General features: G+C 38.3%; 5 protein-coding genes across 14 annotated transcripts in view; 3 read left to right on the top strand and 2 right to left on the bottom strand.

The window, feature by feature from the left end:
- The window catches only part of LOC107322359 (SAM domain-containing protein SAMSN-1), a 79,994-nt gene extending 36,404 nt beyond the window's left edge, over positions 1-43,590 (top strand). For 4 of the 6 annotated variants that reach the window (XM_032448469.1, XM_015880344.2, XM_015880335.2 and 1 more), the window contains 7 exons: positions 27,761-27,832; positions 28,382-28,537; positions 30,841-30,961; positions 32,380-32,531; positions 34,333-34,539; positions 35,229-35,379; positions 42,766-43,590. In XM_032448469.1, coding sequence (XP_032304360.1) covers positions 27,761-27,832; positions 28,382-28,537; positions 30,841-30,961; positions 32,380-32,531; positions 34,333-34,539; positions 35,229-35,379; positions 42,766-42,971 — 1,065 coding nt within the window. In that variant the 3' untranslated portion in view covers positions 42,972-43,590. Of the gene's footprint in view, positions 1-11,912; positions 12,182-25,114; positions 25,501-27,760; positions 27,833-28,381; positions 28,538-30,840; positions 30,962-32,379; positions 32,532-34,332; positions 34,540-35,228; positions 35,380-42,765 lie in introns of those variants that run through there. The other 2 variants (XM_015880352.2, XM_015880357.2) reach the window with 2 other exon arrangements.
- A 27,280-nt stretch (positions 43,591-70,870) lies between these two features.
- HSPA13 (heat shock protein family A (Hsp70) member 13) lies at positions 70,871-78,248 on the top strand. Its single transcript, XM_015880313.1, has 5 exons — positions 70,871-70,909; positions 71,521-71,861; positions 72,565-72,778; positions 73,367-73,534; positions 74,744-78,248. The coding sequence occupies exons 2-5, from the start codon at positions 71,577-71,579 to the stop codon at positions 75,412-75,414; spliced, it is 1,338 nt and encodes a 445-aa protein (XP_015735799.1). The 5' UTR covers positions 70,871-70,909; positions 71,521-71,576; the 3' UTR covers positions 75,415-78,248.
- Positions 75,518-112,088, bottom strand: LOC107322334 (multidrug resistance-associated protein 1-like). 5 transcript variants are annotated; one of them, XM_015880260.2, is made up of 28 exons: positions 111,981-112,088; positions 110,938-110,999; positions 107,905-108,046; positions 106,714-106,871; positions 105,505-105,682; positions 103,260-103,514; positions 101,229-101,294; positions 100,445-100,582; positions 99,613-99,759; positions 98,312-98,396; positions 98,159-98,225; positions 96,934-97,060; positions 96,186-96,362; positions 95,528-95,695; positions 94,282-94,468; positions 92,095-92,164; positions 91,123-91,180; positions 89,621-89,840; positions 89,039-89,193; positions 87,532-87,687; positions 86,470-86,669; positions 85,574-85,700; positions 84,255-84,356; positions 83,234-83,377; positions 81,961-82,119; positions 81,084-81,250; positions 79,961-80,155; positions 77,510-79,442 (listed from the first exon to the last, which is right to left on the bottom strand). In XM_015880260.2, the coding sequence occupies exons 1-28, from the start codon at positions 112,020-112,022 to the stop codon at positions 79,331-79,333; spliced, it is 3,864 nt and encodes a 1,287-aa protein (XP_015735746.1). In that variant the 5' UTR covers positions 112,023-112,088; the 3' UTR covers positions 77,510-79,330. The 5 variants fall into 5 exon arrangements, with proteins under 5 accessions (XP_032304346.1, XP_015735783.1, XP_015735775.1 ...); XM_032448455.1 differs by lacking the exon at positions 110,938-110,999 and having other exon boundaries at positions 75,518-79,442; positions 111,981-112,074; XM_015880269.2 differs by lacking the exon at positions 87,532-87,687.
- Positions 112,089-113,085: 997 nt separating this feature from the next.
- RBM11 (RNA binding motif protein 11) lies at positions 113,086-121,112 on the bottom strand. The gene is made up of 5 exons (XM_015880252.2): positions 120,948-121,112; positions 117,556-117,718; positions 116,888-116,966; positions 116,026-116,119; positions 113,086-114,134 (listed from the first exon to the last, which is right to left on the bottom strand). Exons 1-5 carry the CDS (start codon positions 121,047-121,049, stop codon positions 113,802-113,804), a joined length of 771 nt encoding a protein of 256 aa, XP_015735738.1. The 5' UTR covers positions 121,050-121,112; the 3' UTR covers positions 113,086-113,801.
- Positions 121,113-124,692: 3,580 nt separating this feature from the next.
- LIPI (lipase I) lies at positions 124,693-141,875 on the top strand. Its single transcript, XM_015880240.2, has 10 exons — positions 124,693-125,064; positions 128,248-128,624; positions 129,771-129,879; positions 130,721-130,822; positions 132,137-132,226; positions 133,378-133,545; positions 135,024-135,116; positions 137,646-137,757; positions 138,119-138,292; positions 141,557-141,875. The coding sequence occupies exons 1-10, from the start codon at positions 124,986-124,988 to the stop codon at positions 141,642-141,644; spliced, it is 1,392 nt and encodes a 463-aa protein (XP_015735726.1). The 5' UTR covers positions 124,693-124,985; the 3' UTR covers positions 141,645-141,875.
- Positions 141,876-144,179: the final 2,304 nt, after the last annotated feature.

Genomic DNA, 144,179 nt, shown 5'->3' with positions numbered 1-144,179 from the left:
TCAATTATATGTGGAATCATTATTTGGTGCAAATATATTGCTATAAGAATGCCTGGAATACATAAAATTGCATCTCTGAGACACCAGTTTTTAACAGTTCCGGTCTTTCTAGCTATTTCAGTACCACTAATAAGATGTGGTATTTTTCAAATCTGCAGCTTTTGTTCTATTTCAGTGGTGGAATAGGAAGCCAGATCCTCGGCTATTATAAATTCACACAGTCTCACAGTCTCGTGCGGGTTGGAAGGGACCTTAGAGATCATCGAGTCCAACCCCTGGGATTCGAGCCTACTGTGTAGCAGAGCGGCACTTCTACCACTTGCGTCACAGGGGATTCAAACCCAGGGCCTCCGGTGTTGCAAGTAGCATTCCTACCATTGCGCCACCGGGGCACACAAATTCCTTGTTCTGTTGGTGTTATGGAAATCCATTTCACTGGTACCTTTGTTGAGGCTCAGTCTTTGCCTGGAAAAGAAGCAAAGAGCAGCTGAAAGGGTGGCAGGAAAGCAGTCAGGAACTTGGTGGGTGTTCAGCTGGTAAGCTGTGGCTGAGACCTGAAAGAAAACAGGTCTAGTTTTCTAAGAAATGAAACTGTCTTCAGCTGCTTCTCCGTCATATCCTTGCTTGTAAGCCCCTATCAGGTTTCCTGTTTCTTTTTATGACAGTGTACCTAAATTCAGCTGCTACTATGATGTCCCCATCAGTGCACCAGCTCGGCCTTTTACCTTTTTTACTTTGCACCTCTCTTAATGGCTGAGAGATAACTAGAAACCCCTCGGTGTTCCCCAGGCTGATAGACAAAAAGAATATTGCTACACCTAAATCTATCATGTGGTTAAATTCAAAGGCAATCCATATTTCCCGATTCAAACCATGTCCCATAGCTTTGTGAAAGGTTATTTTGAATTTTAAGCCCTGTGAGGAGGATGGGGATTGAGATATATTTATATGTGTCTGTTCAAGGCCAATGCTTGTGAACTTGGAGTGGCACCGATTGGAGAAGAGTCAAGATCCATGGCTGAAATTTCACTGTTTACTTTTCTTAGAAATATTAAGCAAAATAATAATTTACCTGAAAATAGAAGAATACTAATGAAGTTGAGAGCTCTCATTTTTCCTAATGTCTTCAGTCTTTCCTGATATCAGTAGATCTCTCATTTCCAGCATCTATGGAATCTTACTATGTCTCCTATCATTGGGAGCTTTATTTAAGAAAATGTTATACCAAAAAGTTGCTAAATGTTGTATGTATTGCTTCAGTACAATACACAAAGAGTGAAAATCACCTCTTAAAGTGCAAGGAGGACTCATCCCTCAGGCTTTATACGTGGGGGAGGGGAGTCTGGGATGACATTACTCAGTATTCACTCTTCCAGAATAGCTACAGTTGCATCACTGCGCTGTTGGTAACTGTGGTCCCACCTTATATTTTTAATACCTTACTGGAATTTTCATAGCTATGTAGGGAATTATGCTACATTTTCTGTTAATCTTAGGAGTATATGTACCCAACTACTAAAAAGCTTAACAATTTCAAAATTCCTCTTCCCAGTATTGCTGGGCTGCACTGTAAGTTTTGGTAGGTAGCACTTGCTAGAGTATATATGGCTAAATGAGAATTAAGCAAATTTATTTTCAGTAAAGGTACTTTAAAATGCCACAGCATCTTTAATATTGTTTCAGATAGCTGCAGAAGAGCATTGTACTTCACCTCAGCTGATTTCGTGGTGTTGCTTCCAATGTAGCTGTTGGGTAATGCAGAGCTATAGCTGGAAAGAGAAATGAAAGTTTATTTTTGATTGCTCTTGTGCATAAAGTATGAAGGGAAATGTAATTGTTAAAAGTGCAGGAAAAATTGTGCATTTCATATATTTATTCTTTGTAAATTGCATATGAATTCATAATAGGAAAATGAAATGGTACCTGCTTCATGAAACATGATTAAGAGTCAAAATATAATTAAACTAAGTGCATTTTTTGATAACCAACTGTCTGATGAAAGGATGACTTCCTGTTAGCATCCTTTAGAGTTGCCAAAATGATGCACTTTTCCATACCAGGAGAAAATTAGATGTATTACCTGCCTGCTGCTTCATATACCTATGCTATGATAATATTATCCGTCTTGCAGATCACTATCTTCAGTCAGTCCAGTATTTTATAAATGACATTTTTATTCTTTTTTAGTATTAAAAAATATTAAAAGTTGTCCCTTTTTCCCATACATCAGACACAGTCAAACAAAGTATTCATTACTCTGCTTGAGCAGTGTTCCTATTAAAAATCAGCTGCTGTAGGCTGTATTCTGGTCCTGTGCTGTGCTAATGCATTAGTTTCTGATGTTGACAGGAAGGTTGCAACCAATGAAGTTATCATGTGCCTTGAGATCTAACCAATACTGCAGCTTTTTAAGTACAGTCTATCTGTAAAATGAACTTTTACTTCTGCATAGATTTACTTTTCCATCTTAAATCTCAGCCCAATTTTGCGCTTACTAAATTGGTGAAAAACTTCTGTTCTGTGGTCAAAATATTAAATCTTCATTATCTCAGCATATCTTATACTTGACTAATTTGGTAGGGATTTGACTGAATGTAGGACTAAGGAAGCCACAACCTAGTATGACTCAAGGATCCTTATTTGCCTCGATTTAAAAGAATACGTAGCTGATAGGTGCATATAAAAATGCCTTATATTCCTTGTATACTTCCCCAACTAATGTAAATGACTCCATTTAGGGAACATTAATTTTTTGGAACTACAAAGTTGGCTCAGGAGATGATTATGTTTCCTGGCTTGTTTTGTGAGTGTTGCTTAGGCTAGTTATTCTAGTAAGGTAAGACACCTTTTTATACTTTAAAGTACTCTGCAAATGGTTATTTCTGAAATAAGCTTTTCATAAATTATAGGAAGTTGGCTCTGATTTTGCTTCCCTCACCTAGAAGTGCCGGTAATGTTGCGTGATACCGGTGCTCAGCAGTAGCATAAATGGACAAGCAAGGATTTTCAGTGCCAGAAAGACATTAAGATTTCCAGGGCCACTGCATTATTAGAATAAAAGTACAGGGCTGCTTCAAAAGTAATACTTCCTATTTTATTATGTCACCTCATGACATCAGATGTGGATGTTGGTGGTATGGTAGTAGAGGCTGAACCTTCCCATCAATATTCCATTACATGTTGTTGCTGTGAGACAGGCAACTGCAGAGGGTCAGTCTGAAAGAATGGTGTCTGACATGGAAGTAGGTATGAAGCAAAGATGTATCACTGAATTCCTCTATGTGAAAAAATGGCACCCAATGACATTCATTGATGCTTGCTAAATGTTTCCAGTGACCAACCAGTGGATATGAGCACAGTTATGCAAAGGGTGGTACATTTCAGCGGCAGTGACAGCAACAGAGAAGCACTTGCACTGGTACAGATCTTTACAAGTGTGGCATGCAGGCTGTTGCTCATTGCTGGCAAAAACACACAGCTAACAGTCATGACTGTGTTGTAAAAATAGTGTTTTGTAGCTGAGAATTTGCTTTATCAAATACTGTTGTTGTAGTCTTTGTATCTGCTGTTGTTTCCATGGAAACAAATCAGAGGGATTACATCTGGAGTGACCTACCTATTTTAGAGTCCAGCTAGAGAAATACTTCTGTTGTGACACTGTCCAAAAGCAGGGTGCTTTTTGCATAATTTCAAGCAACTTTTTAGAAACTGAAAATGGAATTTGAATACTGGCTTTTTGTCCAGCTTTGAATAAATAACTGTGAGTAAAATAAAGAATGGGTCCTGAAAAATAAGATTTGAAACGAAACAGTTGTTACACATTTCCAATTCTTCCATTTAAATATGATCATTAAAAGACAGAGACTGGGTTTATTTTTTCCAAAAACTAGTAAAAAATTAGTAAGTTACTTCTAACTGAATATTATTTTGAAAGGAATTCACCTATAGTAATGAAATTTCTGGACTGACTTTCTGTAGATGTTTAATTGATTGAAAAAGTTCACCTTCACTTATATAGACAGAAAATAAATTGGAAACTTTAACATAGCATAATTCTTGTTGGAAGTGCTTACACTCTAATCCATTTGAAGAAATCTGTCTGACTATTTTTCACGAAAGAACCAAATTAATTAGGTTAATGACATTAAAATTCTTGTTCACATCTACTTACAACTTACGCTTAATCGCATACCATAGGAAATGGTAACAAAAAGCACATGGGAAGTAGGAAAATCAGGAGTTCAGATAGAGGCAGGCAATATTGTGTATCTTTATGGGTTTTCAATATTTAATCCTGGGTTTTGTAGGTGTTTTAAAACACAATTTCCTTTCTCACTGAAGGGCTGTGCTTCCTAATTACTACTGTAGAAATTAATCAGTGCAACAATACAGGAGTACATGTGGCCTCGGTTATTGACTGTTGTGTTAGTCACTGCACTAGTTCACAAGGCAGTTCACATATACATGCAGATGACGGCTCACATCCTAGAGATAGATTTCTACAAGTGAAAGATGGTGAAATCAATTAATCTGGATGAAGTTTTAAAATAGCCAGAATGTTATTCACATTTTTCAGTCCAAAAGCCTCGAAGTTGAACTCCTAGAAGTTTGTTTGCAGTTACATTCACTGAAATTTTTAGCATGTCCAATCACAGGGCCAAGAACTGGGGAATACGGCAGTCAGTCAGTGTCAGGTAAACAAGTAGTAGTGAAAAACTTTCTTAGAATTTCACTAAAAACTAATGATGAAATAAATCTTTATTCCAGTACTCCACAGCAGCACTCATCTATCTTAACTCTGTGAATCAAAATCCATTTACTAAGGATGTAGACAATGCCAGTTTAATTCCCCGCACTTCTATGACCTCATATGTGATATTAGACAAATAACATGTCTGCCTCAGACTTTTCTTGGCAAATGGAGAAAGCATGTTATTCTACACATCAGATGGCTGTTGCACCAGCAAGAATGCACATTCCAACTTGTGGAACAGGCATTAGTTCAAACTCTGACACCACTGTTCAGATTCATCCTTTGCACTGAATAAATCAGTAGAGAAAATATGGTAAATAATCACATTATTAGAAGTTCATCATAAAACAAATGAGCAAAGGAGTGAAGCTGAAGTTACCACAGACAGCATTTAATTCTGCTTTCCCTAAGTCTTGCATTCTTGGGTTTGATTTTTTGTTTTTGTTTTTTTTTTTCAATCTAATGCATTATGTTACCTGAGAGTGCTTTTTATTTAATACATGTAATTCAGGTTTACGGGGGTGCTTGAGCCCAAACTTGTTTCAAAGATTTCCTCTCCAGGAATTCCTGGTGTGTAGCTCAGGAGAGCTTGTAAGCAAATCATGGAGCTACTGGAGGGTGAAGTTTCATCTCTTTTACATCAACTTCTGCTATCATTGGCAGCAACAGGGACAAGCAGATAGAAAACACCCAGAACAACTTGTGTGGAAAAAATAACAGGGATCACCTAAGCAAAAATAAGAAGTAATTAAAAGACTCCTGATTTGCAAGGATTGTGTTTGAAAGGTCATACTATGTGGGAAAGTGAGAGGGGAAGGAGTGAATAATGCTCTGAAAACAATTGAGGTTGGCAAAGGGAATCCTGCGGAAAAGTAGGGGGTGTTAGTGAAGGGGTAAAGCGTTCCATCTCTCTCTCCACAAACCAGCGTTCTGGAGATATCCTCCCCTGCACATTCCCTCCTCTCCCCAAAGACAATTTACTGACATGTAGGTCATTACCTCACAGCTACTGAGTGCTGTGACTGTCCCTTTGAGTGCTTTTGCCAACAGACAGCCTGAGATAATACACATTATCTCAGATCTTAATGAAACAAATGTATGAGAATGTGCTTCATCTCAGTGAGTGGTTAAGACCATTTTTCTTCCCTGAGAGTGAGGCTTAGCTGGCCTGGGGCAACTTTCTCAGATGTGATCATTCAGCCTGAAGTATCCCATGAAGACCTACCTGAGCAAGACAAGCAGGACAGTAACCATGACTGGCAAAGGGAGAGATCACCTGGCAGAACTCCAGCAGGAAAAAAACCCTCCTCTTCTGCATGGTGAAGCTCACCTTGACTGCAGCTTGCCCACTCTGCATCACCCTTCAGTGGAGAGGTGGCTGACAGATCAGGTGAACCATCTATGCTTGCCAGAGCAGGAGACAGAGATCCCTGTGGTGAGCTTTGGGTTTTGAAGTGAGAGCCATGGGCAGAGCAACCCCCGACCAGCTCAGGCTGCCCAGGGCCCCATCCAGCCTGGCCTTGGTGCCTCCAGGGATTGGGCACCACAGCTTTTCTGGTCAGCCTCTGCCAGTGGTTCACCACCCTCTGAGTAAAGAATTTCTCCCTAAAAAATAACCTAAATTTATCCTCTTTTAGTTTAAACCCATTCCTCCTTGTCCTATCACTGTCTGACAGTGTAAAATGTTGGTCTACCTCCTGCTCATAAGATTTAAATGTGTAGCGAATTTGTCTCTCATTTTCAAATTTTTCTTTTCACCCACTTGAAACTACGTTCATGAAATAAAGAAGAAATAACCCTTTCTTTGGTTAACAAAATGAAAGTGAAGCCCTTCAACTGAATGCCACCCTTTATTCCTTTTCATGTTATCATCTGAAGAACAATCCTAATACTGTGATGGCACATCTTGACATTCTGTCGTGAGTGAAGAAATTCAGCAGAAGATGTTTACTTGTAAAAGATGGCTCATACTACAGAGTTTCCTGACAGCAGGCTGCACATTACAGTTAGTCAGAATTGTGTTGATCTTGATTCTAATCAGAGATAGGCAGACATCATGTACATACCTTGAGAAAATCCCCTGCTGCACTGACAATGCTGATGCATTAAGCTGGTCCTCTAAATGCTGAATGAAATATGTCATGTTTTGTGTGAGAGATTAGGACAGAGAGCCTAAATTTATTTTTATATCTGTTCCCTTTATCACAAATCTCATATTTGAGCTTTCTGAATAGATACACAAGGCAACTGTCATTCTTTATCTGTAAATGTGTTTCTGGGAGGCTGAACATCAGCTGAATAATTATAAAACACCAGTTGTATAATCCTGCAAATTATGTGGGGTAAAATGTCCTTGTGTCTGATTAGTAATCCCAGTATTCACTAACAGAATCCACTGAGATGTCCCAGGCACAAACACTGCCATGTAGCTTTGAGCTACAACTTAACACTGACTCTGAGAAACAGCATGCAATTCACAGACGTGCCTGAACCCGCAGCAGCAGTGTCTCGCCACTTACTTTATATAATTCACAGACTGTAAACTGTGCTCTGCTTACAATAAATGGTACAAGAAAACCACCAGTGACTCACATATTTCTGCTGGAAATTACTACACAGATGCTGGATAAGCCCGTAGCTGTTTTACAAGATACCAACCTTGCTGACTCTGAGTTTTCCCAACAGGACTACCTGGAAGATATAGATACAACTTTGGCTCTGCTCTTAAAAACATAATAAGAAAGGGATTTGTTCAATAGGTGAAACCCAATCTCCTTGAGAATCCTTCTGTCAGAATAGTATAGACTTTTATTGGTGTTAGCACTAACCTGACATGGTGCAGGTATGACTGATCTGTTCATCTACTGCTCATACAAGATAATCTGCTGGGTTCCAAGTTTGAGATAAGTTCTTGTTGCTTCATTTTCCCTTTAGGCCAGGTGATCCTGGGAGCATGCCAAGGACGCTGGAGGGCCTGAGCATGAAACACCTTTTTTTTTCTTACCCACTAGGCACAGCTTTTGTACTAGACATGTCTTTCAATTCAGTGGAGCTTTGGTAGTGATGTTCTATAGCCTGTCCCTGCCATATTTCTCTGTGACTCCATTGACCTTAAAGGCAAAGGATTAGTATAAGAAAAGAAAGAATTGCAAAAATATTTTTTTTCAGGAAGAAAAGGAGGCAATAAAGCAAATTCTCAGCTAAAAAACACTATTTTTTATTTTTTTTTTCCATTCTGACCAGCACTAGCTATGCATTTTTTCCAGAAGTGAATAAAAGACTGCATGCCACACTCATAAAGATCTGTACCAGTGGAAGCGTTTCTCTGTTGCTGTCACCACTGCTGAAATGTACCACCCTTTGCATTGCTGTGCTCACATCCACTGGTTGGTCTCTTGAAACATTCAGCAAGCATCAGTGAATGTCAGTGGGTGCCATTTCTTTTTTCACAGAGGGATTCAGTTACATACCTTTGCTTCATTTGCATTTCCATGTCAGATGCTGTTCTGTCAGACTGCCCCTCTGCTGCCGTCTGTCTCACAGCAACAACATGTAATGGAATATTGATGGGAAGGTTCAGCCTCTACTGCCATACCACCAACATCCACCTCCGATGTCGTGGGCTGATATAATAAAATAGGAGGCGTTACTTTCTGAGCAGCCCTTTAGCTTTGCTGGATAGTCACTTTATACAGGTTTCATAAGAATTATCATACTTAGTACAGGAAGTGAGTGTTCTTGATATAGTGTCAGCCCTCTGCCACATGGAACATGTAAGCTTAAAATATTTTTATTCTGTCTTGACTCTCAAAGATTCTGACTTTATTTTACCTCATGTTTTCCTCCTGACAAAAAGCACCAAGGAGCCTGTTCACTAGGAAATTACAGAGCTTTTTTCATGAAAAAAAGCCTCTAAGCATTGTGGACCAATTTTCAGTGCTGGTGCTCACAGTGATGAGACTGCATTGAGTGCTATAGATATAAAGATGGAACCTTACACTCCAACTCTGTTCCTAAGAAGCCCAAAGAAAATTCAGAGCTTCAAGGTTCAGAGTTAGAATAAGAAGTCAGTGTGTAATTTAAATAATCAGTGCAGGCAACAGTATCTGGCTTTTTTCATGGGTTGTTATTGTGGGTGGGAAGGCTCAGCTCTGCTTTTTCGCACTTGTTTCTTTACTTTCTGTTGCATCTTTGCTGTGGTGGTTCATGGAGAGAACTGCCCTGACAACAAACAGTGACTGCAACCGTGACCAGCTCTTGTACTGGTTAGACCAGGAGAGGGAAGTATCTCACTGTGTTCTGACCCATCCTTAATACATACATTTGAGGAAGTTGTGTTCTGCTCCTGAACATTCCTTGAGGAAATAAATACTAAATTTGTTAAGGAAATTGTTCACTGCAAATTATTCTCTCAGTTCCATTTGCTATTCTGAGATTTCTGCTATATCTAGACAACCTACACCAGACAGAGTATAGGCATAAACGCAGAGGGTGCATTACAGAAACCTTATGTTAATTGAAATAAATAGCCTAACACATTTTGGAATTGCTTAGCATAAGGGAAAGAAATATAAGGTATCCAAGTCTCCATTTAAACTTGGTCTAGATTTCTGTGATGGACTGATACAAAATTTTCATCGTTTGCTTTTTGACTACTGTGCTAAAATCTTTATTCTAATTTTGCTCTACTTTTTGGTAATATAAAAATAACCAAATACTGAAAGGATGAGTTTACAGTGAAGACCGTAGGTAGATTCTTTTTTCAAAGCAAGGTAACTGGATGGAGCCAGTGAGGACCGTGACACTATTGTGGCATTTGATAGTGTGTGGGTGGGAGACACATAAAGCACTCGACTATCCAGGACTATTTATCATGATCCACTCATTAAAACTGAATAATGATAATAATAATAAGCTATAATGTATATTGCCTTTTATAAAAGGAATCATTCTCATGGGGTCATCTTAATTACCAAGTGGAACACTTTTCTTTCCATTGGACTTTGCAGAGTGGAGAATGGCATTACCTGGGCATTTCAGGATGGAGGACTCAAATCTGAGCCCAGTAAAATTAATCTTAAAAACGTCTATTGATTTTGCTGCAGTTTGGATCAGGTCCAAAGACCAGCAAGGAAATGGAATAAGTTACCTGCAATCATGTCCAATAGCAAATTAGTCATGAGAATTTTAATTGCTATTTTACGTAGGTATTCATTCCTCTTTGAAAATACATCTTGAAATATATAGGATACAACACCACGCTTTTTATTATTTTTTAATAGAGAAGAGCCCTCTTTGAAATGTACTGGTTAATTTACTGTTATACATGTTTGGGTTTTTTTCATTTAGTTACTTTTTAAAACTAGTGTGGGTCAACCTTCCAAGGGCAAGAACATAATCAGGTCAGCTTTCAAGCTGCTATAATTTTTCTGATATGTGGATGAGGAAAGGAAATAGATATGGGTGGGCACTATATCTCTTGAAATGGCCTCTTTCTTCCTGTTTAACAATAAATATTCTACAGAAAGGAAGCTCATATATTACTCTTTAGACGAGTTCCCATTTTATTAATCATGAAGATTTTAATAGCGGCCTGAGACAGGAAATCACATTCTAATGATCTGCACAGTCTTATTTAATCCTCAGGTTTGGATCAGATAAAAAAGAAAAGCAATATACTGCAATGTATAGCTATGTAGATAAATAGTTGTGTTTAATTACTGTAAAACATACATACAGCATTTTTAATAACATATGGCTTTATTGAATTACTAAGGCTGATTAAATATCAACGGTTAAACCTCCTTAGGGTTAGAAACTTAAATAGACTTTTGAAGTGCTGTTATCAAATATAGGAAAGAAAAATATACCTTAGAGTTCATCAATTTTATTAACAATTAATTATTATTAATAACAATAAGGATGAATTATACATCCCTTGGAGTTTATCATGATTATTATTAATAATATTTAATTAATAATAAAGCTGATGAACTCTGAGTGGTATCTTATTGATAATAAAATTCAGCTCTATACAGAAGGAATGTAGTTCTAATTAAAATGTGAAGTAAAGCATTTTGGGTGCTGGGCTAAGGTTCAATATGTATACAGAAAAAACAGACAGGGCTTTACCAGGGTGTGCTCACTGAGAGTTTGGATCCACAAGGACTTCTGAATTGCTATCTGATAGAAGACATTTTCATAGGCTTGCTATAAGAAGCTTTAACTGCAAAATATATGAGGAAAAGTTGCTTAAAATAGATTTTCTTGAAAGCCTTTTTTTTTGTGTGTGTTTTTTTTTTGAAGAAAATGTTAGAAAATTTGAAAAAAATTATGTTTTTTACCTTTTTCTTTTTTTCTTTTTTCATTTTTTCAGCTCTGCAACTTACTTAGAAATAGCTTTCTTTGTTCATCTGCCGCACTGAAACTCTGTGGGTGGCCCAAATGTTTTAGGTTTGAAATTTGCCTGAATCATCAAGTAAAAAGGCAATGTTTTTTTTGTTTTTTTTTCATAGTTTCAGGTTTTATACTCCATGATTCGCAACAAAGAAGTTTGACTTAGGATATGCAAGAGTTGTTTGTTTGAATTTGGCAAATAATATCAAACAAGAAGAAGCAGACGATCAAAGCTTACTTAGTACCTCTATTTTCATGTAACCTCTATGCTGTAAACCTGCTGCCAGACTTGTTCCTTCTCCCTTCTAATTTTCACCTAATCAATGACACTGGAGAACTGAGAAAGCTATTTCAGGTGCCCAAATTCTCTGACGAAAGGCAAAAAATTATTTGACTAAGGAAAAGAAGATGGCTTTAGCGATTTTGTCCCCCACATAGTGGTCTTTAACCTTCATTGCATTTATTGAATTGGTGTAGGGCAGTGAGTGCAAGGTGTTAGAGACCAGCTGGACCATGCGTCACAGCTGGAGAATAATATCCTTGGATGCTCATGAGAGCAGCACTCCTTCACGTTTGAGTCTCAGCACAAGTTGAAATGAAGTGTGCTGTTAGTGCCACAAGATTGAGTGGGAAAAATAGACTGATTTCTTAAGATTGTGCAAAGTCTTCCTGAGATCTGATGGTGACATATAGGAGAACACATTTTAAATAGTTTCTCACTCTGCACTCTGTTCTCATTTTCAACTTATCTCTAGTGCACCTCTCTCTTCGTAGTCACTTCCTCCTCTCCTTCCTCACTCCCTCCCCAAACTGCTGTTTCAACTTGCTCGCCCTTCCTACAAAGCAGCTGCACGGTCGTATGCTGACCAAGGAACTGCAAGAACTGGTGTTCCCTTGTGTGGTACGCTTTGCTGTACTTTGCTAAGTTGCAACCTTGTACACTTTGCACATCAGTCAGACAAACTTACATTTAAAATGTTGAAGAGAAAACCATCTAATGTGTCTGATAAGGAGAAAAGTCAGAAGCCAAAGGTAAGTATGTTTGATTTTTATTGTCAGTCTTAGACTATGATTTGTTAAGAGTTACTGGCTTTTTTTTTTTTTTTTTCATGGATTTGAAACACATCTTAATTACTTTCTCCATAGATTTAAATATTTTTTAAGGATTAGGCTTATTTATGGGGCATGCAGTTTCTTCTGCTCCTGTCTTAAAGGCAGGGAAGAAGCATAGTTGATAACTAGTTTTACTATGGGTCAGGTGAAAAGACCACAGTGGACCCTATAGACGAGCTTTGTTTTCCTGCCTGCTGAATTCTTGCAAACTTAAGCTTCAATTACTCATTTCTTCCAGAATAACATCCTCCTTAACAAATGATATAATCTGAGGGACATGGTTTAGTTGGCATGGTGGTGATGGGTTGATGGTTGGACTAGATGATCTCAGAGGTCTTTTCTATGATTTATTTATTTATTTATTTATTTCCTTTCACACAGCTGGTTATTCATTCATTAATTTACTCCATGCTAATAAAATGCTAGCCTTATGACTTCTCAAATCTGTGAATCTGTGTGAATATAAAGTCTCTGAACGTGGTGCATATATATATACACATATATTGATTCACTGTGTGTATAAAGCAGTGATAAAAAGACTCTAAACACTTGACTGATTGTCAGACTTGCTGATTTTGCTCCACTGACTTAGACTTCTTGTAAAATTTTATGCAAAAAAAAAAAAAAAAAGCAAAGTTTTGGTGAAGCGGATCAGGATTTCTTTCTGCCTTAGTATCTTCACCTACTGTAGTACCATTTCTGCACACAATTCTGTAAACTTTCCACCATTACAGTCTTTTGCTGTGAATGTGCTATTGACAGAAATGTCATGGGAAGAGACAGTCATCCCATCCCTCCCCCCCCCACCCCTCACCCCAATAAAACCGAAATTTTAGTTTTCTGCAGCATGTTTTGAAATATGCACTACTGTGTAAGCAAGGCAAGTACCTAACTTGCTCAATACAGAATTGGGTAACATGGGTGCAAGTCTTCACCTCCAAACAGAAATTACAAAATTTCACAAGTGGTATCCCTGGATGGTTTCCTGGTTACCACTGTTCTGCGTAGACAGTATTTGACGTCTTCTTGTACACACAGAGAGGGATGTTGTCATCAGTGTGGAGGTCTTGGGCCATCTCACCTCATCTTTAGGTGGCTGTCCTGCATACAACAAAAGAGAAAGTCATGAGTATAGATTATTCAGTGAAAATCTGTATTGATGCCATAGACTCACAAACAGGACAACCAAAATATTTCTTTAGGCAGTTGAGTTTTGCCTATAGTGACCATTTGTCTGTATCACATTTGTGGGAAGTTCTGTGCATTATTCAAGTGTTTCATCTAGATTTTATTTTTGATCCTCTTGTTTATTTTGTTTTCTAATGTGAAATTACTTTATGTCTGTGATGAGTAGCTGGCATACAGTTATGCCTTTTGATAAAGATGGAAGAATACCATGTAAAGCTGATGCTAAAACCTTTCCCCAGACAATTTGCTGTGCCTGTACAAAGGTGCTGCTAGTAGCGGGAAGGTGGCCAGTGGAGCAGTGCAGATTCTCAGTATTTAACTACCTGCTCTCTGTGTGCAATGCATTTGCTTTATTAATGTGTTGCTCCAGAGACATATGCAAATATTTTAGGTGCTACATAGGCAAAAAGAAGCATCTTGAAACTCTTGTTGTCTGTTTTAAAAACTTTGATACCTGTCCATTGCCATGAAGAGGTGGTGGTGCAGTCTTTCCTTATACAGCAAGGATTTCTATAGCACTGCAGTTGTACTTATATCTTCTATGCACATCTTGCTACTATGTGATTTGTATGTAGCAGAAACTAAATAAATAGGACTTTCTTTGTGAGCAAAAAATGTCTAATGACACTTGTCACTTCAGAAGCAAATGGTCAAGAGACACCAGAAGGATTCTTCTGATCCTTTGCTAACATTTGTCCTTGTAACTGCACGTACTACTATGGGCCTGTACATTTATATATTATACAGAAGCTAAGGGCCCAGGTAGCAGAACTATAAGTGAGAAGTACAAAGACTTAAAAATACCCAGTCTAAAATAAGAGAAATTCAACCTTATCGAAGGGCTGGCCTCTCTATTTCAGTCCTGTCCTCTCCCTAACCTACCTCTGTCTGTCCAGGTCCTGAAATGACTTTATATCATGGTGCAAGCTGAGCACTTCCCATCAGCCCACCCACCACAGCTCTCTCCTGATGCTTCACTTCAGCCCTCGCTGCCCTTTTCCATCAGCTGAGATGTGACTTGGTTTTATATGGTGCAGCACGTCTGGGCTGCACAGTTACCAGTGGGCAGCTGAGGTCATGCATATGAGATCAAGCACCCAGCCTTGCAGTTGTTGCTCACATTGATATCTGGAGTGCTGTGGGCAGAGCAGAGTGTATTCCTTCTGCACTTCTGCAGCATAGGTGGGAGAGGGTTACAGCAACGTACTGGCTGCTGGATGTGTTTCAGCCAGGGCTTGGTGCAGCCTGGCCCAGAATACTCGCAACACTGGGGAAGAGGAGAGCAGCTCACTCAGAGGATGTCAAGGACCCCTGACATAACCTGGATTGTATCTTCACTGCCCTTATGGCACTACAGATCTCTGGGCACCTGGGGAATAGCACGAAGCAGGTTTAGAAAAATGGTAAGAAAAACATTTGAAGACATTAAACATGGCCTCTCTGATGTGCTTCGGGCAACACCACAAAAAATAAAACAGTGCTAAAAGGAAAATAACATTTTGCAGCAAGTTTGCACCATTTAACACTTTTGACCAGGTGTAAATAAGAGTGAAAGGTGCAAATAATCTATAAAACATCCTTGCACTGCACCGCGCACTCCATGCAATGTTCTGGGCAGCTTTTCTTTTGTCTCTCTTTCAAATTCCTACACACACTGAAAACCTGAGAGCTGCCTGATGGTTCTTGGCTTCACTTCAAGCTGAAGCAAATATGATTTTGTGCCTTTATTTTTATTTATTTATTTATTTATTTTCTGGTTTGACTGAAGAAAGTCTTGTGTTATTATTTTACATGATAGATGATCTATGTTTATGCTAAAGGTTTGGGACATTCTTGTTTCCTTCTTCCACATCCAAATGTGCTTCATGCTTGGAACTCAGCTTCCTTCTGGTGTGAGACAATTCAGGGTCAATTCTTGTGCATTTTATTTAGGCAAAAATATGTCCAGACTTCTAATTAAATCAATAATCTCCTACTGAGATGGTAAGCTATTATTTATTTTCAGCCTTATAAGAAAACAGTGGCAAATCCAGTGGAAGATAATTTTTACTTCCACTGTGTTTACACAAATTACAATTTAAATGTGTAAACTGCACACATTTACTGTGCAACCTTATACCCTAGTAGTATTTCATACCATTAGTTTTTTCTTTTTATAAGCTTCACACAAAACCTTGCCTCCACAGAAATCCATGCACATTTTGGCCATAGACTTAATGAGGCCTGGATTTCCCTTTTGTATATATTCGTCACAGAAAGCCTGATCCTCAAAACACATAAATGAATAAATTAGCTGTGATCCTATTGATTTCTATGGGCTTTGTAATCTAAGTAATGTTTATCACTTGCCTGTGTTTGGAGTCTGCAGTGGAGACAGATGCTCTAAGCAAGTTTTTTGGTGCAGCTTTCTGAGACGATGGCTTCTGCAGTATTCTGTACTGTGGAATACTTGAAGAGAAAATACGAGACAGATAGGTACAGCAAATCTAAAAGCCAACAATAATTCAGCATATAATTCTATCTTTTGTAGGACAAGATCTGCAGTGAATAGATTGCTCATTGCTAATGAATATTAACTAGGTTTTATCTTTGACTGTTAAAAGCTGAGGGTTTTAATTTTATTTCAAAGGTAAGGATGGGCAGAGTTCTGAAAATGTAGCAAGTTTAAAATTCTTTTCTTTCTCCCTGAAATTTGGAGTGTATAATAAATGAGCCACTGCTAATGTCGCAGATGCTAATTTTCACAGCCATCGCTGAAGTGATGTTCGTTTCCATTTGCATTTCATTCTAACAATGATGTGAGGCGATGAGTTGACGATAAGCTGTTTTCACCATACTGCCCGCTGTGCAGATTTATGCTCATAGGCAAAGATGACACATAGTTCTGTCATTAAAGGTCTTTACTCCATTGCCTCCTGAAGAAGGACTGTTTGTCAAAATCCATTTTAACACTGTTAAATAAGCAGGAGCAGATGACAACATCTGGGGAGTAGTTTTAAGAATCTGGTTTGTGGTGGAAATACCTGTGGGCCTTTCTCAGGAAGTGTTCAGAGAAAGAAAAAAATGATACTATTATAACCATGTATGAGCAGATGAGGAAAAAGGGATTGCAGGTGACACGTCAGAAGGTGTTTCCTGTCTCCCTCAGACTTCAGAAAAACAAGAACAAGGTTAGAGTTAACCTTGGGGTATTTTTCTTGCGTGAGTGGAAAGTTCTGCAACCGTATCACAGCTCATTTCGTAACTGTTTTCTTGTATTTCCTGCTATATATCCACATTTTATTTCTAACAATTATCAGGAAAAAAGAAAAATCTTTACCCTTTGCTCAGGCAAGGAAAGCTTTTGTTCGGACATTTTCTTTTTCATTTTCATTTTCTATTGTATGCATTTGTGTATCACTTCTAGTAAGAGTTTGAAATTCCTGGAATTTGATTTTCTCACTGAAGATTAAGTGAGGGTCCAGGGTCTTCGTGGTAAAAGAACAGCCATCTCTCTCCTCTCTGCCAGGAGGCTGATTAGGATATACAGACCATATTTTGATGCTCAGATCAACATAAAAGTTCCTTTAGGACTCATGCAATTCTTGACTAGCTCTCATATAAAATAATAGAAAAGGCATGTTTGGCCTGTTCTCATCCTGGCCTCTTTTGTGGCAGCGTTGCCTTAACTATGGCACCTATAATGTGAAATTTGCTTACAGTGAAAAACACAGTTCAGTTCTTTCTTTGTTTTTCCAACCAAGCAAGAGCATTTTAAGACATTTGTCCAAATTCCATTCTCCTCACATTCCTGGAAACTCAACTCAATCACAGCAGCTGTGACTGTACTCTCTGATAAGCATGGTGGGACAAACACGAAGGTGATATAAATCACTATTAGTTGCCTCCTAATTCTTTATAGATCATTTGGTTACTTCAGTATTGTGTTTCTATGAAATACAAAGTACTTCAAATGAAACTCTGGCCAGGATATCCATCACTGCTTGTAAAAAGCAGTATCTGTGTAAGGGCAGGATAAAGGATGTGGCCTAAAGTTCTTTGTAGGTTTCAACACTAATAGTAATCTGTGTTTTGTGTAAGTCCACACTGAAGTAATTGTAAAGCTGTAGCTGGCCTGCAGGTGTAAGCCATTTGTGGGTGGCTACAAACTTTTAAGCCAGAATAGTCAGCCCCTTGCTATGCAACACCCACTCCAGGAAATGAAAATAAAAGTCTTCTGGGCCTCTGAAATCACAATATCCCTAAACTTTTATCTTCTGAAAGCTTATAAGAGTGACAATGGATTTGTTTCAGCCATGAGAGGTAGTTTTACTCATTTCCACAAATTAGCAATATCATCGGTTTTTCTCTAGTCATTTTTCTGCTTGATACTGAGTTGCAGATTATATATGCTCGAATATTTAGCAAGTCATGTGTCCTCAGAACCGTCGTAATGGAAACCTTTGCTTGAACTTCAGTAAAGGAAGGAATTTGTGTGCATGTGTATTGGTATTGCAAAGGAGGATGAAAGATCACTTACCTTTTTCCCAAGTGAAATCTTTCCTGCATTTGCTTGCTTGTGCAACTCTATCTGTTTATATCTTGCTACATTGGCACAGTGAACGTGCATAGTCTTCTTTATTTTTATTTATTTATTTTTTTTCCTCAAACTTGAGGCTGAAATTCCAGTCCTGAAAATGTCTGGGGATTTTGAACTGCTGCTGTGAAGCTTCTTCTTTGACAACACACATTACATACCATACTGACACTTTTTCTTTGGTTTATTCCATGGACGCAGAAAAAATTGGATGATTTCACTCGTTTGCAGACTTCAGGCTGCTTAGTTGTCAGTCCTGAGATCTACTGACATCTTTCTGGTTTGCTGAATGTCAGAGGTGAAAGATCTTCCATTGCTTTGGGGCCATGGCTTTGGGGCCAACAAGAAAGCCCTCCTCTGAGAAAAAGATCCAGTGATCCATCTAATGTTCTAAGAATGGATTCTTAGTCCTTTTCCTACCCTTTTTTTTGTCTTAATCTCTTGTCTTCACAAGAATAACTAAGTAACCCCACACCTGATTTCCATGAGGTGCTAGAAGGTTACTTACTGAGAACTGTAGGTAGTGGTGAGTTCCTCTACTTGGTCATGCTGATCACATTCAGAAGGTGTGGTAAGTTGGCTGTACCTTCAGGCTTGTTGACAAACAAGCAAGAGCTGGGGACTACAGTGTATTAGTTTAGGTTTTCCTGCTGGTTTAGGTTTTCCTGCTGGGTTTCTAATGTTTTCTTCAAGGATAAGAAAAGCTCTGTAGGAGCGTTACTTGATCAGGAAAGCATAAAAGAGATGTGGTGCTGTTTCATATTTTCCCTCTGCTGTTGCATTTAAGATTGAGATGGATCTTTGTAACTGTCAGCCTGCAGTGATACAGAAATCAGCTTCACTTTGGCAGCACAGCCAAACACAGATGCATGAAGATGAGATGACAAAGTAACCAGGGCAGCCGAATGAGTTTACAAAACTTGACTGTGCTGCCTTCACCTGTGCAAAGAGGATGTTGAGCACTACCACTCATGAATTGCTTTCATTTTCCATGGCTGCACTGTTTCTCTCATTCTTCTGTCTGTCTGCCTCCTTTTAAAGATCATATGTTAACTCCAACAACTGCTTCACAAAGCTGAAAAGGGGATATGGTTCAGTGATGTATGAACAGCTCAGAGACTGTGTAGTGAGTGCTTGAAATGACTGATGGTGACAGAGAGGTCATTCAGCTCTATCCACAAGTACATGGCAAGGCTCTGCTGACATTGTCTGTTGGGTGTATTTCCATTATTTTCTTCCTCTCTCTAATGGAGTTTATATTTACTTGACGTCTGTCTCTTGCTAATTGTGTCTACAAGGGTAAAACATTTGAAAGCTATTTATTTGGGATTTTGGTTATTGTCTGAAGGAATGGAGAAAAGTAGGCATTCCTGCCATTCATGAAAGCTTACAGCCATGTAGCCAACGCAATCCACTTTACAGCAATAGGCTAGATTTGCAGAGGATTTCAAGCACAGCCTTGAATTTTGACTTCATATAACCTCACAAGGCCTTTGCTGCTACCTGTGCCTTGGTGAGTATCTCTCAGCTATGCATGATTTTCCTGGAGGGTGCAGAAACTTTAGCTTTTGTCCTGCATCAGAATGAAAAGGAAAAAAAACCAAACCAAACCAAAACAAAACAAAACAAAAAACAAACAAACAAAACAAAAAAAAAAAACACTCCAAATTTTGGTGGATTTGTTATTTGTGTAATGAATTTTCGGCTCTCCACTGAGCTGTGCTCACAGTCACACAACTGCTGGAGAGATTATCAAATAGAGAAAGGGGAATTGATGATAGTAGGTAAGTACTATTTGCCATAACCAGTGCTTGCAATGAGTTGTTGATTGCATTCATTCCTATCTGACGTGAAAATTACCTGAATAGAATCATGATGCTATCTTTAGTTGAGAAACTAGGCATTTTTACCCACCCCAGGACTGCAGTGATACACTACAAAGAATGCCCGGAATCTAGCACCGTCATATCTTGTACACTAAGAAGTATTCTTAAAAAATGCTAAATCAATAGGAAAATCTGAGTTGGAAACAGTCTTTCAGTTTACATACTGGTTCAAAACAAAAAAAAGTATCACATTTATTTATTTACACTCAAAATTCTAATAAACATACCACAGATTCCCAAGCATATTTTCTGCAAACTTGCCCAGTTTTTGAAGCCTGTGAGGTTGTAACTTAATGCTAATCGTACTTTATTCAACTGGACAATAAAAATAACTTTGGCCAATTGACGGCAATAAGCCAACTCTAAAGTTCAGCCTTCTGACAAGGGAGGTTAGATGAAGAGAAAAAAGAATTGGTGACACTGGTCATCATTTTGAGAGTCAAAAGTTAACCCACTCTATTGAGAAGTCTTTTCTCTGATTTTAATTGTTCCCCAAGATAAAACTAATATAAATAAATGGACATATAGATTTGATGAAACAGTAAAATTTACAGTGACTGATGATAGATACTACACTAGTCTTTGCTTCTCCACTGCACTGCGTCTCCATTAAGGTAATTTCAGCTAATCTCACTCTGGGTTCATTAATCAAGTGTAGTCAGAATGTCTGAAGGGAGATAATGAGGGGGTAGAAGTTGACCTACTGTTGGGATCTTATTCTTCAGTAGTTAGTTTGTTTATCATGTCTCATAATACATGTATACCGACAAATAAGTTCCAGTTGCAATTAGTAGTCATAACAGATGACTAAAATATCTTTATTTACCTGAGTGTTCAAAATGATTCCGTAAACACATCAATTAATGTTGTGTTCTCCTTTATATTACATGCCTGTACAAATTTCCATCCAGCAGCATCAGCTGACAATGAAATGGAAAGAAGGTGGACCAGAAACATTTTGAAATTCCCCCTCCCCCTTTTAGCCAAAAGGTTCAAGCACTGATGGAGCCTAACTGCCAAAGTCCTTAATCTTTTCCCCTAAGCGCTAGTATCCTAAGTCCATACTGCAGTATCAGCAGTCTCTTAGTGACTGCCAAAATTTCTCCTCTAAAGAACCTAAGAAAAGATTTGTTCATTTTTTACTCATTTTTTACTCATTTAGGATTATATACGGTATATCTGCCTCACATAAAGCTGTCTCTATGTTACTCAAGGAAAAAAAAAAAAAGTTTAGGTTCCAGGAGCCCAGTGGGTCTGGAGTCTGCTGAAGATGGGAATGTTTATAAGCTCTGTGATATTAACTGCAGCACTCAACCTCAGGTGACATAAAGCATGCAAAAAAGAACTTTCTGTCAGTTTTATTATTTCTAAAAAGGTTCCCCTTGAAAGAGAAGAGTGACCTTGCTCTGCTGAGCTGACATATGCCACTGAATTAATGGCTAAGCTTTGCTGTAGGGAAGCTTGCAGAAACATTACAACTCCAATGGCTGACTTTGCTGTGAACATTAATCAGAGGAACCAACATGATGTATCAAGCACTCATTTAAAAGTAATAAAAACTAACTCCCTTTCCTCCCTCCCTGCCCCCCAAGTTTCTTAGAATTAGCTTATTGTTGGTCATTACCTGTTGTCAAGGGTAAGGCTGCAGGACTGCAGTAAAACTTGTACAAGGGCTTTCGAAAGTTTGCTTACTCTTCAAAAAAGCAAATGAGCTTTCGGGATGGTCAGATTTAACTGTGACTTAGAGGTCATTTTTTCATCTTGTTCCCCTTTGGAAGGTCATCTGAAGGAATGCTCCAACTGTAGGACTTTCTGTTATTATTGTACATAGCAGACTGCTGCCTCTGGGAGGGGATGGTGGGCAAGCACCCACCCCATGCTGTGTGCAGGACAGGCACAGGGCTCCCTCAGAGCTGGAGCCTTGGACATTCTTTGGCTCTTTTGGCATTTATATTTTCAACTTATCTTAAAGGCCGTCTTGCAAACACATGTAATTCCTCTCATGTGAGAAATCAAATAGAACCCTGCAAGGTCAGGACCTGAATAATGCACAGCATTAATAAAATCGAGCTGTATATGGAAGTAGAGACAGGACTTAAACTGAAATAGGGTAATTTGTTTTTAATATACAAAAATTAGTGTGTGAATTTCTCTGATTTGGGAGGAGGAAGGTTCAGGATAGGGGAAAAAAAAAAAAAAAAAAAAGTTATTTCAGGGATTATATTATTACATTATTTAAGGGATTACAGACCAAAGCCTGCCCTGCTTACCCAGAGTTTAACCCCTCTCTGCTCAGACAGTGCTGCTCCCCTTTGTTGCAGTCAGGGCTTATGGAGGGTGGATTCCAGGCTTCAGTGTCTCTGCCTACATGCAAGTGAGAGGTAGAAAGGGATAATGGTGCAGGAGAGGTGCACATCATGCCAAGTCCTTAACTGTCACTTTCATAGCTCCTCTGAGTTTGTCACACATCCTTAACCTTCTTTTAAAGTCATTTTCTTTTCATGGTTTTGTGTGCCACTGAAAGTCACTTTTAATTAAATGTCATATAAATAATAAAGTCTTAATTACATAATTATTGCAGATACCTATGTGCGCGTTCATGGGGTTGGACAGCTTGCCAGCAGAGCACTTGGAGTGCCTTTTCTCAATGGGGGCTGAAAGTGCTCTACAGCAGTGCTGGTGGTTAACATGCGAGGCCTGCGTGCATTTAAAGGAAGACACAGGCCCCTTCACTTCCCCTTGCATATTTTGCAAAACTTGGCTGCAGACAGACCATTCTTAGTGCTGTGATCGACATTTCTTAAATTGCTTCCTCATTTTGTTCCTCACAAGCTAGTTTCACCAGAAGAACTGCTGAAAATCACTTCTTTTTTGCCCAGCCTCCTCGTGTGTCTTGCCCCTTCCCAAGGAAGGCTTACAAGGACAGAGCTGACTCTGTGAACTGTTACACTCTTGCTTACCCCCATACTCATGTCCTCAGGACCCAGTCTCTGACATCACTGGAGAGCTGGTGTTTGGGTAGAAGCCCTGACAAATGGATGTCACCAGCTGTGGTGCACTGTCAGACCAGGCTGGAGAGGCCAAAGCTGGTACCCATCAGAGGTCTTGGTAAAACAGCTGCTTTATGTTCACTTCCAAGAGTGAAAAGTGTTGACCTGGGAGAGTGTTTAGTACGACCGATTTGTTTTATATAGCTTTTATTTTCCATTTTATTTTCATTTTCTGCCATTAAAATTAGGGTTTTTGCTCTGAAGTTCCAAGGTAGCAGCCTTGCTCTAAGCCTGCTTTGCTCTCGCTGCTCCCCACCTTCGTGCATGAGCAGAATACCAGACCACATTAACAACCAGAGTCTTTTATAGAGTCATTTTTAAGCCAGTTAAAAATGTCATTTCAGTAGATTGCCCTATTTGAGTTAGCAGGAACAAGCTGTATCTTTTTTATTGCTTTTGACTGGCCAAGTACAAGGTTTAGGCCATGTTTCGTGTTGATTATAAAGTTATATTAATAGCCTGGTTAGTGGTCAGATGTTCTATATATGTAACTAATGTGTAAATAGGAAAGACATCTGAGGTAGAGAAGTCATTCTGTCTCTTCTTTTACTTCTTTATTACACTTCTGAGTTACTAAATCTTGTATGCAAATTCCAGTTCTCTATAAAGAAGTGAGAAGGGCTCTTGGTGGTGGTAGTTTGTGTTTTGTTGTTGTTTTCCACAGAACATCCTGAAAGCAGAAATTTACGCCCTTGCCTTCAGGGAATGTAGGAGACAATTTTCTTTGATTATCTGTGACAGAAGTAAGATAAGAAAGCATAGTGATTATATTCATCCCTATGTTTATGGCTCTTGATTTCAATCCCAGCTTAGTCCCCTGGTTCTGAAGGGACTAGTAGCATGATGGAGCAGGTGAACTGAATCAGGTCCTGAGCTCCACTTATCTTCATTGATCTAAGAAGTAAGCTACTGTCCTCCTGGGAGCTGCTGTGACTCCTTCTGAGCAGAGAGGGAAGAGCACAGGTGTTTGAGGCAGGTAAGAAAACCTATAACAGGCTGAAGTCTCTTTTTGTTACTCTCAGTGACTGTTTTTGCCCCTCTACAGCTTACACAATCTTAGTAGTCTAGGGATGAATGGAAGCTAAAAATGAAAATGCTTGGAGGAATCTGAAGAGACTTATCTGTGCAGGAGGGTCACTACAAAGCCATTGCATCATGCTGAACTTAAATTCTATTTTCAGTGGGACCTGAAGCAAAAAATAATGAGCCAGAATTTCTCACAGCAGGGAACCAGATTTCTGAGCAGAGTAAATTGTCCAAAGGAAAATATGAGATGAATATTACCCGTAATGATTACTTAGCTGGACGTCTGCTGTCAGCTTTGGTTTGAAGGTTGTCCTTTGACAGGAGCTACCTGACTTCTATGATGATTTGCTCTACAACGGAAGGATGCTTTCACAGAATCACAGAATCGTTTGAGTTGGAAGGGACCCTAAAAGGTTACCTAGTTCTACTCCATTGCAATAAATAGGGACACCTACAGCTAGATCAGGTTTCTCAGAGCCCCATGCAGCCTGACCTTGAATGTTTTATAACATGAATACATGGTTTTCAGAACCTCCCATTGACACTGCTTTTCTATTTGTATACTGTACTGTTTTCTGGGGAAAATCATCAACTATTTGCAGAGAAAACAGATCACAAATTTCAGTCTGTCCAAATTAAAATCAACAGGAATTAGATGTCATTTACCCCTTACTAGATGCTGTTTACCTCTTTTAAAATGATTATGTAAAGTTCCTGGCTATCAGAGAACTAAATATATTGGAAAGGATGGAAGACCAATTTGAAATGTTGAAACACCTTTGACATTTTCCATTATGCTAACAAAGTATACCAGAGAGAAAAGGATAAGAATTAGTGCTTTGGCTTCTAGAAATTAGCTGATTTGTTGTTGCGTGGAAAAGCAAAAGTGTTACTTCACCAGGTCCATGCCCATGCCTTCGTTAGGTTTTACTGAGCAAATTTGTATTTGCTTAATGTATCCATTGGTGGATCTTCCATGAATCCAGTCAGTAAAATCAATTGATCTTATAGGATGCTGAACACTGGTATCAAAAGTCAATGGATATTTTCTCCTACTAGCTTTGCATTTATTTTAAAAGCTTCCCTGCAGTTGGAAATAAGGCCTGTCTGGATCTTCACAGATTGGTGTCCCCTGACATTAATGCAGTTGACTGAAACTACTGAAAGTCACTGTCCTGCTCCCCAGCAGCCCGTAGCTCCTAAATCAGCCTTTTGTTATCAGTAAAATGGGGTTGAATACATTTTTAAAAGGTGGTAGCTATTGATTACTTAATGGAAAAAGTTAGTATAGAGAAGTGCTGAAGCAGCCCTATTTTGTACTCTCCAGTGCAACAAGACCATTATCTAGAAGAGTGGAAATCATCCTGTAACCCTTATTAATATTTAATAGGGATGAAGCAACACTGAAGTATACTACAAAATAGCCCCAGGCTTCTGCCCGTGTAGGATATAAGGTTGTTTCAAGGGTCAAAAGAAGAATAACTGATTTCCCTGTGCTCAAGCTGTTTATAGGTAAGATCAACAATAAACAATGTTTTTCCTTGTGTTCCTTTTAAAGTATTTGCAGCACATCTGCACTTTAATATACAGTTATTCCTACTAGACATCTTCAAGTGATTGAATGCAACAGAAAGGTCAGTGTATGTTTAGAGATCACTGTGTGAGAGAGACGATTTTATACTTCCCCAATATTGCTGTGAATCCCAGCCTCCCACTCTGTGCTTCAGGGCACATTTGGCTGGGTTGACAAGCCAGTGAAAGGTGTTAATCCTGTCTAATAGAACCATAATCCTTGGGGCTGTGTTTTCGTATCATACTATTGAGCTAACCCCCTTGTCACAGGATATTGTTCATCTAGTGAATAGTAAAGTTCTACATGGAAATTTTAGATGAAATGAATGTGTGCAGTCTAAATTGCCCTTTTCAATTTCACGGGGGAAAAACAATCAAACAAACAAACAAACCACAGTGTTTAGCTAGCAGAGATTCCTTGGGAGATTACGACCAATTAAGAGGAGAGCTGTGAGGTTTTCCTTTTCTTTTTATTTTTCTTTTCTTTTTTTTTTCTCCACTCCAGTGAATAATAAATGCCATTTGTCCAAAAATATTCACAAATCTGGGTCAACTTCTACAAATAACCTTTGGCTTGAAATATTTTGCAGGTCAGATTGGTCACAGAAATGTTAGTGGGGAAAAATAAAAAAGAAAGAAAAAAAGAAATGTAAGGTATTACTTCTTTTTCTCTTAAGCTCTGGTGGTTGAAACTTGGACCCAAAATGTAGATTCTCTCCTATTTAATTGTGCTCGGGCCTCTGCCCTTGCTATGTTCAAATTGAGACAGTGGGGAGTTTTTACTTTCAGAGGCAAATTTTCTTCTTCTCAAATAGAGGCAAAATATTCTCACTTGGCTTCCCATAGCTTTTCTTCGTCTTATTGTTTTTCCTTTCTGGTAACTATTTTTAGTTTAAAAGTGACTGTGTGTAAGAGATAAAGAAGCTAATATGGATGGTAACCCTGTGATTTATGAGCAGGGACAGAATAAGATGGGGTCGTTCCCGGCTGGAAATACCCAGGGGAGGTACACATGTGCTCTGCATTACTGGTATCGTTCAGATGAACTTCTTCCTTATGACCACAGTTGTGAAGCCTGAATGCCAGCTCCTCACCCCGCATGGCACTGGGAGTATGACAGGGTTATCAGTGAGTCCCTCAGAGAAGTAACTGCTGCCAGAAAGGACAGTGTCAGGAGGCAGAGCAGCAAACGGCAGCTTGGTGACTGTGGGCAGAGCTGTCACTCAGAAAGCTGCCAGAAGCCGAAGTTGTAACTTGGCTGTCTGCTGAAAAAGGTCCCTTCCTTACAGGAAAGTCTGTAACCAGGCAGTCTCAAAACACTTACTAAATCTTTCAAGATACAGTCTGTTTAGTTTTCTTTTTATTACTGTTTAGTTTTATCCTTGAAAGGAATTTGGAGTGCTCAGAAATAAACTGAGATGATAACGCACATTATGTGATAGTAAATCCTCTTTGAGAAATCTGATGCCCCCATTAAAAGCTGTTCATTTAGTATGGAAGGGCAAAGAGTTTTTAAAAATGGATTCATTCTAGATTTAGCTTTGAGTATTAGTGAAGATGTAAAAACTAGCCCTTAAAACAATGCGTAGTTGGTAAATTCTGGCTGTTATTAGGCGCACACTTCAACAGACTTCTGATACATCAGCAACAAAAGTGTGGTCCGATTATTCTACTGCTTCTTCACAACACATCTTTTGGCCAAAACACATTCCTACTACTCAGCATTCCTTGCCAATTCCTGTTGGTAAAGAAGCCTGGACATGCTTCCCAGCCATGACCATAAGCTTAACACTGGCGACAGTATCCACCACCATAACCAGCTCTATGGCTCCTCTCATACTTATGGAAGTAGGGTTTTTTTCTGAGCACACAGACAGCAGTCTAACCCAGAAGCATCTCATAAATATCTGTGTATAATTAATGTGGAACTGATGAAAGGAACTCAAATCACACCCATTACCTAATTTGTATTTGAAGTAATATTGTTTTATTTATTCATTTTTCTGCTTCCAGCAGTACAGCCATAATTCTTTTCCTTGCAGACACCTCCTAGTTTGTTTTTGCTGGATGTAGCAGCTCGTGGTCAACTGACTTGGGAGGAATTTTTAACATAATGAGTGACTTGGAAGTAGCATTTAAGTCTTCATAACAGAGCAAATTACCAACAGTGAGTCAGTGTTTGTCTTCTTTTCCTTTACAGCGCACAAGTAGTTTTGGAAGCTTTGACCGTTTCAGACATCACTCAGTATCAAAGTCAGATGATCCAGCTGAGGTCTGTATTAAACAAAGCTTTGCTTTCTTCAGTTCTCTTTCCCATGACAATTGTACAAAAACTTCGGGTAGCCGCTGTGTGAATTTTACACCAGGAGAACTTTGCTTGTGTACCTCAGTCTGTATGGATGATTGAATTCTTGCCAAAATGAACAAGAGAATCACATTTTAACATTGCTGCTTCAATAAAATATCAGAAGCAATTTTTCTAAAAGGCAAAAGTGCACTGCAGACAGGTGTATTCCCAAATTAACCTGGATGCAGCCCACTGATGTATCATTTCTTTTTTTAAGCAACCTGCAAAAATCCCCACAGTTGTTGTTTGGATGAAAGACAATAAACAAAAGGAAACAACATTTCCTAGCATAAGATGTATTTTCTTTTTGACATTCACAGGTGTTCTAGTTTTAGTATTCCCCAAGAAAATGGCTATGATTGACTTTGATCATCTTAACTGCATTGGTGTCCTTAAAATTTTTCTGTAGTTCTTGTTTTCCCACACCAAATTTTATTTTCATGGTATGTTGCATACATTTTTACTTCAAATCAGGTGTCTGAGCTGGAGACTGTAAGTGACATTGGAGATGCAGCACAAACCAAAGCAGCATATAATGGAAGAAGCTTGGGCAAGAAGATGAGAGCCATTTCCCTTACCATGAAGAAAAAGATGGGTAAAAAGTACATCAAGGCACTCTCTGAGGAGATGGTAATTACAGCTTAAGAATCTTTTATTTGATGATAATACACACAAAATGAAAATGTCATGTGCATGTTACTTATTCGCACTTCAGGCAGCTATTAGTCAAAGAATCACAGAATCGTAGGGATTGGAAGGGACCTCCAAAGATCATCGAGTCCAACCCCCCTGCCAAAGCAGGTTCCCTACACCAGGTCACACAGGTAGGCATCCAGGTGGGTCTTGAATATCTCCAGAGAAGGAGACTCCATCACCCCCCTGGGCAGCCTGTTTCAGTGCTCCGTCACCTCACCGTAAAGAAGTTCTTGCACACATTTGTGCATAACTTCCTATGCTTCAGTTTCTGGCCGTAATGAGACTCCATGAAAACATGGTTACAAGTACTGAATTAAAACAGCTTTTAGTATATATCCTTCCTTCCCCATGCATGCTCGTGTACAAACACATGCACAGATACCATCGCAGCATCATATTATATGGATCAAGTTAGACCAAGGATTTTTATATCATTGAATTTTGCTTTGTCATCATGGAACGTTTGTGTAAGCATCACAAGAAAAGTCTCTTAATATGGAAACAGGATAATACTGGATGAACTTAGTTGTCAGTCTGATACTCAACCTGTTCAAAGAATTTCACTAGGAGAATTTATATTCAAATACAATTTTTTTTTAATTTCCAAAGTCTATTTTATAGAGGTCAGCCAGCATCCTACAGCATGACAACTCCTTTGACTTATCTGCTTTTACCTTGTTTAATCCAAATGAAGCTACCTTCATTAAACAGAAAAACACTGTCTATTTCACACATTGTGAACTCTGTCTCCTCAATAGCTTGTGTCTTTCAGTTCTGAATTTTAAAGCACGTAAGGAAAAATGAAGTGTCCCTAAAAAATGTAGCTGATCTGTATCCTATCTCATACACTTGTCAACAACACATAGCAAGGGAAAACAAGCAAAAAAACTGCACAAATTGAAAAAAATGAAAAATAAAATTTGTTTAACAGAATATTGCTAGTCAGTTTTAGAGGTCAAAGACAAGGGTTCATAATTCATTTGCTTAGTTAGTATTTTTTTTTTTTGCTAAAATTATGCAGGTTGGAATCCATTAATTTTATAGTATAGAAAAGAAAAATTAGAATTGTGACATTTAACTTCTGGACATTTGCAGCAACTATTCACATGACAGTAATTCAATGAATTGTATGGCTGGATACACATTTACTGTGATCTTCATTCCTGCAGTAGGTGGTGACAATCAATAGTGGTCCACTGATTAATCTATGGCTTGTGCCGATGACTGGTGTAACAAACACTGTCCTTGCTGAAAAACAGTATAGTCTTTCATTTCAGTGCTATGCCTTGTATACACCTGCAGCTGTCTCTTCTTCATACCTGCTTGACTCCATCCAAATGGACTCTACCAGTGAACTGATGAATGATTAACATTTTCCAAGTATGATGTAACATTTTAAGTACTGCATGATCTTTCGGTTGCATGAAGATATCACACACGTTGATAACGTGATGCAATCTGGTGAAGAAAGTCCTACTTTTGAAAGCTCATTATTATTTCACTTAGCTGTTACATCATCCCCACCTTACCCGTGATTGAAATACGGACCTTCTTGTTTTAAATTCCTTAAGTGTATAAGCTATGATTCCTGAAGCGTGATTTAATGTTATGAACTCCAGGGACTGATTTCATACATCATTAGATTTTATAAGAGAAACATGCATCTGTTAATTCTGGAATGCCCTGGATTCCGAGGCTAGTGTATAGCTTGAGCAGTGTAGGGAGCATGGTACTAAAACATCAGTGCCGTATGTGCATGCAAGCTGTCTCTGAAATGCCCTTGCTTGGGTGCCAGCATGCCTCTAAGTGCCCATGATTTCAGAAATTCAACACAATCCAAAGCTGTCTCAACTATCCCTTCATTATGAGCTTACAGAATTAATCTTTATATTTCTTCTTCAGGGACAATTAGAAAAACCATCTTATCTGTCTACCAGTGAATTTCTCATTATAAGCCTTTGTGCTGCTGTCATATATTGCATCTTCTGAGATGGAGAATTACTTGAACAGAAATGAAATTGAATGAGGCAGAGAAGAGACAAGCGCTGGTACTGGGCATCCTTAGTACCAGATAGATTGGTACTGGATAAATATCCAGACCTCAACTTCATAATAAAATGGTTCTTAATAAAATGTAATTGTGATCAAATCCTCAAGTGCACTGATAATTGAAAAGGAAAATAGCAATTTCTAAAATACATCTCTTGGTGGTTAACAACTGAACCTTTTTGTTAAAGAATGAAGAAGGAAAAGACGACAGTGATCCTGGTGGTGGAATACACACTGAGAAGGTCTCCCTAAAAGCCAGTGACTCTATGGAAAGTCTCTATAGTCTAAACAGCGGCCAGAGCTCATCTAGTAAGTACAAGATATCCAGACTTCTTAGCTTCAGTATGGTTATTTCTGAATTCAGAGCCAGCAATTAAAAATGTGATACTAGTGCACTCTTCAGTCTGGCAGACAAGAGTATAATCTGATCAAATGAGTGGCAGATAAGGAAGATATTCCTGAAATAAGATGAGTGTTTTTAAGAGTGGAGATTATTATTATTATTATTATTATTATTATTATTATTATTATTATTATTATTATTATTATTATTTTAAATGGAATGGATTATAAGGAATGATACAGGTATATATGCCTGAAATGTTTTTGAGGGCTAGCACTTCTGGAGTGCTGGCACCCACAGAGTTACATATCCTGAGTGTAGCCACAAAAGCATTTTCTCTGGCAGTAGTGGCTATGAGCTTATTCTTCACTCTTCAGATGTGAAACAGAGAATGTGAGAAGTTGGTTTGAGTTGATGAGTGGTGGAGCCTGAGCTGGTGGCTTCAGATGATGATGCTGACACAGTCAGCTTCTCTGCAAGTCCACTAAATCCCCTGCCCCAACAGAGCTGCTGGAGCCTCTGATGAGAAGTGGAGTTTACCTCCACCTGTCCATCCATTGCTCAAACGTGGACAGTCACTGGGCAACAAGTTACAGCTGTCCATGGTGACACTGCTGCACCATCACTGCAGGCTTCACGTGAGCTGTGAGAGGAGCCCTGAGTTGCAGTCCCAACTGTTTGCACTTAGTTTTTTATTTGGCCCTGAGACAGAGCTGTACACTTAAGCAATCACTTCAGACAAAACCATTTTTATGATCATTTTATATGACGTGATTTGTGAAAATTGTATATGCGAGTTTACTTCCAACATACTGCTGCTCTTATCTAAAAACATATTTGGATGGGATATTGCAGAGCTTGCTCAAATTTGCTTGAATTACTCTGCTGATATTTTATTGCTCAACTTGGATAAAATGACGGGCAGAAATGTTGATAAGATTAAAACTTCCTTCTGCAATGCAGGTTCCTTTGGTGCTTTAGCTCGCTCTGTAATGAAATAAAATAACTTCTACACTACTTATTTTCATTTCTCTCAATAAACAGGAGAAGTTCAGCAGAATTAATTCCCTAAATTGCACATTTAGAGTACATGATATTAATCTGCAGAGGTAATATTTTAAAAAGTCTGTAAATAAAATGTGTAGTCTATTAGTATCATCACCAGTAAGAGATTATTGGAGGGAAGATGTTAATGAATGATCTCCATCTAGTCTCTTACAGTATGGTTTTTTGCATGTATTTTGCCTGGAATGTGTCAAAACTGTGTGAAGTATGCTCTTTGTGATTCTGTGCCTTTAAAAACCTCCCTCTCTGCTGACATATAAAATGGAATGTCTGCATGGTTAGTGCAGGAGATCTCAATTTCCACTTGAATCTCTTTAAGGTGGAGTGACCAGCTGCTCTGATGGAACAAGCAACAGGGATAGCCTCCGGTTTGATGATGAAGTCCCTTACAGTGGGCCGTTCTGTGGCCGAGCCAAAGTGCACACTGACTTCACACCAAGTCCTTATGATACAGACTCTCTGAAAATTAAGGTAAGACAACCACCAGGATTTCTCCTTCTCTGGTGAGAACATCAGAAATGGATGTTTTATGTGTGTGAACACATTTACTAAAACATTTTTAACTGCTAAGCACATGTACCTCTCTAAAAGCAGAACACATCTGTTTCTGCTAACCTTCTATAATAACTTAGTTCTGACAGCACCTTTTTAAGGCATAGATTCAGTAGGTACCTCACCATGGCTTTCCTCTGGTAAAATTCATGTTACTCCCTACATATTAGGAGATCTGGAGGAAGAAAACTTTAGTCTCATCCACATGCCCTCTACTTCCACGCGCGCCTATGGCCTTTCTATCAGAACAGTTTAATAACTCATGAAACAGTAAATTTCTGCTGGCTAACATAGGTTACTTTTAAAATCAATGGGTTAGTGTATTTTATAATTATAAGCTAATACTTTGAGCTGAAATGCCCAAAGAATATCTCAATAAATTCCAGTACCCTGAGTCTGAATTCAGGTTGCATCTACAGCTTGCCTTAAAGCTACCACCTAATCCTGATCTGCATCCACATCTAAAGTTCCTGCGCCCTATATAAATAAGTAGAGCAATATATAAAGCTTATAGAGCTTTAAACGAATGTTTGTTTAGTTTCCATTTCAAGCATGCTGATAGCTTTAAGCTTCATATTCTAATGAAATCAGCTCATTTGAACACAGTGAATTTCACACTTGGGTTTGCACCAGAGTAGGGTGACAGCTTTATTTACTCACCATTTCTTGCTCAGAACAGAAACATAAAAATCTCAGAGATAATAAAAGATATTGTGAACAAACTGAATTTGATTTTTCAGTTTTGCAGCAGTCTGCCAAATTAAGTGTGTATGGAGGGATTTGTTGTAGAACTCTATAAAGGAGATACTCAGTGGTTTTATAAGTTCTGTAGTGACTGACCAGAAGAGCAGACTCAATTCTACCATTACGGGAGCAAGCTCTGTAGAGGATATGACTTACAAGGGAATCTTTTTACTACCAAAATTTCTCAGAATGACTGTTGTTTTGAGTTGAGAATCCAATTCCCACATCTTGGTGTAAACACCTTTACCAGCAAGTCTTATTGAAGTTGCTGTATTTGTCACTCATCTTTTTCCCTTGCCTTTTTGAGTGAATGAACAAACTTGGAGAACTGAAGTTTTTAGTTCTGTTTTCTGGAGTGTTTCCCTTGTTTTCCCACTAGTTTTCAGTCCTTTGGGAAGCACTGTCATTAAGATATTAAGATATTTAGGGAATTAAATGCACTTTATTGCTTTTTAGAAAAATACCTGGTGTTTCTTACCTTAAAATGGGTAAAAGTCCATTTTTCATCTAGTTCAGCTATTAGTCTTTGAAGATCCCTTGGACAGTGGATATTAAGATAATTGTGTAAGTGGCTTAGGGTAAAAGAACTAGGTGAGAAGCTGCATAAAGCATTTGGAAAATAACCTCACTGGGCTCCCCTGCTTTTTGTCAAAGCCATGCCCATTATCAATGGCAAAACTTGCTTTCTGGATGCAATACTGTGCCTTTTCAGGGACAAAGTTGAGAACAAAAGGTTGAAAGGTGTTGCTTATACTCACTTCTTCACAGAGCTCTGGAGGTAAGGACTAGCTCTATTTCCTGTAACACTTTACCAGTATTTTATAAAAGCAAAAGAACTACATGCAGATCATTTTAAAAGGCTACTTCACATTGCGTAGTTAAGATTCTGTGCTGCCTGTATAGATTTTGGTCTATGGAGGAAATGTCATATAAACCAGGTGTGTCAGCAGAGGTGTGCTTATTTCTATTGTTCTAGAAAGGAGACATTATAGATATCATCTGTAAAACTCCCATGGGCATATGGACAGGCATGCTGAACAACAAAGTAGGAAATTTCAAGTTCATTTATGTGGATATTATTCTGGAAGAGGAAGCTGCACCCAGGAAGATGAAACCGCACAGAGGAAGCAAAAGGAACAAGCCTAAAACACTGCAAGAACTCTTGGAATGTGTCCATCTGCAGGTCAGCAAACATTCCCCTGCTGTATCTGAAATCTTTAATTTCTGTGCACTTTGGTTGGATGTAATTTTCAGGCAGGAGTAGAATGGGAATGGTGGATTTCAGCAGTTTTTAAGTCAGCTATGAAAAGAAGCTTTGTCTCTGATACAAGTGGCGTATATAACTACATTTTATCACAAGATTTTGTGAAGCTGAAATGCTCTATGCAGAGCGACACGATGATGACTAGCTAAATCCTTGCAACTTGCCTGTGACTGTGTGCCTTAGGGCAGGAGGCGTGTGACTATGTGGAAATCTTGGGCAGAACTGCAGTGCAACTCAGCTGCTAATGTTTAGAATTTAAGTTTCCAATTTTGCATGAACTGTGGGAGCAGTAGGTTTTTTTTGCACTATGCTCTTGCTGTGCCTTTCTCCCTCAGTGGCTCCCTAGGTCCAGAACCTATCTTGATCCAGTCTGCTGCCAGGCTCTGGTAGATAACTCAGCTTTGGGTGAAGGATGGTCAAGAGGATCCACGGGCATCTCTGCCTTTGTCCTCTCACTCTCAATCTCTAATTTTGTTCAAAAGACATCTTCAACTGGCTGAAAAGTGGAGCTCATTTCAAGCTGATGAAAGAGTAAAAGAAAAATTGTGCCTATTCGTCTACTAAACAGTGCTTGTTTAAGTGATGGATTTGCTCATTTCTTTTTGTAGGAATACACCTCTACCCTCTTGCTAAATGGCTATGAAACTCTAGAGGATTTAAAAGATCTACACGAGAGTCACCTGATTGAACTGAATATTTCAAACCCAGAGGACAGGGCAAGATTGTTATCAGCAATTGAAAATCTACAGGACAATGACAGTAAGTGTTTAAGCTTTAAGAGTCATGTACACATTTTATCTGAAGAAAGACAAAGAAATAGTGATTCTCACATTGATCTATTTAATGATTTTTCTTTTAAATGTGAAAAATTGAGTTGAATAGTTTCCTTACATGTCCTGATAGATAACTACATCTCTTCTAGATATATACATGATTACTATCCTAGTAACACGTGAATGATTTAAGATTTCCTATTGATAGGTCCTAATCTAGAGGTTGCAACTGCAAGCAACTGCTGCTTGAAAACAATTCTTTTTCAAATGGTGAAACCAAATCCAAGAAAGGTTAGATGATTTCCCCAAAGTCAAAAGATTTCTGCAACTGCAGAAAATCAAGCTTTCCAAACTCTGGGTCTATTTCTTAGCAAGAATAAGTACTGTAAAGAATTTACAACATTACTAGAAACTTCAACTTAACTAGGTACTCAGCCAAAAAAGATGTTTTCTCAATTCGTCTGCACAGTCACCTCTATCATGAGCAGTTATTTTGTCCAATGTGCTTCTCAACTGAGAAGCATCTAAAAGAGAAAAAAAGGATACCTGGAAAAACAGGTATCCTTGCCTTCCTGGGGTGTTTTAATATTAGATTTTGTTTACGCTTTGGTTTTTCTTTCCTCAGTATTGGTGGCTTTCCATTTCTCACTCCGGAACACGTACAGTACATATGCACATACCTGAAGACACAGATATACTCAGTTTTTTCTGTACATTTATCTTTTTGAATTTCTAAGAATATTTGTGGCTGTCTCATCCATTCAACTTCCCTCATAGATTTTCTCTGATTTTCTTAGTTCTTTACTGAACTTGATTTTCATTTTACACTGGGGTCTTTCTGTTTCCCATTTCTACGTCATATTTCAGCATCCACAGAAATATAAGTTTCTTGCAAACACATTTGAGAAGCATTTAAATGGTGTTCTTTGCCCAGCAGAATCAGTACTTCTTTCTGGTCTATAGCTTTGTGAGATGAGTAGCTAGAAAAGGATTCTTGAAGGGCTGTCTACATAGAGGCTGTGATGGAGTGAATGTGGGAAAGAAAAGGTTAAATTGTCCAAGTATTGTGTTGCAGGAGTTGAGCTGGAAATCATGTGAAAATACATTAATTTCCTTAGTTTGCCCTTGAATAGAGTGTACTTCTTGGTAATTATAGCCTTGACACATTTTCTGCACCTTTTATTGCAGGTGTTTCTACATCAGTTTTTAGCAAAAAAGAATTATAGGAAAATGCTAGCTTGTAGATTTGCAGAGCTCTGTATCTGTATCTGTGAAAAAACAAACCAAAACATATGGCTTTTAACAGACAACCCAAGTGTCAGACTATTCTGGGACTGTGAGGATATGGTTTACTATTTATACTCCCTGCAGAGCAAGAAGTACAGCAAGCAGGCATGTTGCATTTTTAAAAGATGACACCAAAGTTTTCCTCTTATGAAGATGTCTTAGCCATTTAATATTCTACATACACTCATGCAAGGAGCAAATCTTAGAAGGTCCTTACGTATCCTGTACATTGAACATTAGCAAATTTACCTTAATTATCAAAATAGAGTTCTTACAAATTGGGAGCATGGGATTGAGTCACTTTTCTTCAGAAAGCAAACAAACAACAACAAAATTTAGCAGCTTGCTCTAAAAAAAGAAGATATTAGAGACTAAAGTTGATGGAAGCCATCTGTTAGGTAGTTATAATGAAAGATGGAGAGTCGAGATGATCTTGGGCGAAAGCTCAGCATGTGTCTGACCTTGTCCAAATCATTTGACCTCTTTGTGCTTCTGTCAGTCCAATTGGAAAATTGAGTTGAAAGAGCTGAGCGTTACTGTGAAAGTGAATTCTGCATCTGAACTGAACTTTCCTAGGTCAATATTTTTTTTCCTAAATGGGAATGACTGAGTCCAGCATAAATGATTTCTTAATTAAAATTGATTTTCTGCACTGCTTAGAAGTGAGCAGCATAATTACCCACAGCTACAAGGTAATCTGTTTACTGGCCAAGAGTGTTCTAGATAGAAGTTCTGCACTTTCCCAGGTAAAAGTTCATTTTTCTAATGAACTTTGTTTTAAATAATAATAATAATAATAATAATAATAATAATAATAATAATAATAATTCTAAGGCCATAGATCATATTTATTATGCTAATCCCATCTTTTTCACTGAGCTTGGAACACTTTCATGTCTTTGCATTATATCTGTGCTTCCACGAAGCATGTGTTTGATTAATGGATGGAGTCTCATCCATGGAGGTATGCTCCAGGTTTGCAATGCAAGGTTTATGAGTTTTTGTGGCTTGAATACTATTCATAAAGGTTAAGTATGCAGGAAGGCAGCCTCATTTTACCTAAGTCTATTATAAATGTAATCAAACATGATTTAATATTTCTTTAATGCAATACCTGGTGTAGTGAAAATGGATAGTTGTTTTTAAAGGCCTTTTCTTTCTTTTCCCTTTTTTGTCATTTTTTTTTCTTGACTTTTATGTTATAATAAGTAGTTTATTTATGTTGTATGCTTGAGACTATATAATTCATATTGCAGAATAAAGTTACAGTGTTTTACAGCTAAAGTACTTGCACTAATAGTTTCCACATTATATGCTTCTTAAGACTGTCCAAAATGCTGGACTCTGGGTAGTAAGAATCTTGCATCTTACGTTTGGTTTCAATACAAATGAATTTGAGAGTAATAATTTTGCTGATCTCACAACAGGAATGAAAAACTAAGTTTTATTTAGAAAATGCTCTGTGGTTTTAAAATATTTTTTTCTTCCTGATAACTGCACTGCCTGCTTTATACCTTTCCTATGAGCCAGGAACCAAATTCACCATCTTCAAGTATGTCATATAGCAAGACTATTGTAAAATGGCAAGGTATTTTGAGCTCCTCTTGACCTTCCCCACCTCCACAGATCTCTTTTTAGATCTGCTGTAAGTTGATCAGACCTTTATATTGGGTACAAAGTGATCGGCTTCCATGAATGAAATTCATGGCTAAAGAAGAAGAAGAAAAAAGCTCTTTTTCATAAAGTATTTCTTAATGGCTTTCCATTCTTCTCCCAGATGGCTTCTAGACAGGAGATGGATGTCTGTGCTTTTGTAGGATGCTATTTTTAAGGTGAAGCAGTTGCTGAATGGTTAATGAATAGAGTAATAAAAGAAGTTCACAACTTTTTTTTGACTGCTTCCCAGGGCACACATTTTTGTGAGACTTGATTCTCTCTCACTTAGATGATGTAAGTAAAAAAGTTCATTGCTCAAGTGCAATAGGTTATATTAGTCTGAAGCTATTCTGAGTGAAAGTAGAATTAGATTCTTTTGGATATATACATACAGTTCATATATAGGAATAAAAAAGACGCAAACATGCAGTCTTGGGGATAATTATATTACTCTTATCTCCCCAAATCCACCTCTTTATTATACTTTTCAATTTTAAGTCTCTAATGATACTCCACATCCCACTGCCAGTGCTGTGTAAGATCTGTTTCTTATTTATTGTGTTTGAACATCCTTTCTTACACGAAGACCTCAGATTTCCCCAGGAAAAGCAGCCTTGTATGAATACTAGTGTTTTTCACCCTTTTTCCAGACATGTCTGCTTGATTCCTGAATTTAAAGAAAAAGAAGCTTCTCACTTCTTTCTCCTCTCATACCAGTTCAGTATCCCTCCCACTTGTACTCTGAATGCTGGAGAATCTTTTCCAGCAGGAAGAGAAGGGCCAACTGATGCCAGTGCAACATAAATAAAAAAATCATAGAGTAGCCTCTTGGAAGGGACCCCCAAGATCATTAAATCCAACCCCTGGCTGTGCCACTGACTTCAGTGAGGTGGTTTTTTCCATCTTGCTTGTCTATAATTATCCACCAAAAGTTTATTCCTTTGATTCTCTGAAGTATTGCAGGTGTATACAGTCCCACTTCACATTTCTCTCCTTCAAATACATTTACTTCTTTAAAATGATCCTTTCTGAGTTCGGTGCTTTATTAGATTTTGTTTCATCCTAACATCAAGTGGTCTAACTGTCACAGGCACTGCAGGTTGGTATGTGTCCTTCATACCTCACTAGGAGGTCTAACATCAGCCTTGCTGATATGTGGCATTCTAGTTATTCTGTTGCACTGCTCAATAGGTCACTCCTGCACCATCCAGGAAGGCAACTCAATTGAAAGCATCGTGCTCATAGCCCCTTTCACCTTCTGGGCTAAGCTCATAAATGCAAACTCTCAGAGGGCATGGTCATGAAATACAGATTAATGCAGGCTGACCTTCTTATTTCTCCAAGACAAAATCTAAGCCTCCCACCACTCATCTGGTTTAAACTGACATAATGGCACTGGAGTTAGTTTGACATCAGTATATTCTTGAGCAGCATTGACTTAGTCCTAAGCTTAAAGTGCTTTCAGAACCAGGACTCTAACCTGATTTTGAAAAGTGGAAAAAGCTGGTGAAGGAAAAGGGAAACCTTTGTCATACACAACTATGCCACTGGTTAAGAAACGTTAACTTCCAAACTCTTAATAGCAAGGAAGTAGTATTAGAAAGTACGTGTCAAAATGATGCATATTTTGGACACTTTTGTAAAATAACATTGATAACAGTGACCAAAAGCTATTTCCATGGAACTGCTTTACTGTAGAAAAATAACAGGGCTTCCATTTGTTGATAAGATAGTGGTTTCTGATTATTCAGAAGCATTTAACAGCAGTTTAATCAATTCATGTTTCCCGTGCATTATATCTTTTTTCTGATGTCCAAATGATTAAGACAGTAAACTTACCTTTACTAGGACAGGACTTAAACACGTGTTTGCTAGGGAAAGGTGTTAAGTAGAACTGAATGTAGAAAGCCAAAAGCAGCTGTTTTTCTCAGAACACCTAAAGCTGTATGCTGCACATATCTATAATACTCAGTATCCTTTTAAGTGGTTTAGCAGTTGCTACATTATATTTAAGTCTGGTCATTAAAAGAATCAAAAGCAAAGAAAATAAGAGTGATTAGAGTCCTTTCTTCTTAAATATGTTTTTTGTTTTTTGGTTTGTTTGTTTTAATTCAGCTTTTTCTCTTTGTAATGAAAAGCAAAAATATAACATTTTCACTTTCTCAAACACCTGAACATTTGTTGGTTTTCTGTTTTTGATGTTAAAAAAAATAAAATCTGGTGGTGTTTTGAGAGGAGACAGAAGTGTTACATGGCTGCATGTTTCTTAAATATACATTCTCCTGAAAATGATTTAAACTCAGATTTTTAAAAATCCGAAACCTCTGTCTTTCTCCCTGGAACACGGAAGGAAAAGCTACTTACAGGCCACTAACATACTGACTGCAGCAGACCAGTTACTTGGTCTTCTTTCCCACTGTAAAACGAACAAAGTGGATGGAGATTTCCTCTTTGACCTTGAAAATGTAAACAGGATTAACACTTTTTAGGTCACTGCTTTCTAGGGCAGCAGATGATGCCCCAGAAGCTGATAAAAGTCCTAGCGAGCAGCATTAGGGCTGATCGGGGATTACAGCAGGGGGAAGGGGATCCCTGCCTGCAGCCATCACCTGAGCTCTGTCAGCCCACGGTGACCAAGGCCTGGGACCTATTGGCACCAGTGGAACAGGAGCAACAGGCTAATGACTCGGTTTAGACAGGGCTTTACTGGGGCATCTGCTGTTGTTTGTGCTAAACTACTCATGTTGCTACTAATAGCAGCAGTTATGCCTTCACTGGTGTAATTCATTTTGTAATTCTTTTCTGACTCAAATCAGAAATCAATTGGAACCTATCTAATCACATATTTTCCCTACAAAGGTAGGTAGCATTTGATGTGGTGGACTACGTCCCTTAAGGTGAGAAGGAGATCAAATATTTCCAGACTCACGTTGAATCTGCTGAAATGTGCACTTGTACAAGCAAGTGCAATTAACCATTAATTTATGTGGGGACAAAGTGGGACTTCTATTCCTTGGAAAATATTTAAAGTAATCAGAATCATTTTTTAAAAATACATAAGGTTATGCCTATAACCTCAGACTTAATGCAAAAAATGACTACATTGAGAATTCAGATTCTTTTCTTCAAAAACTGAATCAGTTTATTAAATTAATTAGGTAATTAAAATGTAGAAAATAGTAAATAGAATTAATAAGTCCAAACAGATCTACAAGGCTAGGTCCATGAGGGCTTGCAAGTGTTCTCAAATGTATCAAAATGCCTTGTGAAATAATTTCTCTGGGATCTCATTTACATGACAAAGCAAAGTCCTGACTGTCTCACTGTTCCATTTCAACGTTTTCAGAGCGGTTTGGTGTTTGTTTTTTAAGATGACTTAAATTTGACCAAAAATTCAAAGCTAACTCCATAACCGTGAGGGAGCAAGTTGGTTGAAATAAAGAACCTTTCTTTTTTTTCTCTCTCTCTTTTTTTTTTTTTTTTTTTTTTTTTGTTTGCCAAATAGAAAAGGTCCCATTTTCATGAGGCTTGAAATACGAGGTGAAACAATCTATTCGTGTATTGCCTTTTTCTCGTACTTTAACTGGAAAGTAAGGCACGGCTTGAAGTAAAAACACAGTTACAGGAGAGCAATAAGGGATGAAAAAGAATGGAGGAGAGAGATTTAACGTTTTATAGCTTATTTTCTGAAGAAATTTACTGTGAGTGAACATCATGTGTTTTACAGCTAGAAAATACGAGCATGAACTTTAACCACGAGGTATATTAGATATGAGATATACAGGGATATCCTGTCCACAAAATGGTGGCTCGCTGAGCTCTTTTGAGAGGCCTGTCGATGCTCTTCCTGTGGTGCAGATAGCTGTGTCTGGGCAGATTAGTCATGCAGCAGTTAAACAAACACAAATTATTTGCAAGTTTATCTGCTTCTACTTCATTTTCAGGCAGTGTTCAAAAAATGTGCAGAAAGAATTAAGCATTTTGGTTTTCTCTGAGGCCTTTGTGTTTTGGAAAATGTCTTCTTGGACACCAAAAAGGAAGCTTCTAGGAAGTTCCTATCAGCCATCCATTCCCACTGAGGAGTCAAGTGCTTCTGAAGATCCGATTGCCACACCTTCAGACTGTGCATGGTGACTGGTGCACCTGGGCACAGCCTAAAGGATGCAGGCAGAGCCTCAGGCATTCACATCTGAGCAGCACAGCACAGGATCAAAGCCAACCTCAACAGCAACTTGGGTGCTTGTGTCATCACATTTTTAGTACTTTGATGCTGTTTTCTGTATCCAGTAGACAGAAGATATTGATCTAGCCTGTGTATATTACAAACTCTGTTTCTATGGTTCTTCAAGATCAGCCACATTGCTGTCTCAAACTGTTTTACAGGATACTTATTCTGACGTTTCTTTCTTTCTTATTCTCTTCTTTCCAGATGAACAAGAGCAGATAAGTGAGGGTGGTCAGGAGACACGGAGCTTAAGCCCTCAGCACAGTTTTGACAAATCACAGTTAAATGACTGCCCAAGAGATTCCGGCTGTTACATCTCATCAGAAAATTCAGATAATGGTAAAGAAGAAGTAGACCCAGAAACCCTGTCTGACATGGTGCAGTCAATAACAATCACTGAGTCAAACTGATTCTGTTAAGCTGTTTCTGCAGATGCTCAGGAAAGACAATCAGATAAGTGAAGCTGATTTGATGGTACAGAAGCAGAACACAAAATATTTCTCAACACTGGACATCTACTTCTGTCTGATATATAACGCTCTAGACTACTTAATATGTGGACATTTGAGAACTAAATCTTAGCTGATAGTAACAGTCTTTCGTGCTTTTCAGTGAATCCGCAGACATCTCACTGAAAAAGTTAATGCATATGTATTTATATATATCTGTACAGCAAATGCATTTTGTATAATGTTAGGGAATTGTTTTGGGTAGTGATACAGTGTCTAAATATTAAGTTGTGGAACTCTCCAACATGTAAATACTGTATATATTTGTTTTTAAAAGACTGATTAATCACGCTCTCTCTTTTTTCAGATGGGTTTTGATGAGATTTGTACAGAAAATATTTGCATTGATATATCATTGTAATAAGAAACTAGATACATTCACGTCCTACTTTCAAAAGTACTAACCTAATTCCTGTTCATAGTAAACCTATTTAATGCTATTCTCCTCCAGAATGGTCTCTGAAGAGGCTGTCTTACACTGTATCCTGGATGTACAAAAAAACTGTTGTGTCAGTCTGAATTGAGCTCTTTGTGTTTGTCATCTTCTAGAGACAGCAGTCATCTGAATTCCTTATGCACTGCCAATCTGCATATTGCAATTTTCACAACTGTTCTCATTCTTTCCAAGCATTCTGAAGACAGTGCAAGCTTGGAAGAACAACAAACAAGCCAACAAACACAGCAGTTTCAATGCTATGCTTTTATTATTATTGTTTGTGCAGCTCTTGCCTTTTGTGCACGGTGTCAAGTTTGTTCATTGAGTTTTTTTGTTTGTGTACAGAACTCATAAGCTAATGTGGTTATCATGCACTGTTGTTTTATATGAGATTCAATTGTCATCTCCCGCAGTGTTTTGCACTGGGATACACGTTACATCTGCCTGTCTTCTTCCTTCAAAAATAAACAAAATCATATGCTTGAGCCCTTTAAAAACGACCTGATTTTTAATGTGGTCATTACATTTTAAAGGTTGCTCTGTTCTAGCACTAGCAAAGAAAATGATAAATCCACCAAGCATTTTCACCACATGTAATCACCTGGGTATCAAATCAACACAAGAACTTCCTGCTCACCAATTAAGTCACACCATTTTCATAATTTAAAGCATTTTGCATTCATGTTAAAAAGTTTCCACAGACTCCTGACAATGTAAATCACTTTCACAAGAGATGAAAAGTGGAAAGTTCCACCCCAAAAGAGCTCTTCTAAAGAAACTGTAAACAAGTGGAAAATTCTTATCCTTTCCTCTTTTTTTTTTTCTTTTTTTTTTTTTTTTTTCCCCCATGGGCAATGCTTTCTGCAGCTTCATGACTCCTCAAAGGGCTACAGCTGTCAGACAGATCTGCTTTGAGGGCTACAGTATAAAAACATCCATTTTAGAAAATTGCATGAATTTCAAAGATTTGGTGTGAATAAACTTGGATCAGTAGAATAAACAAGCTTGGAAGCTGCTTGATTTGTTTCTGCTTTTAACTCTCCTTTTATGCATTAGCAGTCAACAATTGTCATTATTTAGCAGCAACGACCCCATATTTCCAGGTGTGCTTGGAAACGCACAGGCCTTCCAAGGGATGAATTTTGTGACAGCTTGTATCACGCATTTGTACTTTTAATTAAGCAGTTCCAGCCTTTATTGTGTCATCACATGTAGTTCTGACTTCATATGACTCCAGTAACTTTTCCTGAAATAATGTTGTTGGATTAGCTTCCGCTACCTCTTCATCTTAGAGAAGGACTACTGAAAATAATTTTGCTAGAGTTCATCTAACATGGGCAGATGTTTTGGCTTTTGCAGCACAAATGCTTAGCCTTTGTATTCCTTATCTAAACGTCTGTGAAAATACTCAGCTTGTAAGAAATGCTTTAAGGTGAGTGTAAATATGACTCTGACGCAGCTGTAAGCTAGCTGGGTCAAGGACTAACAACCATGAAGACTGGAGATGTGCAGTGACATGCTCTAAGGGACATTTATTTCCGTGAGTTTGCAAATGAAAATAGGTCTCGTTAAAAGAGACAGACAAGGCACCTACAGAACAAAACACCCAACGGCTCTTAGTTTTTATTTTTACGAGTCAAACCCTGCACAAGCTTAGGCTGATGGCAAGAGGTTAACTCACATCTGAGGTTAACTAGTCAGTAACCATGAGCATAAGCTTTTGTTTAACTGCTCCAGCTTCTAATTAGCAAGACTTTGTCCAGAGGGCTTCTTGTTGAGATAAATGTGTCAACGGAAGGCTTATTCAACGCATCTGTAACCTCCTGTGACGGCAGAGCAGATTTGATCTCGAACTGAGCAACTTCCGCTCTCAAACTATTCCGAGAAAAAGAGGAAATTTTGTACCACAAAGGAAAAAAAAACCAACCCACGTGTTTTTTACATGAAGCGTTCCCAGCCTGCTTTCATCTCTCCGTGGTCGTCTTAATCACACTGATCTTGGATTAAGCTGCCTGAGCATAAACAGTTCTCTGGCTGGCTTTCGTGCTGACTAATCTGAATAATTTCTATGTAGATGTACATATGTATTTCTTTTTAAACCCATCCCAATTCTGGGATCTGTAGAATGCCTGATGGAGAACTGAGCTGCTTTTGAGGAATCTTTGCAAGGTCCCAGAGACACAGAAAAGAAGCAAGTGGGTGGGCTTTTGTTCCTCTCTACCATTTGCTCAGTGGTGCCAAGCCCCCATTCATTTTTATAAACTTTCCTCTGTGACTGAGGAGGACTACAAGGCCTGTAAGTCTTTCTTTCAGAGATAACTGAAAGAGAGTCTGCTCTTCCCCACAGCTATACAACATACAGAAGGATGCAAAACCAGTCTGGAAGTGTAGAGACAAATTCAAGAGGGCCAATTTATCTGCGGCCAGTGGTGGCCTTCAGCTGGTGGGGATTTCCCCACTGCAAAGACTGTGGTGCAGGTGCAGCTGCTTCCCCTGGGACTGTGATGCAGGGCTCACTGCCGGCATGTATGCAGCCACTCACCCTCAGTGGAAAGCCAGAGGTTACAGGAAGCAAAAAAGTTAAGGTGGTGTTGATCCCACATCCCCAGGGGACCACCTCAGGTCAAAGTTAACATTGCTGCTTGCAGTGTTGCCCCCATGTTCAGCCCTGTTTGCCATCCCAGCCAGCAGTACATTAAAGGAGGGTATACTCTGTCACCAAAAGAAATGGCAGTGTGCTGGACCACAGTCCCACAGTCCAGGCAGGCAGGCCTGCAGATCCTGAGAATCAGCATCCCCTACTCTAGGTTTTGCCACCTAGAAGGCCAGTAGACATAAAAGGATCAGCACAGAGGTTAGAAACGAGGAGCATTTGCATTCATTTTGCCAGAGTTGTGAATGAATACTTGGATGCAGACATTCCAAAGGAAAACCCACAGGAGACTTTTTTCCTTTATTCTTTCTCAACTACAGCTAGAAACATACAAAGGCGAATAACCTAGAAACAAACAGGTTGGGGAGGAAAGCTTGAAGCATGTATTCAGTGTATTAAGACAGTTGTTAAGTAAGGAAGGAGAAGGACTGTGAAATGAACAAGGTCATTCTTAAGCTTGAAATTCCAGACACTGCTGTTGAAATACAATAAAATGCAGTTGTGTAAATCATATGCAATTGATATTCAGAACCTTCCTTTCTCCTGCTGTGCAAAATACAGTGTAAGTGTTTTTATTTCACTGTTAATCCAGATGTGGGGAGAGATGATTTGAAGGGACTTCCTTTGATGCAATTGCTTATGAAAACAAGCATATAGAAACATCACTGAGCACTTTATTATAGTGGAACACTTGGAATTGAAATGTAAATGCAACTCTTGCCTCTTGTCATTTACCTCTCTTGCAAGCTTTGTGCCCGTTGCTCCCCTTACCTACCTGCAGCAGAACATAAAGTGTATTGGTGGATACCACTGCAGTATTGCTAGTACATCAGATCAGAAAGTGCAGATTTCCATGTTCTCGGTCAGCCTTCAGCAAGTCTTTTTTCTAATACTTTGTTGTCCATATGCAAATCTGAAATGTTTTCAGTGACAGGAAGCCTATACATTCTTTCGTTTCTCACTGAAATATCATCAGAAGAAAACTTGTATCAGCAAGCTATGCATTCTATGTGCTTATCTGAACTCCATTGCAGTAACTGTGCATATTGTGCACCCAACCACATCTTTCACTTGCCTTGTGGTCCTCGAGATCTCCCTGCATACAGCTTTCCACTATCCAACAGCACATTGTTTGCTATTGCTATTATGGGGCAATGTGAAGCCAACAGTGTCAAAATGTAATTTACATGAGGTTCATTTCCTTACTTACTAATGTACATTAGGTATCAAAGACTGCCACAAAGGATCCTCTACAGATGTTGTCTATACCTTTGCTCTCATCATAGAATCAGCACAGCAGAGGCAGGAAATAACTTTTGGGGATCTCTAGTCTAATCTAGAGATCTGAATCTAGCTAGATCTGGTTTTTCAGATCAAGTCCAGCAGCCGTGTAGGGGTGGAAATCACACAGCCTTTCTAGGCAGAACATGCCAGTTCTTTACCAACTTTATTTTAAGATCTCTTGGCTGGCTCACGTTCATCTTGTCTACCAGGATGCCCCAGGCCTCTCCTGCAGAGCTGCTTTCCCATAGAAAGTCCTTCACAGACAGCCTGCTCTTCACATTTATTTCTGTTTACCTTTATGAAGCTCCTGTAGTTTACATCTTCAGCCATCCAGGTAGCTCTGAAAAGCAGCCCTGCCCTCCAGGATATTAACCAACCTCCAATTTGGTGATGTCTGCTAACCTGCTGAGAGCATGCTCCCATCATCCAGATCATTAACAAAGATGTTAAACTGCATTATTACCAGCTGGTCTCTGAGGGATTGAAGTGGCCACCAGCTGGAACACTTGCACAACCCTTTGAGCCCAGAAGCCCAGTCAGTTTTGTATTTGCCTTATCTCCCAGGTATTCAGCCCATAATTCATCAGTCTGGCAAGAGAACTGTAGGAAACTATGTCAGAGGTCTTGCTAGTCAAAGTACCCTGCTCTAGTCCATAATGGCAGAAACACAGGTGGATTCGCTGTCTCCATTCAGTGATGCAGCTGGGAAAAGATAATTTGTACCCTTTGTGGATTAACACATTTGAATCCAGTGGTTGCTTAGCATCAGGATGAGAAACTGGGGCTAGAAGACATGACCTGCTTTGCTGCAAAAGAATACCGTCTTTCTTTCTGGGTTCCCTGACACCTCCCACTGAGTAACCAATTCCTCCTGTGATGTGGGGAAGTCCACAGCTTCCTGTCAATAAAATGAAAAAGACCTTCATACCAAAGTTGCACGAGCAATCAAAATAATTTCTGGTATCAGGGTATCTGCATGATCAGTGGTGATGTAATTACCATAAGGTGGTGCTGAGAGCCCAAGACAAAGCTGAAAAAAAATATCTCAGATGCCATTGACAAGGCAGCCTAGTTTCTATATGTCACTAGATTCAGAGTAAGAGAACAACCTGCTCCTTTCCCTAGGAGTTAGCTGTTCCAACAGGTCAGGGTCGGTCTAGCTCTTTCTGTCCATAGGTGCACACAGAGAAACACACACACAAAACTCTGTGATGCAAATATAATGGAAGAAACAAGCCTATTCAGTGCCTTAGTAGCAGCTTTGAGTCTACCCTAACACAGTCTTAATGTCAGTTTCCCAACTGATTCTTGTATCATCATGAATGGTTTCACCTTCTTTAATATCAGAGATAAGTGGTTCTTTCATGCCTACTAACAGAATGGCAATGCCTCTGCCTCCTATTCACAGCTCAGAATTGAGGTTATGTGTTACATTACCCACCGAAGAGGTTATTTGCATCAAACTGTGATGCCTGCTGGTTACGTATGCGTATGTACAATTGCTTTATGCAATGACAGCCTTGGGTCAATTCCAGGAATTAGTTACTTAGGATGAGTGTAAGCATCTTTTTGTCTAATATTTCCCACCACATGGAGTGTTTGTTTCCATCCCTGATCTTTTGTGTCAGGTAGGTAATGAACAGATCATCTCCTACAACTCAGGAGAATGTGGAAGAGGCTGCAAAGTGTATGTGCATGGCATTCAGCTCATGTATCTCCAGTATTTTTTTCCATGGGATGAACCTACCAGTCTGTAGCTCCTTGTTTGACCATGATGTCCTGAGGGCTAGCCTAAGGGCTGGCACTAGCTAGCATATTCACTGCAGGTTGACAACCAACCACTAATTCTGTCAAGCTCTGTATGTTTCCAAGTCCTAGAACAACTCACTGGAATACAGACAAAAGTGGTGCAACAGTGATTTTCCTTTAAAGTGTACATAAAATACTTCTTTTACTTCCTTGACAATGTCTAGCTATGTGGCTATTTAAAGACAGTGAAGTAGAATCGGAAGGATCTAGATTATTAGCGTAACTGATAGCTCTGTGCCAATGAATTACTGCCATGAATATGCCTACAGGACATCTACCTTTCTTCTTAGTTCAGCTTTATTTTTAGACAAAATGTATTAGCAATCTTTTCTCACTTTAACTTTCTTAAGTAAAATGAGCTTCATAACCTAGAAAAGGCTTCTACCTGGGGCTTTGGAAGGGTACTTCTAACTTTGTTCTCAAAGTGAAGAGAAAGCTATCACTAATGGGAATGGCTGTGTATGAACAGCAACTTTGTCAACCATGGTTTCTCTTCATTAGAAAAAAAAAAATAAAAATGGGAAAACTGGTTTGTACTGAATTAGTATGAATGCATAGAACTTAAATAAGGTATTGCAAAATATTGTGTGCTAAGAAAAACATCAATGCTGTGGCTATATTTGTGAGGCAGTACAGATGGCTAGTGAGGTCTATGAAAGGAAAGACAACAGTTAAGTGTCCAGCAGAACAGGACGGTATATGAGAGAAGCTGCATACGCTCTTAACTTATGCTTTTAAATAGCAATGAATGCACCTTTACTATAAGACAGATTTGTCCTGTGAGATGGACAAGCCACCTATAATTCCAGCATTAACTCTGTCCCTACAGCACCATGATCTCATGTTTAACTGTGGGAAAAGATCTAAATCTTGTGGAACTGCCAGAAATGTTAGACTTTATTTGCCAAAAATAAACAAATTTGTGTGAGATGCGAGTCAACAATTTAAGATCCTGGACAGCAGGATTAACTGCATACTGTACAGTACTTCACAATTTCAAAACTGAGTACAGGAGATCATTTAATTAAAACCTATTCAACTGAAAATCCTATTTGTCTGAAACAAATGTTTGTCCTATCTGTAATATCAACAAACTATTCACATGAGCAACTAGCGATAAACAACAGAAAGATGCGCAATGAATGTCAATTAACACCATTTGCTTTCAAATAAACTTGTAGTTTATGTACATAGCTTTAGTGCTGTCCTGTGTATCCATTATAAAGGTCAATTAACCTCAATTGCAGCTAGTCAGCTTGTTCTAAAACAAATTCAGCATACCAGATATATTTGTTTTATTTTTTTAAACAATCATCTCAGCGCTTCATCTGCCTGGGACTGAAGAATTTCTAAACAGACAGAAGTCTTTGCTAAAAGTTTTACGTTAGGAAATGTCAACGAAAAATAACTTAGAGCAAGGGTGTCAGATGGGCTGAAATTGGTAAAGTGTCACACTGTGGCTGGATAAAGCTTTTAAAAATATTCATTATTCAGCATATAATCATATGGATTCTGAACAACAAAGAGCCGTGATGTGTGCACCTCAGAGGATGAAAATCTCCCTAAGTAAAGATTTCAACGCATACACTAATCCAAGACTATACTAACAAATCTCTTGAAATGGAAATCTTTGCTGAAAATGGTCTGTATGCATTAAAGACTATCAAAGTGTTTTTTTCCCCTCCACCCCCCTTTGGCTGCAGAATGTCAGCATTTATGGTAAAAGTCAATCAGGTGCTCAGTTGTTCTGCTTAATCAGGAAGAAATGGCATCACGTGGGTATGGGAAGCTATCATCTGGAATTATACAAGCATCACTAACTCAAAGGACCATCAATGTTGTAGAAAGCAAAGGTGAGCGGTGAGAAGCCTGACATATCGGTCTCTGAAAGAGGCAGATGGTGACACTTCAACTGAGAATAATCGTAGTTGCACTCATGAAAATACAGGAGAATCACTGGACTTAGAGGAAGGCTTGTTTCATCAGATGTAAATTACCAAATTGCTCAGTTAAAAAAAATAATCACAAAACCAAATCCCAGTATTGATTATTGATTGTGCTATGTGACCCAAACCACTGGCCATTCCAGCCACAACTATTGAGTTGCACCACTCATGCTGACCACACCAACCACCAAGTCAGGCTGATGTCCAGCTGGTTTGTGTTAATGTGAAAGGAGGTGGCTGACATAATAAATCACAATTCTGGCCTTTTTTGGTGCTTTTAGGGTCTTTATGATGCTGATAGTTCTCATAAAATTACAGCGGTGTCTTCTCTCTGTAGAAAAGAATACAAAAACAAAAGCAAAACATACCAGATACCAGAAAGACCCACATGGAGAAGATTGCTTTCCTGGAGTGTACTAAAAACTTCATTCACAGAAGGTCAGCAGGGGCTCTGTGCCTTCTGTGTCCTATACGAACTTTGTCTTTGCTGCAGGCAGACAGCAGTCAGTGCTACAGTGCAATTTTCCTGATGCTACTGCTACTGTATCTCACACAATATCAAAACAGTAAGCTAAAACATGAGAACTTATCATAGTGTTCAGACATAAAACTGTAGGAAAATTGTTTCTTAGGTAAAATTCACTTGTGTCCCTGAAGTCTATGAAATACTTGCTTACTATAGCAACGTGAGAACTACAAGGTCTCTTAACTACATTAAAACATCCAGACTCATTGGTTCTTCCTGCTTCTGAGCTCAAGCGCTCCTAAAGGTGATCTTTGCATACCATTTTATTACTATTGCAAGCTTCAAACTCCATTACACTATTTAAATTATTAGGGCTAAACAATAGTTAAGAGTCACATCCCTGGCAGATGGGTATGTGCTTTCAAAATTCAGCTGCAAACAAGAATGTTATTGTTCATAACTGCTAGAGGAGAGAAACAGTTTTAAATTGTTGGCAGTGCTAAAAGATACTATGTTTGAATCTTTGCGTTATAGTTTTAGCACAACAGAGAGAAAACAGATGTTTGGATGAGTGGTTGATCCGCATTGAACAGGATGCATATCCTTAAATTTATTATAACAAGTTACAACATAAAGTTATTGATATAGGATATGCTGAGATGCTGCAGATCCTTCAAGCAGAGAAAAAATAAAAATTACTCAGATTCCTCAGTAGAATTTCAACTAGAAATACTCTGCAATGAAGCAGTTTTGCACCCCTGTCAGAACTTTTTGCAAGAAGGAAGCATGCCTCATAAACCATGGGATTTAGTCTGATAGTTGTAAGAAAGAGACCATCTGAATCAGCCAGCTTGAAGTAAGGTAATACCTCCTAAAAGGCATCCTGAACATCATCAGGGTCTTGTGAAACAACATTTTGATTATCTAAGTGAAAATGAATCACAGGTGTTGGCATACAGCTATGCTATCATTTTATTCAAAGAATGATCAATTGGTAGCAGAGCGGTGAAACATTAAACAAAGATCAATTCAAGACATTATATCCTTACAAGACTCCTAGATCCTCTACTCAAGACCTGATAGTTTCCACAAGAATTATCAGAAATGGATGATAATTACAAAGATATGGTAATTGAGGGCATTAAATCAAGCATGCAAGCTAGATCTGCTGTCACAGCAAGAATTTCTTCATTGAGAACTGGCAGAGAAGGGTTTTCTTCTCCCTCGACTGGCACAGCAGGATCGTCATCCAGCCACTGGCACAGTAACAGGTTCCACTTTAAATCTGTCCTATCTACACCCCATTGAAGTACTTCAGTTAATTGCATGCATCAGTCTTTGGAGAAATCTTTTACACTGCCAGTTACGTCCTTGGAGTACGGGAGCCATCAAGCACTGTAACAGCAAGTGGCTGCCCACTAGATTTGGAATCACTGTTACAGAGCCAAGAGTCCACTTAAGCACTGAGGAACCAAGAAACCACAGGATCATCTGAGCTTTTAAATACTATAAATTACACAGGAAGATATATGCCGTAAGCATAAATGCTCAGTGTGGGCACAAAGCACTGTAGAGGAGAAGAACTAGCCAGAGCATGACTCGACAATTTAGAGAATTTGATACTAATATTAGTTCATGAAACTTCTTTATTTCAGCCTTAAAAGAAGAAGGAATAGAAGAAACACTGAATACAGCCCAAAGAATTGCAAGCAGCCAGACAACGCATTCACTCAGACAGCTGAGACAGTTTTTTTTGTAGACTGTGCCAATACTGACTTCCACTTAAAGTGCTATTTTTCTTACAGAAAAGGTTAACATTCCACAGTTTAGTTGCTCATGAAACATAAGGTGAACAGAGTCGCTGATGCAAATGATATTAAAAAATGCATTGAGCCAGGAAATGTTCAAAGTTCTGATATATGTTATCTTTTAAGGTCTGAGAGAGTCAACGGTGTTGTACCATCACACTAACTGGAACAGCTGCATTTAGAAGGAATTTGTTTTTGAGGCTGATCCCTAAAAGATGGAGGGGCTTCTTGTCACACTAAAATATATTTTTTTTAAGCTTTGGATTGCCTATTGAATTGTTAAAAACTGAACATCAAAGTAGACATGGCCAACTGAATTTAGGTATTTCAAAGGAGCGTGGTATAACAACTGTTTGATCCCTCCCCATTCCACAAAGGTTATCTCTGTCACTTACAAGTGTGGGGAGAAAGGCCAAGTTGGCTTGGTTAGCTTTTGCCATGAACACAGAATGCTAGGTTGTGGTGTTTCTGCTTCCTCTACTGCACTGACAGCAGTCAGAGAACTAAAGACAAACAGGGAAGAACTGTGTTTGCACATCACTCATTCAAACAACGAAGCTTTTCCACTTCTCTTCCCATCCCAGAACACGAGGCAGACACGTTCACAGCCCCTTATTTTATTTTTAACTCCTATTCCACTGAGTCAGAGAATTCAAACTCTGAACACTGGAAGTCTGAAAGAGGAGGATCCCATAAAGAAATTCCCCCAAACTTCCCAGTGATTGGGAAGTCCGTGTGTAGGCATCAGGTCGCAACATAAGGTGTGCCTGCATGAAGCAGGCCCACGTGGAGCAGCAACACTGCACCATGTCTCTGTGCAGACAATCTTACTGTGCTGTGACACACTTATTCTTTCCTGCTTTTGAAGAAACTAGCACTGTGGTGATTAATTCCAGTTAAGCCCCTAACTATTACAATATTCAGGTTTGTATTTTGGGTGGGAGGCAAATCTTTGCAAAGAGGAAATTTCTAAACTCCACAATAACAGAGTTTAGAGATGGCATGAATATGCACAACCCAAGAAGTTCTCTCTCTAGGGTTGCCCTTCAACAGTCAGGATTACAGATTGCCAGCATTTGCTGAGATGAATGAAAAGGTTTTGATGCAGAGTGGGATGGCCTTTAAAATGAATTGTACTTTTCCTCTCAGTAACTTGCTACTTCCTATCTGGAGACAAATGAGAGAAAAAAAATCAGAGAGGTGAAAAAAAAATAAAAATCTCATTTTCTACAAGATCTGATTTAAATACATTTGTTATATAGAACCAAGGGACCGTTCTGGTCTACTGTAAGTGATGATTCATAAAGAAAATAAGCATAAAGCCATAGAATCATTAAGGTGGAAAAAAACCATGTCCTTCAGTGCCACATCTAAACGTTTTTTGAGCACCTCCAGGGACCATGTAACTCCACCACCTTCCTTGGCAGCTCTTTCCAGTGCCCGACCACTCTTTCTGATAGTAAATTTTTCCTAAAATCCAAACTGAACCTCTCCTGGTGTACATTGAAGCCATTACCTCTTATCCTTTCACTGTTACCTGGGAGGCCAACACCCACCTCCTTTCCAGTCACTGTAGAGGGCAATAAGGTCTGCCCTGAGTCTCCTCTCCTCCAGACTGAACAACTCCAGTTCCCTAAGTTGCTCATAAGATTTGTGCTCCAGAATCATCACCAGTTTCATTGAACTCCTCTGGAAAAGCTCCAGGGCCTCAGTGTCTGTATGACTGGCCCAAAAGAGGGTCACAGTTTTGCTGCCGGGAAAAATTCCCCAGCAGTTGTATTGACCTTGGCCAACAAGACATGCCAAAGAGATGCCAGATTGGGAAAGTCTGGGGATACCTTGCTCCTCCTTTCAGTCAAGTTTATTTGCATTCAGCACCCATAGATCCATGGTAGTGTACTGCAAGGCCAAAGGAGACAGCAGACTGTGCAGTCAGATGGCTTTGTGTTTCATGGGCCCTAGCTCAATGCATGAGGTTTTTGCTAGGGCCATGCAAGCTCATCAGTCAAGCGCAGAGCAACCCAGTCATTGCGTCCTCACACGTTCAGGCTCTCTTTACAAGCCACAGTATTTTAGCACTATGCGGTATAACCAACCTCATTTCTATTTCTTTTGTCAGAAAATAAATCTGCAGTAGCAATTTTTGTAAGTACATTTCCCAGTCATTTCAGACACAGTAGATAATGTATGTGGCCAGTTCCTTAGCAAGAAAAGCGCTTCTGTAGTATCTACCACACATGACCTACCTATCTATCTGGCATTTAATCATTCTTTTTAATTTATCTGAGAAAAATAACTCCTCTGGTATCTAGTCTCTTCATCAGATGGCTTACTTCCTGTATAATTTCACCGTGTGCAGTATGAAACACAACTGCGCTGTTCTATCTCCTAAGCTTTAGCTCCAAGGTACAGAGCTGCGTTCCGCTGCACATTACGCTGGAGGTCTATTAAGCAACATACTGGTGCACCGATCTGGAAAAATGTAGCAGTCAATGATGCCGCTACATTCAGTACGAGCCTCATAAATCGTGGGCGTGTTCTCTGCATTGCTTATAAGGTGCTGAGGTAAAAGACAGAAGCTGTGCTACCTGCATGCCTGAGTGATCGTCAGCAGCAATGAGTACCTTCAGGCTTCTTTGCCCCTTCTCTCTGAGGGGCACACTGGTAGGGCAGGCAAAGATGAGCAGGAGAAAAAAGGGCACAGGGAAGCACCCAGCCCATACCACTATTTGCTTGCCTGTACTCATTGTGGCTACGGCTTTGGAGGAGCTGCTGAAGGCTGCATGCCAGAACAGCTCCTGGCAGCTGCAGTGTAGGTTGAGAGCCAGGCAAAGAGAGGAGAAGCCAAGGTGCCTCGCCCTGCCTTGGCAAACACAGACTCAGGCTCTGGCCAAGGACCTCTGTTGACTGCAGGGATGGGGAGGTAGGTGGATTTGTGCCACCTGCATCCTCCCTCCAAGTCCAAAAGTAAAACATTTCTTCAGGATTCACTCACTGAGTTTTTAATTATTTGCAGACAAATTGGTGTGTCAGCAGATTAAGCCTTGCTCTCTGAAAGAAGCAGTCTTCAGCAGTGCATTCAGGTGAGGGATTTCCAGGGCTGAGTCCAAGCCCAGCAAAGGCAATAGGGTGTCTGGGTCTAACCTTGAAGTCTGGTAGACATTTAATGTCACACAGTGTCTCTGAAAAGCATTGCTGTCCCTGCATCACATGCATACATTGAAAGGTAATTAGACCACTTTTTGGTTAAGGCTGCAAAGCAAAATGGTGGGATACCAGGCTTCCTTCTCCCTGTAGGGGAGCTCTGGGGGTGTCAGCACCTCAGACCTCACTGGCAGGAGAACTGGGGCAGGATCTAGGGGTAACCTCTCAGCTACCTGTGAGGGAGTCCTGGAAAGGTGCTTCCACTGATGAAACATCCACTTGCTGCAACACCTCAAAGCCCAGAGCAGTTCCTCTCAAATCCTTTCTACTAAAGTATCTAAACAAGCATCAAAAATGATGCTTAGGCAAAGCATTCACAGAACAGATATGGAAACATAACAAAACCACAGCCTCGATTACCATTTCAGAGTAAAGATAAAGATAAATGCATCCTCCGCTCCCTGAGTGTGACTCAAAACAGTCATGTGCTCTTCCTCCTTTTGCTGCTATTTCTGTCACTAGCTTACTGGCTGCAGCTCTCTAGCTCCCCCCACCCTGGTCCCCCCCAGACCTCTTATCTGCTCACTGCAGGCTTCTACGGCTGAAGTGGACTTGGAAAACAGATGGGCAAGTCACGACGTTTGACTTCTGGCATGTGAGCAAGGGTGCTTGCACAGCCCGAAGCAGCTGAACTGTAGCTCTTTCAAAAGCCAAACCTTCATATCATCCAGAAGAAAACTGAAGACCAGCAATGTCATATGGTGGGTGCCTTGAATTTCCTGGCTAAAAACCTGTGCTCTATGTGGAACAAAGCACTAATCACAGTCCAGTAGAATTAGAAGCACAAGAAGGTGCACATCATTAATATATATGTGTAGGTCACTCCAAAAGTAATGCATCCTATTAATTTCAGTGGAAAATACAAGAGATATAAAAATCACAATAAAACTATTTGATAGAGCAAGTTTTCAGCTACAAAACACTGTTTTCCAACATGGCCATTGCCATTAGCTATGCATTTTCACTAGAGGTGGACATGAGCCTGCATGCCACACTCAGAAAAATCTTCACCATTGAAGGTGACCCATTGTCACCGTCACTGCTGAAATGCAACACTCACCACCTCACTGTGCTCACATCCACTCTTTGGTTTCCAACAACATTCAGCAGTTGTAGGTGAATGCCAATGGGTGCCATTTATTGCATGGAAGAATTCAGTGACACACCTTTGATTCAGATGTGCTTCCATGTCAGATGCCACTTTGTCAGACTGCCCCTCTGCTGTCGTCTGTGACATGGCAACAAAATGCAATGGAATATTTGCAGGAAGGTTCAATCTCTGCTGCCATATCGCCAATATCCACCTTAGACATTGTGGACAAACATAATAAAACAGGAGGCTTTACTTCTGGAACAACTCTCATAGATCGATGTGTTTCCTGCATTTATGACAGGTTGGGTACAAACCAACCCAAGAGCAATGGTGAATCCTCACTAAAAGTTGTTGCATGAGTGGCTGATGCTGCAGGTGGACTCTCAGCTGTTTGCTGGGCTTGCAGCAGCCATCCTTAACGCATGGTTGCACTTAATGCACTTTCCTTCCCATGCACACCTGCAAGTTTGTTCAAGCTGAAACAACCTTGCCAAGCAAAACCTGGTGAAGGCTGGCAACTGTCACTACACTTGTCCACTCTGGCCCTTCAGAGGAGCATTGGTCTCCATCAACAGCAGCCAGTGATGGTACAAAGACGCCTTGGGGGACTTGTGAGAGGAAGGAGTGGCAGCCTAAGGTCCCATGCAAGTGTAGGGAGGAGGAGTGTCAGATGACAGCTTTACGGTGAGGAGCAACTGTGCCATAGGTTGAGGGATGTCAAAGTCTCCTGGACCACTTTGTGGTTGTAAGCAGTGTAAGCTGGCAGGGAGAGGAAAGCCTTTCCTTTGGAAGAGGGGATAATTAGGAAGTCAGTACAAAATATATTATTCTTTGCTGTAAAAATGTTGCCTTAGCGAGCTTCTGTTTTCTGTGGGGCTATAAAGGATGATAAATGGGACATAAGTCAAGATCACCAGGATCTCACAGAGGAGGTAAGAGCCATGTTCAGGAATATCTCATGTTAAACAAGCAAGATAATTATTCTGCTCTACTTAGCATTGGCTAGGCCTCATTTGGAGAACAGCATTCATTTTCGGGCACCACATTTTAAAACAGACAGAGAAATTGGGGAGAGTTCATGTGAGAGCAACAAAAATGATGAAAGGGTTAGTAAATAAGACCTCTGAGAGAAGGTGGAGAGAACAGGGCTTGTTCAGTCTAGAGAAAAGAGGACTGAGGGGAAGCATTACTGTCTACAAATATGTAAAGGGTTGTTATAGAAAGGACATAGACCAATTATTCTCATTAGAGAACAAGGACAGAACAAGAACTAATGGGTTTAAGATGCAGTAAGGAGTAATTTAGATTTAAGATTAGGAAAACATTATAACTATTTGAAAAGTTAGGCAATGGAACAAGTTAATTGCAGAATTGCCACTACCAGAGAAATATGGGGCTGAGAACAGACACTCATCTGTCATAGCTAGTTTAAGACTAACAGAGAAGTTCAGAATCCTTCTCTAGCATACAGGGATGTTCTGGACTCCCTCACAGACAGATGAGCAGAGGCATCATGAACAGAAAACCACTCTGGGAAAAACGTGGGGTTCGTGTATACAAACAACTGCATGTGCGCAAATACTGCTGACATTATACAGGTAAGAAAGAGTTCTTGATAGTCACAGCCCTTATTGTTTTGCCCCAGAACATCGTGCCTTCATGTCAATCTTTCTCTAGTGCTATCAGAACAATGACGCTAAAATTGTCACTACATTTCTGGTTCCCAATTCGGCTGTTATTTCTCCAGAGGATGACAAGCTCAGTAGGGGACCAATACTAGCTCTGGTAGTAGCTGGAGCCCGATTGCAAACAAAAGAACATGTAACATGGAAACTAACAGACTATTACCATGGGATGTGTTGCAGTAGCTCCATTGTGTTCAACCCTATGCTTTGGTCTGATACAAGCACAAAATGAAAACCAGATCCTTCTCACTCAGCGATTATGTTAAATGTAAGCCAGAAATCATGAAAGGCACAAAAGGAGAAACTGCAGACATTAATGGAAGCACTGAGTCACTCCTATTGCTACCTGTGGTGTTTGAGAACCGCAGAACCTGCACTGATAAACAGCACTTTCTTGCTATGAAAACAGCATGAAAACACAGGGAAATAGCAGAATCTTCAACTCAGATACACTTTTACATTTGCATGATCACTACCACTTCTGTGAAGTTTTAAATGATTTGAAAATCAACATATGAAACTAATATGCTTTAGAAGGTAACTAGCTGTCAAGGCGTTCGGTGATATATTTATAAAACATGAATGTCATCCTTTGTCATTAAATGACCATCCAGTCCAAAACAAAAACACACACCCATTCCACTGGATCTTCAAGGGCTATTCTAAATCATTTTGATATTTTGGAGCAAATAATTCAATGAATTGCAGGCAGGCAGTGTACGCACTATTTTGCCTAGAGTGAGGGTTTACTCTGGAGTTAGAAAATCATTTGAAACAGGAAAAAATAAAAATGGGGATGGAGGTATTATAAACGATCTCCTAGCCCAACCATGAAACACTGAAAATGGTGACAGTGTAACCAAGTGCAAGCACAAACTACACATTTGCTAATATGCAAGAGTCATTTGAAAAGGCACCTCTCCTTGCCGTAGGCCAGCGCTCTAAAGAGTTCATCATCATTGGCCAAACTCTTTGCAACATTATTGAGGCTATCATAAAGGCAAGCAGTAAGCATGCATTGATAAAAAACTGATTTGAAATGCCAGCCTTGTGGGAGAAAGCGCCAGCAGAGCTAGATAGCTTTGTTTCTAACAAGTATAAAAGGATTCAAACCTTCCTGGTCAAGAAACAAACCCTGAGGAAAAGCAGATAGAAGTCTGACAGGTTTGCGGACCTCATAGCCATGGCAAGAATTTTGCAAATGACTAATAATAAGGAGTCAATAATCCAAAGGACGATCTCTGAAGTGGAGCACCAAATTCCTTGAGGGAGAAAATCAATTATCTCCTATGCAGCTTTGTGGCTGCACAGCCTACAATATGTAAATGCACAGAAGTTACCATAGTCACAGAAACCTGAATATCAAATTTAAGAATGCCACGGAATTTTACAAGAATCATTGAAAGAATATCCTATTCATGAATGGATGCATATGGGCGTTACTGAAAGAGATACAGTGTTATTCTAATATTCTTCATTACAAAAACTGACAGCCGTCTAGAGATGTCAGCATCTATGAAAGAGATGCTGCACTGTGGTGAAAGCTGAATGGGGTGACTGGGTCTGGTAGGCAGTACAGAAATCAAATTACCATCAAGTACCGTGGGCTGATTTTTAACATCTTTTCTCTTGCTGAGTGGTGTCTTACTCTATAACTGGGTCACTGAAATTAATGGAACTGCTTGCAAGTGAAACACTGCTTGATGCACGTTAAAGCAGCAGAGCCTGACCCACAGTATGTGTTCAAACATCACCTTAAATTTTAATGTATCATGTCAGACTCAAGGGTTTTTAAAAATGATTATTAATTTAGAAATTCATTCCTTACTGAGATCAGGCCTTTTTTATTTTTCTTACTAGATGCACAAATATCTGTAGAGGAAATGTGTGAGGATTTGGCCACTTGTTATTAAAAACTCCATTTCCATGCTTGTGTAATCCATTTTCACCATAGGTTTTGAGTGCAAGGAGTTTATTGCTGATGAAAAGGCAGTAGAGCCTGAGGGCTGCTTGGGAACTCCAGACAGACAGAGGCCTTAAAGGGGAGGGTGTTTTCCTCCAGCATCTGAGGGTGAGCAAGGAAAGGGCTGTATGAGACAGAATTCATTTACACTGCACCAAAGTATTGGGTTTGAGCATGTCACTTAAAACACACTTAACTTTTGGACTGAAGGGTCATGAAATACTCTTGTCCCTGTTAGGAGATAATTGGCCAAACAACTGCATCAACTGTGCTTGGAATGAAAGGGTTCCCTAATTATAAGCACCACCTTTATGACCACACAAGGGAAACGTTTGAAAAGGATGAGACTGAAATAGGATAAGAAAAGTTTCTTCAAGAACAGACACATCAGAAGCAAAGATTCTTCTGTTTTGATGCATCGCTGACATTTTCTAAAAATGGACATAATGGTGTCACCTCTGAGATGTTAGAAAAAGATGAAATTGCTTGGATTCCAGCCATGGAAAGAGAACAACCCATTGAGGGACACGGATAAGGACCTCCTGGCATTATGGAATGATTTTAGAGAAGGGACAGACGCTTCTCTTGGGGTAAAAGAGAGACAGTGAACGTGAGAACTGCTGTGTAAGTAGGGCTATAGTTACTATTTTGGAGCAGCACTGAGTTATGTGCACTTGCTTATTATATAATGCATTCTAATGTTAAAAATATCTACATGGAAATAAAAATAAACAGTAAGGTTTAGGGATTAGAATCATGGAATCTTAGAATCACTCAGGTTGGAAAAACCTAAAAGATCATCAAGTCCAACCACAAACTAACCATAGTACCCTAACAACCCTCTGCTAAATCATGTCCCTGAGCACCACATCCAAACAGTTTTTAAACACATCCAGGGATGGTGACTCAATCATCTCCCTGGGGAGCCTATTCCAGTGCTTAACAACCCTTTTTGTAAAGAAGCTTTCCTGATATCCAAACTAAACTTACCCTGGCACAACTTGACGTCATTTCCCCTCGTCCTGTCACCTGTCACCAGTGAGAAGAGACCAACCCCGCTCTTGCTGTAAGCACCTTTTAGGTATTGGAAGAGAGCAATAATGTCTCCCTTCAGCCTTCTTTTCCCCAGACTAAGCAGGACTTCAGTCTCTCCTCATAGGGCATATTCTCTGGGCCCTTCACAAGCTTTGATGCTCTTCTTTGGACCTGCTCCAACACCTCAATGTCCGTTCTGTAATGAGGTGCTCAAAACTGAACACAGTACTCGAGGTGAGGCCTCACTAATGCTGAGTAGAGGGGCAGGATGACTTCCCTAGTACTGCTCACCACACCATTCCTGATACAAGTCAGGATGCCACTGTTGTTCTTGGCCACATGTACACATTTTAAGCTATGCAGCTGAGAATTCTCTTGGTTTTGCTCATCATTAATAAAAATTATCATTCTTGAGGAACACACTGGTTTATCTAACATAATGAGCAAAAGAGCTGCCACAGGAGGTGCTATGAAACATTAAAATACATAAATTCTTGGAAGGTATTTATAGTGTACAAAGGCACTTGGAAAGTTAGTCCTAATACTTATTTTGTACAGGTTGGCCAATACTGCAACTTGAAAGTCATCACTGCTTCTATTTACTCTTACTGTCAATCTGAAAGTCCAGTCTTAGGCATCCACAACTTTTAGTCTTATACAAGACAGCTCACATCAAGAATTCAGTTCACTAGGTCTTGACAGGTACTTTTTTTTATTTATTGAATAGCACAGCGAGTTTATATATATATTTCAGGATAACACAGGAGTTGGTTGCCTTAGTAACAGGATATCTCGTCCATTATGTTTAGTATTCATTCAGAACTGGAAATTTATACTTTATTGAGAAGAAATGTGGTATTTTTGTTAGTCTACCCACTATTTATGCCCATCAGCAGCGAATGTATGCTGTGTAGCCAGACTTTCCATGTGTAAGTTACGTGAAACCTCTGAGAAGACAGTATGCAGAAATGAAATCAGGGCACCAGGTGTAATGTACTTCTGTTGCAGGTATTTTGAGAGGAAAAAATTGTTCCGAGAGTTTAATACGCTTCACTAAAGATACTCCTTGTCTCATAATTCTAATCCCACCAGTAAAAGCATTTATTTCCCATGGTTTCATATTCTGATGAAAAAAAAAAAACCTACAGAAAATAGTTATGGAAGAGAATATTTCTATAATGCCAATTTCCACAACTGTCATAAAATGCAATGCAGACTTAAAATACTGTTGAATACGATGTTTTGCCTGACATTGGTGGGGGGAGAAGAAGTAAGGGAACAGCTGAAGGGATGTTTCAAAGCATTCTTTGGCCTTCTGGGAGAAGCAAGGAATTAGTTTAGGCTTCATCAGTTAAAATGCAGGAGAAATTTGAATTAAGCAGAAAACATCCATTTAATTTTAAATATAGCCAGAATGCCAAAAGGTTTAAATGCATTCTTTTGCAAAAATGCCACGAGATTTTTCATGCTCCAAACAAACCTTCAGAGACTAAGCAGGACCTACTGCCTGCAGTTGCTTCACGCTGCCTGCAGGACTGCAGGACCAGAGGAGGGCTTTTTGCAGGGGAAATGACACCTGCTGAAGCAATGAACCTTGCTCACAAATCTAAGCTCCACTCCCTCTGCCTCTGATGGATTTTAGACCAGATCCTAAGGACAGAATCTGCCCATTCCCACTTGTCCAGCAAGAACATATGGTGGTGAGGGAGCCACCCAGGGGGGCTGGCAGCCCCAGGCACCAGGGCTGAGGCTGGACAGGCACAAGCAGCACCAGCTCACTTGGCACCCCACGTCTGGTAATGGTCTGGGCACCGCTTCTTGCTCACAGGACTACTACACCAGTGAAAAATCCATTCCCAGGCTGCTCTCTCATTATAATTTCAGATAATGTAAAATGCTTCTACATTAATATCAATTTAATATCTGATACAGCCTCTTTCATGGTACTGTAGCAGACCCTTACAGGATGATGAACTCCAGTCTAATACAGCTTTTCCTCCTCTAACAACTGTGATCTTCTATCCATTTTGCCATTCACACCAAAGAGTGCCTGTTCAGACAGAAAACCAGAATGTAATAGTCACATAGAATAACTTAAATGTAAAGGCAGATTGAGACAATTTATTCTATGTTAATAAAAGAAGAGTTGGAAAACAGATGTAGAAAGGCACATTGGTGGTTAAAGTACTATCCAACAAGTACAGTCTTTTTCCTTTACTGTGAACTACTTTCTTCCTGACCCTGACTTCTAGAATTTTGTCTGGCTCTAAATACTGTTGCTTAGATGAGTTTGCAAAGGGCTGGTTAACTGCTGAGTAATAAAGTGATCCAAAAGGAGCCCAGCAGATTGTTACTGAGGGTGATGTGCTTCCTCAAGGGGGCAGGCAGGTGAATCAGGATGTCAGGTGCGCAGGGCTCCCCATGCCCAGTGAGCTGGAAAACTGCTGGTGGCGCACAACACTAGGGAGGGTGCAGAGGCTGAGCTGCATAGAGACCAATAATAGGAGAAGCAGAGGTGCAAAAGAGTTTCGTAGAAGAAATCCCTTCCTTGAACTTGTGCATAAAAAGAAAACTGTTCTTGTTTAAGTTGCCTTTGCTGCCCTGTCAGACAGTGAAAGCATCATGCTCCAGACAAAAAGGAAAAGAAAGCTTTTGCCTAATGAAAATTCCAGAAAAAAATAGATGTGCTTTGCTTGTCTTGATGAACTAAACTATAAAAGCAGTCACATAGAAGAAGGCTAATCCATAACATCCATACTCACACACAGAAGTCAGAAGGAGGAAATGGGATGGCAGTGAATTGCCAGCTTCCAGTGGCTGCAGGTAACACTCAGTTCAGTGATATTTTATGGAAGATCTACCATAGGAAATTAAATTACCAAAGAGGTTTAACTATTTGGCTCCTAGTCATGTACTCTTTGGAACTATCTGGACATGCCATATTTCCTCTGAATTCAGCAGAAATATTTAGTACAACTTCAAGAAGGTGCATGTTACTGACTGTGCACACATGGGATGATATATGATATACAAATTATCTTTTGCTTTAAATGAGTGAAACAGCAGCAAGGATTCAGATGTAGATTGCTCAGTTTAGATTATTTATTACCACTGAACTTGCAAAATCTTTATTTACCATTTGCTTTTATTTTGCTGATATGCCTACAGTACCTACCAGTATATCCATTGCAGGTACTAACTAAGGTGCCATCTAACTACTGTGTTTTCCTCCTTCCCTTCCCTTCCCTTCCCTTCCCTTCCCTTCCCTTCCCTTCCCTTCCCTTCCCTTCCCTTCCCTTCACTTCCTCTCCTTCCCTTCCCTTCCCTTTCCCCCCCCTTCCCCCCCCTTCCCCCCTCCCCCCTTCCCCCCTCCCCCCTTCTTCCTTCCTTCCTTCCTTCTTCCTTCTTCCTTCTTCCTTCTTCCTTCCTTCCTTCCTTCCTTCCTTCCTTCCTTCTCCTTCCTCCTTCCTTCCTTCCTTCCTTCTTCCTTCCTTCTTCCTTCCTTCCTGTCCTTCCTTCCTTCCTTCCTTCCTTCCTTCCTTCCCTCCATGCTTCCTTCCATGCTTCTTTCTGTATCTACCTCTATCCCACACTTTTCCTGTCGTACCTAACTAATTTTGAAATTAAAGCGTGGAAGTTGGTTGCTGTAGCACACAGCAGAGAGAGGACAGATAGCACATTGCATTAGTCCTCGGATCCCTTGTAGTGAACCAAGGCTAAGGTACTGATGCTGCTTGATACAAACTGAATCTGTGACTCCTTGTGGGAGAGAAAAACAGCTATTGGGTGAGGTAACGGGTAAGGAGAGAAATGAAATAAGTTTGCTTTTCCTGCAGCAGAGGCTTTCAAGGTCCTTGGGAAAGGTAAAATCTGAAAGAGTCAACATCCGTCAGCTCTGCTCACTTTGGGACTGACTGACAGCAAGAAATGAGCTATTATAGTGAGACTAGAAATATTTGGAGCTTTTCCAGACATATGAAGAGATGCATTCTCTACCCAGCAATTCAGTGGAAATTAATTTACTTCTATTACATTCTTCTGAGATGGCAAAATCCCTCTGTCTCTCTCATTCTACTGTTTAATTCTTATTATTGGTACTGTGGGAGCACCTCGGCATGCTGATAGCCCCAGGCCCTTTTTTACTGTGTGCTAAAAAGAGCAAAAAAGAAAAGACAGACCCTCCCTGCTCAATCAGACTGTTTGCAGACTATCAAAATGTTTCTTAGAACGGTAACATAAACATCCTGGTACATTTTTAACACTATTTTGTATTCTGCAAGAAAAAATTCTGAAGCTTAAGGGCTCAGTGCCCACAGATCTGCTGGCACGCAGATTGCACATATCTTGTAAAGTCTACTACGGCGCTGGTGTGTGCATACGCAGCAGCTGATTTTTCAAATGGGCAGAAGCATGCACTTGCATACCTGAGCAGCAGGACCAAGCCAAAAGCATGAGGATGAATTATTGGCTGTAAGAAGGTATTGATGCAGTCCAGCAGACCCGTACACAGCACAATCATTCAAGAAAGAGAGGGTGAGCTGGCACGGGGCTTTTATTTTATTGTGATTGCAAAGAGAGGCTCATTTCTGCTTTGGTGGATGGATCATTTTCAGCAGCAAAGCACTCTTTTTTTTTTTTTTTCTTCTAGAATGGCTCTAACTTTACAGTATCTGCTTCCAACAAACTTCTCTCCAGGCTAAACAGACACTTGCTACTCACATGACAGCGTGCAAGGGAGTGATGTTGAGAAAAGAAGACATGCCATAGCTAACATCTTTGCTTGTCTTGTAAGAGTAATCTGACTAATGTCGGAATGATTCCATCAACGTTGTCAGAAATAGGTTTAAGAACCCTGCAGGTACATTGTAAGCCTTAGCATAGGCAAAGACTCATGCAGAGCAGACATCAATTGACTAGAGGTGCTGGGAAGGTATGAAGCAACATTAAGGACCTTGACTCAGGCTGATGAGCCTTAGTTTTCTTTTTGTGTGCTCTCAAAATTTCTTTCCCCATATCAGATAGAGTACATAGGAGGCACTGTGGGATATGCTGTCAAGTGCTGTTGGTTCTACATATCGCACTCAGAAATAGAACCAGACTGAGTTTGTATAACTCAAGATGCGCTTGCTCACGTCTTAGTCATATCTGAACTATGTATCGGTTACACTGAAGTATGCTGGATGTTCAGAAAATAATGACAGCTCCAGTTCCTGCACACAGCTGTAATTCCTGTACTTTAAAGACAATAAGGAATTACCATTACCACTTTCCCCAAAGAGTAATGTACAAATGAGGATACTTCTGTCCCATTAGCTCTTTGCTGGCTACCCATGATACAAGTCTGTATGGGAAATTGGTAATCACAGCCTGAACCTCTGATTACCCAACTGAGGCAAGTGTTGGGTTATCTGTGGGAGCACAGGTGAGAGTAATTTAGCTGTGCTCCCGGAAGGGGTGGAGCTTGATTCCACCTCCTCTAGACCTCATTTAAGGGCTGACCACCACTAAGGCAGTTTCTCTCTTGGAGATTGCTCCCTGGTGGAGATTGCCTCAGCATTCCCCAGCAAAGGCATCCATATTGGTGAGTTTTTCCTCATAAATAACCTTTTGAATTTCTGTTATTGTCTTTGTGTCATTCCACATTACGTGAGACTCTTTCCTTGAAGGCATGGAAGAAGGTTGATTCTGTAGGGACCTCTCCTAACTGATGTTTGATACATCTCATTTGAAACTATGCTTGGTCTCCATGCTCCCTGTTCTTGAATTATATAGTCAATTTCTGTGTTCCTCTACTTCACACTGTGCAAAGAACAACCTATTCTATTACTTATTGTTTCTTTTGTATACTTAGATTACAAATAATTTTGGTTGTGGAGTAACTCTTCTGTGACAGTAGGTATGACACAGCACAGTTACTCCTAGTGTACCAGAATACTATTTCTAAGTGTTAAATGAAATTGATTGTCTGTGCCAGTGATTCATCAGGAAGGCCCGAATGTTCTTATCCCATGTACAAACTCACTGGTGCCCTCTGGGTGATGCTTTCAGGAAAAGAAAAGAATCATTGTAAAATAACTATTCCGAGGCATCAGTATCCCACAAACAGAAAAGAAGGACTTTTCTCCACCCAAGCATTTTGCAAAACCTCTCAACCTTGGCCTGGGGAGCTGCGTGTTAAACTAGCTATATCAAAGTGCATTCCTCTGTTTATCCTGTTGTTGTCACGCCCAGTAGATAAAATTGATACATCTGACTGATGTATGTATTTCATATACACACCACAAAGCAAATGAGAAAATGGCCTCCTGGGAGAATGCTAAGAACTCTTGTTCATTATCATTATCACTCTCATGATTCAAGCAGATGATAAGACTCCCAATTATATCCTTGTTCCTGTGCTCCAGGTTGTGATTTGCAGCGCATAGGTTCACCAGGGAGGTGGTTGAATCGCCATCCCTGGATGTGTTTAAAAGCCATTTGGATGTGGTGCTCAGGGATATGATTTAGCAGAGGGTTGTTAGAGTTAGGGTACTATGGTTAAGCTGTGGTTGGACTTGATGATCTTCAAGGTCTTTTCCAACCTGGGTAATTCTATGATTCTATGATTGATATTCCTGTCACGCTGTTAGTGCAATATGGCTGCCCCTGATTCTAGATGGCACACCTTTGTTCAGTTTCTGCTGAGCTATGTGCTCCAGACCTATGGACAAATTTAATCCAAGATCCAGGCCCAGCAAGTCAGGCTGCTGATGGGTGGGGAGGGAGCAGCATTCAGCTCTTGGCCTTGCAACATCTGCCATAAACAGCACTGCAGCGGAGCAAAAGAGAAGCTCCCAAGACCAGTGAAAATCCCATTCTGCTCACAGGTCTTTTTTTTTTTTTTTCCTGAACTGCCTCTGGGTTATTCTACGACTGCAACTGTACTCATGAGAGAGGAAATAAAAATTTCATTGTTAACCTCAAAATGATTTCACAAGGGTTCAGTGAAATGGAGATGTTAAGAGAATTAAACAAACTGCATTGAAAAATGAGACACCATTTTCATGACTTATGCCTTTACAAGAATTTGGATAACGACTGCAAAAGGTTAATACGCTTTATATGAATCTGCAGGTTAGCCTTAAATGTAAAAGAGCAATCCTGCATAGCAGGGACATCTGCTGGAAACTTGACGCCATTGTCTCACTCCTGCTTTTGGCTGTGAATCCCAGAGCAGCCCTGCAGCAACACGCAGTGCCGCCAGCTGGAGAGCAGGTTTGTGTCTGATTAAGGATTCCCTGCACACCTTCACAACAACCAGGCAGTGGGAGCAAGAGATCTTTAAGCTATACTCGGGAATTTAAATGGAAACTTTTGCATCTCAATTGAAGGTTACACTTTTCTTCCAACCGCCTGACATTGAACTGTCTGTCACGGAGGAAGATTGGACACTGATGAAATCCTTCCCTTCCCTGACTAGATACAGCTGGAGAAGGCCAATGTTTTAATTATGTTGAGAAGACAGTGCTCTGCATGTCATTGTGGTGTTACAGAATCACAGAATGACCCGGGTTGGAAGGGACCTCAAGGATCATGTAGTTCCAACCCCCCTGCCTGGCAGGGCCACCAAACATACACACTTCTACTAGACTCAGGTTGCCAGGGCCCGGTCCCACACCTGGTCCTGACAACACCCTCCAGGACGGGCATCACAACCCTCCCTGGGCAGGCCTGTTCCAAGGACCTTAACCCACTCTCCTAAGTGAAGCCCACCCTTTATGGGATTTAACATCCCAAACATGAGGTTCAGCTTAAAGCATTGATGTCAATGGTCTCTTAGGAGACATGACCACACACAACCTCACCTGGGCAGTGGCTCCCAGTCTCTTCCATGCGTGTCCCTGCACAGTGGAGCACAGTCTGATCAAACAGAGCAAAACTCTGTTTTGCCCACAGTCTGGTTTCTGTGTGTTCTGATTTTGGACAGCGTTTTGGAAAGGACTGCGATGGTGCAGTCTGAGTCTACCCATGGAAGAGGAAGCCCCGTTCTTGTTCCAATGCAGGGAAGAGAACGCTTCAGAAGCACAAGATCTCAATGGTGTTTGGAGCGGCTCCTGGGTGCGCCCACCGATGGAATTAAAGACACAAAACTACCGCTCCCGGGGAAGCACCGTGAGGGCGGCCGGACCCCGTTCTGCGCATGCGCCTAAGTAGGTACCACGCATCCTCCCCACCGACCGCTGCTCGTGACCCTCCTCTCAGCCCATTGGACAGAGCCCTCCCTGTGCCTCCTGGGAGCTGTAGTTTTTCTTCTACGACCAGCCCTCGAGTGCAGGCAGGGCTGGGTGGGCAGCGGCGCCCACTACAATTCCCGGCGTGCCACGCGGCGCGGCCGGAAGGACCGTCAGCAGTCGGTGTTGGACCGTGCTGCGGCAGCCGGCGAGCAGCGATGCGCGGCGCAGCATCCGGCGGTGCTGGGTTGCGTGCGGGCAGCAGAGCCGGGGGCTTTGAGGCCTCATTGGGGTCGGCAGGAAGGGGGAAGGGTGCCCCCAGCTCCCTGGCCTGAGCCCGGGGCGCGGTCTTCGCTCGCTGTGGCTCTGCAGGCCTAGTGCGCGCCTTGCCGGCCCGGAGCGGCTTTTCGTGATGGTTCCGTTATGGTTTTATTTTCGTTCTACGTTGGTTACGTGTGAAATGGCTCTCACGGGGATGGGGCTGAAACAGGGGTGAGCGTGTATGTGGGTCTCCCTGTTCTAAGATTCCTGATGGACCTTGGAGAGGAGCTGCCTTGAATTGGAGAGCTTGGTCACAGAATCCACAGAATGACCCGGGTGGAAGGGACCTCAAGGATACACTTTTCTACGAAGATCAGGTTGCCATGGGCCCCGTCCAACCTGGTCTTGAACACCTCCAAGGACGGGGCATCCACAACCTCCCTGGGCAGCCTGTTCCAGGGCCTAACCACTCTCCTAGTGAAGAAATTGTCATTTCCGTGTGGTTTCTGTACACCCTCATTAACTGGGTTTCCTATCAGAATCGTTCATAAGCAATTACTCCCAAAATAGTAATTAACCTATTAATTTGTGTTTCAGGTTCGGCAATTCTGGCTCTCCTGCTCGCTGGCTATCTAGCACAACAGTATTTACCAATGCCTACGCCAAAAGTAATTGGGATTGATCTTGGCACAACTTACTGCTCTGTTGGTGTCTTTCTTCCTGGAACAGGGCAGGTGAAGGTTATTGCAGATGAAAACGGGCACAACAGCATTCCAAGTATAGTGTCTTTCACGGACAGAGATGTATACGTCGGATATGATGGCTTGGAACTTGCTGATGCAAATCCTCAGAACACTATATATGATGCGAAAAGATTCATTGGGAAAATCTTCACTTCGGAAGAACTGAAGAGTGAAAGTAGCAGGTATCCATTTAAGGTGAGCAAACATCATCTTTGCTTCTCTCCAGGCAGCGATATGTAGAAAGCTTGAAATATGTAATGCAGAACCAGTTCTTCTGACTCCGAGTCACTTGGCTATATCTGATATGCCTGGAAACCACAAGGTATACCCAGAGAGAAGAGGAGGAAATGCTGGTGGAAGCGGCGTACTTCAGCATTAGAGCTGATGATTTTCTAGGGAACCCTGTCCTCTACTGTGAAATGTGTTTCTAGGTTACATTCCAGCATAAGCTCCAACTCAAAATTTTAAAGAACCCATGGGAAGCTTTATGAGTAGAATTAACTTACTTTCATCTTCAAATCTGCGGTTGTATTGTGTAGTATCAAAGATGATTAAGCAGTTGTTTACAGTCAAGAAATAAAAGTGGTTAATGAAATGGAGAAAGTGCATAGAATCATAGAGGCATAGAATGGTTTGGGTTGGAAGGGACCTTTAAGATCATGTAGTTCCAACCCTCCTTCTATAGGCAGGGACATCTCCCTCTAGACCAGGTTTCTCAAAGCCCCATCCAGCCTGGCCTTGAGTGCTTTCAGGGAGGGGCATCCACAGCCTTTCTGGGTATGTGCATAACCTTCCTATAATAAGTGAGCTGTATGCAAATCTAATATTTGGTGCCAGTGGAGGAGGGAATATAAGAAAAAGATGTCTTACCTATGACTTGTGTTGCTTTTCCTCATAGATTTACAACAACGATGGATCAGCTGAATTTTCTGTAACAACTAATGAAACCTTCCGTGTCACTCCAGAGCAAATCGGCTCTCAGCTGCTACTGAAATTGAAGAGAATGGCAGAAGACCATCTGGGTGTGCCCATTTTGAAGGCAGTCATCTCCGTGCCAGCAGAGTTTGATGAAAGGCAACGGAATGCCACTGTTAAGGCTGCTAACCTTGCAGGTGTTGTCTTTATCTCCAAAATTGTTCTGTGAAGCCTTACATTATGTTTATTTCACTAGTGGTAAAGTCTAGGGAGAACAGAAAGCCTTAGAATGGATTTGTGTTTTATTCTTTAAGATTGCTAATGGTTTTGAAGAACAGCAGCTAACTGCTGAGTGCGAACAGCTGCAGCAGCATAATGCAAACGTAGCTGGCTAGAATAATTGACTCTTGGTCTAAGGATGGTAGTTTTTTTTTTGGTCATCTCCGAATAGGGAGAACATACAGAGCACAATTGGAGGATAATTAAAACACAAGCAGGATGTAGAATCTACTTAGCCAAAGGGTCTCTCAAGAAAGCATATTTGTGTAGATGCCTTCACCTTGACTCTTGTGTCAATCACAGTGTCATCCTGACATTTGTGTAGATGCCTTCATCCCAACAGTGAAGTAGTATTACTTCACGCTTAAATAAGGAAAATAATTTTCTAAGCAATAATACTTGATGAACTATTTCCTTATAGCTGGTGTTTCACTTAGGGTTAGCTCAAAATAACTGAGAAATATAGTGTTTGAAATTGCATGTGACTATTACTTTGCTCTTTTTAGGGCTTGAAATCTTGCGAGTAATCAATGAACCCACAGCTGCAGCTATGGCTTATGGACTTCACAAAGCTGATGTGTTTAATGTCCTGGTGGTAGATTTGGGTGGAGGAACTTTGGATGTGTCTCTGCTGAACAAGCAGGGAGGGATGTTCCTCACACGAGCCATGGCAGGTGAGAAAAATGCTTTACTTTTCTGAAAGAGTAGTGTGAGAAGAAAGATAAGCCAAACATCACCTTCAGGGAGGTTATTTAAGACAAATCAGTCTCACAATGAAGTGCTTGTAACTGCCTTACATATGCAGCCAGGTCTGCAATTGGTTTCACCAGTTAAGAGAAATTCAGTTTTAAACTGACTCCGAGTTATAAATTGGTTTAATTTTATCTGAGGCTGTTGATTTTTACTAATGTAAGTGCCGCTGCTTACAGAAAAGGCTTTGTTCTAAAGCTTTCTATTACCTTTGAGCTGAGAGTATTTACCAAATCAGTTTACTAAAGCTAAGTGCTTTAGAACATCCTTGCCTCGCATTTGGCTCCACTGCAGTTGTGGAGGGCTTGATAACTGCATTCTGTTAACTCATAAGTTTGTTTTTTGTATACATATATGCCACAGTGATTCATCGCTTGGGAAAGAGTTTTGGCAGCAATGTTTAGTAAAATTAGAGTGATTGCACAGCTGCTTTGCAGATGACCCAGATCTGGACAGATCTGAGATGCCACTCTACTTTTAGCATTGCCTTGAATGACTCAATGTCTGATGTCTAGTAAGAGTGGAATAGCAATAGTTGGCTACTTCATTCTGACTTATTTGAATGGATGTCTGTTAAGTGAATTCCTGTTTTCACTCATAGCAGACAGGTAGAAACTTTGAGAGTACTATTCAGTGCAGATGAAAACTGGCAGGCCGCTTTTAAATCTGTTTAATGGAAAGCATGAACAACTGTCTGAAAGGTTTTGGAAATAATGTGCAAGAATAATCTTCTAAAAGTAACTGAGAATACAGACTACTTCTCTCTCTGAAGGCTAACATAAGACATACCTGTTGATAGAACTTGAACCTTACTACTTGCATTTTCTCACTTTCTTTTGCTTTTTTTAATGATATTTCAATATGCTTCTATAGTGTAGAGCTCTTTCTCGTGAATGGATGAAACCATTGAATAACTTCAAAATGTTAAATCTGGAAGTTTCAGTTAATCATGCACTCTTCAGTGGATGACAGTTCTGTCTGTTTTTCCTAGTTCTCTTAGCTTCTGTTCTGTGCTTACAGTCCTAGTACGGTTGCTCTGGCCCTTGAGTTCTATTTGCCACTAAAGAAAAGGTGTGTGCTGCTTTCTGCATTTTCAGAGGTGATGTCTGATGCAGTCTGTTCTGATGTTTTAGGTAACAATAAACTTGGAGGACAAGATTTTAATCAGAGGTTGATGCAGCACTTATACGATCAACTCAATCAAGTTTACGGTTCTCTGCCATCAAGAAAAGAAGAAATACATCGCCTCAGACAGGCTGTGGAAGCAGTTAAATTAAATTTGACTATTCATGAGGCATCTACATTAAGGGTGTCGTTGACTGTGCCAGAAAGGAAGCTTACAAAAGAACTTCCTGAAAGTGAGGTAAAGCCAAATACTGTTCATAACGGCAAGCCTTCACAGAAAACAAAAGACTTGAAAAATAGTGGAGATGCTTCAGATGAAGAAAACAAGTTTGTCAAAGTTGTGTTTGAACGAGAAATTTCTAGAAAACTCTTTGAGATGTTGAACGAGGACCTTTTTAAGAAGATTCTTGTTCCCATTGAGCAGGTGTTGAAGGAAGGCCACCTACACAAAGAGGAAGTGGATGAAATTGTGTTAGTTGGGGGCTCCACCCGGATTCCTAAAATACGTGAAGTTATTCGGGATTTCTTTGGAAAGGAACCTAACACCTCTGTAGACCCTGATCTAGCAGTTGTAATGGGGGTAGCTATCCAAGCAGGAATTGTTGGTGGGTCCTGGCCTCTCCAAGTAAGCGCTATAGAAATTCCCAATAAGCATTTACGAAAGACTAATTTTAATTGAAGATAAACTCTTTCCCATTGCATCCCGTCTCTCCGAAAGCATACTCTGATGGTGCATACTTAACTGTCAGTGAAGCCTAACCTTAGCCATATAATATTCTTTTTTTTTTTTTTTTTTTTTTTTGTAATCTGTTTGAGTTAAATGTTACCTTAAAGGTACGAGTGATTTTTAAAGCTCTGAAGTTGTCTTTGAAGTCATGTTTGCTTCTCGATTGGATACAGAATGGAAATCCTAAAAATGACACGCTCATATCCTTTTGCTAAATTTTATTAGCAAATCTGGAAGAGGTGTTTGCTTCAAAATGGAAGAGTGTGACCAAAGCTTAAAAATAACAGCACTGTAATATAGATGTTCCTGTGTCAAATATACTTTATTTGGAAGAATGTGAAGCAGTGTTAACGCACATAGCAGTGTTGAGCTAAAATCTATTTATTAAAGTGAGTCATTTGAGCATTTAAAAACCTTTTCTAAAAGGCATACTGCAGCTTGAATGAGATTTATGCATTCAGTTGAATCCTCTGCTGTTCATAACAGCATACTAGTTTTATTAAGACCACACAGCAAATTACTGTCTCATGTTTGAGTCAAACCATATTAAGAAATTTAGCTCTTGCTAATGTGGAGTTGCTCAGTGTCTACAATGGCTAACTTCCTGAATCATTCTGGATGGTTAACACATAGGTGCTGCTGCCTTACCCTTAAGAACAAGTGCATATCACCAACTGTTTACCTCCCTCCATTTTAATTGAAAACCACTTTAATTTTATGCATCTTGAAGCTACATGTGTATATTTTCCCTTGAATTTTACCAACATGAGTTAAACTGTTGCACAATTACAAGTGTATGACATCTTTCCCTCCCCCCCAGCTCTGCTGTTTTCAGGGGAAGAAGTGTGGGACCAAATGAACTGCTTGGATGAAGTCTAGTTCCTATTGTCGATGGAAACTCATCCAGCTTTGTCTTGCATTTTAACTAATATCTCTGCTTTAAGTTGGGTCATATTCCTACTCTAAATTGAGCATAGATTAGAGATGGCAGCTGTTCATCCGATAAGGAAGCAGTAACTCAGGATCCGAGGTAACATTTCTTTGGTCTTTATTTTAGGCAAAGACTTTGCCACTCACCTATCTAGCAAATGCAAGAGGAGAAAAGGATGATAAAATTAAAATAAATTATTGTGAAGTTTAGCTTTTAATACGAAAAATTAAAACATTACTTAATGGGCCAAGGGATTCTCTATCTGTTTAGAATAGTGAAGGCATTCAGCTAAGGCTTGTCTTCATCTGTCAGCACAGTATCAGGTAAGCTTTAGTAATGGGTGATTTTAAGCGTTCTCTTGTATCTCCAAAATATAACTTTAAGCGTGCCAAGACATAAAGTGTGGGCTTAGATCTATAGTTTAACCTCTGACCATGTTAAAATAGGCCTATTATTCTCCTGGCAATAGACCAGATCTATGACACTGCCTTCCCAATTGTGCTGATGCAGCTGTTTGCATAGCTGTGGTCTAAACGAACCTTTGAAGTAATCCTATTTAAAACCTCCTGAATTTTAGTTTTGTGCAGCCATTCCATGGGTGGTGTTTAACTTCACAGACATTCTCAAAATGCTGATAACATTTAATTTCACTGAGTTGAAAACTAAAGGGGCTTTTTGGATGCCTTTTTTCTTTCCTTGATGCCTTTTGAAAGTGACCCCATCTTCACATCTGTATGTGAATTCTAGTACAACCTGATAATGTATTAATATAGAATATTGCATGTTTATAAAAGTGAGTGAGTTAAGGGACAAAAGTGAATAGAACTAAAACTCCTGAGTTGAAGGAAGTCTTCTTAGTGAGCTCATGGGTGGATGCCAATACGCAGTACAGTTCTCACATGCAGTTGCCTTGCAGATATATTTGTTTATATTGAATATGTTTCTTCCAAAGTATTTGGAGTCACTGTGGCCTTTCTGCTGCCCTGCTGTAAACTCATCTCAAAATATACTGGAATTTTTGTAGGACTTGAGGTGGTTTTTTGCTTGTTCGTTTAACGCAGGTCTGCTTATTTTACACAGTGCAATAAAGTAGATTAAAATAAAACCACAATGCAGTTGAGCTCAACTATTAAAACTATTTATTTTTTAAACTATTTTTGCAGTTTTGGGGCATGTCAGGCAGAAGTGAGAGTGTAACCTTAAACTGTTTGAACAATGCAAATCAAGGAAGTACATCAGCTTTTAGTATTTCAGTCTGGAGGAGGTTAAAAATCTCTGGTTTTAATCTGGGAGTTGTAAGGATGAGTTGTTTATTTGTATCAAAAAAATAATTAAAATCACAACAGGGTACATTCTTTCAGTTTTCCATACAGATTGAAATTGAAAAGCTACTGTACATCAGATATCTGCCAATGCATCCTTATCCATTCATTTCGCTGAATTCTGCAATCAATTTTGATTTAATCTATATTAATTCTATTTAATCTATATATTATCTATTTTGTCTTTGATCTCACTGCTGTATTTTGGCACAAACAGTCATATCCTAAATATGAGTAGGTTGCTGCACTAAGTGGATGTTTCCAGATACGCAGCTGTAATGCTTATCAGAAGTCTTTCTTTAAATAAATTGATATTTGAAGGCCGAAATCTTTCTACAACCTCTCCTGGAAATCTTGAGTATGGTTGCCTTTGGCATAAAGTGTATGACAAATTTATACAGTTAAAGCTTGTGTTGCAAGTTGAAGCTAAGCTGCCTCATCACCAATATGTTCCCAAATTGTTTCCAAATAGAGATGATGAAATGCATAACCTTTTAGAATGTTTTTAATTAAAGCAATTTCTGTCTTTTGGACCTGTCTTGTTTCAGTTTCCCTGGGAAGTATTTTAACAGCACTGTTTCCCTGTTTTTTCTTTGAATTATGTCAGTCCAGCAGTAAGCACAAAAAAACCCTCTCTCTGCCTAAATAAAGTTTCCATACACTTTGCAGGTCCTCAGATGATTTTCTCTGATGTTGGTACATCATCAAGAGATGTTGGTCTGTTGGTACTGAAGTCATTATCTACCCTAGTATTAACCCTAAAACATTTGTTTAGGAAATAGCACCCAATCTGTGTTTTTTCCAGTTTCTACTGTGCTACTTCTAGGAAAGGGTGGGTTTTGCGGGAAGTGTGAAGGTAAGTAAGAGATGGGGACCCAAGAAGAGCCTTCCTGGGACACTCAACTTCTTTTTGCCTTTGAAATATTGGTATGGCAGTTTTTGCTCTACAGAGAAGCCACTGCTGCCCTCAGGTGGGGGACAAGAAGAGGGGAAGAGATGAAAAGCAAGCAGCTATTCTCTCGCCTTACAAAGTTTGTCTCTATCAGAAAACTGCAATTATCTAGTTTGTTCTTACTCCTAACAAGTTCTAAAGACACTATATTCTCTTAGTCAGCTTGTGCATGCTGTAGTATATTTATTGTACTGCTTCTATGACCATACAATAAGTTATTTGGGGTTTTTATATGTTCACGATTATGTAAGAATGTATTGACTAAATGGGCATAATGACCACACAATTTAATTAAGCACTATTTCTTAATTGAAACACTGTGTGAATTTGTAAAAAATTACATTTTTTACAATCACAAAATCACAAAATTTATTTATTTTTAATCCATCTTTGCTAGTGCAATATTTAAAATATGCCATGAAAATCACTCCTTCATTGTGTTGGTCCAGTACTAACAGAATCAAAATCAGTGATTTGTATAAAAACAGGAAGTTAAATTAAGAAACCTGACCATTACGTATGGACTGTAGTCAGAGTAAACAGTGACGATGTTGTCAGGAACTTTCAAGGTAGTTCATAACATCAGGAATGCTGCATATCTTGAGAGCGAGTACCGGTACACGGAATTCTCATCTTCACTAAGAATTCACTCATTAGTTTTCTTTATCTTGTTATACCCGCCTCTGCAACCATTTCGGAGAAGGCACCCTTTCGTTTTAACAAATTATGAGGTGTATCATACTCTAGAATCCTTCCTGCATCCAGAACAAGCACTCTACAACACAAAAGCATAAAGATTACAGGAGGTAAAGAATTCAACCATATATTCCAGTCCTTCTACAACTACCTACTAACTGGAACTCTTACTTAGAAGATCTATCATTGGTTTCTAAAACTAGTTATGCCCATATTAATAAAACCTTTTGAAAATGGAACATTTGCTCAGTTGGTAAAAATTCTGCAGCGTATCCCTCTGTTCTAGAAAATTAAGTGTTCATAATAGTAGCTAATACTTGCAACTTAGCAGGGAAAAAATTGTAAGCAAAACATGGAAACAGAATCATAGAATTACCCAGGTTGGAAAAGACCTTGAAGATCATCAAGTCCAACCACTGCCTAACCATAGTACCCTAAGTCTTTAAGACTGGTACCCAAGTCTTCTGTGATGCACTGGGCTGTACAGATGCAAAGCTACTAAGGAAAGAAGTATTTGAGTAAATATTATACATCTGCAAACTCATGCATCTAAAAGAAGCCATTAATTTTTAAACAGCATTTCAAAACGTAACTTACCTTTCTGAATCCATGACTGTATGTAATCTGTGGGCTATTGTTAATATCGTGCAGTCGTAAAACTCTCTTTTGATGGTGGACTGCACCAAGTTATCTGTTTCCATGTCAATGGAAGCTGTCGCTTCATCAAGGACTAGGACTTTTTTTTTTCGCAGCAATACACGTGCCAGACAGACCAGCTGTTTCTGGCCAACACTGTTAAAAACCAAGAAGGTCAGTTTAGGCACTTTGAGGATGAGGATAATGATCTTTTTTCTGCTTAGACCTAGACATTGGAGCAGATGCTGTTGACATAAAGCTGGGACTAATATGGAGCAAATCTGTTCCAACTTCTTTAACAACACTTTATACTTCTCAAAACTCTGGAGAAATATGTCCACCTAATTTTGGAAGTTTTTATTCCTTCTCACTCTTCATACCAACAGTAAATATGGAGTGACTTTTAAACCTAGCTTTGCCCTCAACTTCGGTATTCACATTATTATGGGGAATCTGAATAGGCTGGACTGAATATAATAATGTTCCAGGTAAAAGTTTGGATATTCCTGTATGTTACTTCTGGTGAATGTCTTGCAGATATTTCTGAAAATAATCTGTCTTAAAAAACTCAAGTTATTTTTCAATATGCTCCATTTGAAACTGCTTGTCTCTTTGATGCCAAAAGCTTCACCATTTGTCTGAGTCCTTCTATTACAAGTGTCGCTCTCCTTACCTTTCTGTGGGGTAACATTCTACAAATTAAAGACAAGTTGCTTTGCCTAACCACATAGAGCAAAAAAGTTCTCTGTAGTTTTGACTTTTTTTCTTTTAATAAATGAGTAAATGAACATTTTTCTTCCACATCTAAATAGGTGGTATATGAAGCCCCCATTTCCCATTCATTTATCCAATTGAGCTGAAACTACTCCACTTCCTTTGCTTCCCATACAACATAAGCTACAGGACTTCATATAGTTATGACATCAAAGAAAACTGCAAAGAAAGTCCTACTACCAGAATAATTCTATTCAGAGTGGAGAAGGGAAATCTTTACATTGATAGTTTCTGTAATAAATTATCTGGAAAGAAAACACTGTTATACAGTATCAGAAAAGAACTACAACAGCACTTGCTATTTACATGCCTGAGATTTTCACCACCTTCTGAAATCTCATGAAGGAGCTTCTTGGGAAGTGACTGCACAAAACTCTTTAAGCCACACAGTTCCAGTGCCTCCCAAAGTTCATGATCAGAGTGTTTTCCAAGTGGATCCAAGTTTGACTGCAGTGTCCCAGAAAACAAGACAGGATCCTAAATAATATCAGAATTTGAGTACAGAGTTCCAAAACAGACTTAAAGAACATGCCATAACATAACATTGCATCAACATAGGAGAATTAAATAAATAATTTTGGATCTGTTGTAGTTTCCATGGAAATAAATAGGAGGCATTACTTTCAGGGCAAGTTATGTACATACATGATTCATGATTATATATTACTTTATTCCCTGTGAATTAGTGATGCAGTTGAGACTTGAAAACAGCATACATAGATTTACAGATCCTGGAGAACACCAGTTATTCTGGCTAAGATTGTTAAACTAAATCTGGTATAATAAAACTTGGTGTTACATTTTCGGTCTGACCTGTTTTGAGGGTTCTTCCATGTAAATGCCAACATGCAGTAATCATGCATGACAGCACTATACAAGCATTACTAAAAATTACTGTTCAATCGAAAAGTTAAGACTATCAAAAATTGGTTATAAAACCTGACATGCCATTACAGAACCTATATTCAAAGCAGTAACATTCTATCAGAGTTTCATGCCTCTATCTTTTGGCAGTCTGTAGACTTAGGGCTTGTAAATTCTCAAAAACAAATAAATAAATAGATAATTCCTGAAATCAACAAAGTAAAAAAACAAACAAACAAAAAAAAACCACTCCACAAAACTTAAAGGTTTTGTGTTACAAGTACACATACACCCCAAAAAATAATTTCAAAAACACATTTCACCTGTGGAATGATGTTAAGATTTCTACGCAGGTCATGGAGTCCAATAGTTGATATATCAATTCCATCTATAATTATTTTGCCTCCGGATCCCTCTAGAACTCTAAACAAGCAATTTGTGAGTGTCGATTTACCAGCTCCTGTTCTTCCTACAATTCCAACCTGAAACATAAAGTTTTCTGGTAAAGACTATAACTTTCTATGTTATATGCTGAGTGTTGCATATAAAAAGTGACTAATAAATTCAGTTTTAACTTTCAGTTCAAATCCTCAGTTTACTTTTCCAACATTATAGGTAAATAAAATTGTTTAAAAATCACTCTTGCCATGCTTACAATCACAGCTCTCCCTCCAGCCTATGTCTGATTCAATGGGAAGCCTTTATTTACGCCTTCCTTTTGTCTAGCACTCTTCAGCTGAAATTGTTCAGTGTTTCTTGATACCAAACCCCAGTTTAACCCCAGCCTAGTTAATACATAGCTTTTAATACAGTTTTCTACAGAAATATTCAGCACAGTGGACATGAGGATTAATTTCAAATTTGGATCTTCCTTAGAAATGTCCTGTTTGGTTGAAAAATCTGATTGATATGTGATTATTCACTTTCATTAGGAGGAAGACTTTCCTCGGAAGTTTCAAATTAGAACCACTTACTTAAGAGCACCTTCTTTTACAAGCAGAGAGCAAATGTGGAACCAAATGAGTTTTTATCTTCCCTTATCTAACTCTACTAAACTGCCATAATCTAACGTTAATAGTGTTGGGCTGCCACGTTCATGAATACCTCCATTTGCACTTAGTGATTTAATGTCTTCGCCTCTGCAGACACTAAGGATCAGAAAAGATCTAGAACAGTTTCAACCCAATCTTATAAAACAAGTAACATTAAAATAATTAGCATAAATGCTAGAAGTATTTTAACTGCAATATCTTTCCCCATGCCTTTTTTCTTTTTCCCCCCAAATTTCTGAAAGTTAAAAAAAGGTTTATCTCAGATTCAAAGAGATTCTTGTCCATCATAGTATGTGGGGAAGGGTGGGAAGTAAAACATTACCTCTACTTCTGACAGAGATAAGAACTTCTACAGAGTAGGAGAAAATACTTTTTCTTTATTCATTTGTTTTTAGTTTAATATCTTAGTCACTTATAATTTTTTCTGTTCAACATAATCTTGCAATATTTAGTATTGCAGTCTCTTCATATGAGATGTTTTTGAAATAGAAAGTCCAGAAACAGAAGTTTATACTTCTGACTTATTTCTTATTATATACAATACCTTCTCTTTATTCCGTGTTTGAAAGGAAATGTCATTCAGAGCTAAACCAAGATCCTTCCTGTACTGAGCTTTGTAGTTTACAAACTCTATTATTCCTCTATCAGGCCACCCTACTGGTGGTCTTTTTGATGTAATCCATGGTTCCTGGAATTAAAAGCATTGTTATTTTAGTATATGCCAGGAAATAAGTCCCAAATCATTAAAAATAAATAAAAGTTATATACATCTAGAAAGTATGAAAGTTATATACATCTAGAACTCCCAGCAAGTTTGGATAATTCCACTGTGATATAAGGAGAAATTTCTTTCAGTGATGTAGCCAGTAACAATATTCCAACGTTTCTGTTTGTTTTTTAAAGAAAATTATATAGTCATTTAAAAAGCTGAACTGTGTAGTTGCTAACACTTCCCTTATTTGACAGGCAAAGAACTATATTTAATCCATTGTCTAATCTTCCAGGTATTTCCAACACAAATTTTATGAGAAACCTTTTGTTTTAAGGAGTATGAAAGAAAAGCAAGATGTTAACATAAAGAAACAAAAACATGGAGAAGGATAAAATAAAATGAAGACATAGAAGAAGGACTTGTTTCTGAGACAGACTGAGGCTCTTACTTCTCTGGGTACCACTTTCAGAAAAGCACAATAACCAAGGCCAATAGCTTTGAAATAAATGCCTCTTCAGGCATGTGAATAACAACACCTCTCTTCCCTGTCTACCACTCTTAAAATGCCCCTACTGTTTGTCCATAGTATGGAAAGTCGACCTGAGCTGCAGGTGAATTAGTCTTAATAGAAAACCTACTACTAAGAAGGATGCTAAATAATTCACTGGTTCAAACAGACATAAAACTGCTACCTAAAAACAGAATGAATAAGTTGTGTATCAGTGTAAAAATTGACAAAGTATCTAATAAATTATAGCCAGCTTTTACCACACACCAATGTTAAATCAAATCTACGTCATTTTCTTTGTACACAAATTAAATATCCATTTACTATTCCAAAAAGAATGCTCACCTCTTTATCCATGTTTGCATATTCGCAAACTCTTTCAATTGAAACTGCATTGGTCTCGATTTCACATGCTTTACGCACCCAAAAATTTAGACTCTGAATTATCTGAAGTAGAAAGTTGCATTTTAGAATGTAACAATTCAACTATACTACAACACAGCTTAGTGATTTCAAAAATTACCCAAGCTGAATAATTTCACAAGCACAAAGTAATGGTATAATACATGAAAGGAAGAACATATCTGGCTCATATTGTGCGTACACTATTACATCACTTTCTAGATAGAGAACAGTAACAAAACACACATAAAACAATCTATAGTGGAACTGTTGTGCCTGCCAAATTCTTCAAACATGTGGAATGCTTCTGTGGACGGAATCGGTACCACTTCTGTGCAGTCAAGTAAGTAACAATTCTGTCACAAAATATAGGGGAAAAAAGTAAGCCCAAAGAAGGTTTTTTTCCTTTTTTGTAAGATCCAACTATTTTGAGATGTTCCATGTAGCTAAATAAAGACTGGTGTGAATTTCATGTCAGATGAAGGTGTAACACTATGCAGTACCTGCCATTGTCATCACTGAGTACATGATGATGTAAATGACAGTTATTTAGAGAGAACAATAGAGAATGGAATTCTTGTGAATTGGGGGTGATGTGGGTATACCAGGATAGGCAATTCTCTTTCTGTTTCTCTCTTTTTTTCCTCTCTTACTTTTTCTCCCCATTTTCTCCCTATCTGTCCCCCTCCCCAGTTTCTGTTATTTCTGAAGTACTTTCCACGGTGAGAATCTGGACATTTCTAGGCTCCTAAGTATCACATAATAAAGAAATTCTGGATGTTTTAGTCTGAGTATACGCGATACTTAAAACTTACTTAAATTAGCAACCTATCAGTACAGTTCAACTTACTACAGAGCACTTTTCTAATGTAGCTCTCACAAATTTTTTTACAGGCACAATGCAAAAAGTAAATGATTTTGATAAACTTTTAAGTAAGCATCCCCATACAATGTTCAGTAAATGAAGAAGAGCAAGAAATCAAATATGAAATATAGTTACATATGACTTGGTTTCTTACTCTTGACTTAACGTAATAGTTAATGTAACACACAATACACAGTCTGATTAACTTGATTTTTAAATATATTCTAATAATTCTTATATCTTCTAAATTCACAGTGGAAAAGTAATTACTGTGAAGCTTCCCAGAATTAAAGGAACTTCAAGGAAGTTCAACTTCTTTGTACCTATTCTTCTCTTTTCATATTCCCTGTTTTCATATGGAATGTGATAGCAGCAAAAAAATTATTCCATGACTTACATTTAGAGCGTATGATATTGATAAACCCACTGTAGAAGAACTCACTGCATTTCCAGCCAGTACTACAAACAGTGCAGCAAAGAACACCATTAAATTTCCTAGAAATTCAAGCCTGACAGATAGCCACCTGCAGTAAACAAGGCAAAGAAAGTGAGTTATCATAATTTTTTTTTTCTTTGACTGCAGTGAACATACCGCTAATATAATGGCTCTTCTAGAGCTGTGTCTCAACTTTCAGAGAAGGTATGTACCACCACTTAATTTTACAGATGATCTGGGAAGGGAATATGATGTCTAAAACAAGTAGCACAGTTAAGAACAAAATGCAGTCTCTTCACAAATGACTGATTTCTCTTCACTACACATATGGCTTTCCCACTCTTCCCATCCAGATAAGATTCAGTTACATGATTGAAAACTATAATTAAAAATCTTCTCCATGCTAATCTCTACCTGTAACTGAACTGAATCAGAAAGGGGGAGGAGAAATGTTCTTATTCCCTTAAACTTGATATTCCACTTTCAGATCTGTAGGTATAGGCCAAGTTACTACCACATGAACCACTGCAATATAAAATTCATTTGATTATAAGCTTGTTTGAGGAAGAATTAATTGTAATACAGTACATAGTCCATGTTTATAATCTATCTGTACACTTTTGTTGTTGGTATTCTCATCTTAAACAGTACATGCATACTTTCTATTAACCTGCTAGTTTCCGGTATACAAAGAGGGAATCATCCTAGTGCTAAGACATCATCTGTGCATTCATTACAAAGGACTCTTGATTCTTATTCTTATCCCATTCCTCAAATAGATTTACTACGACCAAAGGAAACACAATGATTGTAGAATTCTACAGGCAAAGGTCTCAGTCAGAGGTGCTGTAAAGTACCTGTTTGAGATGACATTGTTGTAGAAATAAACCAAATTCTCATATACAACATCGTTATTTTTTCTAATGAATCTCTCCTGGTGGCCAAATGCTCTGATTGTTGATCCTCCAAGGATAGTCTCCGTGAAGTGGGAGATGACAGGAGAATGTGATGCACCTGCTAGCCGTCGAATTTGTCGTGAGCTCGCTATGTAATATCGCTAATCAAATAGTACAGAAAAAAAAGCAGACATTTTAACTTGTTATGGTTTCCTTTACATTATTTAACATTATTTTAAATATTTTTTTTCCAGTTCTTCTAAAGCAGTTAAGTAATTCCTGTAAATGCTACATATGAAGAAATTGGAAAAAAATTACACCAACATTTTAATACTGAAAAATGCAATATGTCTTACTGGCAAGGCTGAATTAAAAGCAGACTATTTCCAAATTATCTAACAATTGTGCAATACAACAAGAGGCACAAAGCAACTAAATAAAATTTCCATGTAAACTTGAAAAGCAGAATGCTCTGTTCCTCATTCACATGAAAATTGTCTTTTACTTCTTTAATGTAATAATGCCTGTATTCAAATTCCTTAGCAGACATTGAATCCAGGCCCTCTTTTCTTTCATCTATGTATGTTCTTATTTTAAGAATACTGAAGGACTTAATTACACACTGTACTTTGAGCCTCAAGAAACAGGAATGCAACCTTTAGTCTTTGCAAACCATTATCTTTTAAGTTTCTCCATAGCACAACTGACACCTTGGTCAAAAAAAAGCAGCAAAGGTAACAAGGCATCACTCTACTTTTACATCAATATTGTATCTGTCTAAGAAAAGAAATCTAAGGAGAAAAATAGAAATTGTTAAAAGTTCCCAAGCACTACAGGATATATTCAAGGACTGTTCTAATTTCTTTTTAAGAAGCTGGAAGATTTCTTAATGAGAGTAAATTTAGATGCATTCTGTAGACTTTTTTTCCACTGTGAGTAATAATTTAAGCCTGTATCATTGGATATTTTGGAAATCCTACATAGGCACATCTAGAAAAGCTAATAAAGGCTTGATGAACTTACTTGGATAATAAAATACAAGTATCCCAGGGGAATAACTACCATTATGAACAGTGGTGAGGAAAATGTTATAACTAGAATGGTTCCAACAACATCTAGCATACAGTTCAGCCAAGTTCGTAAGTAATAATGAAAACGTATGTCCACTATAAATAAGTCCTGTAACAATGAACAGAAGAATCAATGTTTTTGAGTAAATTTTGCTACTACATCAAGCTAGAACATCCTCAGTATACGTTAGTAGGATTGTCCCCCACCTGATTACATCCTAATTAAATATATTCATATATCAATATTATTTTTCTAAATGTGAAGTAGATACAACAGCTTTTAGAGTACTCACAATATGTCAGAGAACAGGCTTTTCTATGTAAGCCTCATAATAACTCTGAAGTGTACTGAAATGATCTCCTACTGTACACCAAAACAGTAATTTAAACCTTGTTTATAACATAATGCTTCTAAAAAACAGGCTTTATTGAAACCCGTATCAACTGACTTCTTAGTGTTTAAAACACAGCTGGCCTCAGCTCTATTCTAAAATACACAGCCCTCACCAGTTACTGCATTTGGATTAATCTGTCATACGCTACAACAATCTGAACAATCTATTTATCACAAGACTAGAAAGTATTAAAGTCGTAGTAAATAACATTTGTCTGTATAATAAGAAGTTCCAACTCAATTCTAAGTGCTCCAAAAACCAAACAAAAAACACCAGAAAATAGCATTCACTGTAAGTCTATATATACTAGAGAATGTGAACTGATGTATTCATTGCTTTTGGCAATTACATCCAGTTCTGATATGCAATAAATAAATAAATAAATAAATAAATAAATAAATAAATAAATAAATAAAATCACAGAGCTACTTATTAAAAAAGTAGATTAGATTTAGGTCTGGTAAACTCATTGCACTGTGAGAGTACAATTTGACAAACGGCATCCTAATGATCACAGACACAGTCTATACAACTTTTGCCAACAATATCTTTTGAATATATTTTGAGAATTTTGCATGAAAATAGCTAGACATTTCTGTAAGTTCTTATGCAGTTGTATGGGAAATTGGTAATCAGAGCCTGAACTTCTGATTAACCAGCTGAGGAGAGTGTCAGGTCAGCTGTGGGAGCACAGGTGAGAATAATCTAGCTGTGCTCCTGGAAGGGGTGGAGCTTGACTCCACCTCTTCTAGACCTCATTTAAGGGCTGACCACTAAAGCAGCATCTCTTGGATATCACTCCTTGGTGGAGATTGCCTCGGTGTTTCCCAGCAGACTGAAGGCTTCCATATGGGTGAGTTTTTCCAGTAAATAACCTTTTGGATAATTACTACCATCTTTATGTTATTGTCACCATGCAGCAGTGAAACAGCTTTCGATCATTAGATACTGCATTCATTTACTCTGATATATTTTATTTTTTAACAGTACTAAACAGGATTAAAGCTGTAGTCACTCAAGCTTCGATTTCTTAAAACAGAAAATACTCATGAATTTTCCATTTACCTTTGTGAATCTATTGATGATCTGACCCACTGGATTAGTTTCAAAATGCTGAAGAGGAAGGTGCAATACACTGTCCAGCAACTGATGATGTAGTGTCCTAGAAGCAGCAAGGGAGCCCTGGGTGAGTACGTAGGCACTGCAGCAAACAAGCAGACCTTGGGAATGGATAAAGTGAAAGACAGTCTTGAATGGTAGGGTTGGGAGAGGATTTAACATCATAACTTGGTTTCAACAAGTTTTTGTACTGGTATTTTGTAGAAAAATTTTACTTCTTTGTAAGCATGTCCTCCCTACAATTAGGTATCAAGCTAGCACACTTCCCTCCCTAACATGCTAACACACATAGCTTCATTTGGTTACATTCAGATGTTCTAAGTTAACTCACAGAAGTATCAAAGTTAAAAAGCATTTTCAACACTGCTGTGTATCTATTCTACTGCTCCTCTCCCAGGCTAAACAACCGCATCATACTGCACATAATTCTGTTTATGGAACAACTAGCTTTATTTCTCTAGTAATAAACATTTTGGTAGATCAAAGCTGGCAGGTGGTGGTATATCAGTCATAAATGCTCACACTTACCTTGTAAGAGTCCCAAAAGCCCATAAACACCAAGTTTGTAATTTCTTGACTGTTGCCATTCTGTGAAATCACTGACTTTTGCTGTCTCTGCAGTCCAGGAGCTAAGCCACAGATTTTGCCCAATGGCTAGTGCATTTTGTCCTAAGCAAGCAGCCATGGCTAGCCACATCCATCGCCAGCTGAACGCTTGGAGGTATTTTAAAACAACTGACATTTTCATCTGAATTATAAAAAATATTGTTAATAATAATAGGAATTACTTGTGAAAACAATATCACTGTTGAAGACAAATAGATATTACACAGTGGGAACCGAATATATTAAACTCACAATAAATTTCTTCTTCTTAAATCTGATGACTAAGGTATATAAAATCATAGTGCTAAAACATTTCACCATCAACTGCATTGTGTTTTTTAATCATATGTATCCTAGGCAACCTTGCTTGTGACACTTTGTAGTGACAGACTTCAATAATCTCAGGCAGATTATTAAACAGATAAGTAATCAAAGAACACGCCACCACTGCTACCGCCAACAGAAACTAAACAGGAAACCAAGAAAAACTTAGTGTGAAGTTTATTTAAAGCAAATATTACTTCTGTTCATCACTGTAGACATTTTAAAACTGCTTCTTTTTTTCTCCAGGGAGGTGGTTGAAGTGCCATCCCTGGATGTCTTTAAGAGCTGTTTGGACGTGGTGCTCAGATTTAGCAGAGTGTCTTTAGAGTTAGGGTGATATGGTTAGGTTGTGGTTGGACTTGATGATCTTCAAGGTCTTTTCCAACCTGGGTAATTCTATGATTCTTCAGACTACTGAAGCCAAGGGAATTTGTGATAGCAGGATAGGATTTCCGTCATCTCTGTAGATGAAGTTATCTGGCAGAAACTCGGGCTAACAGAAAGGTAGAAGTGATAGCAGCAGTAGAGTTTCTGTGCCTATCATCTCTGCCTTCATGCCAGAAACTCAGTTCTCCTCCACATCCCTGCTCTTATGTTATTTCCTAGGATGTTTTGATCTTCTCCACATTCTACTTCACTTGTTTTTTCCCCTCTCCCTAGAAGCTAGCAAATAATCTATTTATTTATTCAGGACTATAGAAAGTGCAGTTCTAACACAAAACAGCACTGCGGGACTATTAAATAACATGCAAAATTTCTAGTCTCTGCACCAGCACACGGGTATTTAAACCTCCTTAAAATGAGACAGAGACTTTCTTCCAAAGTAAAATCTTTTAAATGTCTTCTTTCCAAAACATGGAAAACAGACAGAACCTAAATATAATATAAAAGTAAAGCCTGTAGCAGGTCATAAAAATATAAAATGTCAGGGAAAGTTTTTGAAGATCAATAAAAAAATATTTTTAGAAAAAGATTTATTTTAAATGCAGTGATTAAATGCCAGGCAACCTTAACAAGGAAGAAGATAGAAAAATAATATTAAAAAAAAAAATAACAAAACAAACACAAATACCAGACTTTTTTCTATTACTGATACTTACACCACCAGTGGCAACTCTTTCTTTATTCTTTTTGAGTATTTTCCAATGATCTGAAGAACTGCAAGTAAGAAACACACTTTCCAGTCTCCTTGTAAACCACAAAAATATATCCATTTTTATCCAAGTATAAAAATGTATACTATGAAATCCTGCAAAGTTTTCTTTCTTGCAGACATGCAATCTGCTCTTTGCTGTTCTAATTTTTCGTTTAAGTAGCTTCATCATCAGAGGACCAGACTAGGTACATACTTTTCATTTATTGTGCAGAGAAAGCTCAGTTTTATCTGCATGTGACAATACAAACTGCCCCTGCAGCTAGAAATGTAATACCACTGTTTTCTAAGGCATGCAAGCATGCTGCTACTTGGATCTCAGTACTTGTCTGGGCCAAAGAATAGGGCTTATTATTTGCCATAACTGTTCCTACTACATACGGACCAAGGTGACTGAGCTCAAATGCCCTCCATTGCCTTTGTTTATTTGGTGAAGTCTGTTCTACTCTGGGGAGCTCTGCACTATCTCCTGCCCAACAGATATGACAAGAATGTGCACTTCAAATTGATCAAGGTGCTCGTTGACACTTTCATACTTTAAAGATTGTGAGTTTTCTTAAAGATGGAAAATGAAAAAATCAACATGGAAAAAACAACATAAACAACTTGTCAATATACCTGGAAGTTGAACTGCTGCCAGGGCTGAAACTTCCCTTCACTCCCACTTAACATACTTTAGACAGGGTAGCAGCCCATGAACTAGACCCCCTGAACTCACACAGCACATCAACTGCACTTCTTTCATATATACCAGAAGATGAGCTCCAAGTACATGCTCTGCAGCCAACTGCTAATGGGACATTTAGTCTTAACTCATGTTTACAGTGTGGAGGGTAACAACATAGCCTTCAGTATAAGAACTTAGGGTTGCTCTAGAATTGCATCAGATCAGCAATGGCTGTTGTTTTTTAACACTTACTGCTTGGTTTTCAACAACTCTCTTTGCTGCAGACTCCTCCCTAGTTGACACTCTTCTTTTGAAGAACTCTCTATAAAAGCAAAAAATAATAAAATCATTTCAATTCTTATCAACGAGTAGATGGGCACAGTGAAAGGATCCAGAAATAAAAAGGAAACAAAGTGATGAATGAATGTTCTTTAAGTTATGAATCCTGTAAGTCAAACTAATCTTGAGACAAGACAGACATGAGGTGCCCTTGCAGCCCGGAAAACAAACTGTTTCCTGAGTTGCATCAGAAGAAGCATGACCAGCAGGGTAAGGGAGACGATCCTGCCCCTCTGTTCTGGTGAGACCTCACCTGGAGTGCTCTGTGCAGATGTGGAGTCCTGAGGACAGGAGAGACACAGACCTGTTGGAGCACATCCAGAGGAGGGCCACAGAAGTGTTCCAAGGGATGGAACACCTCTAGTATGAGAACAGGCTAAGAGAGCTGGGGCTGTTCAGCCTGGAGAAGGCCCCAGGGAGATCTGAGAGAGGCCCTCCACTATCTAAAGGAGGGCTGTCAGAAAGGGACAGACTCTTTGGCAGGGTCTCTTGTGGTAGGATAAGAGGAAATGTTTCAAACTAAAAGAGGGGAGATTTAGAACAGATATAAGGAATTATTTTTTTTTTACAATAATGATAGTGAAATTCAGGAACAGGTTGCCCAGAGAAGTGCCCTGTCCCTGGAGGCATCCAAGGTTTAAGCTTGACAGGGCTCTGAGCAGCCTGATGTAGCTGTTAGTCCCTCCCTGTTCATTGCAGGGGACTAGATGACTTTTAAAGGTCCCTTACAACTCAAACAATTTTATGACTTAAAATAAAGTACTAAAACTATGGCAGCACATAAATTTCCCTCCTAGTATGAAGAAGTTAAAAAGCATATTAAAAAATAAAAAAAATTTTAAAAATTGCAACACTACAGTTTGCTTGAACATCTGAAAGAAGCAACTTATTGTTTAACTTATGTTTAACAATAGTTAAACATACTGTCAAAGCTTCAGAAAGGAAGTGCTATTCTGTATCTTCTACTAGGGTATCTTCACTGAAACAGAGAAACCTACAGTCAATCTCAACTCTGCCCTTAGTGAAAATATTACTTTGTAACTCCCTACAAGCATTAAGATTAGTGTTTACCTCAAAATATTCTTGCAACTTAGCTGAAGAACTGAGCTTGTGGTTTGTGTGTTAACAAAATAAAATGGTGCATTTTTTAAGAATGGATATTTTGTCTTCATAATTCATGTAATTTATGTTAACAGATCTGTAAAGACATAGTTATGATTTCTACACTGATCCATCCTTATGAATGTACCTCTGCTGAATAATTTTGTACCAGAAAACACTGAATACTGTTTTTATGCCTTGTTACTCTGGTTCCCTTCACCACTCTTTACTCACTCTTCGTGGCTAGTTCATGTTTTTTCACATCACCATCTCTACAGCCAACCCAGGCCTGCTTCCTGCTACCTCTTGCAAATCTGCTGTTCTGTCTTTCCCCTCCTCCCCATCAAATCTCAGTAAATATTTGAGAGTGGTGGCTCCCGTATAGGGTCTGAGGAGCAGATACTGAACAATCAGGGTGAAGAACTGAATCTGAAACCATTTGCAGATGGTTTGCAAATGTGTTTTTTTCAAGATACTAAGTGATTTTTGTTTGTTTATGCTGTCTCTTAAGAGTGTCTCTTGAGTACCAAAAGCTTCATTTATTTACCTTCTACAAATGGATAATATTTTCCTATGCCCTCTACCTTGATTAGACATCAGTCTAAGGTGAAAGAAATGGGAAGCGTCCAGTATAAGTCATTGACACTTGAAGACAAATTTGAAATGTCCTTTAGATGTTTATTGAAGAACAGAACCTTAAGAGAATCAAGTAATTTAGCAAAGTATTAAATCAGTATGTAAAAGCAAAAACAGCTGCATAAGGCAGCTTGATCGTACATCCTTTAATTGAAAGAGTAAGTCAGTCATTTGATCTCAGAGAATTAAAGCCTGAATTCTATTTTAATTCCAACCAATAATTTTGTATCAAAACATGTATGGAAGTGTTTTACATTTTCCAGAAATTATTCAGTTTGTTACATGGAGGGGAAGAGAAATATTCTGGGAAGCCTGAATGAAAAGGAAAAATACTAAATAAATACACTACACAAATGTTCTCACCTTCATTTGGGGTTGTCTTTTCACTTCTGTTCTCGGTACTGAAGAACTGAATAAGCTCAACGAATTTAGCTCTCTTTGAAACGAGTTCCTGGTAGCTCCCCAGTTCACCTATTTTCCCCTCTTCCATTACTATTATAAGATCAGCATGAGGCAGGAGTGTTAAGTTATGTGTCACCAAAACACGAGTCTGAAACACAATGTTTTCCATTTCATCACTTAAAAACAAAGCAAGTATTAAAAGTAGGCATTTTATTAATATAACAGTTGAATTTTTCTTGGATTTTACTTGTTTATCTACCTTAATACTACTATCTTTTTTTTTTCTTTCTTTTTTTTTTTTTTTTAACATCTTTACTACATTTCTCCTTAAATTGCCAAGTCAAATAGTTTATGCTTATAGCTGTTTCTTATTACTTGTACTTACCTGTTTCTTACTATGCATCTTGTGTTCAGGAATGGTTTAGATTTAATCATAAAGAGAAAAGGCAGATACTACAGCTGTTAACATACTAGATATAGTTTCACAGTCTTACTGTTATATCTGCCAAGAAGCCTGTCATTACTTGAGCTCTTCTTTCTTTCTGTTACCTATCACCCATGAAGCAAGCAAAGTAAGAAAAGAGGAAAGGTAGGGATGGGAAGTGAAAGAGATGTACTTTGTAATATGTATTCATAATTGGGAAGCATTTCACAACGATACATATCTTTTGCAGGAATAAGCTTGCATCAGGAGCAATCTGCACTAATTCATACAATCATCTTACCTTCCAACATTAACAGTTCTTACACAGAAGAACTTATTTCCTCTGATTCCCCTTTCTTTTGTGGAACTTCTTCAGTTAACAAGCCTTTCTTTCTATAATCTCTATTGGCTGTAACTTCTTCACAGCAGCAAAGCATCAAGAGTACCCACAATGGGTTCCATCTTAATTTGCCTTGCTATGAACATCACTGCACTCCTCAACAACTGTCAGCAAAGTGGAAATGAACAAATGTCATAAAACTCAAATCTCCGGGTCATGCCAGCTTTCTCTGCCTTTTTTTTCAGTCTGTGCTATGGCCACTTGATAGGCTTCAGAATTATAGATTCAGCTGTGTTTTTTGTTAATTCCCTTTACTCAGAATAATTTTCAACACAATAGGTAAGAGATGAACTTATGCAGAATGACTAAAAGAATGCAATTATGTCAGTTGAATTGTACAAATCAGTTAATCTCCAATTTAAGAAGCAGCCTCCCTGCTTTACCTTGCCTTTTAAGAGACCTGAAGGCCCAATGAGCTTCTCAAAAAGGTGTTTTCCAACATGTACATCTACAGCAGATAGAGGGTCATCCAGAAGATACAAGTCGGCATTGCTGTATACAGCTCTAGCAAGACTCACTCTCTGTTTCTGCCCTCCACTTATGTTGACACCCTAAAAAAAAAAAATAATAAAAGGAAGCCAAAACAATCCATATTTTAATGCAAAATACTACAAAAACAAGATTATCACAGGCAATTTGTTGTAATTTTTTTCAGATATCTAAGGTAAATTTTGTTAAACAGAAAAGTTATAAGTTAGATTTTCAAGTAATTAAAGTTTGTCCTTTGTTGATTAACTTACCATTCCAAAACGGGCAAATGTAATGTACCATGTTAACTACTATTTACAGGCATTACTTACAGTATATGAGGAACCCTTGGAAAAAAAAGAGCTGACTCAAACGTCTGCACAGAAAAGAGCCATTTTAAAATTTAGTGAGAATTCAGAACTTGAACAGAAGTTCAAAGCTAAGTAAGGAGTTGAGCTGTATGTACTTGCTTGAGCACTGAATAGTCCTGTAAATTATCAAGTGGATCATAGATAAAAACAAAAAAGCCACAACTTAAATTATCAAATAATTTCTGACATGTCAAATTCTCACCCTTTCACCAATCTCTGTTTGATCTCCATTGGGTAACTGTTCCAAATCTGGCAGCAAAGCACAAGACTCTAAAACAAGCTCGTAGTATGATCTATTTAGATCTGTGCCAAAGAGAATGTTTTCCTGTAAACTTCCATTTTGAATCCAAGCTTGCTGAGCAAGGTAAGCCACTGAACCCTAAATAAAAAGAATTGAAAATACATGTTATTTGGGCTTTCTGAACACACAAAAAATAGTCTTTAAATATATGTTTGCTATTATAGCTTTATCTCAAAGTAACCAGACAATACTTACATAACTCAAACATTATTAAAGTTTTAAAATAAGATAATAAATACAATCTATTGAGTATACTACACACTATACAACAGCTTGCCTCTCATTACTATCGGTGTACATACTTTTATTAAACCTGACAGAGCTGAGACTTACACTGTGCAAAGTCTTTTAGGAAAAGATCTCAGGGACAATCAGGGACATCCATTCTAAGATATAAGATGTAAGAAATGAGAATAGCTTTGCAATTTCTTACTTGGACTGAAACAAATTAAAAATATTTATACAGTTAATTTTTCTTTGAAGATAAGAGATTCAAGAAAGCAGTACTTCTAAGCTTCTATTGCCAGTATTTTTATAGTCACAAATAGATGAAAAGGAAAAGCTGCACTTTGAAAATAAATTCTGCTTAATTTATTCAGTGGTTAGTGAGTTAGGGTGGGACGATCGAGGGACAGACTGACAATCTTACTCTCCTATGAACTGTTCCTTCAAGTTTCTCCATTTCTCCAAGAAGAGCAGAAAGAAAAGATGATTTTCCAGATCCAACCTGTCCCACAACAGCAACTAAAGAGCCTTCAGGTATACTGACATTCAAGCTGGAAATATTGAGGAAGAAATTAGTTATCCTCTTCATAAATACTGCATCATGTTTATGATGTGGTCACTGTAAGAAAGAAATACTGTTACACCCTCAGAACAATGAGAAATCAGTTCATCAGTTTACATATCTTTTGATAAGCAATAATGAGAATAAATGTACTTGTCAGCTGATTAAGAGCTTGTGCACTCACCTTGTCACAACACAATTAAATGGCAGAACATGTAACCAGTAAGTGAATTCATTCTTCTCAGGCCTGTAGCTGACTTTCTACCTTACTCAGACAATGAACTGCTAGACTTCTCATGTAGCATCTGCTACAATATGTGAAAAACATTTGAGTATTAAAAGGCTGTCCCTCATCCTCTGCATATTTTGCTAGAAAAATAAGTATAATCTGATCTTGCATGTTTGTATACAAGGAGGTCACTTGCTCCATCTGTACTCCATGCTATGTGAATTTAAGCATGTACAGATTTGAACATCCTATGCTAAGATAAACACATTTCCTTCAGATCGGAGTCTAAAGCACAAAGGTTAAGAAAAACACAGAGATGATATGAGACTTCAATTAAGGCTGGTGGAAGTAGTTTATACCTGGATACTACACTTCAGGCTACAATGTCTGAGATGTGGACACCCATGCCATATCAGAAGTAATCTCTTCTAACCTTGAGATTAATAGGGCAGACAGCACAGTAAGAGAGTTAGACTGGGTAGGCTGTAACCTTCTCAGCTGCCCTAGTAAAATTTATCAGAGTCTCAAACAGAGTCTTCACTAGAGCTTGTTTACTCCATTTCCTTAGTAACACTCCAATGAATGCACTGTGTAGCAGTTTAAACATAGTTGAATTCACACCTAAGAAATGACTCACTAAGATGCTGGGGAATCACATACTATGTGATTTTTCTTGGAGCATGAAGGAATCCAGGTCAGATCTGACTTTCCAAGAGGATTATGTGGGATACTCTGGAAATAATAATATGTGCTCCTTCTGGTACCTTCATCATGAACTAGTGTTAATCAGTATACAACAATCCTGAAAAACATGTCACATTTAGCTAACAGAGCTCATAAAAACAATAAATATCTTACTTTTTTAAGACTGGCAGGCCATTTTTCTCCCAGCAGAAAGAAGCACCAATAAGCTCAACAGCATGGTCTATCGTAGTAAGGAAAAAAGAGCAGAATTGCTAATCCATTCCCTCAGCTGAGATTCTTAAATGCAAATGAGTAACTCCTGCTTACTTCCACTGTAGTTTGTATCAACATCTTCAGGGTTAAGATCCTCAGCGAACAGAAAATCCTCTAAACGGCTCAGAGAAACTTTGGTCTGCAAGAAGAACATAAACATAGATAGCATGCACAACATGCCTGTGATACCTGAATTCTTAAATAAAACATTAAAGTACTCTAGACAGTATGGAAAGACTTATTCTTTTTTTTTTTTTCTTAAAGACATTCAAAAGAGGGCATTCAGGTGTTTAAAAACTTACTTTGTTTAAAGTACTAAACAAACTAAAGACACAAATAAGCATCATTTTTATTTTTCCCTGAGAGTATAATGCTTGGCAATAGTAACAAAACATGCTCAAGTTATCAATGTTAGAAGACATAGTTAATCTTTGAATGGCTGGTTCTTCCAACTCAATTAGACTGTTTTCAAAAACATATGGTGAATATATTCTTAGTGCAACAGTGTACTGTAACTATTTTCACAGAACAATGAAGACATAAAAGTATTTTACTGTGAGTGCATCATGAGCAGTCCATGACTGTGCCGTGACATAGAATGGGATGAACTTTCACTGATTTTTAAGCTGGAACTAAGCCTCAGGTAAATTTGTTTTTGATCTAACCACAGAGGATTTTTTTTTGATGCAGACCACAGAGGAAACAAAGCAGCTCAGGTAGCTGCTTTCATTGGATCCTATCCTTTCAAAAAGCTGGATTGTATAAAGCTGTGACAGTGTACATTCATAAGCAGCTCATATAATATGCTCCTAATAGAGACTTAAAAGCTAGCAGCATCCCTGCTGGTATACAATTAGAGCTGAAATTTCTTGATGGAGTACCCTCAGCAACTTTACTCCTTTTTTCTCTAATCCTTTCAGTGGTGACTGGAGAAATACACTACTATAGAGACCATGCCTCCACTTGGTACCAAGGATTCCAACACATAAGAACAGCCAAGTTATTTAAAGAGGTGCAGCCCAAATTGGTTACTTTTCACTGGACTGTGAACATGAGAAGTTGAGAGAGTAGGAGCAGAAGATGAGTCATGACTACTAAGAGATGAAAAGCCAGAAATGGAAAGCGTAGTCCCAATCAGCTGTGTCACCCCATTATCACTTGTTAAGTCTGTAAAGCACATTTTAAACATCCTTCATGCTTCTCTTACTATGAAACAGAGTGCAGTTTTATCTTAGCCAAACATAACTACAGATAATTAAATGACTTAATCATTCACAGTTACAGATGAAGCATGACAGAATATCAAAGGAGAGTAAACAGCAACTTTTTAAAGCACATACTCATAATTCATTTACCTGGGCTACAGCAGAGATCACGGATGGTAAATCAAACAAGGGTAGTCGCAAAATGTTAAACAAAGAAATAGATGTAAAAACTTTAGCAGCTGTTAAAACATTCTCCTTGTCCAGATAAAAGTAGACTCCAAACATAGACAATGAGACCTTTTAAATGAAAAAAGAAGCAAATTAATGTTATAACTAAAATTTATGCACATATAATTTTGTTTTGTTTTGCTCTGTTTGTATTTTAAAGATGTGAACTTCTATTTCTGCTCATTAGTAAGCAGGGGCTCACCTGCATCTGCTGCACTTGGCTGCAATGCTGCGTGCAGAAACAGAATTTCAGCAAGTAAAATACCTGCCTACTGCAGTTGGTCCGTCTGGATCTGTACAAAACTTTATGAAATAACTTTCCTACCTCAGGGATTGATTGATTTGATTGATTTCCCTTTGAAAACACTCAAATGATTTGTCTCATATTTATTTTTCTTTTTTTTTTTTCATTTATTTAGCAGTTATTTGAGAAAGGACTGCTAAAAATTTCAGATTGAAAATGCATTTTCTTAAAACAGAAGAAGTACAAAGTAGAATGTTTCTATTACATAGAAAACAACTGTATGATTAAAACAGCAAAATGAGCTTCAGGAGATGCAGATTTGATTTCTCACTTCTAAACAGAGTTCTCCAAAATCTTAATTAATCCATAATCTCTTTGTCTCAACCCAACCTCACCACATACTATATTTCTGAGATACTGTGAGGCAAAATTTTTGATCCATTCAGCTACTACAACAACTGGCCACATGATAAACAGTTCTGCTTGAAATAATACTTTTATAAAACAAACCATAAAAGGAATACACGTCAAGGTTAACATGGAGTAAGTTGTCAGATATCCTGATGACTTCAAAACATCCACTTCACGTTCTCTAATGTCCATGACCTTCCTTTGATATGAAGGTTCCCATGCATAAAGTTTGAGGATCTATTTGAATAAAAGGAAAAGTGGTGATCATGCTTCACAAAATAAGCTTAAGCTCCAAATGCCATTTTCAAATATTCAGCAATATCAAACTGTAAAAAACTTCAGTGTTTTATAAATAAAAGCTAGACCCAAGATAACTCAAAATCAGGTCGTTCTTACAGAATGTATGTTCTAGTTCCCCTTCATTCTACACATTTCAATATATTTCCTATGTATCATAAACAATAAATTGGTTTACTTCAGAACAGTATTAAATAACAAGTTCAAGTAGCCTGCTTTAGAAAGTATTTTCCTTACACACCAAAATTTCAGTCTGGTAAAGGTTTTTCGATAGCTATCAACACATTTTACGTTCTAATACAAAATGTGATAGTAAAATTGGGGCATAATGGGCAGCAAGGTTTTCAAGTCAAATAAATTCAGTAAACATTTTTCAAAAAAGCACTTTAAGTACACTATGTTAAAGTGTTTGTTTTTTTTTTTTAATTTTTGTGTTTTTTTTTAATTATCTGCTGAAAGATTACTCCAAGAGCCCTATTAAAAAAAAAACAAAAAACAAAAAAAAAAAACAAACTTGTCTTCAATGTTCAAAAGCTACCGAAACAAAACTAAATCTAATTCAACAGTTCATCAGTTGTGGCATTACCTTTATTCCATGTAACATTTCACTCAGTAACTTGACTTGTTGATCTGAATATTTCATCTGGCATTTCTGATTGAAAGACAACAATGTTTTTCAGTGAGGAAAATAAAAAAGTAAAATATACAGTGTACTTAGTGAATGCATATATTTTCTGCTAGTTTTGCCTGAGAAACACACCAGTGCTGCAGCTACACCATGTTCAGATATATGTGTAGTTGTACAATTCATTATATAGATAATGGACTATTAGATACATTATAGCATCTTCTTTTTTTTCCCCTAAAATATCTTACAGAGTGCTTTTTTTTTTTTTTTTTTTTTTCCCTCTGCTATCATTACTTTTTTTCTACTGAGTTTTGTTTGAGTAGGGAGACCTTTAAAACCACACAGTCTCAATCTTCCTGACGTGGGCAGGGCTGCTCCCCACCAGCACAGGCTGCCCAGTGCCCCATCCAACCTTGAGTGCCTCCAGGGATGGGGCATCAGAGCTTCTCTTGGCAGCTGTGCCTAGACCTCTCTGCCCTCTGATTAAACAATTTCCTTCTAAAATCTAATCTAAATTTTCCATCTCTTAATTTAAAACTATTCCCCCTTCTCCTCTCACTGCACTCCCTGACAAAAGCTCTCTCCCCAACTTTTCTGTAGGCCCCCTCTAAGCACTGAAATGCCATAACAGGCATCCAGTTCCCAGGCGTTCAGGAATGATAATACATTTTTGATCTTCAAAATTGCTATGCAAATACATACAAATTGCTATGTAAGTACAGACAATGAATTGATATATTATGACACCATACATATATATGGATATCAATATACGTAACATACCAAATCATCATGTTCAAGCATCAACCTAGCTACGAAGTCCATACATAAATCACATTCCTAAGCACCATATGCAGGTCTCTTAAATACCTCCAAGGATGGCAACTCCACCACTTCCTAGGGTAGCCTATTCTCATGCCTCATCACTCTTCCCATGAAGATATACTTCCTGATATCTGAATCTCCAGTGGCACAACACTAAGCCCTTCCCTCCATTACTAATTAATACCTTGTTATTGAAAGAACCAATCAAAGAAATGAAGAAATTATTCACACTCCTGTGCTATACAGTCTGTTCTGCATAAAACATTTATAAAATGCTAATTAACAAGCCCTTTACACCCTCAAGTCTTTGCAAATACAAGTTGCAAACTTCTAGACAGTTATTTTGGTGACCTTTATATTTTTTCCTTCTCATATCACAGTAGGGATCTAAGTGCAAATGTACCTGCTGTGACTCCAAAAGAGGCGAGGGCTTTTACTGCAACGTCTGTATCACAGCTTTACAAAAGAATATACAGATCCACAAAAGAGTATTCACTGTATGTTGCATTACCAAAGGCAAAAATAACACAGAGACAGGTATTTGTCTGGATAACAACCCAACACTTAGCATTATAACACTTCTTCTCAGTGGACCTCACAGAAATCATCAGCACCTCTGTGTGCCACTCTGCTATACAGGAGGCTCGAATCCCGGGGGCTGGACTTGATGATCTCTAAGGTCCCTTCCAACCCGCACCAGACTGTGATACTGTGACTGTGATACTGTGATCTCCCATAACCTGAGGAGAATGTGCTAAGTTAGAAAGAGCTGCTCAGACTAAATAACAGAGGTGGAAGAGGGCCATAATCTCATAGAGAATCCCTTATTTAAAAGAATTAACTCATGCAATATGAAAAAAACATTACTGCTTCCTACAGTGAGTCATATAATAATTATTACTAACACAAATGTACTGTTTTAGTATAATGAACAGTTAGGTGTGCAAACTAAATTCCAATTTAGCTTTCAAATACATGGTGTTATAAAGTTGTGCTCCCCTTCTCTCAGTAAAAAACATCTGCAGCTCTGGGTTGCTTATTGTCATGCTTTTAACTTTGACATATCAATAGCATTTCTATACATGCACAACTTCATGCTTCTCTTCTGCGTTCCTGCATTACAACAATTAATTCCTCCTTATCATACTTATTAAAACGTCTCACCTTCAGACATTTTACTTTGGCTGCAATAAGTGCATTTATAGGTATAACCAGAAGAAGCACTGCTACACCAGCTAATACTGAGGGGCCAAGTTCTTTCCAAAGAAAGACGACAGCCATGATGATTTGAAAAGGGGCTGACCACAACAGGTTGATGTTTACAATTAGCTCCAGGAGTTGCTGAGCATCTGCTGACATCAGGTTAACCATCTCTCCAGTTGTATATCTTCGTCGTGAGGAATTGGATAAAGTTAAGGCCTGCAACCAGAAAATACAGAGGATAAAAGTTGCAAAATTCAAGAATTATGATTTTCCCAGAAGAAGCTAAAAGCAAAGGACAACAAACAGCAAAACAAAGCTGAACTTAGTGAAACACACTTCTAACACTTAATGGTAAATAATTAGGACACTAACTCAAAGAGAGTTGCAGCTAATAAGCAAGACATTGTATACTGGTTCAGAAAACACCTGAGAAATCTATACCAAAAAACTTGTTAAATTTATTTGAGAAAAAGAGATAATCTAAGAGATTATTTAAAATTTAAATTTAAATTGACAAATAAATTTCAGATTGGATTGTATTTATTTCAGATCTGGATTGTGTCTCATCTTCCCTGACTCTTGCTTCATAGTCAAATATTGCAGTACAAATTCCAGTGTATCATATTCATAATAAAGCAAAGGTGTAGCACTGAGAAAACAGCTTCATCTCATACACTATATATTAGTCGTCTAATAAATACTTGAATGTTTGGTAGATCACACATAGTTATTTTCAATTTTACATCATTAACACCTGTATCTCTCCCTGCTAGTAACCATGCCACTCAAAGCATCTTATTAAAGGTGGGACAAGCAATACAGAGATTTCTGTAGTAACCTACTGCTTACTGATCAACTGAAAATTGGTTTCTCCAAAATCAGGGGGAAAATGGCCTCTACAGAAAACAAAGAGGCAAACTACAGTTTCTTGTATTTGCCTGTGCTACATAATAAAAAGAGTGATCATATATGTCCTTGCTTTTTTCCTGTCTATCCAGCCTAACATGCTCTCCTAGTTCATTAAAAAATTTGGGAAGATTAACTCATGATCACAGAATCCTACAACTGTCTGAGATGCTTAAAAATGACCTAGTCTTCCTCACTGCCATGGGCAGTGACATCTCTCAATAGATAAGACTGCTTAAAACCCTGTCGAACCCAACTCTGAATATCTCCAGTGATGAGTCGCAGACAATTTCCCTAGGCAGCCTGTTCCAGTATCTCACCATCCTCACTGTGAGAAACTGCTTCCTTATATCCAGTCCAAATCTAACAAAAACAGGAAGAGTTCAGTTTCTACATTATCTGCCCAACATTATCTCTGCATAGGTGGCTGATAAAATATTTAATCACATGATTAAATAAAAGTATTTCACTAACACAATTGTGCTATTGCATCTTGGAAGGCCAGTGGTATCCTGGACTCACACAGAAGAGGGGTGGCCAGCAGGAACAGGGAGGTGATTGTCCCTCTTCACTCTGCACTTGTGGAGCCCCATCTGGAGTACTGCTTCCAGGTCTGGTGCCCCCATACAGGAAAGATGTGGAGCTGCTTGGGAGGGCCCAGAGAAGAGCCATGAAGATGATCAGAGGGATGGAGCACCTCCCCTATGAAGACAGGCTGAGAGAGCTTGTTCAGCCTGGAGAAGACTACGATGAGACCTAATTGAAGCCTTCCAGTATTTAAAAAGTGTTTATGAAAAAGAGGGGAATCAACCTTTCACAAGGGTAGAGAGTTATAGGACAAAGAGGAATAATTTTAAGCTCAAAGAGGGAAGGTTTAGGTCAGATGTCAGGGGGAATTTCTTTACAGAGAGAATGGTGAGGTGCTGGAACAGGCTGCCCAAAGAGGCTGTGGATGCTCCATCCCTGGAGGTGTTCAAGACCAGGTTGGATGGGGCCCTGGGCAGCCTGGTCTAGTACCAGATCTGGAGGTTCCTGACTCTGCCTGTTGCTGGGGGTTGGAACTTGATGATCCTTGGAGGGCCTTCCAACCCAAGCCATTCCATTAGAGCCATACAGTAGAAACACTGTTGAAATTCCAAATTCTTAAACAAGCAATTGTCAAAATACGAAGACAATCTGTTAGCCTGTTGCCAGTTTGTAATATCTTGGGTTCTGATCATACTGATAAATACATTATCTTTAAACACTGAGTAATTATTTTAAATTTTTGCTGTGGGAGAAAATCAGAAGACTTTATCACCTTCTTGTATATCAGGCCAACAACAGCAGTCTTGATTTTGACAGCAGTAAGCATGTTGTTACGCTGGTATAGTTGATGTAGGAGAGTCTGCGAGAGAACTACAAAAAACAGAGCAATAGCATAGCCATATCGACTCCCATGTGAACTTGTATGATTTTCACTTACAGTTATCAATGATCTGAAAAGGAAGCAAAATAAATTTAGAATTCTGCACACGCAGTCAACATCTGACAGTAAAACATTCAATTAAGGGACATACTGGCAACTTGCTTAATTAAGCCCATTTTGCACCCAGGTATGGTAGAAGGTCATGAAGAAAACCACATTAAAAATTATAGTTCTTATCTGTGCTTTCTGATTTGTTACCCTAGAAGTGATTCTCAGACACTACTCTACAAATTAATCAGCTGACTGACTTCACAAAGAATGCAGTAAAAATAAAGAATGGGAAAAAAAAAAAAAAAAAAAGGGACATTTTAATTAGATGCTTATGGTCACAAAAACTGCTAATACCAACCACCAAAGTGAGACAGAGGAAAAAAAAAAATTCTTACGGAAAATTAATTTTTCTTTTGGCACTAGTAAAAGATTGTTTAAAATAACCAACAACCACAATACCTTCAAACAGGTCTTACAAACAGTCTTTGTCTCTCAAACATGGTCAACAATTTTGCTTAACATCCCAGGATACAACAAATTACAGTGACACGGAATGTAGTATGGAGGTAAACAATATTTCTGTCCATTACCATTTTTTTTTGAAGAATTCTTAACACCTCTATGCTAAGAAAATACCTAAAGATGACCTCCATCTACCTTATGTTACCAATAACGTTACAGCCGAGTTGCCACAGTTTTCCCTGAAATGTTGAAACTGTACGTATGAACATATTTTTAAATGTTTTGCTGAAAAACAGAGATCCAAAAATATTGGCAAAAAGCAGAAAAGTTGCATATCTTTACTTTTTTTGTCTTATACTGCTTTTGTCTCAACTGTTTGACCAAGAAATCCCTGATCTCTTTGAACTTTTCTTCACTAGGATAATTTGCAAATAATCACTGAAAAACAACCAACCAACCAAACCCCAACAAAGAGCCCACCCAATCATTACCTCTAAGCTGTTCAGTTTGGCTTTGATATTGCTGACACTACAGCTTTACTTTTACTATTGCTCTCTGAATGTAAGGTGAAATGCATCAAAAACTTACTTCATTATTTGTGGACTCATGAAAGCCAGAATGTCAGCTGAAGCTTTTAAAAGTGCAACTTTGAGCAATGAAAACTTAAATGTTTGCCACAGTGGAAAAATCAAAGACTGTTTATAGAAACCTCTTGACTTAAATAGCATTCTTTCAATATAAGAATCCTGCAAGATTACAAGAATATGTACAGAATTAGGAAATCATTTTGCCCCACTAAAACACATATGATTATTAAATACATGTTTGCTTAAAGCCATTATTATATTTCTGTTCTGAAGGGCATTTCTAGCAATCAGAACAGAAGAATAGCTTTGGGGTAAGAAATGAACTTTGGTTTTATTAAGTCTGACTCAAAGAAAAGCTTTAGCTGCTCTTAACACAATAATGAAGGACAAAATACTTTTTACAGACTATGTGGATAACAATATTAATTAGTATGAGAATTTATCCTTAATGAATTAAAAATAATCCTTAATGAAAAGCGCTTTTGATTGTTTCAGTAGAAAGTGCTTCAATAGATATCTCAACAGTAGAAGAAAACACAAGACTAGAAATAGATGAGAAATATTCAAGAGTTACTGTAAAGACAGACTGCAAGAGCAGCCCTCTTCTCAGTAATTCAAAAATAAAAGTTATACTCTTACTGGATTTACAGGTTAAGCTCTCTCTCCTGTCAATATCCTAGCATTGTGCAGCAGTTAGTGTACTTTCGCATCAATAACGGAAGAACAACTGACTGAAAACGGCAAGTCTTTATATGAAAATCACTCAAACAAAACAATCAAAATATTTGTAAGACTCAATATTGATGAAATTAAAAGAAACTGAAGCTTTCATGCGTTCTCCAGGTCAGAGCACCCACTGGTGAACAAGCCGATAATGGATTTCACTAAACACCAGACATACAGAAGTAAAGATAAAACAAGCAGTAAGACATTTAAAATAGATGGTGCTTAATCAACAAAGCAAAAGTTGTGGTAATTTCCACACCACTTGACATGTTAAAACGTTTTTTTTGGTTTTTTTTTTGCAAGGGATATGCTTGGATTTGTATAACTAAGAAAATTCTTGTTGCCACATTAGTGCAATTTACAAGTAGTCTGTTCAACAAAAAATAGGAATTTAAAAAATTATCTCTAGCTTCTAGGCCCTTTAAATTTAGAAAATTATTTTGCCTATTCTCAGTATTCTCACTACCGTCAAGCCCGCAGAAGACTTCTGGATTTCTTTTCTCCATTGCTTTTCAAAGCTAGGACCCACACTGTATGGTGAATCACTTTCATTCAGTTCAAACAGGTCATCTCTCTCCAGAGGCTTTTTATAGCCTATAGATATTAGTCTGAAAAAAAAAAAAAAAAAAAAAAAAAGAATGAGTTTATACAGCATGAAATACAGCACACTGAGCAAACCAAAACAGTAATTCAGAAAGTTAATGATATCATTTGGGGCACCTAAGTACAATCTATATTCAAAATAATAGACAATCCTGAAAACTGAAATTGACCTGACATATGAAGAGCTCAAACACACTGTCACACCTGAACTTTGAGGGAACTTTCTACTTTCAAAGTCTGTTTACATTTCTACTCTCCCACCTTTCCACCTGAAAATACAGTATCTAATGAATAAACTTGTGTAGCATCGCTTCCCAGTTACTATCTGGAAATAAAACACTCAGTTTTAGTAAATTAATCTTGACTGCATCATGTCACAACTCATTTTTAACCAAGGTTAACCTGGTTAAAAATAACCTTAAAGTATTGGGTTTCAGCACGAATATGATGGAAGTTTCCTTACTGGAGATCTTCACATGTTTTGTTTCAGCAAAGTGCTGTTATTCACTTATTTGTTAAAACAGATGTGAAATTGTTCTTGAAAGTGGCAAAATAGGGGTGATGAATACACTGAACCTACAGGAACTCCGTTTTGAAGAGTAATAGATGATGTTTAGAGATTATTACAGAACTCAAAGAAAATCAATGTCCCATTTCTGAGGTGGGAAAAATGCAAGGAGACTTATGTTGACAATGTCGTTCACCTCAGAGAAAGCCCTAAACACCTAGGAAGCAACAAGAGACACATGCATGGATACAGGTGTGTCTGATAGTGGCAGCACTAATGGCTTTATGCTGCTGGGAACTTCTCTCTGACAGCTGAAATGGAGATGCAAAGTCCACCTTCTCAGGAGTGCACTCTCAATACATACCTCTCTGCCAGTGCTGGGCTTCACACTAACACATGTGCCATTGTGCTTAACAGAGGATGAAAAATAAGATTCAGAAAGACTTTAGTAACAAAATTCAAGTGGGAGTGTTCTTTACTATCCAGATGTGTCCCCCAAAACAGGGGACAAGTTTATATTTAACAATTTATTGCTTGTGTTTGCTTCTGTTTGAATGACCATACCTAATATTTACACTATTAGTGTGACTGCATCCATTAACTACTTCATAGTGAAGCAAGCCCCATCTGAAATCATATTTCCTTTCATCTTTCATTAAATATCATACAAGTGGTTAAAAACCACATGAGATATGCCAGCTTGGATGCTTTGGTTAACCCTGTGACACAATGAACAAATAACATTTGAACATGCTGCACACACTATACTACATACTTTTACATGAGGTAGAATGCAAGAACTGGTGAATGATTTTGAACAGAGTTAAATCCAGCTGGCGTCCAGTCACAAGTGGTGTTCCTCAGGGGTTGGTACCCAGGCTAGTCCTGTTTAATATCTTTACAAACAATCTGTATGAGGGAACTGAGTACCTCGAGCACTGTGCTCAGTTTTGGGCTCTTCACTACAAAAAAAGAGGAGCATGTCCAGAGAAGGGAAATGAAACTGGTGAGTGGTCTGTAGCACAACTCTTACGGGGAGCAGCTGAGCAAACTGGGAGGAAGTCTGGAGGAGGCACAGGGAGACATTATTGCTCTCTACAACAACCTAAAAGGAGGTTGTAGCAAGGTGGGGGTCAGCCTCTTCTGGTAATCAGTGATGAGAAGTAAAGGCTTCAACTTGCACCAGAGGAGGTTCAGGCTGGGTATTAGGAAAAACGTCTTCTCAGAAAGAGTGGTCAAGCACAGGAATGGGCTGCCCAGGGAGGTGGTTGAGTCACTGTCCCTGGAGACATTAAAGCAACATGTAGATGTGGTATTTAGAGATATGGTTTAGCAGGCAATATTGGTGGTAAGTTGATAGTTGGACCAGATGACCTTACAGGCTTTTTTCCAACATTAATTGGAATGATTAATGACTGATACAAAGCATGGCTACTTGGAAGATGGCTGAACTCCTAAACTCTGTCCCTGTTGGAGTTAACTTATTACACTCAGAGCAGTCTGATTCTTTCAGTCTCAGCTTATAAAGTACAGGTACCATTTTCAGCTTTTGCTTAAAATTAACAATATTGAATAAAGCAAGAAATAGTTATGATACACAAAATAGTTTTTTTCTCAATTACTGTTTTCACGTGGGTCTGGTTCAAATGATTTTAAAGGAATAAGAAAAATGTTACAAATGGTCACAAGACATAACACATGAGACTGTTTCAACTACCATCCAAAACACTAAGTGACAGGAAGCTGATATAGCTGAACTTTCAGATCCTGTTTTTGAGTGAAAGAACTTCCAAAAGCAGAGAGACTCTACTGATGTTTTAGAACAAGTGTTCTAGAGTAATGGCATTTGGCCTGACATGTAAGAGAGAGAAAAACAAGTATAACATCGGCTACTTTGTAAATGTACTGAAATGAAATACTGAATATTTGTTCCTGGAGATATAACAAATTCTTTTTTCGCTGTATCAAGCACAAAGAAAGCCTTTATTTATTTATGTCTATTACCAAATTTTAGTAAAATAAAAGTAACAAATCAAAAAGGAAAGCCTAATTTGGCTGTTTAAATCCTGTTGTCTAAAAGTAGCTTCCATTGTGAAAAGAATACTGATTCCAACTATCAAAAAATCATGTTTTAAATAATGATACTAAATAACATTAAAAACAACTATTAATATTATCCATTATATATATATTATATGTACATAAAATAGTATTCTATAAAATATTTGAGTATGATCCCTAAAAACCATTACCTTTGATTTTAATACAATAAGATAACAGCAATTGTGGGCGCAGGCTACAGATCCAGCCTGAATGATGGGGTGAAATGTGTGTGCCCTTGTACTGAGTGAGCAGTAAAAATCAACAAGCTATTTACTGAATTCTTACCTGCTAAACCAGGAATATGTTAATTTACTGAAACAAGAAACATTTTCTTCTGGGCTGCATTTCTGTTATTTAAAAAAAAAAAAAAAAGTGATAAAAAAGGGAAAAATTATGAATGTTACTTGAAATACTAAAGATTTTGTTTGTTTGTTTGTTTGTTTTCCCTCATGTTATTCTTTAATCCTCCTCAGGAGAAATTCAGTTGTTCTCAGGAGAGATTTAATTGTAAGCTATAACGCTTATACTTTTTACCCACCAAAAGACATGCTGAATGAGAGATGTATGGACTTACTGTGCTGCGAGAATGACTAACCACCACCTTAGCTTGGTTTTGTACTGTTTATGCACACTCTGGAAATACTATACCAACAGCAAAGCATGTCCAAGATGCACAATTCTGACAGCTAAAAGCTCGTGGATTTCCTCCCCCCTGTTGAAAACCTGGCTGTTGGAAGTAATCAATTGCTAATACCTGAAGAGCAGCAACCTCCTTTCAGGCTGTAAGGGATGCAGTACTTCTAAGTGCACTGTGCAGACTGCTGCTTATTTCCTACCTCACTGTGGATAGAGGAAAACACGTACGGGAAGAAAACATGTCTGGGCTCTCCCTCACCTCTCGAGAAACCCGAATGCGTGCCAGGACAGACTCACGCAGCTCCAGGGCGTGAGTCCCGTTGCTAAGGAATTCAGCAACACCTTAAAAAAGCCAGTCGCTAACAAGAGATGCAATTACGGTTCTTATTCGGTAGGTGGTGTTAAAAAAACACCTATTAGGTGCTGCTGGTGCTCTGACTTTTTTTTCCCCCCAAATTTTTTTTCGTGCTTTCAGTGAGGAAAAATAAATAAATAAATAAAAATCAAAACAAAACAAACGACCTCAAAACGATAACCTAAGCAGTAAGCACACACGCGCGTGTCCCTGCTGTAAATATCGCGCACCCCGCCGCCCTTATCGCCCTCCCCCGTAGCGGACCCACCCTCCCGGCCCAGGTCGCCAGGGCACCTAATAATGCCGCCTCCTTCCCGCTCACCCCATATGGCCCTACCTTCCCTCCTGCCGGGCTCGGGCGCCCGAAGAAGCCGGCCATGGCCGTGCTACTCAGCCGAGGCGTGGGAAGGCGGTACGGCCTCCTCCTCCCCCGGGTATCGTAGCCAGCGGTGCCCGCCCCGTCTCCCGGCCGCGCCCTCCCCACAGCGGGACCCGCACAGTTGTAGTGATGCTCTGCGTGAGATCTGTGTTTCTCTAAAGCGATCTGGTGTATTTTACTCGTGAAGGTTTTCCATTGTTGTAACAGCTTTTGAGATCAATGACTTACCGGTATAATGTCATCACTGTTTTGCAACAGATGGGAGATCACATCTGCGTCGCTTAGTCCTAATTGCTGGTAGGGGAAAGAAAGATGAAGGGGCAGGTGTTGGTGTGGTTGGGCACTTCACAGGTTTCTCAATGCATACGGTATAAATCTATTTAAGGCTTGAACTCATAAGCTCTAGAAAGAAGTTCCTTCTAGAAATAGTTAAATTCAGTTGCTAGTAATATTTTAAGGATGCCATATCATGGTGCTATAGCAGTAACCTAAGAATCATAGAATCACAGAATGGCTTGGGTTGGAAGGGACCCCAAGGATCATCAAGTACCAATCCCCCTGTCATAGGCAGGGCCACCAACCTCCTGTCTAATATTAGACCAGGCTGCCCAGGGCCCCATCCAATCTGGCCTTGAACACCTCCAGGGATGGAGCACCCACAACCACTCTGAGCAGCCTGTTTCAGCACCTCACCACTCTCACAGTAAAGAACTTCTCCCTGACATCTGACCTAAACCTTCCTCTTGATTCACTGTGATAGGAGACACTTTATTCTTCCTCTGAAACAAGAGAGGAACTTTGTTCTTAGGAGGTAGCATTAACTCCATAGATGCTTGTTTTCAACTTACCATTTAGAACTGTAACAGAGGACCTGTTATTTTTCATCCATTTGTTACAACTAATGATTGGAGTCTCCAATAAGCAAATAGAGCACTGGAGAGTGAGTTTATAGAAAGATCCACATATGTATGTGTATAGAACTGGGGCTACATGTTCTTCATGCTCTGCTTTGCGTAACTGACCAATCACCAGGTCAGGACCAATAACTGCATACAGACACCAATTTGGTGAGCAGTAAAAAAATGGCATTTATTACCTCATGGTGTTTGTTTATATACAGGCTCTACTTCATCTACGCCCCTTAAGCTATGCGTAATATTACCCAAACACAGAGCAGGGGAGGTCTCATCACATCAAAGCCCAAGTGTTCGTGCACGCCTACTACAACATATGTGTATGCAGTTCTAGTCAGAACACATCATAATGAGAAAGTACATCAGTTTGAGAACTGATGCATTACGTAAGTCTTGTAGTTACTGCAAATGACCTTTTTTTACCTTGCATTCACTACTGGGTGCTTAGAACTTCTATCCCGCTCACTTGTTCAGCAGCTCCAGAGAACTCTTAAAGCAGTCCCAAAAGTGAATTCCACAAGTGGTGGAAGTGATAGGTACACTTTATGAGTGGCTCAAAGGATACACTTTCACAAAGGTTCTAAATTAGCAACATCACAGACTTCCGTAATTTTTGGAAAACAGAAGCACAAATTCCGACTTTTTTTTCCTTCCACAGGAAAAAATTGTATCTTTTAAAATGATTCCTATACATTAAAATACTTTCTTCTTTTATTTGGTTGAGGTTAAATAAAGTATCAGCATACTTTACACATATTTCAAAATTGAGTCTTGTACATTCCTCTTGTTATAAAGTGCAACGATGAGAGAATTTCTCTCAAACAAAAATAGAAAATATAACTAAAAATAATCCAGTTTTACAGTCTTAATGCCTTTTTTTCTTGGCTTTGCACTTATTGTATTTTTGGTCGTGATCTCTTTGTCTCATTCTGTCATCTTCAGTACTAGTGTCGCTGTCACAACTTTGCTGTTCTCTCTTTCTTTTAGAGGCGCTTTCGTCCAGCTGGTACACTTTGCCATCACTCGAATGTGGCACGGCCAACTCAAAAGAACTCTGCCCAGACTTAAAATTTGCAGCTTGATTCTGATAGGGAGGAATGGATAAGCTTGAAGGCAGCGGCAGAGTCATCTGGTAGTAAGGAAATTGCTGACCCACTGGACTGTGAACTGTGTATTGCTGTTCTAAAAAATGGTTCATCTAGAGAAATACAAACTTGAGTTGTTAATACCATAAAGAGAAACTTTTGAAGAGTTTTATTTCACATGCATTACAGCTTTTACCCCGAAAATATTGATAGCAAAGTTGTAATAAAATAGCAAGGTTTAAAAGTAAAGCTTATTATTTTATTAGATCAACTACTAGCATGACAGATGGCAGAGGAAGAGCAGTCTGACAGAACGGCATCCTACGCAGAAGTGCATGTGAAGCATAAGTGTGTTACTGAATTCCTCTATGAAGAAAAAAACATCACCCACTGACATCCATTGATGCTTGCTGAGTGTTCACAGAGATAAAACAGTGGCTGTGAGCACAGTGAGGAGGTGGGTGATGTTTCATCACTGGTGACAGTGGGTCACCTCCACCATTACAAATGCAGCACGCAGGCTCTAGTTTGTCTCTGGCAAAAAAAGTGTAGGTAATGTTGGTGACCATGTTTGGCAGCTGAGAATTTGCTCTATCAAATAGCACTGTGGTGCTCTTTGTATTTATTATTGTTTCCATGGAAATAAACAGGAGGTTTTACTTATGGAGCAGCTTATATAAAATGTACTGTCCACATACAGGAATGCAGTTAAATACGTCCAAGGAGAAAGAGCAGCTTTCTACTGACTGGTAGTAACCAGAAAAGGGAAGCATGTGGAAGGTGTGGGAGTTATGTCCTTGTGTTCAAAAGAAAGCCTCTCAAGTAACTTATTTGGATAACCAACCTAAAGGTGACATAAATGTGTAAAGACATACATGTGGACGCTGAAGCTGAAACAAGCAACCTCTGCTCCTGATGCAATACTGTCTTTTCTAGGGATGGAGTTAGTGCTGAGAAGTTAGTGCTAACTTCTAAGAACTTGGTCTCAGCATTTTCATACTGCATTGTTACTGTAAAATGGATTTGACAGTGGGCATAGTGATGGACATGGTTCCCTCAAAAAAGCATCCAAACATAGTGGAAGGGATAGGAAGGTTTGTGCAAGCACCAGATCTTCTGAGGGCAGAGCCTGGGAAAAGAGGATGGAGTTCACCACTAGATCAGTGTGTTTTCCTGCCCAGATAGCAGCCACTAGAGATAACAGAGTTCACACATTCTACAGCTACATAGGGCTGGACTTTTCCCCACTTAGACTGGGCAGCAGCAGGGCTGTCCAGAGTCAGTATCTCATGTTAAATGTTTGGTTTCCTCCATCCTACCCTTTCACACTCATTAGATTCAGAAGTTCCACAATATGTTTGATGCTATGTTTTACCCAGAAGATGAGGAGACTAGTTCACTTACCCTACTGAGTATCTAAAAGAGAATAGGACAAGAAAATAAACTAGTCTTACAAAAGGGAATGTGAGTTCTCACTGTCTTACTGCAATGAGTGTAAAAAATCAGTGTGAGAAGTGCAGAGACATGAAACGTTTCAGGCTGGAAAAATCAAACTGCAGTTGCCATAGCTTGTTACTCATATTGGCAGTGGTGATTTGCTGGGGAAGTGTCACGTTTGATCTTAGGACAGAACTAAACTTCAAAATTCTGCTAGGCATATTTGAAGTGAGTAGTAGAGCTAAGAGGCTCCCTTACTGAAATAGTTGTATATGAAGAAGTTATTGCTTGCATGGCTCTAATTTTACTATGTTAGCCTGTCTCACCAAGGACATTTGATTTGAAACACTATAGAGTCTAACTTACACTTTCAATATGTTCCTGCAGTAAGAAAAGAGTCTGGTTTGACTGATATCTGAAGTGATAAACAGACCTAATAGAATGAAATTTAGCAGCACAAGCCAAGTTTTGAATCAACAAATAAGCATTTGTTTGCAAGATTACCTTCAACTTCATTAGTAAGTTCACCTATTTTTAACTTCCATTTAACATTTATCACAAACTCACCATCTTCTGAAAAACGGACTGTTCCTGAGGTAAACAGTTGTTCATTGGGAAAGGAGTAACAGGAAATGGAGGATTTCCATAAGGCTCTTGATACCTAGGAAAAACAGGAAAACATACAACAACTAGGCTTTTAACAAATAGTACCTCATAGAGTGCTGAGACTCAGCTCCTGGGCTATAATGAGTGCATTCAAGAGAAAAATAGAGATATTAACAATGTGACTTCCACAAAAATAAACGAATAGATAGATAGATAAATGAAACAAGGAAAACACTTCCAAAGACTCAAGTTAACAAGTAATCCTGGCATGCACTGCAGACTCAAAAGAGTTCTGGATTTTAGTTTCCACAAAGAGTTCTGTAACACTTGCAAAAAATAGCCAAAAAAACCACCAGAATCTGAGATGCTAAAGCATCAAAACTGGGATGTTCACAGTTCTGTTATAACAGTGGGTACAGGTCCTACCTGTACACTCATGCACACATGACATTTGCTTGTATATATACACATAGGAAGTAAACTAAATGGAGTAGTAGTCAATCATTATCTCAAGTGCCAGATTTTCTTCTCCTCTGAGAACTGCAAACATTGCTAGTACAAACACCATAGAATGCCATTTTTTTTTTTTCACATTCCTGTATCTTGCAAAAATAAACAGGATTTGGAATGTAACTAACTGAACCCCTAGCAAGCTAAACAACTAAACATTAACTAAAACCCACTGTGAGACATAAGTACAAATGCAATTAAAGTGCACAACTGCTGTGTTAACGAAGAGCTTAAAGATCGCTTTACTGTATCTACCACATTTAAACATTTTTTAATTACAATCATACAATCATTCACTGGAAGTCTTTGTTACCTATACGAAGGTGAATATGAGTCAATATAGTTCTCAAAACCATGTGTTGGGCTGTTCAGTTCTGAAGAGTGTGAACTCCCTGTAAATAAGACAAGACTCTAATGACTGTTCAGTTTTGACTGATTAAAAAGTTAAAACTCAGAAAGTATTTTGTTACCTGTACTGTGCTAGTATATCAAAGTTGGCATATAGTGGAAAGGTATCATTTTATGACAGACAATCTATACCATCAATGAACCACTTCAAAATGTTCCTCTATCACTTATACTCAGCCACTTACAGAAACATAAATCAGGACTGTTTAATAATCATGAAAAGAATTGTTTCCATCGCTTCTGATTCCAGGAACATCAGCCATTTTTACTTAAACAATTGCTCTGTACAGCCTTCTAGGTAAGGAGTGACACAATGCAGATCAGGAACAAGTCAGTGTTTGGAGTGAAAATACTGCCTAATCACTAGCATTCCAGAAGGTTTGTTTGCATAAACATAAAATGAAGAATAAGAATTTGATTTGGCTGTGTTTTCCTTACCACACTCTCTTCCAGTTAGAATAAAACTAATCCTAATCAGTAGGATTAAAAACTAGTAATTTCAGGAAAAAAAAAAGACTTCAAAGAAAGACTTTAGAAAAAGACTTAAGTAATTATTGTGATTGCTAAACCTACCAAACCGATACCGTACTTTAATTGGTCTTCCGTACAAACGGATTCCATTCAGCAAAGCTATTGCATAAGGCACTGATTCTCTGTGCTTAAAGCAGACAAATCCAAAAGACTTGGGTTTTCCTTCCTTGTCTTTACAAATTGTCACTTTGGTTAATGGTCCGGCCTGGAAGAAATCACAGTTTATCATTTCATAATTACATCTGTTGCCATAGTCAGAAACAGTGTTTCTCAAGTATAAGATTCTTTACTTCATTATAAAAATCTCTCAAATTCTGAGCATTTACAAAACAAAAAACAGCCCTACAAACATTAAGACTGCGACCAACCATCAGCCCATGGGTGATTAATTCTACTTTAATAATCAGATTATTTTTAAAAGATATTTATGACAAGAAGGAGTATTAGGTTCCTTTGTCTACGTAACAGAGGTCAACTCATGCATGTACAGTTTCTATTACAACCATTCAACCATTACAGAATTTCTGGCATAGTTAACACAACTGTACAAATTGATTATACCAGCTGTGTAAAACCAAAGTAATCCATTAATCTGATTCTAGCAATTTAAGGAAAATAGAAGTGGGAAGCACCAAAACTGTTGGAAAGGAATCTCAAATAGAGAACAGTTCTTCTGGAACCACAAAAAAATCTGTTTTTCTATACTACCTAGCCCTGTCACAAATGTGTGACAAGGAATCAAGAGACTCTAAGCAGATATAATGTACTGTTACTGACCAAGAAAAACAAACAGAAACACATAAACCAGGGAACAGAACCACCCCTCATCCCCCTTAAGATTGCTCTGTTTGGACTGGATAAGCCTTATGTTTCCCTTCCAGATCAGAATATACCACAACATATCTTCATTGAAAAGAAGTTCCATCTCTGCCTACATGCACCATTACAATCCTTGCCCAATACTTCTAGAAGAACCAAATTAAAGCAGTAATGCTGGCTCCATTTTCGAATAAATTGTTATTTTCCTAGCAAATACCAACATTCTTCAGGTACAGTGACAAAATATCTGAATGCATAAATTACCATCGTAGATGGAGAATTCACTGCCCTGAATCAAAAAGCAGCACTCAGCATTACAACACTACTACTATTGTTACCTTGAACATCAAGTAAACTACAGCTTTAGGCAAAAACATGTTAACTAAATAGTGATGACTGGGAGCCATCTTCCTTGGTCCTAGCCATTGTGATGTTAGATTGAGGATATTAAGGACGGTCATCTGTGATAACATTTGATTGTTGTACGCTTCTGCCATCACTTAAATAAAATGCTCTTGCTGAAACATGAAAAAACATTTCTGCCTCACACCTCAACCTTGGTGAAAGCAGAAGAGCCATACAGACAAAGGATCAAAAATAATGTATCATTTTGTTTTATTGGTGCAGGAAGAGGATCAGGCCATATAGCAACAGATACTACCTAGTTTGACTTGTGAAGAGAATCTTCAATACGTTGATTTCATCTTTCCAAGTATCTTCAAATTTGGTGTGTTGGGTTTTTTTTTGTTGTCTGTGTTTTAAGAGGGGATTTCAGTGACATTCTGAACACTGTTGGTTTTACCTGAGTTGGCTCTACGGCATTTTTCTGTTGTTGTTCTGCACTACACTGCAGTTTTTCTCAAAATGGCATATATCCAGTCTTCGGATTATTTGCCTAATGAGGAGGTCTGGATCTTCAAGAACTAGGAGTAACAGCTCTAGAAGTAACAAGCTCAAGCACTTTGAAGATCAGTCTTAAATATGTAGTCTTCCTGTTCATAAACAAAAAAATATTAAGAGTTTAGAAGTACTAATAATAGGTATTTTATCCTAGTTTAATGAGGGGAAAGCTACAGCTCAAGAGTCTATTTTTAGGGCTGTACTACATCAAGAATATAGATCTGCGTACTTCTTAAGAAAGGAAAATACTTCAGGAAGAAGCATGTGCTATTACAGCAAAAAACAGAGAAACATGAGTGAGAACAAGATGAAGAGAAGATAAAAGTTAAGTAGGTGTTATTGGCATGATCTGAATACCCAGATAAAAGTTAACATTTGGGTAAGGGAAGCAGATTAAACAGATTTGCCCTCAGAATGCAGTTTCACACAACTGTTCTCATCTCTTTTGTGCCATGATTTGTATGGTAAATTACTCATGTCTCCTGGTAACATGAGCATTTTTAACCGAGCTTTTACAGCTTCACCACATAATACTGTTTACTGTTGGAAACAGGGACATTGCGCAGAAAATAAGAAACAAATGACTGTTTCTTACATAATTTTAGGGAAAAGTTAAAACCTTAAAGTTAGTAAGAAACTGAAGAAGCTAAAAGGCTACAAGGCTGGAATATACCAAGCAAAAAAGCTTTCCAATGCAAATAGAGTAGCGTGCTGATACCTTGCCTACTTAAGATGATGAATATCACATTAATCGGTGGAATAAAAATGGTGAGTAAAAATAGTTCTGGTTAGTAAATGAAATAGCAAAGGAGCAGAATAGTCTGCCTACTTCTTTTTTTTATGCTCTTTATTTTGCAAATGCATTAGAAGGCATTTCTGTGATTGGGAATAGTGTTAGCAGGAGCAAGTGTATCATCACACCGTTGGCAGAACTGCCCAGTGTGAGCTAGATACAGGCTGACTGGATCAGGCCAGGATAAATACTTTATCATCATCCACTGCTGTCAATCCATCCTACAGCTTGACTCTTGCATTATTGTCACAATACTCCTTGCCACACACACTTGTTTTTCCTTACCACTTTAGGATTAATAAGCCTTGCTTAGTCAAATGTTTTGTTAATAGCAAATCAGAACTGAAGCCAAGTCAGTGTGTTAAAATAGACCATCCCTAAGGCAAGTCTTTCAGGTTTTGGGAGAGAACAGTTTAAATCCCACGAACAAAATATCATCTCAAGAATTAGAAGACATTTTGTCATAAAGATCAGAGCAATGGATGTCCCACAGCCTACCCAAAAACCATTTGGTTTAGGTTGGAAGGGCCCTTAAAGCCCACCCAGCCCCAATCCCTGCCATAGGCAGAGCTGCCCCCCCACCAGCTCAGGCTGCCCAGGGCCTCATCCAACCTGGCTTTGATGGATCCAGGGATGGGGCACCACAGTTTCTCCGGGCAGCTGTGCCAGCGCCTCACCGCCTCTTAGCGAATAACTTCCCCCTAACATCTAACACAACTCTCGGTTTCCACGGGCTGCAGAGCACACCAGACCACGACACGGCCTGCTCCCACAGGCGCTGGGCGCTGGAAAGCAACAGTACCGAGGTGCCACCCGGCGCTGCACTACCCCGCCCAGCCCTGCCCGCCCCCCAGCCCGAGGCCGCTGCCCTGCGGCTCCTCCAGGCCACCGCCCCGCCCCATCCCAACGTCCCGCCCGCCACCTGCAGGAAGAGTTCGTAGAGGATCTCCTCCCGCACGCGGCTCTCCAGGTTCCCCACGAACAGCGTCCGATCCGCCTCCCCCGCCCGCCCCGGCCCCGACATGACAGCGCTGCCGCCGCCGGGAGCCGCCTAGGGCGGAACGGGGGAACGGGCCCCGCTGCCGTAAAGGGCGGCACGACAGCTCGTCGCTGGGCAACGGGATCCTCGCCATGCTGAAATAGACCTAAAAAGCTCCTCCTGACCTCTTGTGGGGTCGGTGGGTACTGCAGATGCTGCGCCGGACCTAAGGGGCGAACGCTCAGATGCTGTTTAAAGCCCTCGAGTGTCTAGTCATCGACTCGATAAAGTGTTTAAAAAACTTCTTCCTTATATCCAGTATAAATATTCCTTGTTTCAGTTTGAAACCTTTTCCCTATGTCTTATCATGTCTTATTCCTGCCAAAGAGATGAGCCCATTCTTTCTTACAGTCCCTCTTTAGATACATAAATGCTTCTCTCAGATCTCCCTAGAGCCTTCTCTTTCACAGGCTGAACAGCCCCAGCTCTCTCACCCTGTCTTCACAGGAGAGGTCTTCCATCCCTTGAAACCATCCTTTTTGTGGTCCTCCTGTAGACACCCTCCAACAGATCTGTGTCTCTCCTGTACTCAAGACCCCACATCTGCCTGCAGTATTCCAGGTGAGGCCCCACCAGTGCAGAGCAGAGGGGCAGGATCACCTCCTTTCAACCTTCTGGCCATGCTTCTTTTGATGCAGCCCAGGAAGCAGTTGACTTTGTGGTCTGTGAGGGCACATTGTTGGCTCATGTCCGGCTTGCCAGTCTACCAGTACAGCCAGGTCCTTATCTGATTGCTACAATCAGCTTTCAAGCATGCACACACATACAGCAGTATAGCATTCCGTACATATCTTTAAAGGTGGTTTTTTTTGTTTGTTTGTTTGTTTTTCTTTTTTTTTTTTTTTCATTTTCCAAAGGAGTACATTTCCAAACAGCAGCATAAGAAATCTTTTCAATGAGTTTATTCTTTTCTCAAGCTTTGACTGTGTGCTTCGCCTCAATACCATTAATTTCTCATGAAGGTTCTGTTACTGACCTGTCAGGTCTCAGCTAATAGCTGGTTATTTTTAGCAGAAAACAAGTTTGATTTCATCTCACCTGGAAAGAAGTAGCACTCAAAAAGCACTCAAAACTCACAGGTAGAGAAGGGTCAGTATTTGTTCCAGAGAACTGCCTTGGTTCACAAGAGAAATCAGAATTCTTCTCAGAATGTTTTCCAAGATTGGGGCATTCTTCAGTAGAAGGGGAAATACATGTAGCTGCAGATCAGGATGTTACAGTTTGCATGAGAATTTATCTTAATTTTGAAAGCCATGCCAGGATTCCATAATATTTTTGGCTGTTATTTTATCAGCATCTTGGGGGGAAGGAAATGAAGTCAAAGAGTGCTGTTTTCTTATCTGTAAATTTAAGTCTTGCACCACAATAAAATGAAGCTTACAGGTATTTTTTAGTTGGAATACTTGGAAAGTCTTTTGGGTTTTTATAATGACTGATATAATGACTGTGGGCTCTCCCAAATGCACTGCAGTTCATTCAGGAGAGGACTACCTTTACATTTCTGAGCTCCTGGTACTCATGCAGGGTACTTACGAGACAGTGCAGTGATCCTCAAGTGGTTTGCACAGGCCACTTTGGAAGCAGATAACTATGAATTCTAATGCAAGAAGAATGTAACCCAAGAAAAGCATAGTACAGAATATGCAGTGAAGAGGCATGAATAACACCTGAACTTCAAGGCTCTCACATCTGATTGTGAACTTGTTATCTGAAGCTCACCGTCCTCTTGTGGGATTTGTGGTAGTGGGATGCCAGTGGAAGCCACTATGTAAACAGTAGTTCAGATTCATGAATTTCCAAGTGGTGTGAGTGTCACTGTTGGTGAACAAAATGTGACAGTGGTCTGTCCCACAAGTACTAGTTCAACAAGCTGATTGATACGGCAGCATTTTCTGAGTGTTCATTTGGTGCTGAAAACTTTTCCAGATCTTTATTTCTGAGGACTTTAAAAAGTTAAATTCTTTTTCATTAGTTGCTATATTAATGTAGGTGATATTTTATTGATTCTATCAACATAGGCAAGGTACTTAACAGACATGTTAGCTGGTTTTTACCTTAGAAGGATCTTAATTTTGTAAAAGAGCAAAGTGTAGGTATAAGAACAATGGCACTAGTTATATGTAAAGGTGCATATATAAGATTTTCTTCTAAGATCAGTGACAGGTTCTTATGTAGATACAGCAGATCATAGATCATTGAATAGCTTAAGTTGAAGGGGACCTTAAAGATCACCGAGTTCCAACCCCCCTGCTGTGAGCAGGGTTGCCAACCAATAAATCAGGCTTGCCCATGATTCCATCCAGCCTGGCCTTGAATGCCTCCACAGTCCCTCTGGACAGCTTGTGCCAGTGCCTCACTACTCTCTGAGTAAAGAGCTTTTTCCTAACATTTAACCTAAATTTCCCATTCATCCCTGTCCTATCACTATCAGGCTATGTAGAAACAGTTCTCTTCCTGCCTATAAGCTCCATTTTAGTAGTGGAAGGTGGCAATTAAGTCTCCCTGGAGCTTTCTTCTGTCCAATCTAAACAAGCCCAACTCCTTCAACCTTTGTTCATAGGAGAGGTACTCCAGTCTTTTGATCATCTTCATGGCCCCGCACTGGACCGGCTCCAACAACTCTGCATCCTTCTTCTACTGGGGCCCCCAGGCTTGGATGCAGAACTCCTGGTGGGGACTTACAAGGGCAGAGTAGAAGGGGAAAATCACTTCCCAGCTGTGCTGGCTATGCCTCTTTTGATGTTTTCCAGGAGCTCATTACTGGTTCCAGTATCAAGCGTTTTCAGTGGCATTTATATGGAGGCTGCCTAACTGTTGTTTGCTTGTGTCCAGTAAGATTTTCTTGTAACATCTGGCTATATTGAAAAGAGCCAACCATACCCTGGGGTATGGTATATAGGATCTGAATTGCTAGTCATTTGAGGTAAGGGACTGTCCCTCTCTGCATTGTGCTGGTAGAGGTTGAATATTAGGAAAAGGTTCTTAATGGAGAGGATGGCTTGGCACTGGAGCAGGCTCCCTAGACCTGCAGTCATGGAAGCAAACTTGCTGGTGTTCAAGAAGCATTTAGGGGAGCTTATAAATAGAAGGGAGACTGACTTTTTACATGGGCAAATAGCATAGGCAACAAGAGGGAATAGTGTTAAACTAAGAAAGGGGAGATTAAAATTAGATATTAGGAGGAATTTTGCTTTACTCAGATGAGGCACTGGAACAGGTTGTGCAGAGGAACTGTGGATACCCCATCTTAGGAGGTGTTCAAGACCAGGCTGGATGGGGTGCTGGGCAGCCTGAGCTGGTGGGTGGCAACACTGCCCCCAGCAGTGAAGTTTGAACTAGATGTTCTTTAAGGTCCTTCCCAACCTATACCATTTATAATTCTATGATTCTTTTAGTTGAAATTGATGATACCTGTAGGTCTTTTCCAACTCAGAATATGATTTTATGATTCTCTGATTATTTTCAAGTTCTTATAGAAAAATTCTTCTGTCACCCCAATGTCTTTTTGTGGCAAGTATCTTTTACCCAGCTCAGTGTTCCTAATTACACGAGTGACAGACTTGAAAAAAAGCATACATGGTGAGCATCTAATGTGATGTACACGTAGTCACTCTGCTTCCTAAGTTCCATGGGTGTAATGGAGTTGTCAGTGATATGTAACGTCAATTGCTTACGTGTCAACCTGGTGATAACCAAAGAGAGGGGGAAATAGATTAAAAAAATAGTCCCAACACTGAAAGCCCAGAAACCACCCTACCTTCTGAAGTCATTCAATAGGAGGAGTCATGAATTGCAGAAGTTTGACCACAGTTTTACTTTCTGCTTCCTAATCTCCATGTAACCTACTTCATCAGTAGCATTCAGTTAAGTTAAAAATCTAGCATGCTATAAGGAAGCATTTAGCTTGTCACTCATTTCAGGATGTTACATAGTACTTTTCTCCGTTTCCGCATGTTAAAGTTGTTTTTCTTCATCTGTTTTGTGTACTGTGTGGAATCAGGTAAGAACTATTATCTTCTTGTCTGTGATATGGACTCAGGGCTCTATTAAGGTAACGAAAACTAACATTTCTTTATTTAAGTTGGCCAAAAGACTAAATCCTGTGTAGTGTGCATAATGAAGCAGAGGGTTGGTGAAGAGAATTTGATCAGTTTGAAACTCAGCCAAAGGTTCTTATTTTAAAGTAAATAGAACAAAGTCTGATACTTTATCTCTCGCTGTACTTTGTACAGAGTCATGCTCAGGTATGTGCACCTTGTACAGAGCTAATTGTAAACTAGATCTAGCATATTAAAGTACGTTTGGAGTTTATTGGCAATTTGCTATGTTGACAGCTTTTCAAGTTAAGTGTTATATTTTAAATAGTAAAATTTAGTTACAGGAAGGCCATGTGAACTTAAGACACGATGGCTACAAACATACACAGGAAAGTTGAAAGTGTGTTCTAACTGATTTAAGCTGCATATTTAACTGCCCAACCCCTGTTTGTATTTTCTCATTGTACAGAAAAGTGTGTTTGATTACTCCCACAAATGTGCACAAAGGGCAGCTGGGTATTGCTTCCAGGTGTCAAAGACAAAGAGACATTTGAAAAAAGTCCCCTTAATGATTCATTACTAAACAATTTAAAACAGTGAATCTGAATGTTTATGTATAGTACTTACCTAATTCACTGTAACCATTTTTCTCTATTCACTTTTCACTCAATGATTCTGCTCCCATTTCTCAGACTTAAGTAAATGAGTTTTCTTCTGTTTCATGTTTCTCAGCAAGTAAATAGGTTTCATCAGTTAAAATGCATTCCTTATGATACTTTTCTCCTTTACATGAACCAGACTGCATCTCTGTTGTATGTCAGTGTCATTCAATTGATTTAGAAAAAGTGAACGATTATTTCTGCGAACCAGATAATGCGACAAGAAATCAAAACATTTAGAGTAATATGAAGAAACTTGTCGACATTTACGATATCTTATTAGAATTCATTTGCATGTTAGAAATGTAGGAATTACATTGTAAGGATCAGGGACAGAGCTTGGATTTAAGAATATTAGGGAAAAAAATGAAATAATTTCATACTTTACCTATGAATTTGATTAGCAAAAATGTAACAAAGTGCCTGTTCTATTATTATATAGTTTGTATGTGATGCTTGTGTGTTTGAATTTTTAGTTTTGTTGTCATTTATTATTGTATGAAAACTAGACATAAACGTGAAATGTTCTTATACCATTTCAGAATCATATCAATTGTATAACATTTTGCCAGGTTCTTGAATACCACTTCCACTAAATTCAAGACAGCTGAGCAGTTCTTGATTCCAGAATTTTTCTTGGATAAATTTCTACAACGAGTTTGAGTTGTCTTCCTGTATCAGCAGTTAGTCAATAACCTGTCCAGTAATCACAATAAAAGTTATTTAAATGATTCAATGTCTATCTTAAGAGAACTGTGATATTAGTTTTGAAATATGGGCAACTTTAATATTTTTCAGATTCTATTCTTACAGGTATTGTCTTTAATTATAAGGTAATAATGGGCACGAAACTGTTGTCTTGTCAATGTGAGACAGTAAGTTTCAGGTCACTCCTTAAATGCTGTAACTTTAATTCCATTCAGGTTTGCAAATTTCCATTGTTTTTTCTGCTGCTCATTCCAGTGGTGACTGCTGAAGTCACTGTAGACATTGGGTTTGTCCTAGAGGTGACTGGTCTAGTTTCCTCAAATAGTGTTGTTTTAGGAACTAAGTTAGTTCTCTGAAATTAGTGTTTCATAAGTTAGTATTATTAGTTTTCTCACTGCATCTTTACTGCATCTTAAGTTTGGTAGTTAAGTTATGCAAATATTACTCAGCTTTTAGATCCACACTATGATATCAAATATATTTTTCAGTTGCTTTGTTACACCTTGTGCTTGCATCCTTTGAAAAACTTTATAAACTGTAGGGGGTTCTGTGTCTGAGAAGATGCACAACTATACTGGATTTGATTGCATGCTGGTAAAAGATGAGCTGGAACTATCTCCCCCTTAACTAAAAAATTACTAAGAAAATCAAGGGTTTTTTTTTTTTTTTTTTTTTTTTTTTTTTTTAAGGAACTGAGTAGGCACTATTCCTCTTCCTAGTTTTGCTTTCTAGAATTTGGCTGTCTCTTGTTTCACAGAATGGGTAATGGCGTGAATATTGACTTTATATGAAGTAGCCCACTAGAGGTCCAGAGACTGGCCCAAATTTATTTGCTCATAAAATGGCTAAAAGTGTAGAGAATCTGGAGTGAGCATACAGAAGAACAGGAGTGAGCATACAGAAGAACAGGCAAAGGAGCTGTGCCCAGAATCCTGAAGTCACTTTCCATGTGGTATCACCTCAATAGCTAAAGGTTCTTTTCTAATTCTTTATGGATTGGTATTGATATGTACACAGGAAAAAATAGAAATCTTCATAGACTCTTGGAAATCTCCATCCTTATGTTGGTCCTGACTTATCTAAAGCTTAAGCTCTTGTACCACAATTGTCTGAGTATAGAAATGCTAAACACTGTGTGTTTTCTTATGTCCCCTATGTGCAACAATCTTACAGCTTCTTATTTTTTTCAGATCCAGAACAGTATCCTTTGTTTCTTTATTTGTTGGTAATGGTGTAATTGGGTCAGTCCACAATTAGAGAAGGATGCTGGATCATTCTTTATTGTTTCTTGTTGGTAGAACAGCCAATAAGGTGTAAGAGTTAGGAACTTTCACACCCCTGGCAGAAAAGGGGAAGAAAAAAACACAGCAGTCTTCCTGTTTTATACATCACACACTGGTTGTGATAAAGGAAGAACCTACATTTGATGGTTAAGCCAATGATTTTATCAACACTAGATGCGAATTTGTAATTCGAAACAATTATAGTTCAGAAATATTTAGAAAGCTTGGTTTCATATTTGTTTGGAAGAACATAGTGATGTCTGCAAAGTAAATAGTTTAACTCTGGTTCTTTGACATTCAGTACTCATTCTGGCACGTCATTCCAAAGACCTGTAGTGAATACAGTGCAGATTCTTCACATTTAGTGGGTGAATGTAGAAAAGAAAGTGAAGAGGCGATATTTCATGTGATATTTCATATTTCATCATGACTCTCCAGATTACGGTCTAATATTTAGATTATTTATTTATTTATTTATTTATTTATTTATTTTCAGATGAGGAGGAAAAATGTCCTGAATTTACAGATCTTAATATAGGCTATGCTTTGTCTGGAACAGAACTTCAAGTCCAGCTACTACTATACACAAGGGAAAATCAAGATTGTTCTGAGAGACTCATTGAACATAATGTTACTTCATCTGAGTATCTTAATACCTCCAAGAAAACTGTCTTTGTTATTCATGGCTTCAGACCAACAGGATCTCAACCGGCATGGCTAGGTGAAATGAAGAAGCTCTTACTGTCTTCTGAGGATATTAATCTCATTATAGTTGATTGGAATCGTGGTGCTACAACTGTGATTTATACAACTGCTGTTGAAAACTGCAGAAAAGTTGCAGAAATACTGAAGAACTATGTTGACCAGATGCTGGTAAGACATAGAGCTGTATCTGTCTAAATAAGCTTAAATAGCATAGTTTGTGTGAAAATGAGTGTTTAAAATATATTTATGTCTAAAGAGAAGCACAGTGAGCAGTATTAAGTGATGTTCCTTTAACAAAGTATTTACTAACTTTGGATGCAATTTTAATTTCTCATGCCTTCTCATTTCTCTTTCACTGAATATATGTATAGAAGTGCATCTCATTCCTTTAGCCAGCTGGAATTTTTAGGTCTTTTGGAAACAGAGAAAGCACCTGTGGGAAGGTACAGTGAAAGCTATTTAAGTAATACAAAACAATTAGATATTGCAAAACATCACACATTTTTACCATTAATAAATTACTGTAATTGAGGACTTCAAAAGAAAAATCACTGATCGATATATCAACATATATCAACATTTGTCTCAAAGTCACATATACTTCTGGATTCTAGAGGCGGTTGATGAAAGAATTTTGGTGCCAGTGTTCTTCAGTGGGCCTTAAATTTATATCTGTAATCAAATGAATAAAAAATCTTATAGCATCTTTTATTCCATTTATCCCCCAGCTATCTGTTCCATACTTGCAAGCTGTTGAAAGGTCTGTGGTAATTCATTTTGAGATGCTTTAAAATTTCAGATTCTACTTGTCATCCCATCATTTTGCAGATATTCTCACAGGTGTATTGTAATAGAGTACTGCTTTCCTTGGGGAATGGCCATGTTAGGCCTTTCCTACAAGTGAACATCAGACACCATTATTCATCTGAGCTTTGTTAATGGTATAGTATTTTTATCTATTTTTCAGGAAAGATAAAGCAGAAGGTTTTTTCCCCCTAGTCTGTGATTTTGGTTCATTTTTCTTGTATCTGGTGATTGTCTTCCTCTTCTGTCTTTGTGTTCTCCTTCTTCAAATAAGCTGGTGTGACTGGAAGAAATGTGACTCAGGCTTCCTTTCTACATTCTTATAGGCATTTCATAGTTACTGCATTATATAACTAGTACAGAATTTCAAACTGAAACAAAGTTTGTAATTTCCATTTGTTTTTAAAGTTAGAGTTAGATATAGAGTATCAGCCAAATGCAAACGTTAAATCAGTCTTCTGATGCCTAGTTAACCATGAGTGTGTTTTGTTTTCTATTGTTTTCTCATAGGCAGCTGGAGCTTCTCTTGACTCTATGTATATGATTGGTGTTAGTCTGGGGGCTCATATTGCTGGTTTTGTTGGACAGAAGTATAAAGGCAAACTTGGCAGAATTACGGGTAACGCTTTTAATCCTGAGACTTGTATTCTAATGCACTTTGCTTGCTCATCATAGTTGTGGATCATATTGACTCTAGCACTGAAATAATGACATATAAGTACTGATTATTTAGGAACATACAATAAGGAAAATGCATCAATTGTATAAGTGAAAAAAATAAAAATAGATTCTTCCTTAAGGACATAAGTTACAGTTTTAAATTCCCAATTTGTTCACTTCTAGTCTCCCAAATGAAAACTGAATGTTACATCCAAATATCACTTAAGCAATATGCTGAGTTTCTGCATAGTTGATGGAGTCTAAGATTTCCAAATCTTCTTCAGATTAAAATGTGATAAAAAAACTAGCATTTCACTTATTTTTCTATAACAACTGTTACAAATTCTAATACTAACCTGTGAAATGATTGAGGCTTGCTTGAAGTTGTCTCCATCCAAGCTATCTCCATCTTGAGTTCTGGTGGCAAGAGTAGTTACGTTTCATTACATTTTTATTCTTATGAAATATATATTAGGAATGATATTTTCTGGGGGAAAAGAGAAAATGAATTCATCTGATTTGATCCTTAATATAATTTGCTTGTAGTTCTTCTGGAGAATGGGGAGATGAGCACAACATACTAGAAGAGAGAGAAATTCAAAGATCTGGGTTCATTACTCCTGTGCTAGGACCTCATGCTTTGCTTAGCATGTAGAAAACTGGAAACTATGTTTTTTCTTATTATCATTACTCCTAAAAAAATGTGTGAGTCAATAATAAATAATACTCTAACGTCAGTCTTGAGTGTAACTTTAGAAACAGACATTAGAATGTGTAATGCTAGCATTATTTTTATGCAGGTCTTGATCCAGCAGGCCCTTTGTTCAATAGTGTACTACCAGAGGACAGATTGGATCGTACTGATGCACAATTCGTTGATGTAATTCATACGGATACTGATGGTAACTTGAACTTTACTATTTCAACTTGAGGAAAGGCAGAAAAGGGAAAGGGAATTGTTAAGCTGTTTTGGGAACATCCATATAGCGTTGCAGTAGTTTTGTGTTGTTGTGTGGATTTCTGGGCTCTTGACTCTTGACAACATGTATGCTGTTAAAGTCTCTTGCATGTTATTATGGTATGTTTCTCAAGTAAATGAGACTCATCTTCACTTATGAACTAAGCATTCATGACCTGTTATTGTTTCATTTCAATAACTGAACCTGAAAGTATTGGAGTAGCTCTCATTTCCAACAGCTAACTAAAGGTACATGTAGATAACTTTGGAGTCATGAGTCTATTGAATGCCATGCAAGTGTAGTCATTTATGTCTGTTTTGTTATAGTATATGACTTCTGAATCAAAACAAAAAAAGAACTTTGCACATTGAATAAAACTGCACACATTGCATTAATTTACAAGATTATTCTTTGCAAAATAGTTTAGCATGAATATCCTCTTATTATGATAGAGTCATTGAACCTGTATGTTGAAATTCAGTCATTATCACCTAATTAAAGTCTGTTCTCAGAAAACCAGACTCAGTTCTATCACTGCACAGATCTACTGCTTACAATTCAAAATAGAATCTCATTATTGTAAGAATGTTGTAGTCTGCTTCATCTATACAATAATCTGGTTTTGTTTTCTTCCCAAAAATAGAAGCAAACCTTTCAAATCTACCACACTTGTCACAAATTTCCCATCAGTTTCTTTAATGGTACTAATATATAGCATCTTACTATACAAACTTATATATGAAGCTGTAAAATACCAATTATTTGTAATGCTCCCATTAAGTAAATAAGAAAGCTAAAAAGAAAGATAGGTCAGATTGAGCTAAATCTCTCTCTCATGGGACAGGAGAAGTTTGGATTTTTCTACTGTGGTGCACTGTTTATATTAGTGTAGTTCAGAATCCAATCTTGTGCAAAAAATGGGAAATACTACTCAATTGTACACTGGTAATTAATTTTTGTTGCTAGAGAGTGCATGAGTTTCATAAATTTCATTGTGCAAATACAAAATATCTACAGTACTGCAGAGTTGCTTCTGTTCTATCCATTTTATTGTGCTTAATAAGAGTCAATAAGAGTGAATAACTTTCTTAAAAGAAGGAAAAAATCATGAATTTCAACTCAAGATTAATATCATTAAAAACAAACAATATATTTCAAATGTTTTCCTTAAAATCTCCATATTATTTTGTAATACATTTATATAATAAATTGTTCATTGGATAATTCTGCTTAAGTTTTAATTTGTGATGTTTTTAGCACTAGGTTTCAAGAAACCTTTAGGAAGCATTGATTTTTATCCAAATGGAGGAAAGGATCAGCCTGGTTGTCCACAAACTGTATTCAGTGGTAAATAAAAGTTTGTTCAATTAAAGGGAAATGACTTCAAGATCTAATAAGAAAAGATTAACCTGAAAATGGACTCTGCACATACTCAATAATATGGGGTCTGAGGGCATTGTATGCTTACTCTTTCCTTTCTCATTCACATTCAACATATGAAAAATAACACAGATATTGTTCTATTTTTTATAGTGAACTTTCCATAAGCATGCATATTCCATTGTATCTTTCTTATTGTATATATAACCTGCATGTAATTATCATTTTTTTCCCATATTCATATGTGGCCAGGGGTGAGGGAAAGTGCTGTGGGGGAAGATGTGAATGGTTTGGGCAGGGTTACCTGCATATGACACAGAAAGCAAGGGTTTTAGGTCTTTACTATGTGTCTTGAGTTACATCTGGTTGGCAAAGATGTCTTAGGTTTTGAACAGGACTTTTGTACTCATCAAGAAGAAAGCACTTTATTGCATGATGTTTTCCTGCAGAACTGCAATAGTTTCAGCCTCCATAAATTTGAAGAAAAGTTGCTATCATTTTTATTTACTCATTTTTGGTATATATAGAAATGTCCATATTTCTATTACAACTCTGCATATTGCTGGTATGAATTATAGCTGCATCAAAAGCACAGGGCTTCCACGTGGGTGCCTGTGAGTATGGCACGGTCCCTTAAGAGGTATCATCCTTATCCACACATTTCTTTTTTTGCTAGGAGGGAAAGGATTTTTTTATACATAAACCTGGATGGAAGAAATTCTGAAGTGCTATTTACAGCAGCTTTTCTACCTAAATGTTACACTTAGCTAACTGACTGTAAGGCCAATTGTAGTGCAGGCTCGTGCTTGATAATAAAGTGGTGACAATTTTGATAGAGAGTAGTAGACAGACTGTTTCTTGCATATAAAATCCTGCAGATATTTTTCTTCATACCTCCAATATTCATAACAGTCCAATTCAATTTCTTCTTGATGTGTTTGTGTATCCTTTTTTTTTTTTTTTTTTTTTTTTTATGTTTGAAGGTCAACTAAACAGGGAATAAAATCATGGCTAACAAAGAATGACCTAGTTAAGTTGAAAATCCAGTTAATATCTTTTCTTTCCTGAAGAAAAATTATGATGCATTACATGGATATTTTATTTTTTCTTTCCTGAAGGTTTTCAGTATTTTAAATGTGACCACCAAAGGTCTGTCTTTCTCTTCTTATCATCTTTGAAAAGGAAGTGCAACATAACAGCATATCCTTGTGACTCCTACTTAGAGTATAGGAAAGGAAAATGTGTTGATTGTGAAGCTTTCCAACCAATGTCCTGTCCAGTACTGGGTAAGAATTACTCTGCTTTGGAATGGGTGAGATTTTCCAAGGAATTCAGACTTGCTCTTTCTGGGCTTTCACCAGAGATCTGTAGAATATAGTTAAGGAATCAACAAATTGGTTGAGTACAGAGCTGCACACTGTTTTAAACTGTATAAAGTTTAAGGCTTAATCTTCTTCACAGTTATCTCTGTTGGAGTACTGAATGTTCCTAATCTTTATCAGGCTTTCTAGACTGAAATGGATTCAGAATGCATTTTATCTCTATAGATAAACTGCTTCTGCTTAGTCCATCATGTTCGGCTCTCATACTGTGCTACCATTCCTAGAGAACCTGTGTTTTTTGTTTGAGAGTAATAACATTTATACCAACTTCATGGAGTCTCTGGATCTTCTTTTTGAATCAAATTCTTATTTGTAGAGGCTTTAGTTGTTTGGGGCTTTATTACTTTTAAAGAAGATCTAGAGACAATTTGAAAGCAGCTACAGTAACGTGAGCATTTGCTAGATGGCAGGGCAGGATTTTCACTAGAACTACATTTTTAGAGTATGTAAACAGAAGTTAACTTCCACTTCATACTCTATCTTCTTCACATCCTTAAATTCATATACTAGGTCAAGTCTGAAGAGAAAGCCCAGACATATCTGTATGCTACTTTACAATAAGAACCTGCTATTACAGTACTTTATAGTAGGATGAGAAGACTTGAGTACTTCCCCAGAATTGTTATTAGCCATTTTTGATGCAAGTTGGGAGATTTCCTGAGCTGAAGAAATATTTGACCAATCAGCTGACACCTTTTTTTCTTTTTTAAATACCCATAAAACTAGTAAGGAAACGTCAGGTTGCTGCATCTGGGAACTGGGTAGAAAAACAGCATCCTTCTTACTCAGGCTTTTCCACTTGCTGTCTTGCAGTGACCTCTGCAGCCTAGATCTAGCCCTCACTGTATATTCTAGTTAAATAAATGAGACAGACAAAATGTCATCAGCTATTTTAGAAACAAGGACTATTATTAAGACCCAAGACCAGAAAGCAAATTGCATAAAATGAAAATACATTGCATCCAAGAATTTAATAGATGTCTAATATTTTATTAGAGAATAGCCACAGTTATAGACTACAGGGTTTAAAAATGCTTACTTTAATGACTCAAGAAAGAAAGGAACAAATTTTACTAAATCTGAACCTGTTCTGTACTTTTTTAGGTTTATTTTTATTACCTCTGTAGTGTTTTATAAACACCATTTTTTGAACCTAGACTAAATAAATTCCAGCTATTGGATTCTGATAATTTTAGTCATACTAATGAATGATAAAAATGAAATACATATATATTACATTCTGTTATACTTAGGGGATTCCTGCATTTTCCAAGTCAATTACTTTCTAATACAATGTTTTAGAAAGTTAAAGCCAAATCTGTAACTTTTGTGTGTCATATTGCTAAATATCTGAAACAAAACATTTAAACTTTCAATTTCAGGTTATTATGCTGACAGCTGGAAAAAACAGTTAATTTTCAGAAATTCACCAGTGAGAGCTTATTTTGATACTTCAGATAAAGACCCATTCTGCAGTGAGTAACTAAATACACATGCATACACATGTATACACAGCAAACTCTGCATGAAGTGTTATGTTTGTCATTTGTTATCTGATTTGAAGTGAATGCATGTTAAGATTAGTAGGGTATTGTTCATTGCAGTATGAAAGGGTGGAATAAACCACGAGCTAAGCATAAGTCTGCAGCCTGGGGGAAGGAGAAGAGTGATTATGGCAGAAGAGTTAGGAATACGTGAACTGAGAAAGAAATACGACTTCAAAAGTAATGAGATTTACTGTCAGAGGAATAAGGAAGCTGAAAAATGAGAATCAAGTGACAGGGGAAAAAATGGACTGTGTGAATCTGCCCAGATGGAAAAATTCCTGTCATTTTCAGAGAGCAAAACCCTAATGCCAGGTTGGAGGAAGAAACACTTGTATGTTCCTCCCTAGAAAGGGAAGTGTCCAAAGTGAACTAAAGTTGCTCTTGCTTTTTAAGTTCTGTATCTCCATGTGAGGAAAAAAGTGGAGTGAAAACCTAGTTAACTTTATTAGGGTTATGCTACGCTGAAATGAGCACTCATGGCATGGGGCTTAGCTAGAACAGTTTAGATATTTAACTTTCCATCCAGAGGGCTAAATTCTTATCTAATTTCTGTTTTTATCAAGAAAATCTACACTCTTCTTCTAAATGATAATGTTACAGGTTCTTTGATTTGGTGCATAAGGATGAGCTTAGATGGAACTAAAGTGAAATTTCCTATTAACTTTTTTCATAATCTTGGCAAGCTTTGAGACCAGAGACTGAATATCTCTTGCTACTACGTTAATTGTGCTTACTTCATCACCATTTCTGCCAAAAGGCTTTGGAGAGGTTAATGAAGGTGTGATAGATACTACATAACATGGTGGTAGGGTTATTTATACAGCTGACTGATAAAAAATGTTGTCTTGGTGTGCAGTGAAAAAGACTTGGATAACAAAGCCCAAGGTACAAACTTCAATTTGCTTACATATATGCATTCAGTGTGGCAGATGGAGGATGAACAACATTTGGGTCGCTGATTGCACTTCAAGTGTGACAAACTTAAAACTGCAGAGGTGCCCTCTGTACACTCCAGACTCTGCCCAGACCTTCTTCAGTAAACCGCCCAAGTCAAATCTTCTCCCACTGGCCCTTCCTGACCCACATAAGAAAAATAATTCCTCTTCCCAGTGATCTTTCTGCTGAACTACATGTTTGCAAAAACCACTCCTCTCCCCCTATCAGGTTGGCTTGGAGTTTGCTCTTTTTTGCTCTCAAGGCTGAATGGGCCACTTGTTCTCCTTGTCTTATTCCTCCCGGATTAAAATATGGCTTTTCTTTGCTTTTATATTTGTTAAATGTCTGGGCATTTATCAGAGATCCATGTAGGGAAAGTTCTGGTTCTTCCTGGTGGAAAAATGTAACACATAATAAAAAGTATTACATACAGTAGTTTAGAACAGGGGTGTCAGAAGAAAGAAAACAGATTAATACAAATATTGGAGATATATGGAAAGGAATAATAAGTGTTGTAATGACAGCATAAGTTTTAGGGAAAATATGTGGAGTTATGAATAAAAATAAGTGTAATAAAATGGTCTGAAAAAGAGGCAGTTTACTAACTAAGCCTTATTTGAATTCTTAGATGTTTAGAAACATGAGAAAATAATAGAAATAAACAAGAGTCTGTAAACTAAGCTAATAGTGTAAACATGACAGCAAGCTTTTCATTCAAGGTGAGTCTCAGTCTTTTAGTAGTGAATTTTAAAGACTAACATCACATAAAAATGACAAAAAAGTTTGAATTGGATTCCTCACTTAGTAAAGCTGTACCTCCTCTGGATAGCCATAGCACAATTACAGTATGAGTGGTGGATGCAGAAGTGCACTAGAAGGCTAGGTCAGCGTTTCTTAATGTGTGGCAGGACAGATCATGTGTGTGCTGTCCTCCAGAATAATGTCTCTCTTCAGCAGTTGCATCCTGACTAATCTGCTCACCTAGCTAACCTCCCACCTTGCCAATCCACAAAGCTTGCACAAGTGCTGTTCCTCTCTCTTCCTGCCAGTGTACCTCTTCTATTTTCTGGACACTTAACTTTTGTAGATAATGTGGTAGTTTCACCACATTACTAACTCAAACATCTCCACTTTGCAAAGCTTGCCAAGAACTGAAGGTGCCACGTAGGACTTAATTTTCCTTTGTTTCATTAGGCAGGTCAAGCTTTTCATGTTAACTATGTTGGCAGTTTTTTTTCTTATGCAAATCCTTTTTATGTAAAAATTGAAAGAAATTACACATTAATTACACAGAACTCTAGGCAGCCATTTGGATGAAACAGTTTTTTTCTTCTTTTTCTTTTTTATTTCTTTTTATTTATTTATTTTTCCAGTATTCTTTTTATTCTGATTTGAGCTGGTATCCTCAAGTAAAGGATCACTATTACTACCCTGTAAATGCTTTTGGCAGAGTACTACTAGCAGTCGTGTACTGTCAAGGTTCATTTCTTGAATCTTACTATTTCCCATTTCTTTTTGCAGTGTACAACTATTTACTGGATATTACTGTTTGGAATAAAAGCATTAGGAGAGGTTTCATTAAAGTTAAAATAACAGATCATGCTGGAAATACAGTAGAGTCACAGACAAATAGGTATGTCATGATTTATCCCCCTATTTTTTGTTATCTCCTTACAGAACTAATTTCCCAAGTTTTCTAAACCTTGCTTTAGACGTGTTAGCCTAAGTCTAAAGTTATCATCAAGTTGTTAAGTCTTGACCACAGTTCCTTTTCCTGGATCTGATATGGCTCAGTGCAAGAGGCAACACTCCTCATAATGAAATGATCCTTTCTTCCTTTACGAATTATGTCCCTTAATCCCTGAATCTTGGTCTTTGTTCTGAATGCTTTCTGGTGATCTGTAAGACCTCTGCCCTTAGTAATAATAGTGAATATTTCTTAGATTAAAAAAGAAACAGAAACAAAACTGACTGGAAATTATATTTTTCTTTAGTGATGTGACAACATTTCAGCAATACAAAAGAGTCAAAATATTAACTGGATTTTACCAGGATTTTGAGAAAATATCCAAAATTTCATTGACCTTTTCTACGAAGACTTTAGTAGGCCAGAAATACAAGCTTAAGGTTCTTCAGATGAGACTGAAAGCACTTAATAATCCAGAAAGGTGAGTGTCATGTATCAAAGTTGTGTATCAGTCAAACTGCTCATGAGGACTTGCCTCTATTGACTTTTTTATTACATATTCATAAATGCATGAATGTCCTTCTAATCCTCTCTCTCAAATTCCTTGTATGGAAGAAGTGTTCTGTACGTCAATGTCTAGTGCACAGCATTCTCAGTTTGTATCTCTTGCGCCTGTAAAAGTCATGCATGTTCCTTATTACAACAGGCTGTTGAGACTTTCAGGTCTAAGGGAGCTCTTAAGGACCACTTATGCAGGCTAGCCTGACTTAAATCAGCAGAGACAGCCTGGTGAATTCTCTTCCTGAAGATGAATTTTATGAAGTACTTTTCTGATTTTAATTATGTGTCTGCACACAGCTTTCTGCATTCAGATATGGAATGAAGTACTTCAGATGCTTTGATGACTGGAATAAGCTTTTAGTCCTGTGGCTTTGTGAGGACTTTGATGGTAAAGATCCTCCAAGACCAAAATATGCAGTCTGTGCTTGCTTGCACTTAAAATGAAATAATCCATGTTTATTATACTGAGTGCTGTTACTATTCTTTCATTATTTATTTATGTTTTGAAATATTTTACCAGCATTACTATGTGTTCATTTTTCACATCTCAAAGTTACCTGTACCATAGCATTAGCAATTACAATTTTTATTTTCCAACTTGTGATAATAGCGTATTACAAACAATAGTACGGAAATGCACTGGAGAATCAGTATTACTGTGTTTTAGAGTTATAATGCGTATTTCTTCATACAAATGGCAGATTCAACGAAGACCAAATTTAAAATAAAATCTGCACAGTGGGTATTAGGAAGTTTTTTACTGTGAGTGTACTTAGACTCTAGAACAAGCTTCCTAGAGAGGTGGTTGATGTCCCATGCCTGTCAGTGTTCAAGAGGCATTTGAACAATGCCCTCAGTAATATACTTTAACTTTTGGTTAGCTCTGAAGTGGTCAGGCATTGGACCTGATGACCTTTGAAGGTCCCTTCCAATATCCCCTTTCCTTTCCTTCCCTTTCCATCCACCCTTCTTCCCTTCCCTTCCCTTTCCCTTCCCTTCCCTCTCCCTTCCCTTCCCTTCCTCTTTCCCTTCCCTTCCCTTCCCTTCCCTTCCCTTCCTTCCCTTCCTTCCCTAAATCCTATCAACCTTACCCTTCCCTTCCCTTTCCCTCCCTTCACACTCCCTTCCCTTCCCTTCCCTTCCCTTCCCTTCCCTTCCCTTCCCAAATAACTAATGAGTGAGAATATTCTTTCTTATTTATACTTACTTTACTTATATTCTACTTACAGTGAATATTCCTTTTTGGTTTTGACTTTTCTCAACCTGTTAGTCTGACTCTTGTTAGTCTTAAAGTAATATGCACTTGATTTAATATAAGATCCCCTAAAATCTTTATGGAGCTTTATCAGATGTCATGTAGTCACATTAGATGTTTAAAGATAATGATGGAAAGACGTGTGTTGAATCAGCATGCGAAGGTAATTTAAATGCAGATGTTACATCACCATTGGTTAGTATAATTACATAATTGCTCAATGTAATTGTGACTACCTATATTTACCTTATTTAGTTACTTGTAATTACACCAATTACTTGAATACAGGATAATCAACTAGAAACTACCTTAAAAATATTTAAATTATTCACATAGCAAAGTAGTAGGTGAAAAACAGGGACAGATACAGAGATAAAAGACAATAGGAGTCTCTCTCTGCTCTGATTTGGGTTGAGAGTGAACAATGGGATATCACTGAAAACTGTTTACTGACCTATTATTCTCAGAGATGGTGTGTAAATGTGGGAGTGCTAAGGAATAAATATAATTTTCTGAATAAAAAATATAATTTTTTATCTACTGAATATCTACTGAACAAAAGAGTGGACAAAGCCCTTGCTTTTCATGTCAGAGAAGACATGTGGAGTAAAAGTTTCTGAATGCCTTACTTCCCAAAAATATTTGTGTTTTGTTCCTTCTTTGGAGAGCCAAACCTACTCACCATGCTCCCATTCAATGTACTCGATAATGACAAACTTAGATGGATTTCACTTCAAATGTGATACAGTATGTTGGAAACTATGTTTTTATTCCTGGCATTCATCATCATGTCTAAGTACAGTATTCCTTGTGATTAGATAGAATCCTTCCGAAATGACCTCTTTTGGGGAACAGGCTCTGTAAACATACTCAGCTGTTGTGTTGCTGAAATGCAGCATTGTAAACTGAAATTAAAAACCCAAGAAACGTATCCAAGTAATGATCTTACATTTCTCCGGTGGAAATTTTGTCCTCTGAATTCTCTCACAGGATTTTTAAGGATTTTTAAAATGCTTTCAATTTCTGTGCTTTCATGCCTTTTTTTTTCCCTCTCTCTCTACAAAAATAATATAGTAGTAAACTGTTATATTCAAATCAAAACAAATTGTGGATGAGGGACTGCATTAAATTCTATTTTGTATTATACAAGCTACCAGAATTTGTCTTGATCATCTCAGTTGGAAAATCTACTGCCTTAGCTTTGTGAAGTCTTTGATGGGCCTCAAAAATCTGTCAGTATCACATGCAGGTGATCACATGTAGGTGGAGCCATCCCTGGTTGGAAATCTCACACTAATGGGCAACAGCAAAGGTGTATGGCACAACATTCTTGGCTTTTTTTCCCTTAGGTGTTTCACTGTATGTGTCAGTTATATGTGAATTGTGTTGTACTGCCAGTTCAAACCAATGTGGATAGTTTTGAATAAAACAAGTAACATGTAGCTTTATATGCCCTTAGAGAAAAGAGTGTGCTAGTCATTTGTTGGTCCAGTCCAGCTCACACTATTTATTTATAGTAGTTCATGAAGGACAGAGATATCATCTCTGCCCTACATGTGCAGTTAGCTTCCTTTCACATCAAAAGGTAAAATCTGGTGCGTAAGAGGCACCTTTCATGACATCTATATGTGTTTGTGAAGTATTGCACAGTAATGTTAGTAACTTTCAGTTCAGATTAATATGAGAGTCTTCATACTCATGCTACTATGCTTCATCTATCTGGTGTTCTGGTTGTATATAATCTGGCAAAACTATGCTAGTGATGTACAATATAGGGTTATAAGCTTTGACAAGAAGACGTTTTTTGTTGTCCTGAGTACCATCTCTGAGAGTTGGTAAATATTGGAATTGTAATCAAGATACTAAAAGATTTTTCAATTGATTTTAAAACTTCTGTTATGCACACTTTTTCTGTTCCTACTTTCATAGGCTACAGCTGTGCAGATATGATTTTGTACTGATGGAGAACACTGAACTGACCTTCAAGCCTATCCCTTGCCCAGAGAAGAGTACATGAAGAGAGAGAGATTCTACTAACATAATTTTTCTCATGGCAATGACATTTTGATTCTTCCTCAGGATAAAGACTGCAATGAGAAGGAAATGAGATAAGCTAGATTTATTTTCAAGAGTCTATGTGGTAATATGCATTACTTCCTTTGAGAGCCTTAGGCTGAAATTCATTGAAATGTTCAGATACCTCTGTATTTCGGAAATTTTAATAAAATAAATGTATCATGGTAAAGAACATACAGTGATCTATTAGTTATTATTTGTTAGCAGTGAGACAACTACTGAATTAAAGATGAATTATCTGCATAATCTTGGCACATCATTAATCACGTCATACATATATTTAATTATTATAATTTTTAATGGATTTTACATTGAAACATAATTATCTGTCTACTAAGTAAAGTTAATATACTGTACATGTGATCTACAGATCTAATATACAGCAGTTTTGCTGTGCTATGTTCACTGGGTAAATTAATCCACATTTTCTCATTGTTTAGTGTCTCAGTCTCGAAGAACTGGAGCAATAAGATTTGTGAGCACATACATAAATTTGCTGTTTAAATCAATTATCTTTATCCTCATCCAAGATGAGTATCATTCTACCCACCCAGATCTTTTTCTATTAAATTTATGGACAGGGCAATGATGTTTCAGATATGAAGTAATTCTAAAGTCTATTCTGAAGAGAACAAAGATGAAATATATGTGTTTATATTCTACTTCATTTTGGGCCTCTTACAATTAGAACTGTTGCTCAGGTTAAAATTGATGACAGTTTTTCATTTATTTTAAGGAATAATCCTACACAAAGATTTCCAATGACAGATTGCCTTTTTTGATGGTACTTATCAATGAAGAAAAGATGCTTGTATTATTTTTCTTTCAGATTATTATCTGTATTTAATCCTCCTTTCTAATTTAAGTAACTTCCAGGCATGATTTCCCTTTCCTCCTTTTCTAATGTCCATTCTGTTCCTGCTCTTCATAGCAATATTTGGTATATATTAATATATTGGCATATTGGCCAATATATTGGCAAATTTCATCCGAATGTCAGTGGTGTGGGATGTCCAAAACCTATGAGCAGAGTGACTGTTTTATTGAAAGTAAACAGATGAGTTAGATGGCAAAGGGAAGATGGTGTCCTTACTCTGGAAAAGAGAGCAATAATTTAGTTTTATAATTGCAAAACGCAGCTCTAACATGCAGGTTAATGTGTGCAAAGCTCCAAAGCTGCTATTGCACATGCTTTTACATGTCTACACAAGACAAGCTTGGATATACCAAGACAAATATATACACACCTGCGGACAGAAGCTTTTTTATTCCTTAGAAGTGGGTTATCTCAGGTGGTGTCTCACCCAACTGCAGCATTCCATTGCATTCAATTGTATGCTTTTTTGGTTCTGTATGGTTATGTGTTTATTTATTTATTTATTTATTTTACCAGCTCCTTGTTTTCATTATGTTTTTTACTTTTTTTACACAGCCTTTCTCTCTAGTTTCCCCTGTATGGGTTCTGAGCCTTCTTTTTTTTCTCATCTTACCTTCCAATACCTGTTTCTCATATCCCTTAAAAGGAAGCTTACTCACCCGAGAGTAAATTTCACGTGGATCGAACAATAATACTGTAATGGGTGACATAGACTTTCAGGCAGATAAACATTTCAGATTGCCTCTTAAGTTTCCTTTCAGTGTTACTTTCTACAATTTATTTGAGGTATTTGTGAAATGTTTTATACTCTCTTTTTAAAATTATAATTTATTGTTATTTTTGCTCTGATTTTGTGTCCTCCTGAAAAGAACTGAAGTACAGAGCATGATTATCATTTTCCATATAGATCTGTATTTTTCACAAGACAGTCAATTGCAAGTTACTATCTGGCAAAACTGATGAAATTGTATCATCTTTAAATTGACACTGTTATGGGTAGATGTATTATCCTTTCCAGTACCAAGGCCTTGTTTACTTATATAACTGCTGTTGACGTAGTTGTCAAAGGGCTGAAATTTTACCACTATTTTTCAGGCTGTTTATTCATAAACATTAATTAATTTTCAGCATCTTACTCTATTTAAAATAGAGACACAAAAAATCTGCCTTTTCAGTATTTGCTGTGGTTGGCATTTCCACTGTAAAATATATTCTCTTGCCTTTTATTTGCTCACAAAATAGGCAAGAACTCTAGTGCTGAAGTTCTTGGAAATGGGAACTTTCTTTTAGTCAGTAGTCATAACTCAAATATACAACAGGCTGCTAGCCCCCTTTATCTATCTAAGCATCCTTTATCTATCACGTAAACATGTAGTCAAAATGGTGCCTACACAAGCAATCATGATCTACTGAATTGTGTGTTAGAGTGTAAGATGTGAGGAACAAAATGTGAAGAACTGAAGACTGAGATACCTTTCCAGGAGTTTTCCATTGTAAATGCATGGAATAAATGCCAGCTAAGACACTGCTAAAGATGCAAGAGACATGGTAAGGCAAGCCTAATGGGGTTAAACAGTAATGTTAGATAAAGTTAATGGT

This window comes from Coturnix japonica, chromosome 1, assembly GCF_001577835.2.
Source record: "Coturnix japonica isolate 7356 chromosome 1, Coturnix japonica 2.1, whole genome shotgun sequence".
NCBI lineage: Eukaryota > Metazoa > Chordata > Aves > Galliformes > Phasianidae > Coturnix > Coturnix japonica.
Note: the sequence above shows the minus strand (reverse complement) of the source record. Positions and strands in the feature narration are given on the sequence as shown.

Excerpts from the sequence above, each read along its gene's own strand:
- HSPA13 (XM_015880313.1), top strand. The coding sequence starts at position 71,577 with ATGCCTACGCCAAAAGTAATTGGGATTGATCTTGGCACAACTTACTGC. Across the intron at positions 72,779-73,366 it reads TAAGGCTGCTAACCTTGCAG|GGCTTGAAATCTTGCGAGTA; the intron begins GTGTTGTCTTTA and ends TGCTCTTTTTAG. Across the intron at positions 73,535-74,743 it reads CCTCACACGAGCCATGGCAG|GTAACAATAAACTTGGAGGA; the intron begins GTGAGAAAAATG and ends CTGATGTTTTAG.
- LOC107322334 (XM_015880260.2), bottom strand. The coding sequence starts at position 112,022 with ATGGCCGGCTTCTTCGGGCGCCCGAGCCCGGCAGGAGGGAAG. Across the intron at positions 96,363-96,933 it reads AAGGAACAGTTCATAGGAGA|GGTTCAGTGGCTTACCTTGC; the intron begins GTAAGATTGTCA and ends CTTTTTATTTAG. Across the intron at positions 94,469-95,527 it reads CAGGTCTCTTAAAAGGCAAG|ACTCGTGTTTTGGTGACACA; the intron begins GTAAAGCAGGGA and ends ATTGTGTTTCAG.
- RBM11 (XM_015880252.2), bottom strand. The coding sequence starts at position 121,049 with ATGTCGGGGCCGGGGCGGGCGGGGGAGGCGGATCGGACGCTGTTCGTG. Across the intron at positions 117,719-120,947 it reads TCTACGAACTCTTCCTGCAG|GCCGGACCATTAACCAAAGT; the intron begins GTGGCGGGCGGG and ends GATTTCTTCCAG. Across the intron at positions 116,967-117,555 it reads TAAAGTACGGTATCGGTTTG|GGAGTTCACACTCTTCAGAA; the intron begins GTAGGTTTAGCA and ends TCTTATTTACAG.
- LIPI (XM_015880240.2), top strand. The coding sequence starts at position 124,986 with ATGTTACATAGTACTTTTCTCCGTTTCCGCATGTTAAAGTTGTTTTTC. Across the intron at positions 125,065-128,247 it reads TGTGTACTGTGTGGAATCAG|ATGAGGAGGAAAAATGTCCT; the intron begins GTAAGAACTATT and ends ATTTATTTTCAG. Across the intron at positions 133,546-135,023 it reads AATGTCCTGTCCAGTACTGG|GTTATTATGCTGACAGCTGG; the intron begins GTAAGAATTACT and ends TTTCAATTTCAG.